Source organism: Phlebotomus papatasi, chromosome 2 (genome assembly GCF_024763615.1).
Source record: "Phlebotomus papatasi isolate M1 chromosome 2, Ppap_2.1, whole genome shotgun sequence".
Taxonomy (NCBI): domain Eukaryota; kingdom Metazoa; phylum Arthropoda; class Insecta; order Diptera; family Psychodidae; genus Phlebotomus; species Phlebotomus papatasi.
The window spans coordinates 13,269,714-13,413,892 of NC_077223.1; the positions used below are offsets into that span (position 1 = coordinate 13,269,714).

Sequence of the window (144,179 nt, forward strand, 5' to 3'; positions counted from 1 at the left end):
AATGTTTCTTCTATGCTCCCGGATTGTTGGGCGAAGGCCGTGCATTATATTACGTTATTGTCACATGTGAAAATTGTCTATATCGGACATTCAGATCTTTGCACCGGGCGGAATTCGAACTCACAACTGTGAGTCGAGCCGGGGAATCTTTCCGCCCAAGAGCCAACGGTCTTGCCTATTTCGCCAGTGATTCCCCGAGTGTACTAAAGGAGTGTACTAAATTTATTACAATGCCAGAATATTTTATAATCCGCCTTTATTCATACACCAGATCTATAATCTTAAAAGCCGATTCGGAGAATAAATTTATGTGTACTAAATTTAGTACAATAGCAGAATATGGAGTAACACGACTTAGAATGTTCTTCATGGACTAGTTTTTATTCTAAAACCGATCAAGCGAATCAATTTGCAGTGTATTAAATTTAGTACAGGTTTTGGTGAGTAAGGTTATAATGTAGGGAATGTAGGTGACTTTTTTACACCATAATTCACGTAGAGAAATCATCCACCTCCAAAAGCAAGAGATAATTTTGCAACATAATAATCGTGCGAGAGAACCTCGGCCTCTGTCCGGCTGTCTGTCGAGATGGACTCACCTGGTCAACGCGAAGTGGCGGGAAACTGGGCCAACGGCGACTCTCGGAGGCAGCCGTGCGGAATGCCGCCAAGAAGCGGCGGCTGAGGTGAGTGCTCGGTTCCATTTCACCGGCGACATACAATAGCTCCCTGGCCTCTGAGTCATTGTGAGAGTCAGCCCCAAGAGAGAGAATGAGAGAGAAATGCTGGAAGGGGATATGAGAGTCAATTATCTGTGGGCACCAGAAAGGTGAGACTCCCAACTTCAGTCGTTCATTGTTCAGTGAGTGAAACACGCGAGATAAATTCGAGGTGAAAAGAGTTCCACTGTGCGCAATTGTAAGATTTTACCTGCGTCTGCTTCGGAGGATTAATTTAGGTCCCCTGAAAATAGTGTCTTGGATATATTCTTTCAGTGTTCCCCCAAAGGAGCGTTTATTGAAATCTCGAGGATCTTCCCAGTCCATCTTCCAGCCACACCGTTCTCATTTTCAAGTTAGAAAGTCAAGGGAAAGTGATTGACGCAGATTGAGAAAGACCAAACAATCGAGTGAAAGACATTCGAGATTCAAGTCCAATTGGAGAATATAACATAGCTGTGAGAAATTTTCCCAATATTTATCTTTCCACGCATTTCCGCATACATTTCCCTCTGAAAATTAACATCGGTTGGTGGATTTTTTAATTTTTGCTGGGACTTTTCAAAATTGCTTCCAATTGTTTCAGGGCAGCTTTCGCTTTTTTTTAACTATAAATATTCAAAGTTTTTTTTTAATTTTTTGTTTTCGGGAAAAAAATCATCGAAAGGGAAAATTGCGAGGCATTGTGAAGATTTTCCAGATAAAAATTCTTGTCTAAATTGGCAGTTGATTAATTATACTTCCCCTCTTTCTGTTTTCGTGTCACATCGACCAGATAAAAGTAATACTTTTCTATTGTAATCTCGAGGTTAGGTGGACAAAAAAGCGAGTATCGGGAACTGTTTGGCAATCGAGGAGAAAGCCAAAGAGTGTCCATCGGAAAAGAATTCGCAATAAAAAAACGGGGATTAACATTTGCCAGGCAACCAGATCAAAGTACTAAAAAAATGAGGCAAATTGACGTTGAGGTAAGTGCTTATCAATGGATTGTATCGTATACGAATATCATTTTTATTTCCTTTAATTTTAATTCTGCACTCTCACAAATAATCCCGATAAAAGCCAGCTCTTTCTCGAAAAAAAAAGAAACAGCAATACACCACGAGGTGGGAGTCATAAGCCTGTTTTATTCTATAGAAGCTGTGATTCTTTCATTGCAAATGCGGTATGATAATGTCAAGTTAGGACTTTAACTTTAGATCCAAGGATTTCTCAAGATAGGTCTTAATTTTAAGACTTTGAAGAAGTTATGGTTCTTGTACCTAAAAGTCTAAATCGAAATTTCTCTAAGACCTTGCAGTTTATGAAATTATTGAAACTACTAAGTGGCCAAATCTTATGCCCTAGACAGACTTACGGCTTAAGCCGAAAGACGGATTAGTAGGAAGATAGGATGAATGTAGTCCAATCACTATTTTGATTATAATTACGTTGATCTGACTCTTAATTTAAGCCGTAAATATGATCAGCATATTACGTTTACAATGATTTTTGAAAACACGAAAAAAAAATTTGTTTGATATCTAAAATAATAGCGATACCTTTTTCGTTCAAAATCCATTGTACTTGCGGTATTTATACACAATATAAATATAATCTTAATACATATAGTATCTACGCTTCCTACCACATACACTGAGAGAAATCCGGAAAAGTAAAAATAACATTCCGGAAATGTTAATTTTACCTTGCAATATTGATCCAAAATCGGTGTAAATATTACCCGTTTTAGGTGTATTAGGGGTTAAAGTTACCCTTTTTCATGCTAATTTTACCCTTAAAAAGGTGTATAATTAACATTAAAAATTGTTGATATATTTTTAAACCTAAAAAGTCTTAAAGTCTTAAAGTTCTGAGGAAAAAAAGTTAATCGCACCCTCATTTTTTCTCAGTGTAGACATTCTTCCTAGATGCACATGAAGTATACGTATCATAGCAGCAGGGAAGACTGGGGCAAAAAGTAACAAAACGGATATATTATTTTTTTATCTACAAGCTACCCGAGCGCTCCAGAAATTTCTAATTAGCGCAGTTTTTTAAAGGAATTTTACTGCTCTACAACTTTGTGAAAGTCATTTTCCTCTATTTTGTAAGGAAATACATTTATAGAGCCGTTTTCTTAAAAGTAATTCCGTTACGCTTACGTATGTATTACGGGATTCCGTAAATTTATAAAAATATTTAGATGATATTTCATAGGAAGTTTATTCCTTTATACATTTGTATAACACCATTTTCTCTATATCAATGAAAACACACAAGAGACTGCAAATCATTAGACCAATGATACCGCCATACCTCCATACCTTTTATTACTTTTTACCCCAAGTGGTTGTTTTTAATAAAAATATTTCAGGACAAAAGAATCCTTGTAAAATGGATAGCGGCTTTGTATTTAAAGAATCCCAATCATTTAGGGAATAATAACCAACCAACCAACCAAAAAGTGAGAATTTTTTTTCTATTATAAGATACCTTTCCGTATGGAGGGATAAATATACTAAATTTTTGTTTAAATAATTTTTTTCCTCGGAGCACCGTGAACTGAGTCCGAGATCAATTTAGGAAGTTGGCTTCAAATAGCTCCATATAAAAAGGTCAACTTGCCAGGTGCTTGCTTATGACATTAAAGAAGGTCTAAGGAATCTATCTATGGGAAAAAATTAAGTCGCTATCTTAATTATCTTGGAAGATATTGAATTTTGAAATTTTCGATTTGTCACTTTTTGCCCCAGTCTCCCCTACCGAGGCCACTACGGCGATCACTGACATGTATTACTAAAATCAGAATAAAATTAAGTATTGCGTTCTGTTTGTATATTACTACTTTTGAGGCTAAATACATTAAGATGTCTTTAAATATTAATTTTATTTGAAAAGGAATAAAATTTAAAGATAATGGCGAAACTATACTGGTAGTGCCCTATTTAACGGCAAACAAATTTTACCAAATAGACAAAAATTATACACCTAAGTATAATTCTTGTTCAAAATATAGATGGAATATTTTTCAGTATGATCTTTGTTCATTCATACACTATTTATTTTTAATTATTAATTGTAAAAAAGTCATTCTTAACGTATAGCCTTGGTTCGGAAAATCGAGTAATGAAAATTCAATTTTCTTAAAATTATTCTAAAACCGTTTGCTTTCGTATTTAATCGTTCGTGTTTAAATGAACGTTATAAACGTGTTTTTTTTAATAAAAAATATTCCCTTTCACTGAATATTATAATTTTTTCGGAGATAAAATTATCTCGACATAAAATATGTTTTATATTTTTTATTTCTTTTAGTGTTCTAAAGTTTTATTTCTTTTAGTGATGTTCTATCTGGAAATATTGAATGAATAAATTATAAATGTAGCTCAGATTTTTTAGAATCTCATTTAATAGCATTTTAGAAAGTCTCTCTTGCACTGATACACGGATAAAATGACATCTTGCTTACTCTTAAAGTTAATTCTTAAATTAATTATGGTACAGAGTAAATAAAAAATTTTAGGATTTTCGAAAAACATATTCGAAAGATGCCTTTTCGGAATCAAGAAATTTTGAACAACCGCCCGATCTGTAAAACCGGTTTACCGCTACCGATTAACTCAAAAAATCAATACTGTTAAAAATGTCTACCTCGTAAATACGAGCTCAGCTCGTTCAGTCCAAAGAGAACTATCAATCGAGGATAAAGCAGTATCTGTGAAATGAGAGAATCACAGTCAGTATCTTAAGGTAGTTTCACAAAATCTCTGTTTCTTTTTTACACAATCTCTTCTCCAATATTTAAATTCTTCAGCACTGAATTTAAATTTCTCTCTATCATCCCATGTGATCTTGCACGGTGATTAATGAGCTTTCATGTGACTAGATGATCTCTTTCTTGCACAATCTCTCTCGCGGAATCTGCACTTGATTCTTTTTGCACATCATCGAATAATGTAGAATCTCAGATCGACCTTTTTTCACACCTTTCTTCATTATTCCGTCATTTATATTGATGGGAATATTAGGTGACACATGCGATCTAGGTGGAAAATGTCGCAAGATCATGAGAGCACTTAATGAAGTGAAGTGATCGCGAGGGATTTTTTCTAAGCCAGTCTCTTCAACACAGACAAGTTCAATGTGAAATTACTTCAAGGGGCTTCCAATTGAGCAATTATGTGCATTGCATAAATATTTCGAAAGAGCTATCCGGAAGCTTTTAATAAGGCTGTGACTTATATTCATTCGAATATAGGATCACGTATTAGTACAATTTTTCCCTTAGATCAGCAATTTTAACATTATCATGAACTCTATCAGGAATTCTCATTGTAAGCATATTACAGAGACTATACAAAATCTTATGATTTAGGTGAAGAGTAAGTTATGCAAATTACTGATCAGGCAACGAAATGTTTCTTAAATCTCCTTAGGGAAAGGATTTCAGGCTTCGCACAGGCTCTGATTTTAGACATTTTATATTTTCTAGGAAACATGTGACTTAAGACTGGGCTTTAAAAATTATTACCGTAAGATCAGATTAATTAAAAGAATATGGGAAAAATATAAAGTGTTCGAAGCCAGACTGTGCGCAAAGACTGAAAGCCTTCCCCTATCCAAGAAACAACTTTTTCTTAATATATTCTTGTAGAATTCCTTAAGTCAGGCACTATAGAACCAAAAATCTTTTTATTTGCTTATAACGCTCTTGGTCCCATCACTGAGATTACTTATTATTGGTGCACTCTTAAGGATCTTAAGAGCTCTTATAGGAATTTCTACAGAAAATTCTCACTTTAAGTCTTTTAAAAGTGTACTAAAAGACTTGTTTAATACTTGGTTCTATAAGGCAGCTATTTTGCTTCTTTCCTTTGACCTCGAGCAGTAAAATCAAACAATCCTCTAATGGCATGGAAATCTCTGCTGTGCGATATATTTGTTGATTTAAAATATGAGGAAATGGAAGTATGAGCAAGTGTCCTAAAAAACTTGAGCTTAACCACCTCTTTGATATCGCAACGTAGTGCAAAGTGGCTTTCAAATGAGCAACATATTGAGCAATTTTTAGCACGATGGACCCGATGAAGCGTCAATTGACACAGAAATTGGCATCTTTTGTGAGAAAAGAAAGTCCAGATATTAACATGGAAAAAGATGCATTAAAACATGTCTAAATAAAAAAAAGTATCAAACCGAAATGTTGTGAATGTCGAAAAATCATCTGACTTGTGTTCAGTGTCATGAACACTTGAGAAGTTGTTCGTGGAGTGTGTCATGCCATTGAAGGCATAATTTTCTCCTATTGATAACATTCATTTTTTTCTGGTATTTGTGTAAATAAACAATTTAATACCATTCGCGTACGCACCTATCGAGACCATAATTGATGGCTCAGTGTCCAAGAAGAGAAACAGGGCAAAAAGAACAACTTTTATCGCATATACTTGAGGGTATTATTGAACAATTAGATCGTGTGGTTGATTGTGATTTTCCGTCTAAGAAAACTATATCAATTCAATGACTGAAAACACCAAAAATATCTTCAATTCTCATTTAAAAATTTTGCTGAACAATTTTTGCGGTATTTGACCGGAAAGGGGCTTTTGAACGTATTGACTATTACGTATACAGTTTATATAGCAAACTGGGTAAATCGAAACCCCCATGAGAGTCTATTTAAATTACCACACTGTCTACAAAGACAAAAATATATATTCTAAATTCAATATAATTAACATATTTGTTAATTTTTTCAATGGTTTGAGCAGAAATAAAAAAGTGTTTATCTACTTTAGACTTTGAAACTGAGAGTGATGAAGCTTTACTCAGTTGCCACAGCAAAAAACTTGAAATCAGTACCAAAAACTTGAGCTTTTTGCCTGTAATTGAGAGAAGTATGACCTTGAGCTGAACCCCTGTTTATAGAAGATTCATATCAATTAATGGAATAATTTCTTGATTTACTTAAAAGTATCTTCTTAAAAAATCCAAGATATTTCAACACGATTTTATTGACTACTACAATGATTTGCAAATATTGAAATATGTTCAGTTTAAGTAGTTTGTTACATTTTTTACGAACTCGTGTAAGGTGTTTTCTTTTTTACGAAATTTATATTGCTGCTTTTATACTACAACTATTTTATTTATACACAAGGCTTTCATTTTCAAACTTACGTTTAAATATGTAGGTAAATAATTTAATCAAAATATTGTGAAGCTCACTAGTACTTCAGACATAAGGTATAATGAAAAGAAACTTTAAAAGTTATTTTTTTTTAAGATGAAAATGTTACGAATACGGTCGAAAGAGTTCTAATAAAATATTAAAATCCGGAAATGCAAAGGATAGGGTAAGTGCTCATAATTTTGTCCAGTTTCTTATTTTGGACACTTTGAAGATAACATTGGACACTAAAAATAAATTGATTAAAATGATGGATTTTTATTCCAATATTTGATGAAAAATGAATTCTATCTAAATATTTGTTCTTTTTGGAAGATTTTGACACTAAATACGTTAAATTTTGAATATGATTTGAGTTGAAATTGCTTTGTTGAAAATTCAGTGTGAGCAATTGCTTACGAGAAATATGACAGAACTTCGTGGCTTACTTCAGTCTTATTTAGTTTTGGTGAAGTACTAACAAAGTTTGTTCGCTGTTTTTGAGTGATATTATTGAATATTCATTGAATATTGTGTTGATTCACGTTACTGATGATTTGTACATTTGACCTGAAGTGAGATTTGCCTTGTGAATTATATTTTTCGTGTGAAAAATGGGCAATTTTCTAAAAGGTTCACCAAGTGAGGTGATGATTCTTATTTTGGACAGGTGTTTTTCTCACGAAATTTCGTGAAGTTTTAGCTTTTGTGATGACTAGGTTGGACAAATGCCTGGAGAAACAAAGGAGCATCATCTCTACGAAAGAGATGTAGCGAGTAATGCCTTGAAAGGCTCCCGGAAAGGTCAGGGAATGAGCGAATCTGCACGTACTTGGAGTATCGAAGTCAACTCACTTTAATGAATGATATGGAAAGTTTCTGGGCTTCTGTGACATTCTACGTTTCTCTTACATGAACAGGAAGAGGACTTGGTAAGATTGGTTCATAAAATGAAGAACAATGGGCATCCTGTTGAGGCGGATTATCTGTCCAAATTTACAGACAAGTTGTAAAAATTAATAACCAAGTTGTCCAAAATAAGAGTCAAATTCACCTCTACATATCAATTCATTTTTAAACGTATTAAAACTAATTTGTAGTAAAAATGAGATGATAAATAGCTTGCCAAGTTTCTAAACAATCCTTCTGAAAAGAGAGTAACAAAAAAAGTCAATTAGTATTGAAAATATCGCACTTCAAACTTGGGATATCGATGCTTATATGCAGACTGTCCAAAATTATAAGCACTTCCCCTATCTTTATTTTTTTTTAAGATGTGTACAGTCTTTATGAGATAGGGTTATGAATCCTAAGGCCCTTGATACACCTGAAGATTAGCCCAGAGACGGCTTAGCGTAATTATATTTGAAATAATGTTTAAACTAGATTTCCATCATTTTCCACTAAACCGTCTCTCAGCTTTAGTCGTAAGTCTTAAAGTTTTTACAGTAATGTACAAAAAATTAATTACATTGAGTGGCTTCTCTTTCATTGAATTGACAATTAGAAATGCATTATACTATTTTTTCGTTAATGTCTTATGCCGAAATAGACACAGGTTCATCCTCGAGAATACTCAGATTGAAAAATTTGGCGGTAAAAGATCAGCTCAAACTATTATACACTGAGGATTTAGGATCAGGGTTTAGCGTTTTTTGCGTAAATTTCTATTAACTGCGTACACTTTAATTGCTGAATCATTTCTTAAGTGTAATATCAATGCATTTTTCATACACTTTTTCATACCACTACTCCATTCTTAATGCATTAGGGGAAAGTACTCTCCCTTCGAACGTTCATGCCTTCGAAAAATGTGAATTTTTCTACTTTTCTTAAGAGATTTATACATGATTATCACATAATTATCAATAATTGATAATAAGCTAACTAATATTTAATAGAAATGTTTAAGTCTCTTAGGAAAACTTAAAGAAAATTCACATTATTCGAAGTCATGAACGTTCGAAGGTAGAGTACTTTCCCCTATAAGATTTTGTGACATTGAAAACCCATTTTTTTTCACCGAATTAACAATTCGAAACGCACTCAAGAACACCCGAATGGCGTGCCTCGTGGCAGTGCTTCCGGATTAAAGGGGAAATCTGCAGCTTGTAATTCTTGTCTGAGAAAAAAATCTAAAAAAGTCAATGTTCATTAGTATATTTCACAGTTAAACTAATAAAACCCGAAGAAAATCTTGAAATCGGAGCTTTTTTCATGGTTTTTGAAAAAAGATGCAGTTTTTGGACAAAATTTTGACTTAAACGTGCTGTAAAAAAATAGAAAAAAGTTTACAACGATTCTTTTAGTTAAACTAGAAGAGAATTAATTTGTCAAGAGAATTACACTCTTTATTCATTGCGATTGGTCCATAAGTTTTTTAATCTTCTACGCAAATTCGCAGAAATTGTCAAAATAAGGAGAAAACGCGCTTCAAAGTTTTAAATCTTCGCCCTTACGCTTGCAAACCTGTTAGGGGAAAGTGGTCTGCCTTTGAACGAAAAATGATGTTCACAATTTGAGATTTTTTTCAGAGTAAACTACAACATGAGTTTTACTTTGCACTACACCAAAAAATTCTCTTGTTCATTAAGCTTCTATGCTTACCCAATTCAGGACTCGCAAGTCCTCAGTTTTTCCTGGTGAGGAACTTAAAAATGTTATGTCGATATATTCAAAGGCAGCCTGCATGGTTTGCCTTTGAATGTGGTTGGGCAGCCTTTGAATCTTAATTTTTCACTGAGAATATTAGGGCTGTAACATTAAGTGGCCCATAATTGATTAGTATGAACCCTAATGCACTCAATAAAACCACCACTGTAGTCAAAAGTCATTATACAACAACATTTTTTACATTTTTATGAAGCTCTGTTTTTCACTTGAAAATTTGTAATAAAACGCCATTGAAGTTGACAATTGTCAGTTTGAAACATTTCGGCTGGACCAAGATAGCATTTTATAAGTATTTGTATGACATTCGTCAGACCAAAGTAGGAGTTCTATTCTGCTCCCGGACAGGAAGCTGTCAGATGTTTCAATGTATGGAAAGAGAGGATTAAAAGGCACACAACATTAAGATTCAAAGGCTGCCGCAGAGCAATATTTGCAAACTTTTATCACTCACAAAATTTGTCTCATCTGAATCAAAATGTATTTGGAGAAATACCATCCAAGAATAACCTTCTATGACTCACAATAGAAGATTTGTTCGAAAAATTATTTTGATTATGAAAAAACACATGAATTGTGGAACATCAAAATTACAGTTTAGAGCTCAGTTTCGTTTTTTTGCCCTAGCACCTAGAAAATAAGAGCTAGGGTCTGCATTTTTTGATGACTTATGAGGATTATGAATAACTATCTAATAGTTAATAGAAAAGAATTTATTCTTTAAAGAGAACTGAAAAAATTACGATATTCAAAGGCTGCCGCATTCAAAGGCAGACCACTTTCCCCTATGCGTTCTTCTTTACTTTCGTCTCTATATTTTCGGAAATACTCAGAATTGACTATTGAAATTTTTATGGTATATTCTTAGATAGTTTTTCTATCGACAGCAATAAAAAATAGGAACCACTTTTGACCTCCTACCACACCAGATTCATTAAAGGGATACAGGAAAAATATGAAGTGTTCGAAGCCAAAGTATGTTCGAAACCTAAAGACCTTCCCTTAGGTTTTTTTACATTTAAATTTATAATGTAAAATACTTTATGTATAGACATTGTTTTTTTTTTCTATAAATCTAAATCTAAATTCTTTGCATTTTGGGATTGATAGTAGAGGTATATTGAGATTCATTGGGATTACTTTCAGAATGATAAGAAATATTACTTTTAGTATTATGGGATTGAGTTTAGAATATTTTGGTATTGTTCCATTGTCGTATTTATTTGAGATAGAACTCTGAAAATGGTAGGACTTATTTCAGAATCGAATTGGTCTCTGCCTGATATCCTATTATTCAGTGGTATTCATTTCTATACATTACAATACAAGCTTGATTTTAACTATTGTAATAGAATTAAAGGTTCAAATGAGAGACTTTTCTTTTCTTTCTATTTTTTTAAACCTTTTATTTTAATACATTATGGTATGGATTTAAAAAAAAGGATGGTAATAATTTTTGGACATTGAAAACTTGAGTTTTGAACCACTGGGATTGATTTTTTCATTTTTTATTTACATTAAAAAATTAAAACATTGCAAGAATTGGGATTGGTTTAAGAATAGTCTTGGTTATAATCCATGTATAGTTATATCTTGATTTTTTAAACATTATGGGATTGGGCATAAAATGAACAGCAAAATAAGTTTTGTTGACTTTATTCTTTACAAGAATTGGGATTGGTTTAAGAATAGTCTTGGTTATAATCCATGTATAGTTATATCTTGAAAACATTATGGGATTGGGCATAAAATGAACAGCAAAATAAGTTTTGTTGACTTTATTCTTTACAAAGGCGAAGTAAAAATTAGTTTAAAATAACATAAGGAAATAATATATTTTTCGTCTATTTTCTTCTAATCCCATACGACCATTATCTATTGTATTATAGGATTGATTTTATAAAAATATAGTTTTGATACTAAACATAAATTGACTTCTAGGTGTGATTCTTACATAATGACACTTATTTTTCCTTTAATAGATTAGCCGTCTAGTTGATAGGTGGTAGAAGAAAGACAATAATCGTCTTGGTAGGGTTAAAGGAAATAGGAATATTCATTTTATGCTTTTATTAATATTATTATTAAAATTAAGAAAGTAAAAATAAACTTAACTGTCTCTGCATATGTAGGAGATAATTTCAAATATCGCATACGCATGTGTTACCCTCAAATCTTTAAATTAAAATAATTGTTTTATATAAAATTTTAGTCAAGTTTTAATTAACAAAATTTACCTATTCAATTAATTAATTTTATTTTAAAGAAAATCGCATACCTAATTGACAATATAAAATCTTGAGTATTCGAGATCAAGTGCCAGAAAAAGTGTCTTAATATTAATAGAATGAATAAATGAAATGTGTCATTATTAGCACGCTACATTAATATTTTCTTTTAATATTTTCACTATTTAATTGCCTTTTTAAATGACAATATGTATAATTATAATGGTATTTGTCATGCTCGGAGAATGTGGGAAAATGCCATTTTCTGCACACGACTTTCAGTTTCATTAATCAGCTCAATTGCATAGAGCTGTGCCTCTGAGTCATAGGGAGATGGTGCAGAAAAAATTGGCCGTATTGGGCAAAATACCCGCTTATCAGAGATAATTTCCTCCACATATACAGGAAAATTTTTGTGGAAAAAAGAGAGAAAGTAAAGAATTGGAAGTGTGTGGTTTTTGCGGCTGTTGACTCAATTGTGCGACTATATAATTCGAATTCTTCGAGCGAGGCTCGCGGTATCACTCGATGAGATTAGATGGAAAACCTTATGATTATTTCCTCGTCAACAAGCTACGGCTCTAGATTATTCGCCGGGGTCGCTGTGGACAATCTCTGGGACTAATTGATGACTTTACCGGGAAAGAGTTCTTTCACTTTCACTCTGGGTTGGACCCATCGAGGTAATTTTCTGCCATTCTCCATGGGTCATTGAATGGAGTAAATGGTCACTAATCTCAAAACTTGTCTCTCACCACTTCAATTATTTTTAGCGATAGATTAGAAGACCTCAATAACTCACGTGATCAAAGACTTTTGGTATTTTCCAGCCACAATTTCAACGAAATGCGCAATTTTCACCAAAGCTCAATAGACAATAAAACCGAGCAATTGAGGTAAATGATAATATTGATAGTATAAAAAATAGGGTCTACTTTTGATACTACAATACATTCCATAACACAAATGGCGTTTATTAACTTAACATTTGCAGATCTAAATCAGTTTTTCAGTTATTAGTTTATTTTTTATTCAATGTTCCATCATTTAATCTAAACGGATTTAACCCTTTATGGACGATTGGGTCATCTGTGACCCAAAAAAGAAATCTTTCCTGTCGCTATATACGGTTATGTTTTGCTATAAAAACTCGGAAAAATGATTTTTTCTGACCTGCAATTTTTGAATCTCCCGTCTTTAAAGGGTTAAGCGTGGCTCTCAAGCCTCTCAAGATCTTACTGTAAATACGAAAACAATGTTTAAGAGTGAAGAACATAGAACTTAATTAGAGGGTTTTGACTTATTTAGTCCTACAGTTTAAAAGCAACGGTTACGGATTACGAAAGTTTCGTATTTTAGAATCATAAAAAAGAGGGATAAAAGAGGAACACAATAATTAGTTATATTAAAAGAAAAGAAACAAAAATATTATTGAAAATTGACCAGATTTTATTATTACTACTAATCTACGACTTCATTTTGAGATATAATTTTACTATCATTGTTTTTTTTTAATAGTTATGGATCCGGTATGCCTTTTCGATCAGAAAAATTTCATGAAGTCGAAATTTCCCGACAAACACATTAAGTAATTATTAAGTAGCTAAAATTAGTTTTTATCTCAATGACTTAATTTTAAGGAGTTATAGAACATTCAACTGCTTTAGAAATATATCAAAATGAGATAAACGTCAACGCTTTTTGGCAAATAGCAGAACTAATATGACACACCATAGTCTTAACACTATGCACTTAATTAAGGCCTTTGTACAAGTCCTTAATTAAGTAGTTTTACTAATTAGTTTTTACTAAGTACTTAGTTAAAGATTTTCGACTAAACACTTTTTAAGTAGTTACATTAATGTCTATAAAACCGTGTATTTTTAATTTTTAATAGATTTTTTTTATTTCTCTAAGAAAAATAAAAAAAAGACACTTGCCTAATTGGTAAGGTGAACACATTGCTACCAGCTTTGATATGTTGTCCGGCAGCACACTTTTTCTCTGGTTGCAATTTTTGCCGAACGAAACTGTCGTTGTCCTCATATCCCTCGGAAAAATATTTCAGATACTATTCCAGTTTCCAATTTTTGCCAGCACTTGTCGCTAATGTCTTCCAAAAAAATGCCTTAATTAAGTACTGAATAAGTGCTTATTAATTACGTATTTTATGTACTTGGAAAAAATCTTTTTAAGAGCATAGGCATTACCGTTAATTATAACATTGCGCTAGTAACAGCTTATCTTGTGTTAGCCGGGTCGCATTCCTTTCTTTTTCAAACCTATTCCACATGTATATCTTACTCTCTCGAACTCTTCTTCTTCTTTTAAACATAATAACAAATTAGATTTAGTTCAACCGAATTTGGAATGCGAAAGAATAAGATAGAAATATGCAAAACGTTTGAGAAAGAAAATGATGTGAATTTTAATTTTATGATTTTTTCTGATCTAAAAGATGTGCTGGAGTCATTAAGCCGAAACAGAAGTAGATTTTGATCCTGCAATAGTGTCTTGGATAAAAGGTAAATGGAACTGTATTTGCACAAAAAGTTGTTGATGTTCGAAAAATTCAAATTCAATTTCGAATTTTCAAACTAACTTTTCGAACAAGGTGGGGAAAATTTATCAAATATCACACTAAATAGCTGGAAAAAGAGTTCTTCAGTGATTATGGAGTGATTTAATACTGGGGCAAGAACAGTAAACGTCGTTGTTTTGTTTTTATCCTCACAACAATGTGAAGACCGTCACATTTTGACACTTGAGCACTTCGAAATTCGAGCAGGATGTAACTTCCGCCACCTTCCGAAAGTATTAAGAAGTAAGAAAGCCTCTTTTTTTTGGATCTTCAAATAGATTTTCGTATTTTTCAAGATCTACTTCTGTACAGAAAGATTATGGAATGTTTCTTTAAAGGTTTTAGAATTGGTCCTAAAGTGAACTCCCTGGGTTTCATTGACTCTATAAGCTTGATAGAGATTGACGAAATAATTTCTTCTTCTCATTCCATTGTTAATCCAATCTCCTTTGAAAAAATGTGTTCTAAATATTTCTGGATATGAAGCATTGAAGCTGAGCACACGATGTTAAAGAATTGTAATAAAATTTCCTCTATAAAGTGACACTGAATCGGTAAGAAATGGTACAGAAATCCCCAAGAGGAATGTTTATTTTGTGTTAAGTCTTCAAAGACTTTAAGCCGATTATTTCAACAGAATTTTTTCCTATGTGTTACTATTTGCGCAATAAAAGTAATTGTTAGGAATCGTGTTACCAATGGGATTTCCTATAGTAAAGTGTCACCTCTGCAGACGAAAAAAAGATTATGTAAAATTTCCAAAAAGAAAAATTTTTATCCCCATGAGAAATATCGAACTTTAGAAGGTTGATAGTGAGAAATGTTTCCTTGAATTGTACGATTTAATTCATCCAGTGAATTACACTGACTTTTTTGTTAAATTGTTGCGTGCTAAGGAGTCTTTTAATGGTCAATTGTAGTACAAGATCTGTGTTGGAGAATCACACAATACGCAATAAATCTCAAGATAGGGAGTAAGAAAGATCTCTTCTGGATGAAATATTTTCTTGGTAAACCGTTTCTCATCTGACGTGCTAAAATTTAATGCTACGGAGGTGAAGGATGAGGCTATTAATGCCACGAAAAACCTCCATAGATGCTGATTGAGCTGCATTGGATGTGAGATGATAATCTCATGATCATTGGTGTGAATCTCGTGCAATGTCTCAAAGAAATCCAATATTTTGATGCATGAAATTTCGACTTTGAATTTCGCTTTCTTTTTCCAACTCACTAATCAATTAAGAGTATTTTCTTTTGGACTGTTTCACTTCTCAGGTGAGATAGATACCGAAATAAATCATTTTCGTGATAGTTATTCTTTTTTCTGTCTCTAGCATTTATTTATTTAATTATTTTTTCTCTAATAAATCTACTTTCTTTGGCAGTGGCAGAAAAAAAATGTTACAAACTCACGTTTTGAAAAAATGTTGCACGAATTGATGTTGGGAGATTTCATTGAGAGTGAAACTGGGAGTAATTTAGTGAATGAACACTTGAACAAATGTTAATAAACAAACAATAACGAGAGAGGCAATTAGAGAAATTCAATGATATTAACTCATCTGCCTGATATTGCTGATAAGAATTGGCGCACAACCACTCAATTGCACTGAGTTCTTCGAAAATAAAACAACTGTGTCACTTTTTCTTACGACAATTAGCCTGGACTTTTATACTTTTAGTTGCTTGATTGATGCACATTTTGCCGAAAGCCTAGAATAATACATACTTAGAGTTTTATATCTAAAAATTGCCTAAGAATAGAAAATTATCAATAAATACGTCAGATTCTTAGAAGTACTTTAGAATAAAACAAAAGGAAACCTTAGTAAATAAAAAAAATCACACGTAATATGTGATAGCATGAACTAAACACTTCAAATGTGAGCACTAGGATTATTTAATGCAACAATGTCTATATAATGTTTAATTAAAAATTGTCGGGTTTTCCCTAGGAGTACCTATTACTTTTTTTTAAATCCATATGAAAGTACCATCTATAAGCGTTTTTGGAAAATATCCAGTTTATCATTAAAAAAATCATTTACATATTATTACTAGACGTCACTGGATCTCTGAAGAAGTTCGGAATAGTAAAATTTAGTAAAATTTATTTTAATGAAAAGGCTATTTGTAAAAAACAGTAGGGGAAAGCACGCTACCTTCGGACGACTCAAGTTTCGGACAATTCAAATTTTTCTCTATGTTCCTTATGGATTTCTCCCATATCTCTTTGGACTAGGATATTAAAATATAATCAGGGGCCCATCAAGCCTAATAAAAAGTGAATCTATTTTTCACTTTTCCTTTTAAAAAATTTGCAGATATTGCACCGCTACTTAAACAAATTTGCTCCTAGTTCTTGTATTATTTCGGCGAATTTTATGAAATATTTATTTTTAAACAGTTTTTAATGCACGGTTTCGAAATATCTCATACTGACAAGTTAACTAGACTGACAATTCTCTTTAGGAAAAAACTTGCCAATAGTGTTCAGTGCTTCTATACAAAAACGTATGGAAAAATGAAATGTCGAGAGGCCCCTGATATAGTATTATAAGGGGCAAGATTCATTTATAACACATTGCAAAAATAAATTATTCGATGCATAAATCGTTCGAAGGTAGCACGTTTTCCCCTACTATATTAAATCGTGAAAAAACCGGTGAGTAACGTGGATATGGGGGAACTCATAAAAACAACGATTTTCTAAAAGTTTTCGGCCGAGGCTCCAAGCCTTCCTCAATGGCAAAATTTAACTGCCAAGTAGGGTACAAGGATACCCAAACGCATACTTGTGGTATAAGGAATAGTAAAAAATGCAAACATAGGTATTTTACCAGAAAACGACTCCGTGAAAAGTTATCTGAAAGTCTAATTTCAAAGTCGGTTTCAGAGTAGTAAATTGCCTAAAGCTATTATTAAATTATTTGACTAGAAAATAATCCATTTCGATTTATTAAAATTTTGTAACTGCTCGAACACCAAGAGAGAGAGAGCAGTTTACACAATCCAATTTTTTTCCAACTTTTCACCATCCTGGCTGCCAAACGGTGAGAGATATTGACTTGCGGTCTTTGGTGACCCCCCACAATTTAACATTCTCTACCGAACTAACTTATCCAAATAAGTCCCCACCACTTCTATCCCCTCTCAAAACATTTTTTTTTCAACTTTGCAAGAAATTGGCCCTCGCGATTTTTTTTATTGAAATATTATTTTCACTATTATCTTCGAGGGAACGCATGATTTGTGTTTTTAAATGGCATAGATTGATGTTCTTTCTAGATTTATTACAGAAGTATTTAGTTAAAAGTTAGCAAATCATATCGAAACTTAAAATAAAATGTCCAAGACCGAAAAGATTGCGTGGTCGCCATCTTGAATTGACATTTCTGTCCACCTTTTTGAATAACTGTCAAAACAAAAAACTCATCCACTTGATCTGAAATTGTAGTATCTTTTGGCTGATGTGAAGGCCTTTTCCGAACATACACACAGAGAAATGATTTTGAGAAAGCGGTGTTGAATTTGGGGTTGAATTTGGTGTTGGTGTTGCTTGAACACCAACCGTTGTACCATTCACATCAAATTCACACCAAGTTTTGAATCGAAGGTGTTGTATGAAATACTTTGGCGGTGTTGTAGAAACTCCACCACAAAAATGTCTAAAATGGTGCAACAGTAACACCGTCAATTCGCTATAATGGTGCTGTTAGAACGCCAACCGGTGTTCTTTACTATCCTTCGTGTGCTCTTTTTCCTCCCCGCTGCATCAGTAACAAATTGGCCAGTGAAGAGTGCGGAAGTAATGTTACGCAATTTTCTGTACTTTATCTCGAGTGTTAATTGTGGTAATTAATGCATTTTCGAAAAATATTTTATTTACTGATAATTTGGACAATATTTCGATGGCAGAAGTGTTTTGTCTTTTGTGTCAATGGGATTTTCCAATGGAAATTGTGCAGATATTTCTTGGTGAGTTTGCTCTTTGATTAATCATCTATATCAGGAAATTACCCCTCAGTAGATTTCAAAAATCTCATTTGTTTTTTTTTTCAAAATTATGTTAATGCATTCTCACTGACATTTCTTTTGAAAAATTTCAGGCCAAACTTTGCGAATGGTGAATTTAAAGGCAGGAGTTTAAAAAGGGCAGTTCGGAAGATGTCTCAGGAAAAGTGCAAGCATCATCATCAACGAAATTGCAAGTGGCTGAGTTGAAAAAGATTTCTCAATATTAATTTCCCAATTGAAAATTTCCGAAGAGGAATAGAATCCCACCGATCCAGGTAAATTATAAAAAAAAGTAATTTTTCATGTTATTAAAACATTTTGTACAAAATTAAAAAAAATGTTATTACTATTATATTGAATGTAAAGTACAAAAATTTTCTATTAAAAATATTTATCAGAGATATCAAAAATTCGTGTTTCATTTATTTTATTTCGATATGGCAGCATTTAAAAAATTCGTTATAATAAAAAAAAGTGGTGGAATATTCACACTTTTATTGGTGTAAAAGGAACACCTATATTTTATTGAGATGGTGTGATACAAAATCCAGTATGGTGTTCCAACAACGCTGAATTTGGTGTTAAAATTGGTGTGAAATTGGTGTAATCAGAAACCCAAAGCCGGTGTTGGTTGCTATTTTGGCACCAATTGGTGTATTCTGAACACCGAATTGGGGTTAGTTGATTTTGGGGTTGAGGTTGGTGTGTCCGGCAACACCAATTGGAGTTATCATTGCACTAAAATTTCTCTGTGTGTATAATCCAATCCAAGTGAAGCTATTTCATGGATATCGAGGCTCTAATTCAAAAATTTTGACATCCTCATGAATACAGAACTATTAGACGCTCCGTTTATTGAAAAAGGAAAAATAAAAGTAATGTTTTTGCTTATAATAGCATATTAAAAGTAGGTGAGATTGTTAGGAATCTCACCTAATATTTGAGGACCTAAAAAACTGTTGTTGCAAAGGTGAAAAATAGTTTTAAAAATAAATGAACCATTAGTTTATTTTTTTATTTTTGTAAAAGTAAGTGAATACATGTATAAAATAAAAAAGCTTAAATTATTTTTAGTGCTCATTAAGACATATCATTTAAGCTCCAGATATTAAGATTAAATAATAAAGTCCGTATTATTATTATTTTATTAATCGTATCGGGATATAAACTTTCAACAATGCAATCATGATGCAAAGTCGTACATCCCGTGGTAGATGAATGTGCTAAGTTTATTGTAGACCGCTCAGTGTGTGCATGTTCACTTAATTCGGTAGTTTACTTTCCGAAAAACAGCCTCATTATTGTTAAAATCGAATTTACAATAAATATTTCGAGTTAATGAATAAAAAACTTTTTGATTGTCTATTCATGTTATTTACTCCGACGGAAATTTCCCATGAGACATAAATTCTACAAAATGCATATATACTTCAGGAATAGGATAAATTAAGCTAATTCAAAATCTGCTCCAAATGGCAATTTTTCTCTACTCCAAATGGAAACGTCATTGCTTTCATGATAAATACAGTACTAAATTATTATATTTATATATTTTCTATACCACAGTTTCATTATGTAGTTAATTTTGCTCCAAATAAAGCGAAATTCCATTCATATTCACAGATTCTAATTTGTTAGTTTCTTAGAAGAATTAAAAGTGTACCTTTTCACCATTGAATTTTTCATCGATCGACCATGTTTTCCAATTAAAAAAAAAGAGCTGAATATTGTCTATTTGTTTTGTTTAACATTTATGTCATATTTCTGGATAATTTTAGTTAAATTAAGTGCTAATCTTTATTGTTAACGGTACGTGAAGTTTTAAAATGAAATAATTACCTATTTCGTGAACAAAAAGGGATTTTCTGTAGTGTTTGCAAATGCTTCAATAGGAAACCCCAGAAATATGATTTTTTTTGAAAGATTTTCTTACTGTTTTAAATGGAAAAGGAGAAAAGGCCAGGAATAAGAACAAATCCTGCAATCAAGAGCAACTAAACAAGGTTTTGGAAGCCTTTCGTCGCGGTTTCACTTAAACTGTTTGTCTCCAATTAGAAACTCTCCCTTGTCTCCATTTGAATTAATTTGTTTCCAATAGAAGCATTTTGCACTCGTGTATTTTTCTTGTATTTAAGAAGTTTTCAAATCTAAGGAATTTTCACTAAACTGTAACATTTTAGAAGAGTCAAGGAGCAAATTTATGTAATTCTCTTCAGAAAAAATATGAACTTAATCTGTTGAATCTTCTGTCAAACTTAAAGCGTCTGGAAATGGTTTTGAATTAGGACATTTGCCCTATGTGAAATTTTCCGAATCTTCGGAGAATATTTCCATTAAAGAATAGAGGAAACCGGGGCACAATTATCCAGGGAATAAAATGTTTCGTTGCTAATAACTTGCGAAAATATATTTATATTAAAGTGATAAATATTTCAATAAATAATTATTCTTATAAAATTATTAGTTTACTGAATATTTCAAATTTCAAACTATAATAACCCTCTCTACCATAACTCTTAACTTTTTCTACCCTGGTCTCCCATATGTCTCATACGACCGGTTTTGTGAGTACCGAAAATATTTTAAGAATAAGGCATATTTTTTTTTTAAATTACAAATATTATTTTGAAAACTATAATCTTCTGGGGAGTTTATGAATATCACGAATAGAGGAAACTGGGGCACCACCAAACACGGGGTAGCACCAATCACTAATTTTTATTTCTAAACTACTTGGACTATCTCGACCATTCCTTCAGTGGACAAGCATCCCTATAATGCCTATAAATTTCTATATGTCTTGTCCTCTGAAGTCGAATATCTGATTAAAAAATCGCAGTGTTTGGTGCTACCCCGTGTTTGATGGTGCCCCAGTTTCCCCTAAAGCGTTCTTTGTTTTGTAAATATTAGGAAAGTTCGTGGAAAACTCGATAAAAGTGAATGCAAGACACCAATTTTATTTCAGTGAGATATTCCTTGATTTTGCCGCTCATTTAAACAAATATCTGTGATCTAAATTGTATTAACACTAATTGCTCTAAATTTTCTCCGTGACAGAATGAACACAAAACAGATAATTTAAGTTTTATGGGAAATTGAGAAATTTTTATTTCGTCCCAGAATCTCTATTAATTTAGATTAAATAATATAATAGTAATACTTTTCAGTGCAATTAAATTATTGTAAATCTTTTGTTGGAAAATTCCGAAAGTGCACTTTACTCACATTCCAATTTCTCTTAACTTTAAGGTTTTTTCTGAATGAATTTCCAACAATCTTGGATTATTTATACAAAACTCAAGCATTTTTCCATCTTTTCGTTCAATCTCAAATTGTGAATTATGAAATGCTCGGCAAATTTTAAAATTAATGAGCAGTTTTGAGGGTAAATTTTAAATGGTGAATTGCAGGTTAATGGTGTGAATGCTGCTCACCTTCGTTGATTTAGCTTATGGTTGAAATAATTGATATTGAAAAGTGTATTTTCTCGAGAGTTATTGATAGGGAGGTGGGGCTGAAAAATGCTGCGGAAAAATGCGTTGAAGAGGGAAGCTGATCGTAACTTTGAGCTCAAATGCATTTGGAGAATTCTCATGGAGCTTTATTTCGAAATGGAAGAAATTACTAAGAAATGTATTACTCAGAGAACCATTAAAAAAAGTCTGTGAAAAATTGCTTAAGACATTCAATGATTGCAGATTAATAAATAATAAATTATTGCTCTCATTTCAACACGTGTAAATACTAAGGTATTTCTTTTATTGCCATCGAAAATTGTACTAGCAGAATGGCTCGTTTTCCACGTGATAAACCGTGTAATTGTGAATTTAATTGAAAGAAAAAAATGTTTATTCTTATTGTTTAATAAATTTATTTGTAGAAATGCATATCAAAAAAAAAGATGGTAAAGACATAAAAATTTATGCTTTTATGTGATAATGAAACGAATGAGAAAGGTGCAAAATAGGAGAAAATCTGTGGAATAAAATGAGGAGAAACATCTCTTTCGAGTGCATTTCTGCAATTGCCTAAAGATTATAATAACAACAAAAGATGGAAGTTTTTTTTTTCTTCATATTTCTTACGATAAATTTACATTTTGCCGCCACGAAGAACGTGTGTACCGAGAGTGGGGAATAATTGCATAAATTGCAATAATAGAAATTGCAGAGAAGAAGCACAAATAGCCACTTGAATCAGCAATTATTCTATTTGTTTCGTTTACATATAATGGATATTACAATTGCTGATTCAGGTAAAGAAACGTCTAAGGCCAAGATAAAACTAGGAAATTCCATCTTTTACCATGTTTTTATATATATTACCTTTCGCCTGGCATTAGGGAAAAGGGTTAGTGACCTTTAATTTTTGTCTTCACGCCACACTGAACCACATTGTTCCCTCAACATTTGCCCATTAAACTTGTTCTATCTCACAAGCATTTCACTCCGTCAAAATGACAAACGCTATATGGAATTGCAGATGAAGAAAATTGCCCGGAAGAAGCCACATGAAGATGAAGAAGCGAATAAAATTGGTTCTAAAGTCATCATCATTATTGACTAATACATTAGTAAATCGCAAGAAAAGGCGGAAAAAATAAAGCACCGTTTTGCCATAGTGTTCCAATGATTGCAATCGAAACCACAAGAATCTACCTCAACATAAAAGACATGAAACAAAAATAGCACCGAAAAAAAAACACAATAAAAATGAACTTCAAGAATTTACATAAGAAGCTCACGTTGAGCTTACAATATTTCTCTCAGGTTATACAAAATTATGGTTTCCTACATTTCCACTTCTAATATTCATTATGGGAATTTTTAGATAGTTTTTTTAGAAACCGAATTGCAAGATTCGAAATATTTTCACAAAAGTTAATCACCAAATATTTTTTGTGACTGAAATGTTTATAGTTAAAACAATTGTATTAAATTTATGGAAACATTTAGAGGAAAGAAAGAACATAAAATAGATAGATGCATTATGATAAAAATGTCTATTGAAAAGAAAAATTAGAGCATTTTAAATAGTAGGGGAAAGTACTCTCCCTTCGAACGTTCATGCCTTCGAATAATGTGAAATCTCTTTTATTTTCTTAAGATACTTTGACTTGTTTATCACATAATTGTGGAGCTCAGAGGCAAAATGACACATATCCTATGCTTTAGCCATAGGATATGTGTCATTTTGCCTCTGAGCTCCACAATTATAAAAATTGATAATAATATAAGTAATATTTAACAGAAATGTGTAATTTTCTTAGGAAAAATAAAAGAAAATTCACATTATTCGAAGGCATGAACGTTCGAAGGGAAAGTACTTTCCCCTAAATTTTATTTTGTCGTGCAATGTTATTATGTTACCGAACTATAAGCCAAACGTTAAGAGACATCGACTTATACAAGCTTCAGATCTGAGGCTTCCAGATCGATGGCTTAACTTCTCTAAATTGTTATCAGTCAATACTTTTTTAGAAAAATTTGAATAAGAATTAGACTAGGGAAAGTACTGTTCCTTCGAACATACATGCCTTCGAATAATGTGAATTTCTTTTATTTTTCCTAAGAGACTAAGGGGAGAGCGCGGTGCCTTCGAACCACTTCGAACTTGGGAACTAGGCCAAACTTCTAGCCTAAGAATGCTTCGTGGTATTCTGTAAAGCCGTTTTGAAGCTAAAGATTTTGATTTTATGAAAGAGTGTCTATAGTCTAGTTTTGCAAGATCCATAATGCCTAAGATAAAGCAAACAATTTTGGTAACCCAAAACTGAAATTTTTCCTATGACCTTTTAAAGTTGTGTTTTCCTCTAAAAGTCAGAAAAAAATATTTTTTCTGATGCCCAATTTTTGACCCTCTCGTCTTTAAATTGTTAAGTAATTTTTCAAAATCTAGTAAATCATTTGCTCTTAACTTACTTATCCTCAGAGAAAGTTTTCTGAAATGTTTCCGTCATGTTAAGATATTAAGACAGTTTAAAGTAATGCAGGGGATGTGTTTAAGGTTTCGCACATACTCCCTATGTTCAATACTACCTTCCTGATTTAAGACTTTTCTTCGGTTGAGGTTTTTTCTGTACCGATTCACAGGTATATCAGAGAGAACTTACCTAAAAACCCGTTGGAACTTTCACTTGAAGTAGGCTCATTACATTTATTTTAATGAATTTGCAATTCAAACGTTCTTTCATCCTGAAATTCCACAAAACTACTCAAATATTCACTTTTTGTAGCAAGTGTTTACACCTTGTGGTTGACGTTGTTGACTATTGAAGTGTCAAGAATACTGAAATTCGAAATAGTAGAACAGTCAGCGCTAAAGCGGCAAGTTTTAGCTTGGCTGTGGAGTGGCTTTGTAAGCTTCAAATGCTTACTATTGAATGGACTCACACTATCTTTAAACTAAGATTCAGTAAAGAAATATAGGAAAAATATGAAATATTCGAAGCCAGAATAGGTGTGCAACCTCAAGGACTTCCCCTACATAAATGTAGACTTAAACCAAAATACCATATAGCACAACCATTATACAAAATATTTTAATTCGCCGAATATAATTATTTTTAACTAACTTTAAGACTTTATGAAAGATTTTTCGCCTAAAGACTTTCATTAATAACTCTATTGCATAGGACTAAATCGGTAAGGAATAGGGGGATATCGGGAACCTTTAAATTAGGTTACTTTGAAATAGAGCATTTTTCTTCTGTTTTCAATGGAACTGGACCTTGACATGATATAATTTAGCTTTACAAATTAATTGTGAATCTGATTTATATTAAGATAAGGATCAGTTCCATTTAAAAAAGGGGTTAAAAATCCAGGGGTCCATTTAAAAAAATCCTCAAACTCGTTACTTAGATGCTATACCTCCAAAGCCTCCAAAATTCCTTTCGCAGCGTTTAGCCTTTACCGGTTCTCAACCGATTTGAACCCACCGATAAATCAGCCAAACGATCTTAACAATTCTTCGCCAATAGAAAGAGCTTATATTAGACCTAATTTTGTAGAGAAATATTGATTTTAAATAAATTTACATTAAAAGTGCGAATAAAAGGATAAAATTAATTAGTAGCTTCCCTAATGTTGATATTCCTGTAAAATTTAGTAAAGTATCAGTTCATTCTAAGACCGAATTTAGCATAAAATATGACAAGACGCTCTCATTAGACTATAATAATTCTCAAATAAAAATATGTTTTCTTAAAAAAAAGCAGAATAAACACTTAAAGATATCGTTTTCACTGTGAAGAATTATTGCTCAGTTTAAGCCCTCTTGAAGTCCATCACCGTCTTAGCGTTGTCTGTCATCCACATCCACATTCAAATCTCTAAATTTCCTACCTATCGTGATGCAATACGCTATACACGAGACTTTTATAGAGAATAATATTAAATTTTAAATAAGGCACTTGTCACGAAAAACTTTCGTGCATATAAAATCTCAAGTGCTTACAAACAAAAATGAGAATCAGTTTCTCTCCAGAAAAGTTTCTAACGACTTTGTTCTTCCAGCTAAGATTTACTTGTATTCTTCTTCTATTCTTTCTCTTCTGTTTACCTATTAGGAATGACTTGCTGTATTCTTATTCTAAATAACATTGACAACAATTCCCCTCTTGTACTTTCTTCTGCCAGTGACAAAAGTGGAACAAGATTGAAAAAAAAACTCATGTAAAACATTATAGATAGAAAAATTTCACCCAATTTCCCGCACAAATGTGAGTAATTGAAGAATGGTACCATTTGGCTATCTTTCTCCTCTCTTCACAACTAACATTTTCTAAACTGTGTCTCTTCTTTCAATCAATTTCCAATCTTTTCTGGGTTAATGAGGTAAAACTATTGTAATATTCCCCCAGTAACATTGCGCCAGGTGATGGATTTGAAAATTTTTGAACATAATTGATACCTTGCAAGAGATTTAATTTGCCGGGTGATTGCATGAGCTTGACAAATTGCAAATATACATATTATAGTTACCAGATAATTCCTGACTTGATGCTTCACGAGAGATGAGCTGTAAATTTGAGAAATTGATTGATCTCTCTGGGGTTTTAATGAGTCAAAAAAAAAATAATAAAATCTCCACTGGAAAGCTGTGTTGTGCATAATTTTGTAAATTGAAGAAAATAAGTTTATTCAACTTGCTAATAAATTTTGTATCCTCCAAATACAGAGTCCGATAGTTCCTCCCTTGATTGACATAAAAGAGAGACGGGAAGATCCACTGCGGAGGATCCAGGAAGAAATTAACGAAGTTGTCAGACGCGAGAGAGAATTGAGAGCAGCTGCAACGCGCATTCAGTCGCCGAAGTCTCCCGTTGTAGCCCTTGCGGATGATTCAGGTATCTCCACAACATCTTCGAGCCCCGTGAACGGTGCCCCAGCTGAAGAGGAGGACAAAAGTTCTGGGCCAAAGTCAGCTCAACCCTTCAATCGCACCCCCACGGCATTTACCTTTGTGCCGCGCAATCAGACCAATTTGCACCAGGGTCCACGCATTCCGGAAATGCTCACGCGGACAATGTCCACGCCACAGATCTTCCAGCCAACACCCAATCAGCGGCGGGGCTTAATGCAGCGCTTCATTGCGTCCCGTGGGAGAATGAATGCGAACCAGCAGACGTTTCCCGTCGATAAAAAGGTGAGGAAGTACCAGAATTTATCCGGAAATTCACGCCCTTGAACGTGAGGTCATAGAGAGCACAAGGGCAAGATTGTCAATATTTAAAAAATCAAACGATATATACATACACAATAATAGAATCTTGTTTCTTGTGAATACCAAACAAAGGTCAAACCTAGGGTCAAACTAGAGTAAAGCTGGCTATACATTAGAAATAATTTATTGAAATATTTCTTTTCAATATCAAATATTGACAAGGATTGCCTTCACATTGCAAAGATATATTGACATAAATGTTTTAATATTGAAGAAAATTATCCAGTCTGGAGGCAAATATTGAAATATTTGTTTTAATATGGAACATTTTATTCAATATCTTATTTCATTATTTTGAATGGCTACAAACTAGGCCAAATTATGTCAATAAAAAATTTCAAAGTCACATTGACATAAAATTTCAAAGAAATTCTAAATATCAAATTGATTTGATATTTTCTTCAATATTTTTAATGGTCAGGAATTTTCTTCCTTCAGAACAACACAGAACTGCTGGATTTTCCTTGTTCATGAATGAAAACACATCCAAGATCAAAATCCAAGTCAAGACACATTTCTCCTGCTTCCTCCAGAAAATCCCAGATTCTTGGAATTTGGTTGTATATTTTGTTCAATCTCTTCAAGAACCCATATTGGTCAGCACTAATCACCTGCTTCCTCCAAAAAGTCTCAGAACTTCTGGTATTTTCTTGAATATTATGCACAAAACAATTCAGATACCTTCTGTGGTCAGAGGATTCCTGGAGCTTCCTCCAGGAAATCCCAGATCTTCTGGGATTTTCTTGTTCATTATGCCCAAAGCACTTTATATAAGTATAATTATTATTATGCTTATTTATATTCAAGTTATTAATTTTATTTGGCTTTTGTTTCCAATGTGAAGCGTTTTTGACATAATATACAAGAAAATCCCAGAAGATCTAGGATTTTCTGGAGGAAGCTCCAGGAATCCTCTGACCACAAAAAGTACCTGAAGTGTTTTTGACATAATCTACAAGAAAATCCCAGAAGATCTGGGATTTCTGGAGGAATCTGCAGGAATCCTCTGACCACAGAAAGTATCTAACTGGTTTTAGACATAATATTCAAAAAAAAATCCCAGAAGATCTGGGATTTCTGGAGGAAGCTCCAGGAATCCTCTGACCACAGAAAGTATCTGAAGTGTTTTTAACATAATATACAAGAAAATCCCAGAAGATCTGTGAATCCCTGACTAGACTGGTGTTTTTAATATTGAAGTTTTAATATTGAAGTCAATTTGTTCAGTGTGTAGGCAATTATTGAAATATTGGTTTCAATATTCGCTTCAATATTGAAGTTTCTTTTCAATGTCACTTTGAAATGCTATTATTTCAATAATTTGTCTAATGTGTAGACAGCCTAAAACAACGTCGTTGAAAGCTTTTAAAGAGAAAATCAATGGCTTATTAATATGGGCGAAACTGTTCGGTATGAGGTACTGTAAGTGCCGGTGACTTTGCCCCATTTCTTTTCGTAAGCTTTTCCTTAATTCTAACACTTAAGAATGGTCAGCCACGCCTGATCGATAAAGACCATTCTCGCACATTAAAAATAAAGAAAAGTTTATGAACAGTAGGGGAGCAAAATCACCCGCATCTACGGTACATTTTACCGCAATCTTTATGTAAAATTTAAGTCCCTTAAGAGTGCGCCACTTTATGTAGTCACAGGGACAGAAACAAGACCGCTATAAGAGAATTAAGAATTTTTGTTCTATAATGTCTGACTTAATGAATTGTATAGAGAAGAAAATGTTACTTGGGTAATCAACTTTTAGCCGAGACACTTTTGGAGAATCAAATTCTGGTAGCGAGTATGAATGATACAATTTCGAACGGATCAAAACGCAATAAAATTTCTTTTCTAAAATCGTGAATGCGTTACCTGCCCTACCCTCCCAACCACTATTTTGGTGCAATAATTTTTCTTCTTAAAATTGCATAACTTTTTTTAATTATTTATTTTTGTAATATATTTCTGAAAACATTAAAAAAATTATTTTTTTTATTATTTTATAATTTAATTTAATTTATTTATTCTGAGATTAAAGGATAATCTTTAAATAAATGAAATGAAAAATTGCATGATACATTTTTGCCATATGTCGATTAACGGTTAAAAGATTGCGGAATACGAGATAGATAGTTTTAGAATCTGTTATTAAAACTAATTATTATGTTGTTCACTAAATCTTCCTCAAGGTCTTTAAAGGCAATTAGAAGAAATTATCTTTACGTGAATAAGGAACAGACATAAAAAGAGACATCATATATTGCAACTGTTTTGTGACTAATAGCATTATAAGAATTTATCATAATTGTAAGAAAAATTTTGTTATGTTAACTGTGAAATAATATTACAATTTGCAAAAAGTTAAATATTATTATAAATTTAAAAATCTTTTAATTAGGGTAAAGTGGGGCAATTTGGAACCATTTACAATTTGGGACATTTGAGATTTTCTCACAGTTTTAGAAACTCAAAAGGAAAAAGAGCTGTTTCTGTTCTGCTTAATCGCCTTTTTCTTCTATTTCGCGATCTTTGTTTTTTCTTTGCTCATCTGAAACAATGAGAAAGTCTCAAATGTCCCAAATTATGAATGGTTCCAAATTACCTCATTTTACCCTATATTTGAAAGTGAAACCGATCAAATTTCATAAAATGTTGGTATTCTTTCTGTAAAATATCCATACATATTCTATATTCTTTAACCTTATTCTTGACCTAAAAATATCTGTTTTTATTTATTGAAATTTTGATAAATTCAATCTGTTCTAAGGGGTTATCGAAGCTAGAAATTCCGATACATTTATCTATCAGAATTCATGGAACAACTTGTGATATTTTTTTATTTAATATAAGAAACTGACTAAATTATATATAGATTCCCAAGAATCCAATGCAACCTTATTCCAATTTTAAATCATACCTCATAAGAATACATCAATATTTAAGATTCGCAGAATTCGAACACAAGAATAAATATAGTCACAAATAGAACAATTAGGAATCACGAAAATATCGCATTGAATCATTAAAAGAATCAAAAATTTGGAATATATTGGAATAATAAGGATTAATACAATGCAGTGTTCCTCAAAACTTTACTTACTTGACAAATAAAAGAGACAATATTTCATGGCTTTAGCAATTTTCTCGTCGACTAACTCTCAAATAATCTAATTCCTTCCCTTGATCTTACGCAAATTTTAATCCAAGGGTTTGAAATTATTACTAAATGGTGACCTAGCAAAGTTTTTCAGCAGCAGTTGGCCATATCCCAGAAACGTAAAAATTATAAAAATAATTCTCAGGAGTGCGACTGCTCATTGACAATTGTAAAAAAATTAATAGCGACACAATATCAGGGAAACAGTGAGAATATAGTTTGGAAAATAAATCCTATGTCGTATCTGGTTCCTCAAGAAGATATCTCAATGTCCTTGAAGTGACCCAGAACTGCAAGATTAAAAAAAAATATCTCAAAATTTGGTTCCGCTAGTAGAGTTTTAAACATTTTTTCTAACCAATATAAAAAAACCGACGTAGACAATAGAATATATGGGCACCGCAGTTCGTCGGGGAAATTTGGAGTTACTCTATGAGTTCATGAAAAGAGTCGATGTCTTCCTTAACTCCAAATTTCCCCGACGAACTCCGGTTCCGGTGCCCATATATTTTTTCTAACCATTCCATTTTTCCGGATTAAAAAGTTACCAAGGTAACTTAACAACTTAAGGATATTAAGTGTTGTTAATATTGTGCTCTATATATACCCCTTTGAGTGAGAAGCATTTTTTGTTATACAAAAAAAATAACTTCAAAGGATACTCTACTAGAGCATAGATAGAATCACATGTTGTTTCTCTTGGGAAATTATTGGAGTTTTATTTTTAATATAATACTCATAAATTTTACATAACAGGATGATAGTAATAAGGAATAATTACACAAATTTCTACATCAAAGTATTGATCTGGGAAACGTGTGGACTGAAAAATATGTGCAGTCAATATTAGTCATTTAGTAATCTTCAGCAAGTCCTTTACAATCTGTTTATTCCCCTACTCATTATGCAAGACGTGTTGACAATACAGAAAAGTGACAGTAGGGATTCTCACATTACGCAAAACGTAAAAACGAATTCTGAGAAAAATTCTAGAAGCTAATTGTTAATTTCTGATGTTCGATATACGACATTTTAGTTTGAGCAATCGTCTTTACAAACCTACCCAGAAGGCCCAGAAGGGTAATATCATATTGGTTCTCGTAAAGGTCGCATTAAAAACTAAAGATTAGCATTGATTTTTTTGATTCAATAAAAGCTCGAAAAGTTCCTCTAGTTTTTAAAGAAGATAAGTAGATGATGCTGAGCTGTATGAGAAAGATTGGAACCAATAAGCTAAAATAGTGATATTCAATGCTTCATTCCGGCTGCGACCAACCAATTTGCTACTTATATTCTATTTGTAAACGAGGCTAGTATACCTCTCATTCGATAGAGATTCTAGATTTTAAGCTTTTTCGAACTGTACGTAAGAGATAACAGGTGAAATAGATTGGCATGATCCTTATGTAAAATCTATAAATTTGAACTCTACGACTGATCATTAAATCGAAACGATCTAATAGAGATCGTCAGATCAGCAAGATCTTCGTAACAGGGTTTGCGGGAACTTCGTATTTTAGATTTCGTATTTTACATATTCGTATTGCACATTTCGTATTGCGGAAACTTCTACATTTCGTATTTTACCATTTCGTATTTCACATTTTGTCTTTCATACATTTTGCACAAAAATTGAACATTTCTTCTGCCATACTTTATACACAAGATTCAAGATATCAACCAATAAAATAATAGAATTGCTGTTTTATGGGTTTAAGGGCGCTATGCGCCTCGAGTCTGAGTTTAAAGTCGAACTTCAAGCTCTAATTATCAGTATTTCCTGTTTGGGGCTAAGGGAAATTTTCTGTATTTTTGGAAGATATCAGTATCTCCTGTTAGGACAAAGGGAAATTTTATGTGCTTTGGAAAGTTATCATTAGCGCCTGTTCAATTTTTGTACAAAATTTATGAAAGGTTCTTACGAACACTAGGTTCTTACGAACAGTTGACAGTTCCTCAAAATCCTTATGATAGATATACAGATCTACATCATCTTTTGCGTTTGATTTATAAACTGGAATTAGAACGATTCATGTAAGGCCAACAGATCAGCAAGGTCTCTGCGAAAGTTCAACAGAAGGATAAGGTTTATATGAATAGTTAACAGTTCAGTAAGATCCTTATGAAAGATAGACAATAGACATATCTACATCATCTTTGCGCATGATCTATATATTGGGACTAACTATGAAAGATCAACTGATAAGTAAGATCTTTGCGAAAGATTGACAGATAGACTAGATTTTTTCTAAACAATTGCTGAAAGTATAACAAGGATTAGTATAGCTTTCTTGTAGACTAAGAAATTATGTTTTCTTCAGATCAACAATGGGCCTCCTATACTTATTTCACCAACGGCCAAGACTAGTCCTCCAGTGATCGAACGTGATCAAAATGGGCGACCTATTAGACGAGGCTACGTTCCCGTTGAAGAGAAGATACAGAAGGAGTTGCGTGAAATGAAGAATCGCGAAGTGGAGCTGAAGCAACTTCGTAAGCTGTCTCACTTGCGAGCATCAAATCCCGACCTTCTTGATGAAGGCGAAGAGTAAGATCTTCTAATAATTTTATATATCCGATTTGAGACGATTTAGCTGAGATTCTTTACAATTCATTCTTCTCTATTTTGCAGTTTTGACATTGATGATGGATCAGATCGAGATGAAGAGTCCGGTTCTTTTGGAAAAATGAACGGAGCCAAATCCATCAGTGAACTATGCGACAGTCTTACGAGTTCTAGTCTCTCACCCAGGTATCCATTATACCACAATTCTCAGTCAATTTTCCGATACGTAACTTAATTTGTGATTTGCAGGAATACCCCAAGCCCCAAATTGGATGGACACAATCACACAAAGCTGCGTCCTGCTCTATCCCTGGCTCAGCTTTGTGATGTTGACCCCACAGAGGCTCCTTCGGCACCCTGCTTGATTGCCCAATGGGAGGACTTTATCATGAAGAAGCGCCGAAAGAACATCTAAAGACTCCCCGCCCAGATGGTTCTGCATGTCGATCAAAGTTGTACCAGGGATGGATTTTGTCATCCAAAAATATACAAAAAAAATCTGTGAATAGATTTCCTCTGCAATTTTTTCGCAATGGCTTTTAAAAAGTGATTTTTAGTTTTCAAAATTAGTACTAAAAAATTTATTTTGGAAGTAATTTCCACAAAGTATGCTGAAAATTGAGTAGAATTTGAAGACGATTTTTTATAACATTTTAAGCATTTGTCTTTATATTTTATAACTCCTATTGTCATGAGATATTTTGTTATATCTTATAAATTAATTTGAAGAAGTATTGTTATGGAAGTATTGATTGGTTGAGAATGAAATGTAATTGTAAATATATTGAAGTATACACAATAAAAATGATTTATTGAAGAAATATTAGGAAAATTTTGCATTTTTCTTTTAATTTTCTTTATCTGGGTTTATCACTGTACCTATAAGTTGGAGAACCGAGAAAGTCAGTCCGGCTTAGAACGTCAGAGAAGAAGGACGTTTGGGCTTGGGTTTCTCGGAGGAATCTGGCTGGGTGCTAGAAGATGTGGCGACTAGTTGCTTAAGAACAATTCTTCAAACCTAAGTATCCGATCAGTAGTTTATATTAAGAATATTTTACTAATGTAATCCAATTAAATTTATGACCTGGAATTTTAAATTAAATATTCGATAACCATTCTTACCAGATACCCAGAAGCTTTTTTTAAGTTTTAAAAGAAAAGTACCTTAATTGTCCAAATAGATTCGGGTCGATCCTCAAGAATATTTAGCCTGTAAATTTTTGCAGTAAAGGATTAGGTTAGGAAGATTTATGCAAAGGACCTTTAATCGATGATTATAAGCCCTTCGTGTACGATAAACTTCAGTTGAACTTGTACTAAATTTTACAGGATATTCTCAAGGATCAGTCTATTTGAGTCCTAAGTCTGCTTTTAAACGGGTTTATTTCGAAATGTACCTCTTCCTTGTACTGTAAATAGGACTGTTGAACCTAGTAAAGTTGAAGGGAAAAAGCCCGTTCTGCTAAGTTGACGGCACCAATCTTCAGTTGGGTGGTGACTCTGAGCGGTGCTATAACGACTAACTTCACAGGGTACTACATCTCCGATAGACAGAGTTATGAGCGCCCGATGGATTATCCCGAAGGTGCATATGAATCGGTTCCTCAGTCGGCCTTTAACCGTAAAGCAGAGAGGAATATCGATTCGTGGCTCCCTGGAAATGGGCAATGGGGGCTCTACTCCGAGAGGCTGGCGATGAAGGGCACTCCAGTTCTGGGGAAACCTCCTCTAGAGCTTTGTTTTTCAGATAAATTTGTTCTCCACTTTGAGTTGCTTTAGTTATAACCTCTCAATATGTGCCTTAAATGAAATAAAAATCTGGTAGACTTTTAATTTCGAAACATTTCCTGGTCTAGCACGTTCCTTTTATGTTCTGTATAAGAAAACCTAAAGAAACAACAATGAATATTGTTATCTTCAAACAGTACCATGATGAAGGAGACTATGCCCCACAAACTGGACTAAAACTTTGTAAGGGATTTTTGTTTGAAGCCAATGAATATTATGAACAATGGGTGCAGAGACTCTTGCATAACTGTATGGGGACGGTCAGGACCTAGTTCAAGTTCTTTCGTTAGTCTACGTGTAATAGTAAAACCAAAAATTGTATCGCGAAGTTTTCGAATTCCTTAAATTTACTTTTAAATACTTTTGAATACTTGGAAAATTTTGGGCCAAATAGATTAGAAATCCTAATACAAATCGTATTCCAAATGGGATTATTTTTATCAAAACTCATCAATACGTATAAATTTTTGATTTATCTTATAGAGCGAAAAGAATTAAATAATAAATTTATGGCATAAACAATATACAAATAAAAATTTAGTACAGGAAAGCTTCTAGGCTTCGCCACACTTTCGCTTCGAAAACTTCATATTTTTCCGAAATTCGTATAATAAATCTGACCTAGTAGCAATGTATTTTAATAGTCAGTCTTAAGTCACATATTTCCTGAAAAACTTAAGTAATATTCATTAAAGAAATATGGAAAAAATATTAAGTGATCGAAGCTAAAATGAGAAGCTTGAAAGCCTAATTCTACTTTGATTATTAGGGACAAAATGGAAAAAATCGTTACCATTTGGAACAGTTTCCGAATTCGGCTCTTCTATTTCTATCCGACTAAAAGGTAATTTATAAAGAGAATCGTATTAAATAAAATCTTTTAATTAAAGGAATTTAATAGTATATGGTTTGTTAAATTAAAAATACATTTTTTTATGTTTTATTTTATTCTTCAGTTATAATTTTTAGTGCTTAAAGGTATTTATTTAATATTTTATTAATTAACCCTTCAGCGAAATAAAATCAATCAATTGGTACAGTGATTAAATTTAGTCAGTAAATAAAATAGCCTAAGTCTTTAGGGGCAAGTGGGGCACCTTTGAAAGTGGGATTTTTCACCTATTTTTAAATAAAATTGAGCCTTATCGTGATATAATTTAGGTGCAGAAACACATTGAGAAGCTAAATTACATTATGATATGGCTCAGTTCCGCTTAAACATAGGTGAAAAATCAGGTCCCGGTCAAAATCCCGAAAGCCAAAATCCCGAATCCCAAAATCCCGAAAGCTAAAATCCCGAATGGGCCAAAATCCCGAAAGCCAAAATCCCGAATGGGCCAAAAGCCCGAAAGCCAAAATCCCGAATACTTAAAAGTATCATATCTACTCCCACGATTGCACCCACGCTTTCTGGAGGCAAAGGCAAATCTTCTGTGCCTTGGAAAATTATTCTAAACATTTTCCCCCATTAAATTTCATCCCTTTCAGTTTTTTGAACATTCGGGATTTTGGTTTTCGGGATTTTGGCTTTCAGGATTTTGGCTGCCACCAAAAAAATCACAATTTCAAAGGTGCCCCACTTCCCCTTACAAAAATCTGAGCAACACTTACATGAAAGTTATTGCTGCTTCTAAAGTTCAAGATTGAGTACCGGTCAATTTTTTCAATCCTTGCTGAACAAATTTAATTTTTTATTTCTAATTTTTTTTAGGCAGTGCCATTTCATATTAGAGCTTAGTTTTTACGGTTTTTACCATATTCAAACATGGTCAAAGCAAAGCATAGCATTACTACAATTGGTTACAACTGATCAAATTAATCTTTTCAATCTTTCCTGGCTGCTATTATTTAAATGTGTAGAGAATGGCACAAAAAGATATACCAGCTTTTATGATTTTAATAAACATAATCAAGTTGATATCATACATTCCTGCAGCTCTCAATCCAAAAGGTCTCTGAGCAATGTACATCATTAGTAGAAGCATCTTTTGCTCTCTGATATCAAACTCGTACCACTTAGTCAGATACAATTCAGTAAAAAATATTTCGGTTTTCGAAAATATAAGCTGTCCAAATAAGCAAACAGCGAAAAACTGGCCTGAAACTGTGACAAAAAGCGGAACGAAGAGAAGACCTGCAGTACGTAGCAGGAAAAATATGACCAAGATAAAAACTACGCTTGTTGCAAGTTGAACTGCAAGGGCATAAAAGAACATTTCGTCGAATAATTGAAATTTGTTTAGAATATCCAAATGGAATTTTTGTATGTCAGTTAGGTATTGTTTGATAGTATTAATGCCGGAATTATCCAAATATTTTATCATATCCCGGAAAATATTGAAAATGGCCATAAAGTAGAATCCGATAATCATAAGTGTTGAATCAACAATTAGAAATGTTGCAGATGATATTGTGAAGATCAGTAGTTGATGCATATGCAGATATATGTTGTTGGATCCTGGTACTGGGATTATTCCAGGAACAGCAAGAGCCATTGAATCAATGTAGATAAAGTAGGAGATGAATCCCAAACCGCTAATTAACCAAACTGGAATAATAATTCTATTTAAACAATTAAAAATATAATTTTCTCATGGATAGATGCTTATAAACTTTACTTCAAAATGATTTTACTGATACGAAGTATAAGCCCGAGATGAATGTTGGCAGATTTAGTAATCGAATCAATTTCGTGAACTTGATGAATTCTTCGAATAAACGAAAATAGAGTATCTAATTGATCAGAATGTGTAACAATTGACACAGTTTTTATTAAAAGTTGAAGTCCGCCAACAAACGTCACAACACCCAGGACATATTCCATTAAATTTCGTTCTAAGTACATCATGGTAAAAACGCAAGATATAACAGTGTAAGTTTGCATCAATGGATGGAGAAACTTTTCAAGTCCACGAAAAAGATTCCTTGGTATAAAAGAAAAATTTAAGCACATCAGAGCAAATCTGAGGGATTTCTCAAAATTGAGATACTCAGTGTAGCACTCGATGTAATCACCCATGTTGGACACTTCACTACTGATGAATATCACAATTAAAGTCACAAATTTATAGTATATGATTTTTTATTTTAATAATTCAGTAAATGGGAAAAGCCACAAGCGCAGTTTAATTTGCATGGGAAATTTCTTTACCCTCTTTTTACCAATAATACGTCATTGCGTTAACACATAGCAGTACATTACAAGACGCTAATGAGATTCATAAATTTTAAATTTCACTTAAACTATTCATCAAAGCAAATTAGCCAAAATTCATGTTAAATATTCCTCGGTATTTGTTGGAATCGCGAGAATTTTTCACAAGGGAAAGTTTTCACTGGTCTCACCTTATTTACCCTGAAGAAAATTTGGTAAGGTTTTTACCTATTATTCAAAGAAAAACTTCTTTTAATTTGTAAGCCTAGATGGGGCTAGAAAATGGCAATAAAAGCCCGGTACATCAAAATAAATAAATTAAAAAAAATTGATGTAGTAGAGCACATGTTGTGTAATGCAAATTTTTTAAGTATTTACTCTTTAGGTGGAATTGATAGGGGGGACTTTTGATTCGAAACTGTTCTTTCGAAATAAAAATATCTCACTGAGATTTCCCGCCGTGTCATTTTTCCAACTCTCATGCGCACAAAATATCGCACTGAACTTTCTCTCAGTGACAATTGCCTATCTTCTGGCGCATAAAATATCGTACTGAGCTTTCTTAGTGGAAATTGCCTACCTTCTGGCGCACAAAAATAACTCTTCGAAAGCTCAATCAGCTTTTTTTTATTGATAATAAACTGTTGTCCGTGCAGATTTTTCAAGAGTTTTCACACTTTTTACCAAGGATATCTTAAAAAAATGCCTAGTGTTACAGTGAAATTGTTTAGTGAATTTAATTTTCATTCTAATAGATTATGTCTCTATTTTTTAATTACAGTTCCACAAAACATGAGGAGAAGATCTGTTGAGTAAAATTTCCAAAAAACGAAATATTGCTATCAAGAGAACACAAGGAGTACTAAAGTAAGATTAAGGTTTTCATAAAGTCTAGCTATCATGAATTATATAAAGGAAAACTAGGCATTAGCTATTGTAAAGCAACTTCATTAGCAAAAACGTTTTCAGATTGTAAAGCAACTGACGATGTTTCCTTAAATTCTTGACAACATATCATAAAACCCTGCGGTGAGATGAGTTCGATACAATATTTTTCTTCATTTATTTTTCTTCAACCATTAATATTTACTTGGTAACCCTTTGACTTCCATTAAATTATTGCCAATACCACGTACCTCAAACCAAGTTCGAAACGTTTCGGAATAAAATAGAAATTCAACTAGACTTTCTATTTTAGTCGAGACACAAATGGGAGTATTATAACAGCTAACTGGGAGATTTCACTCAGACACAAACCTCAAGGGGAGATTTTCCAAGACTCGCCGGTGCATTGTTAAAATACCCTCGTTTAAAAGCAGGCTTAACCCTCTAACGGGTAAGACCGACTCCAGGCGGTCCTCACAAAAATCACATTTACAGCGACAATAAAGGTTTTATTTATTTAAAAGTGCTATGGTGTCCTCGGTAATAGTCTTATAAACATCTCTTGAAAGTTTGAACTCATTTTGACTCTTCGTTTTGTTGCTATTCCCAGTTTTGTGTGACAGATCAGAGAAAAAGCAACAAAAAATAGTTGTGCAAAAAAACCCATTTCCAATTTCCATAAAAATACAGATTTAAAGTTATCTTACTAAAATAAATTTATTTTTTACTGAAAGATATGTCATTCTACTTTGTATATTTTATTTAAAAAATTTGAAAAACTAAAAATGTGAATTTTAGAAGCAAAAACAGTTTCAAAAAAATTTTATATTTTCTCACCTAGCGCCTAAACTAAAAAAGATAATGAAGAATGGATGGTTCTTTCGACTTTATTGGAGCATAATTATCCTAGAAAACATTGTTTTAGAACTTTTTTTTCGCATATTAAAGAAAACACCGTTAGAGGGTTAAGAGCGAATGGGACAAAAATGGTTTTTGGTTTTTGGAAACTGTGATGTCGCACTCAGCCTGAAAAAGTTAAAGGCGAATATATCTTTGAATAAGTAAATTGATACACTCTGTTCAACAATAAAAAGCCACATTTATTTGTTAACAGAAGTAGTGCATATTTGCATTATATGCAAAATCAAAACTTTTATATTGAATTGCTTGGTTTGGTAGTAACTGATTCTTCTCCAAATCCATTTAAACAGTATTAGCTCATGTCATTTCTGTTATATTGCAACTAGTCGTTCAAAATTATTGATATCTCTATCTAGGGGATTTGTGCCAAATTTTGGTCATGTTGCATTATAAACTCCAAAGATCTAAGTTTTAAATATAATATTTTCAAAACAATTCGATTTTTTTATTACTTGTTTTTCCAAAGTTTAAATTACTTAATGTTATTTTATATGCTATATATGGCAAGACATTTTTCGAAGTACCTTGCCGTTCTGGAACTCATCCAATGATTTTTCCACAGAATTTATTTTTTTGACCATCTTTGACATTGTACAATCTCTAGAAACTATAATAGAATTACTGTACTACTAGAAAATTTGTAGAATTTTGGGAAAAAATATCAAGTGTTGGATATTGCAAAATTTCCTAAATTTAGCACAGTTTCCCAATATTTCAATTTTTATTGCACATTGATTGCTTGTATCTAAATATACTTTGAATATCTAACACTACCTTCTCATTGTTTAAAATATGTTTAAAAATATAATAATCCAGTTTTTCATATGACAGGTTTAATATATTTCTCAATATTTTTTCTAAATTTTAAGCACATTCTGAAAAAAAAAATCAGCACCACTTGTTTCTTTTTAAAAACGAGATTAATTAACTTTGATGTTCTTCTGTTAAACAAGTAGAGTTTAAATAAATAGTAAAATTCTATTGATTAATTTAGTCTTCAATCCATTATCGCGTAAACGATAGCCGCATATGAAAATGCTGTCCTTAAGACCTAGGAAAAAATATTTGTTAAATTTGAAAGTTTAGCAGTGCAATAGGGACAGGCTCTCAAGTCTTGCACATACTCTGGATTCTTGCTATTAGGTCAGATTCATCACTGAGAATAAAAGAGGGTGCGATTAACTTTTTTTCCTCATAACTTTAACAATTTTTAGGTGTAAAAATATATCAACATTTTTTAATGTTAATTTTACACCTTTTTAAGGGTAAAATTAACATGAAAAAGGGTAACTTTAACCCCCAATACACCTAAAAAGGGTAATATTTACACCGATTTCGGATCAATACTGCTGGGAAAAATTAACATTTCCGAAATGTTATTTTAACTTTTTCGGATTTCCCTAAGTGATTAAAAGAATGTTGGAAAAATATGAAGTGTTCGAACGCGGAATATGTGCAAGGTCTGAAAGCCTTCCCCTACCTTGCTTAGATTTTTCCATATAAGTTTTTCAAACTAAATAGAAACTTACACTGACAAAAGTGTTAAGTGATAGATTCATGATCCCTCCAGCTGACAATCCTACAGCTTCCTGACTTGATGCCATCATTATCAGTAAGGCAGTTTGTTCCCTCAGTTCCATTTCGTACCAATGAGTGTTGTAGAGAGCGGCCCCAATAGCCTCTGTACGGTTACAAAGGATTTGGCCAAATAAACAGAGTACAAACAACTGGGATGTTGCCGCCAAAAGGGCCAAATAAGTAACTAAATGCGAATCGAGGAATCTCGTCATGGTAAGAAGTAAACAGACGTAGGCGAAGTTGGTGCAGATGAGTTGTAAGTTGAGCTGCCAGTAAATTTTCTGCAGGATCCTCAAGTTCCATAAGATATTTCGATGAGAGCCAAAGACATAGCGGAGAAATATGCGTGAGTCTTTCTTGACAATTTCACTATCATTCAGACTTAAAATCACTTCTTCGAGTGAATCTAATTCTCCAACAAAATATGCCAGGATTATGAAGAATATAGAATCGGCCATTGTTATAAGTTCGGCCATGAAAAATAGTGCCACATAGTGAAAAATAATACTGATGTACAATTTTGATGAATATTTGTCAGAAATTAGAAAAGAAGGAATACGGTAGAACAAGGGACAACAGTAGTTTGTCTCACTGAGACCGTATAGGCTAATAAATACACCCGCTGCGTGGATTAGTATAACCAGGCTTCTGTAAAAGAGAAAATAAGGAATAATCTGCATGAGGCTGGTTTTATACTGTAGGGTAAGTGTGCCAAATTCCGGCCAGCTTGCAATTTCGACCACATTTCTTGTTCCTCGAATATTAAAGGAACTTTTAGATTTTACGTACTCTAGAGATTATACAATGCAAAAGAATAACAAAAAAATGTAGCTTCGACAAACGAAATGACGGGAAAATATATTGGAAGAATTCCCGAAGGGCAAGAAACTATGAGAATGAAGGTGGCCGAAATAGGGCACCAAAGCTATGTCTTTATTTTTATTCATTTTAAAATGTATTAAGAGTGATTTTAGAGTAAATAAAACGGTAAACTCTTTACAAGGTTCCAAGCAACACTTTCAGAAGAAGAATAAAAAAATCAATTTGTATTTAAAATATTACATTTCAAACTTGAGATTTTGACGATGGCATGCAACTATGCTGAAATTTGGAACACTTACCCTAATTGCTTTGTGGTAGAAAGCTACTAGAAAAATTGCATTTTAAGTTTGGGTTTTGCTTGAACAGTAGAAAGCAAGCAACATTTGCGTTTATAATAAAAAAAATTGACTAATTTTAGACATAGGGGAATGTAGGCATGGTTCGCACTAATTATGATTGAAGCTTCAAACGATTCGAATTTTTTCTTTGTTTACAAAGAACTGAACTACCATTTCTCATCTCGTCTCGTGAGCTTAATAATTAACTATCTTATGGCTAAGAGATGACGAACTAGCTCTCTGTGAACAAAGAGAAAGTTTGCGTTCTTTAAAGGTTCACTCTGTGCGAACCATGCCAATATTTCCCTAATTAATCTTCGTTATCCAATTTAATTAACTAAATATGTATATGTTATATTCAACTTTGTAAAAAAATAAGACAGATTGTGAAAAATATCAACAAAATGATTTAGAGTAGAGTAAACCGTAACCGCACATATACATAAATATTACTACCCTTTCTAGATGATTAAAAAGATTATTTTTACATAGTTTAGAAGCACCAAACCCCAATTTTAACCACATAAATTATAAATGAATGAAAAGTCTTGATAAGAACTCTTACTATTTCTTTACAAGTTCATTTTCAAAGAGTTTTCAGAAACTCTCAGTTATTTTCTACCCAATGAATTTTACATTAGTTACATTTTTAAAAGTCAAGGTTCTTACGTTGCACACAAGAATACAAAATTAATGCTCCTTGTAAATTTTTCCCTACGGATTCGATCAATGAAGGGAATATTAGCCATCTCAGTTAGACTTTCCATATAATTTAGCAACATTTTAAATTCTTTTGGATGCCCAATGAAGAGAATGTAAAATTTCATAGCTGCCTGATAAAAACCACCAACAAATATTCCAGAATAAAATTGAGAAATATTGTGATCCACGAGAAAAACTGAACAGACACAGAAACTGCAAGCCAAAAGGCACCAGAGAGGTACAAAGGACATCTTAAGATACTTCATTTTTTTCCCGCAGGATGAATAAATGACATCCAATGTTGCCCAAGTAGAAAATGTTTTATATAACTTTATGAATTTTTGATGTAACTTTAAAATTTCTGAGTCGGACATTTCTAATGAATATTCCCTTTTAACCACTGTACACAAAATCCTTAATGGAACTGAAGGAGAAATTTTAAGGTGACACCTTTTAAGGTTTCGCTTATTCAGGAGGTTCTTACTTTCATTGTACTTTTTCATAGATTTAATACTTAATAATTTCACGTATTGTAGTCCACACAAAATTTCACGTGCTCTGATCGAGTTCAAACTGTGTCAAAGTGTTGCTCACAACTCCATGGAAACAAATAATGTATGATTGGAAGTCCTTCTGGTTCCGGTTTCAAACCGAATACCTCAAGAACTCACCTAATATCTTGGAACTGTCTGCAAAAGTTAAAATCAACGACTACATGCTATACAATATCTTTTAGGCCTGAAAAATACGTTGTCCTGACGTTCCTAGTTTTAATAAATTCCTTAATTAAGGACTTATTAAGTACTTATTATCGACTTATAGGTTACTGTGGTACTTCTTGGTGGTAACCCTTTAACCAAAGACCTGTATACACTGAGTCAGAGCTTTCGGCTCGCTCTTCAAGCTTTCATCAAGTGGTCAAGTCTTGTAAGTTTTTCCTCTGAGACTCGTTCAAGATTTTTGGTCAATATTGCTACAGGGCATGAAAGGGAACGGGAGCACTACCTTACACTGTCCTTTAGCAATTTTCCTTAACTTTCGGTAAAATTTTCAATATATTTTCTTTCTTCTTCTAGCACGTCCTCTCCGTAGTACTACTCTGAGGCAGAGTTGGTAAATTTCAAGAAATTTCATGAATTTCCGCCTAAAGTAGGTGGCGACTGCTGTGAAATTTCTGAAATTTTACCATCTCTACTCTGAGGTCAAGAAACTGTTTCAGAATTTTATATGGCCAATAGTATAATCACATGTATTGACTTTAATAAAAGGAATCTATTGATCTCAGAAAACAAATGGGATTTCCTGGAGAACGTAAAATGTTTAATATGTCGGTTTGTCCGTAACATCCCCGATCCGGGGCACCGTGGGACAAAAACGGGAATGTTGCAGACGTGGTTGTTTTCTGGCATAATTCGATTATTTCTGACGATACGGAGCTTCAACTCTGAGTTAAGTACTTCCTTTGGAATAATCTCATCAATCTCAAGGGTTATAAGAGTTTCTTTTTAAAATTCAGGATAGACTATGAGGTGACTTAAAATAAATCACACTTCTCAGCAATGCTAAATGATTATTATTATTATGCTTCTGTTAAAGAACTATTTTGCTCAAACTCTACAGCGATAGCGATTATAATCCATAAGTTTTTTATTTCATAAAAAATATATTACTCCACTGAGAAAAAGAGGGTGCGATTAACTCTTTTTCCTCGTAAACTTTAACACTTTTTAGGTGCAAAAATATATTAACATTTTTTTTGATGTCACAGCTTTTTAAGTGTAAAATTAACATGAAAAAAGGTAACTTTAACCCATAATACACCTAAAAAGCTTAATATTTACACCGATTTCGGATCAATAATATAGTGTAAAATTAACTTTTCTCGAATGTTATTTTAACTTTTTCGGATTTGTCTCAGTGTGTATCATTAGATCAACATTTTGCAAATTAGTTTAAAATCTTAATCTTTAGAACAACAACTAGAAAAGGTAACAGAAACGTCTGATATTTTGAAGATTCTCTCTGGTGGAAGAAATGCATGATTTTCTTTTCACCCTATACAGGGATATCGTACACGAAAAACAATTCTTGACGAAATGCAGCTTAAAATTCAAGCCCATAAAAGGAATATGTAAAACACAATTAGAGTTTTCGCAATTTTACCATGATTTCCGACATACCTGACACTACAGCCTCTTTGATCTTGATTTATCATCAGTTCTAGAGTTTTCATCACTTCTGGAGAATTGTCTATCATTTATAGTCCTTCTCTTTCGACCTTATCTTATGGCCTCTACTAGGAGATTTTTTTTCAAATGCCTTTTTAAAGAAAATTTCCCCTATCCCTGTAAGCAGAAACCCTTAGAATTTTTTAAAAAAGGCAATTTTTGACGAAAATTGCTTCTAGTGTGTAGATCTACAAAGAAAAAGGAAAAATATTTGTCTTACCGGTAAAATGATAACCCAAAAACAGTTGGAAACTGTAACTTACATGAGATTTGTATCGAACTTATAAATTCGAGCATCGCTTAAAGCGATTTCACTTGTGATTCACCTTAATATTTCATTTGTTATACAAAACTGCCTCCTCAGTTTCTTTTACCATTGCATTTGGAAAGTTTATAAAGTTTGTATAAAACTTACTTATGTAGTATATTCGTGTTGACATTTAAAAACATTCACTTTGAAACTTTGCACTTCTCACTTGCATGTAAAAAATTCTTAGTACAATAATACAATTTTTCAGACACATTAAAGAACATTAAATATTTATTAAATGAAAAAAATCAATTCAAAGAAAAAGAAAGGAATGGAAAAATCAAATGCGGAATATTTTGCAAAATCCTCACATATCTCGTGAATTAATTGTTCGATTTGAAAAACTAAGCATTTGACACGGCTTCACGATACGGTTTTACGACAGCCTTTGAAAGTCAAAAATCTGGATGGTCGATCTACCAACTGTTGACAATTTTACGAACTTCTAATCTATCATATTAGCAGCAACTAGAAAAATTCTCAAAAAGTCACTAAAATATTCAGAGTGTAGTTTACATTACTCAAATATTTGGTAAAAGAGATGTATACGGTATTAAAGCATGTAGATGAAAAAAATCCCTAACGATTAAAATAAAGTCAGTTGCAGTAGACTTAGGATTTTGTTTTTTTTTATTCCGTATGGTTTCAAAAGAATTTACTCAGCTTTCTTTTAGTGATATTCTTGTTAAAAAATATTGATTTTTGACTGAGTAATTGTAAAAAGATAGACAGCATGTAAAGTAATGATTTAAAGTTGACAATAATCTCAAAAATCGAAATGTGAGTTACGCCGAAATAATGAAATTGATCGGGAACTGTGCCGCTCCACTATCCAGAAAGGGTCCCGGTTAAAATCCCAGAAAGCCAAAATTCCAAAAGCCGAAATCCTGAACGCCAAAATCCCGAAAGCCAAAATCCCGAATGCCAAAATCCCGAAAACCAAAATCACGAATGGGCCAAAATCCCGAACGCCAAAATTCCGAAAGTCAAAATCCCGAATGAGCCAAAATCCCGAAAGCCAAGATCTTGAATTAATAAAGTTACAGCTACTCCCACGATTGCAACCGTGCTTGCTGGAGGCAAAGGGAAATTTTCTGTGCCTTGGGAAATTTTTCTACACATTATCCTCCATATAATTTTATCCCTTTCAGGATTTTGAAAATTCGGGATTTTGGCTTTCGGGACTTGTCTTTTCGGGATTTTGGAGTTCGGGATTTTGGCTTTCGGGATTTGGCTGCCTCCGATCCGGAAGATTATAGTTAGGATCAAGGATCTCACTACTGTTGCTCAGAAGCTAAGAGGAAGTGGTAGAAAACCTTTGATTCATAACAAGAGGATAGAAAAGAAAGTGCTAGAGGTTTTCGAGAAACAATTCAATCTCTCCCTGTGAAATCTTAACAAACAGATGGGAATACCTCGAAGCTTGCTCTAGGAAATCAAAAAGCGGAATTGTTTGATAACCAACAACTCTCAAGCTGCTTAAAATCTGACCGAAAAACAGCGTCAAAGTGCTAAAAAATAGTCACAGAAACTAAACGATCATCTTCTCAAAGGATTCCAAGCGAAATTTCAAGGCTGTGGGAAGGGTATTCAACCCGCTCCGCACTCTGAAAGTTCGTTCCATTGAGAAATATTGGGGAATATGGATAACCGATATCAGGGAGAAGGCTCATCCAGCTGATAACTTGCCGGATTTCAAGAGGAAGTTACAAAAAAAAAAACCATCCGAGACCGTAGAGATAGGTTTGTAAAGTCTAATGAGAGAAGTTAACAAGATGGTGCGAGCATTCGATCAAAAACCATTGGATTAAAAAAAAAAACAAAAAATCTAGAAAAATCCTAATAAAAATATCTTTCTAAAAATATATTTGTTTTTTTAGTATATTTTTTAATTTTTTTACAATGTAATTTATTTAATATTTCTGTGTAACTTACATTTAATTCTTATTCTAACAGTTTCCAGCCTAAGCTGTTCTCTATCTTATTTATATTTTAATTCTTAATTGCTTTATAAGTTTGTATTGTCTATATTTAGGGATTAGATTTATAATATGTTTTTTGTGATATCCATTTCATTTTTTAATATATACTGTGGTTAATATTTGAGATCAATTTTTAAAATGGGAAATATTTCTGTCTTCATGCTTTATAAATATTTTTATCTTATGTTTTAATAAGAAATTTGTTCTAATTTTATATTCTAAATTTTGTCTTATCATTTGAATATTGAATTTATTGAAAAATAAAATTTATTTCGACTCTTGTGTAAAATTAATGGTAACGAGCCCGCCACTCCCCTAAATTGAGGTTTGAATAACGGCTAAAGTGTTGACTGGCGAAATGTGCCTGTGCTTTGCCAATCATTTAAATTCAAACTGTAACAGTAATACCATTCTTATTTTAAGAGACGACTATTTAAAGTTATAAGGAGATTGATACGATTTTTGCATCATTATCGAATGCTCCTTTGTAGATGTTTAATCCAAAAATAGAAATTTCTCTACCAATGTAAAATTGAACTTCAATTGGAAGTTCTTCCTGTCAATATATTAAATCCATTAGGAATAGTCCTTCTTCAAAATGATTACGTGCAAAGAGACAGCAAGGACTGAGTCCCATTTGAAGGTTTAGTAGACTGAACAATGAACTCTACGAAGGGAAGATGGTCAATTTCCTCTTTAATTGCCAGCAATTTGGCGGAAATTAAGAATGAAGAGAGAAAAAAAGGCTTCCCTCACCTTCCAAATGAAAGTGAATGTTGTTTCTGTGTGAAAAATGAGCGGATGAGAATTTTCCTTTCTGGGGGAAAAACTGACAGTGATACTCTGGGAAAGAAGTCTAGTATCCCTAACCGAATGGGAAACTTTCCTTGAGTATTTTTTTCCGCTAGAACTCCTCCTCTTCATTCCATCCAGGAAGATTTTCTCTTATTGTGACATACGCATGGCGAAAAAAAAACGTACAAGGAATTGTATTTAATTCTTTCTCATCTAGCGAAAGTCTCAGAGGGAAGGAAAAGCTTTGGCAGAAAAGCAGGGAAAAGCTATTTGAAAGGGTGAGAAGAAATGCGCCAAGGCAGATGAATTGGGAAAGTGAAAGAGAGAAAAACCAACAACAAACAGAATGAAAATTTCCCTGTAAACTGGTTGTAAAGGGGTGGGTGGCAGATGGAAAATGGAACAGGAAAGCGAAGAAAAAAAGAAAGCCAGTTCCTTCATGTCTAAATGGACGTGAAAGAGAGACTGGAGGTGGTATGATGAAAATGCTGGTTAAAACCGTGAAAGAGAAAAGTGAATAAAATTGTAATGAAATTTTCTTTTCTCTGGCACACAAATATATTTTCTCACAGGCACGACTTCATTCTCAGCAATTCTTTCAAGCACGTGCGAGCACAGAACGATAATACAGGCATATAAATAAGTAAATGAAAGCTAAGCAATAATCACAAAAGAAATCTAATGAGGGGCGGAACTGTGGAATATTTCGATAAGCTATGGTAATCCAAACAGAGAATTTGTTGCGATGTGACACCTTGAATTATCACCTTTGCCCAAGCGTACTCACCTTTAATTGAACCTGAAGGTTCTGATAGATCCTTCTTCCAGGAAAAAATGTATATTAACCTTTGATTTCATTTCTTCGGAATGGTTCTCTCCAAAGACTAAATTCCTCAATTAACTTTAATATGTTTTTAGGTTTGTTATTCTATTTATTCAGTTCGTTCACCGTTAAAAGGACATAACTAAAAATTTAATTTCCTGCAAATAAAAAGTTTTAAAAAATTAAGAAAAAAAGATTACAAGGCATGCCAAATTTGCGGAATACTCGAACATTCAACATGTGATCCCTTGCCCTGAAAACTGTCTATAAAAAGTAAACTGTTCAGCTTAACGAAATAGAAAAGGGAAGGCAAAGCGACTCAGGCTTTGCGAAGTGCTCGAACTCGTGACTTTGATGCTATACCTCAAAAGTACTTTCGCATGGTTCATAACCGATTTATTGAACCGATCGAATTACTCAAAAGATCACCAGAACTACACTGGTAAAAATGAAAGGGTCACTGATGATCCTTTGAAAGGATCACTGTTTTGACACTTATTTAACTCCGGAATAAACGAATAAAAATAATAAAAAAGTCATATTTGGTGTTCGCTCAGGTGAAAGAAATATGATAAGAGTAATGAATTTACGATAAAACTTAATCTATCGTGTTCAATGTGAATATAAAATTTCAAAAGATTTAAGTGAACCTTTGAAAGGATCAAATATCATCCATTTTTGTTGAAAAGGGTCAATTTGACCCTTTTATTTTTACCAGTGTAGCTTAGGAGTAACACAAGTAATAAGTAACACAAGTGGATAAGAAATAGTTTTCGGTTATGAATCGCTTAATTACCGTGCCATAACCGATCAGAATCGCTTCAGACTTCTCAGGAATTCCAAGACCTTTCCAACGATTTCAAGCATGATACCATTCGATTGAGAAGTACGCTTTCTAGAGCCTTTTGAATCTTTTTTGACCTTAAATCACCGTTATTAGGAATGATTCAACGATATTTTCGTATAAGGGCAAAATGTCCGCCTGAGAAACCTCTAAAGCATATCCAAGAATGAAAAGAATCGCACGACGTGTTTTCGATCTATCCCAAAAAAACATGGTTTTGGCGGGGAAGGGGTGGGAAAAATGAGGAGTATGCTAACGACTCTATCGACTTAGGGGAGGTGTCCTCCGGTGCTTCCAAGATGCTATCTCTTACCGTTCGGCCTCAAGAGCTGGCGACAGCCAAACAAACAGCGACATGATGTTGGTTTCACGTAGGGGAAAGGCTCATAATTTTGGACAGTTTCTAAATTTGGACACTTTAAGGGTAAAATTGGACAGTAAAAATAAATCGATTAAAAATATAGATTTTTATTCCAATATTTGATGAATAATGAATTCTATCCAAATATTTGTTCTTTTTGGAAGATTTTAAGACTAAATACGTTAAATTTTGAATATGATTTGAGTGGAAATTGCTTTGTTGAAAATTCAGTGTGAGCAATTGCTTACGAGAAATAAGACAGAACTTCGTGTTTACTTCAGTCTTATTTAGCTGTGGTGAAGTACTAACAATGTTTCTTCGCTTTTTTGAGTGATATTATTGAATATTCATTGAATATTGTGTTGATTCACATTAATGGTGATTTGTACATTTGACCTGAAGTGAGATTTGCCTTGTGAATTACGTTTTTCGCGTGAAAAATGGAAAATTTTCTAAGAGATTCACCAGTGAGGTCATACTCCTTATTTTGGACAGGTGTTTTTCTTTCCAAATATCGTGAAATTTTAGCTTTTATGAGGACTATAGGTTGTATAAATGCCTGGAGAAACAATGAGAAAGAGGACTTGGTAAGATAGGTTTTTGAAATGGTGAACAATGGGCATCCTTTTGAGGCGAATAAGTACAAATCGCTCCTTGGAAATTACAAGGGGCCAACTCACTTTTTGGCGATTTTGAGGTTTTAATGCACTGAGACAGAGAATTTAATAAAATTTTAGATGACATGAATCATTAAATTTCGTAATTACAAAAGTTTTTCAAAATTTTATTCTTTATGAATGCTTGCGCGGTTTTGTTTGAAGTCAAGGGGCACAAAATAGATTTATCTTTCAATTTTTTGTGATACAAGGGACTAACTCAAGCAAGTTGATCCCGTGTCATTCTAATTTCATGAAAATTTGCATATTATTTAGAATGACAAAGAGCTAATTCATAAAAAAAAACATATTTTGAAAGGTAAAAATATGTATGTTTCGATGTTTATAATAATGCTCATACAAATAGAAAAGAATTAAATTGTTTTTATTATTAACATACTTAAATGAGATAGTTATTTATACAAAGTTGAATCTTTCATGCTGTCTCCTGAAAAATGGCTCAGATTGAGTTGTCCCCTTGTAATTTTCAAGGAGCGAAATATACAACCAAGTTGTCCAAAATAAGAGTCAAATTCACCTCTACATATCAATTCATTTTTAAACGTATTAACATTTATTTTAATAAAAAAAAAGACGATAAATAGCTTGCCAAGTTTCTAAACAACCCTTTTGAAAAGAGAGTAACAAAAAATCAATTAGTATTGAAAATATCGCACTTCAAACTTGGAACATCGATGCTTATAAGCAGACTGTCCAAAATTATGAGCCTTTACCCTATTTGACTATTTGCGTAACTTTTTCAAAAGTGACAAGAAACTTTTGGTCGATACTGTATGTTAGATTAATCCTCTGTGAGAGAAAGAGAGAAAGAAAATTTTAGAACTTACCCTTATTGGTCAATGTCCTACAGGCCATTGTATAAATTTTATTTACTTAAAAATATTACAAACCTTTATTAAATTAAAATTAAGTGTTTGAAACTTGAAAGTGCTAAAAAGTGTCTCGAAATACACCACATTACCCTATTAGGTTCATTATTTTATTAGGTTTTACAATTATTTCATTTGTATTTTTGGTTTTGTTGTACATTGTCCATCAACAAACCAGGAATTCATATTCTCGTACGATCGTCTTAATTGACCAGATTCTTCAGGAGAGAATTCATGAAGTTTCCTGCAGAGATTGTTGTAGGTCTTGTGGCTTGTTACTTTGTAGTGTTTCTTCCACCAAAAATATTTCATGTAGTCATCGATGTTGGTAGTGAGGTTTTTGAGATAGGTTGCCAGTTTTGTGGCACTTTCGAAGTCATTGGCGTTAATGTAAGAGTGGGGTGGAAGGTGATTGGAATAATTTGCTCCACCATAAACTACAGGAACTATGTAGAATTGCATGACGTTGAAAACTTTCTCTGTGATGTAATCGTTGCACAGGGAATTCTCGAATGAGAGGTAGAAGTAGTACCTTTCCTCAACGAGCCTGTAGCAGTCGCCTTCATTACTTCTGTCGCATCTGCAAAAATTTGGTAATAAACGTGGAATAGTAGAATATTTACTGTGATTACTTACCGGAGTGTTCCACATTTTCCGTAGATGTCAATGTCCATATGTTTCTTCATGACTTCCGCCAGTTTCTTTCGTCCTGATGTTGCATAGCAATTGGACACAAACCATGCTGCGAGTTTTTTCTTTTTCTTAACTTTGTGGATAACTTCAGAATTGAAGTCATCTTCGAATATGGGTGATTTCCAAATTGGAGCCTGAGGATCACTAATGTAGGAGACATCTTGATTGCTAATAAATCCATATGGCCAGTAGATGTCTGAGTCTCTTCGGTAGGTCATTGTGAGATTGTAAATTTCAGTAGAGACATTTAAGAACTTATGTCTAGATAAGAAAGGACACTCGAGATCAGCAAATATATAATATTGATATGGAGATCTCTCAGCTGGGAAGACTTCGTTAACTGTCCAATTTTCCTGTCCACTAAAAACTAGAGCGTCATATTTCTTTATATCACTAAAATAGTTCTTATTCACAGTTATGACACAATCAGCATCAACATCCAATTTCTCCACATACACCGTTTCCATCCATTTTGGAACTTCATACAACAATATCACTTTAGGCTCAGAAAATTTTAAATTGACTTTACGAACATCCTCTTCTCGCATAATTAAGTACAATAATTGCCAAAATAATAGAACAATAATTATTATGGCCAAGATGCAAAAAGTGAATCTTCTCACTGAAACCTCCATCATATTACTAATACTCAATAACTTGTAACATTTAATAGGGGATCGTTGTTGATATTGTCTTATACTGTAGATATTAGTTGCAGCTATCGTTTATTCAGCTGATTCAGTTATAGTTTGTCTGTTTTTTTTTAAGTTGCAATAACGTTTGCACAATGATAAGATAAATTTTTCAACTCATAAAATTCTGTTTAATCTCGTGAATAAAGTACTTTTATGCATTATTTTTTCTTCGACACTTCAAAGTCAACCACTATAACTCAGTTCTGTGCTCATTTGCATAAGCAATTTTTCATTCATGTTTACAATCAAGCAAATGTATGTTACAAGAGGAAATACATATTTAAAATTCATTCAGAATTTGGATTAATTAGTTACATAATTTAATTAAATTAAAATGATTCAAATGTATATCAAAACTTCTCAAAGAAAATAAAACAGATTCAATTTCTTGACATTATCTCTTCAAATCTAAAATAAAGAGAAACGTAGGGGGAAGTGGGGCACTTTTGAAAGTGGGGCACCTTTGAAATTGGGATTTTTCTCCTATGTTTAAGTGAAACTGAGCCATATCACAATGTAATTTAGTTTCTCAATCTGTTTGTGCACCTAAATTATATCACGAAAAGGTTCAATTTTATTTAAAAATAGGTGAAAAATCCCAATTTCAAACGTACCCCACTTCCCCCTAAGACATTTGTGCTAAACATATTCTAATAGAAAATTTATCGCTCTATATCCTTCCCCAAATAGGGGAAAGGGTCGTATATAGTTTCACGTATGCACTACTTTCGAAAATACAGAATTTTAGGACTTTATTTAGGAATTATCCTGCATATTTCCAAATAACCAATACTCAATAAGAGAATCTAGTAGAACATAGTTTCAATATTGTTTATATTCATTTAGCAAATAAATCTGGAAACATTTAATCCTAATTATTTTTCTTTATCTTGAAAGCGTGCTTTCACCTAAATGTGATATAAAATTAAAGACAACGGAAAAGAGCTTAAATAATTAAATTAGAAAAAAGAATATCCTTTTAATATTTTAACAAAACAAGAATTAATTTGAATTTCCCTCGGTAAGCGCTTAGAAAGAACTTTTAAATAAAATGTGGAATTTATCAGGGATAACACAATTGATTAAACACAGAAAATTTAGTAAGTTTAAGTTAGAAATAATATTAAAACAAACATTTTAATTTTTGCAGACATGCTCTTTAATTCTTAGTTATCTGCCTCGACAACTAATTGTCTCGTATGACACAAGTTTGGTTTAAAAAATTCTTTGTTGATATTAAATTGATTAATGTACTGAAAAGCCTTTATCTCGTTGACTGGAACGGAGCTAAAATGATACAATTAAGTGCTTTAGCAATTAAAGTATTTCAGTAAATATTTGTACAGTTTAATGCAATCATTTCCTCATAAAGATATTACCCAATTATCAAAGTTGTAGTAGATCCATTCAGACTAGAAAGAATTGAAAACAAACATTACGATGTTTCCAGAGTGACACATGGGAAGGGAGTCTTAAGACACTAAATAGCACCTAGCTACATATAGGCATTATTGTATTGTATTTATTTATTATCTTGATGGAAATATTAGACAAGTTCTATCACAGATTGTATAAGCCATACCTAGTTATTTACAATAAAAATGTAAGACTTTAACTTTGAGTATGAGAAAATTGTTCACTCAAACGAAAGCGAAAGACCAGGCTGTTGCAGCCGTTTAGCATGAATGGTAAAAAAAATATTAAAAAATAAGATTTAAAAGAAAGTTTTTTATTTATCAAAAATCCAATTTGTTTAGTAAAATAATCAATTATATCACCAAGAGAACACACTCAGTCTGTGCTTAATTTAAAACTTTCCTGAAGATCAGAGATGAAATATTAAGGAAAGTAAAGCTTTTTTCTAATTTGCAAGAAAAATCTGAAGAAAAATCGAAATGAAATCGATTGTCATTAATTCATGTACCTTTTAATTGTTATTCAATGTGTTAAAAAAAAGTAGTATTAACATTTCTCCAAAATAAGAGGATAGTTTTAAGTACAACTTTTAAATAAAAATAATTAACAAAAGACCTTAAATATTATATATAGAGAACAAAAACTCAAAAAGGAAATGAATGTAAAAGCAATTGCCCAGAGAAAAAGGTACAGGTTTTATGAAAAGGACACTAGTAAAAAAAGAGATGACAAAGCGTCCCAGCTTTGCGGAATGCTCGAACTCATGAGATAGAGCTCGCCGTGGATTAGTCTACTTGATCTACTAGAGATAAAATTCATTCATACACAAAAGCATTTGAAAATCAAAAAATCGGTACTTAACCGATTCATTACCGATGAAGACCAATGCCGCCGGGTTCGAAATTTCAATACCTTTCCAAAAAATCCAAATTTAATCAAACCTGTTGTTAATGTGCCTTCCAAAGTGCTTGAACTTTGATCTTCACTAATTCAAAATGGCGAATTTTCCGGTCATAGGTATATGTTTGGGCGAAATGTTCGCCTGGATTAGCTCTAAAACATATCCAAAAATCATTGAAAAAGCTTGGGCCAATTTTGATAAAAACCGAAAAAAACATTATTTTAAGGGAACATTAATTGGGGATGTAAAAGTATTTAAAAATCGGTACTTAACCGATTCATTACCGATGAAGATCGATGCAGCCGGGTTTGAAATTTCAATACCTTTCCAGAAAACTATATTTAACCAAATCTGTTAAAAAGTGAGCCTTCCAAAGTGGTTGACCTTTAATCTTAAATAATTCAAAATGGCGAATTTTCTGGCCATAGGTATGTTTGGGCGAAATGTTCACCTGGACTACCTCTAAAACATATCAAAAAATGATTGAAAAAGCTTGGGCCAATTTTGAGAAAAACCGAAAAGCATGGGCTTTGGAGGGGATAGACGGGGATGAGTAGATGAAAGAAAAACGTCGAGAGATTTTGTTTTTTTATTGGGGGTTATCGAAGACTGCAAGTTGATATCTCTTACCGTTTAAGCTCCAGAACAGTGAAAAGTTGAAAAAAAAAGACGATTATATAACTGCTCTTTGAGTTCGAGCAGTAAAGAACATCGAATATAATGCTTTAAAATAGCAAACAGGTTGTAAATCAAACGGAAAAGGCGAAAACAAGATTTAAGAATATAAATTAAAATAAAATATAAATTGAAAATTAAGAATCTCAAAAACTACAAGATAGATCCAGCGCACATTAAGACCTTTTAAGGCCTTAGCAGTACAATTTGAATAGAAAACCTCAATTAAATCCAGGATTAACAAGGTTGTCTTACGCACTTCTGGCTTTTCCATTTTGTTATTGTGCAAACGGTATAAGTTACCGGGGCAGTGATAGAGTTTATTTAAAAATTTACCTATGTCAAAAGACTAAAAAAGAAGTATGTTTTATATAATGGTCTCTACTCTCTGGGAGCAATTTTTGTCAATAAAACGTTTTTTTTTTACAGAATTTTGACATTTCCGCCTACAGCAGTCCATACGTTCCTTAAAAAAACTATTTTAGACAAAAATTGCTATCAATGTGTAAAGGCGATACTGTTCGAACTTCATATAGAGTGCCGACTTGATATTTGGAGACCTTTAAAAAAAACTATTTTTTCTGTTTAGATGATTACACTCTAAGTAAAATCATCCGAACTCAGAAAACTAAAATATTTCCTGTTAGAAGAAGAGTTAAATTAGTCCTTGAACATGGAACTGATTTAACTCTTTACAGCTTTAGAATAGCAATTTAGCTTTGTTAGGGTTTCATGTATTATTTAATCAATACGAGAGATTTCAGTGTAAAAGTACCACTTTTATTAGGTGTGATTATCATGTTTGCACACAATACAATAATTGGAAATAGTTGAAAATTAACAGGTGTTTTGTATCGTTGGATCAGTGAAAATGCATTAATAAAGCGCTTTTTGTGAAATGTATATAGCAAACTGCAAAACCGTTATTGTATTACACAAAAGGCAGAGTATTAAAGATGCGGTCAAAGTTTACATCGGGGTAGTTTAATAATAAATCAGCACAAAAAGGTTTTCCCATCTCAGTGCTGGGGCAAAATTTCCAAGATTTCCACGAAGAATGTAAATGTGGTCAAAGTTTCAATAAATAAAAGTCCCACCCTTGTGAGAAAACCACAAATTTGTGGCTAAGTCAGGATGGTAAATTACATTGAGGGTTTTCGCGGAAAACAACTTCTAATGTTACAAATTAATCGCCCAAGTGCAAAAAGTCTGTGACGATTTTGCGGAGGGTGAAGTCTGTAAGATTCCTCTGAACTTCACGTCCAGGTAAAGCTCTGCGGTAAACAAGAAAGTTTTGGAATCTAATAATAAGCTTCAGCTCTTCGTCGAAACTTTATATATGTGAGTCTTTATCCTGGGTGGCCTCAATTGAGGGCAATGGTGAAAATTTAAAAGTCTTCGAAACATCACTCCATCCCAGTAAGACTGTGTTTTTTTTTTCCTTTTTACACTGAAATTAAGGGCAATTCTTTTATGAAACTTTTTACATCGATATAAGAATTACCATATTTCGCCAAAAGTGAAACAGGCGGAATAAACGAAGAGGAAGGAACTTCAAAATCTTAGCTTATATTTAAAATAAGTTTTTTTTTGTTTTGGAAAAAACATAAATCCAATGACGCAGCTTTTCAACGTGTAAGAGATTTATACGATTAGCGCTACAGGAGTCAAAATCTGAAAGAGAATTTTTGAATAATAAAATTAAACAACTTGAATTTTACATCTTCAATTGTGATGAATTTTGATGAACTTCGGTTCAGACCTATTAAAAAAAATTAAATTCAGGATTCCGCATAAGATCTCTCCACTAAATTAAGTCTGACGAACATATTTCTAAAATGGTGGAAAATATTGAGTTATGAAAGTTCGTTCTGGTTGTTCTAAGCCACTGACCTATTTAATTAATTAATAATTCAAGTACCAATCCGTTTGCTGTGCAATAAAGAAGGAAAAGAATTCGCTCCTAACTAATTTCAGGGAAATGATGTGGCAGAAAGTAGACCAAAACTTGACTAAATATTCAAAGACAAGACTATCCAAGAACCACTGAAGAAAACACGATAAGTGACGAAAGCTCTGGTAAATTGTGTGTTTTACTTTTGGATTGTATTTAATACACCGACGCTCACCGGAAGGACATTCTGTCCTAAAATAAGAGTATCGTTCACTATCAGCTCATCTTTCTCTATAATTAAATGATTTTTGGGACTCTACGGACCCATCGATAACGCCCAGCTTTACAGGGGGCTCCGGGATTAAGCACATTTCTAAGACTGAGAAAACCGCGTGAAATCACAATTAATAGCGTACGAACAGAATAAATTGCATACGTTCAAGGGGTCTAATTTGCAAAGCGTACGGCGCATTAGACAATCGTTAACCCAGTCGACGGCTGAACCCCAGAATCCTAATATTTTATTCCTGTGTCACGCCCATAGAGTCATCCCTAGGCGGGTACTGAAGGTTGCTGGGGCTTTTGTTCGAGTCAATCCTCTCCGTACTTCAGTCAGTGAGCATCAATCGCCGTGGACGATTCACTCCAACAAAATTGAAAGATGGGTCGTACCTTTCAGTCCCCCGTTTTCCATTTAAAAGTTATAATTATTATTTAGGTAACAATAAGGAAAACCGACGTATAATCACTTCTTGAAAGTTAATCCGGTGTTCGTCGGGTGGGAGAGGAATAGCCCAGAAAAGTCTTTTCTTCCCAGAGCTTTCGGTGCACTACGCACCAGTGGCTGAAGGAAATATTTTTATTCCGGTTTTTTTTTTATTTAGGTAAGCACACTCAGGGCTTTCATATTTTAATAAATTAAAAAAGAAAACTGAGTAAAGTAGGAGAAACACATATTGACAACGCAGTAGGGATCGTCAGTTATGCAGTGTGGATCGTTTCCCCAAGATGAAAAGTATTTTTAATAATTCCTTTGATGTTGTGTTGTGACAAACAATTTCCTTTAGCGATGCCTCTTTAATTAATAGTGTGAATGGAGGCAACCCAGGTGAACATTTCATCTATAGAGGACATTGCCTATGTTTTGTACGATCCCAAAGCTTCGTAATTACTAAATTTTTCATATGTTTCTCAATAAATGTGACTCGTCGTACCCATATTTTAAAAAAAAATTGCACAGAAAAATATATTTCGTAAAATTGTTCGTAAATGTTTGTGAATTTCTATTGGGGACTTACGAAATGCTCATAAATCGTATTACTCACAAACAAGTTCGCAATATTTTGTACCTTTTACACTTTTACAAACATTTGTTCGTAAATGCTCGTAAACATACAAGACATAATCGTAAAATTTTGTCATTTGTTCGTTAATTTAGTTAATTTAATAATTTTAAACATAGGCAAAATTTAATTATTACGAAGCTTGGGATCGTACAAAGCATGGGCACTGGGCACTTTGCCGTACGCACCTATAGACCGGATAATTTAAAATTTTGAATTCTTCGAAGTAATGGTTTAACAAATCAGTTCGCTGGCTTTTTAACCGATTTGGTTAAATGTTAATATTTTGGAAAGGTCTTGGAATGTTCAACCTAGATGCATCGGTTTCAATTGTTAATGAATCGGTGACGCATCCCTAATTGATTTCTATTTTCCTAAATATTGATTTTTATGTGGTCGAGAGTAGGCTACCGCGCTATATCCCGATACTTTTCGAAAAGTATCGGGTCCAGGTGCATATTTTTTCCACAGATACTGTTAAGATCCTGTGGATAAGGTAGAAGTTACCATCCCCTTGCAACCACCCTGAAAAGACTCACGACCGAATAAGAGGCAAGATGAGTTCCCAGGACCAGGAAAAATACAAGAGTTCCTCTTGTAGACTTTTATTTAACTTCACTACATTTTGCTTTAATATTATTTTAATTCCCGGGAGCCAAAAGGGCCGCTTAAAGTACCGAGGATAGGGGGTTTTCCCTCACAAGAACACCCACGAACCAACCGAGGTATACCTTTCAGGGATCGCCAACGGACAAGCCGGGGAGATCTGGAAAGTCTACTCAACTTTATTTTTTAAACTCTAAAAGCTGCAGATTTAAACATTTCACTCCCTATGATTGCAATTTAATATGCGTTGCTCTCAAGAAATAAAAGCAAAAGCGAAAAATCGCATGTAAAATCGTAATAATACTTATGATTAGATATAGTTAGAAATTTCGAGTTTTAGAAGTCCAAGTTCAACAAAGGCCTATTTTCCAACAGATTTAGGGCAGAATCACATTGACAGTAAAATGCTCACCGGATTTCGTTAATTTATGCATTTTCATTGCAATTCTTACGCAAATTCTCAATTACCGTATTAGCTTATCTCATACTCGGTGGCACTAGGTAAAAATAATAAAAGAAAATTGAAGAAATAAAACGAAAATGCGATAAACGGTGTGTAAGAAAAACTGTACGATTAATGTTTCCTACAATTTTTTTTGTTCATCGTTTATCGAATTTTCGTTTTATTCACCACTGAGTATGAGATAGGGTAATACGGTAATGGAAAATTTGCGTAAGAATTGCAATGAAAATGCGTAAATTAACGAAATACGGTAAGGCTACGACGAGTATTTTCTTGTCAATGTGATTCTGCCCTTAGTCAAATTTGGATTTCTTTAAAAGCCATAGAAATTAGAAATGAAATTGGAAATCTCATAATAAAAAGTCACATGATTCACAAATACGAGCTTTATAATACCTACTGCACGTAGAGCACTCATGAGTTCCAGAACTTCAGTAGAAGGGAAAAGTACTCACCCTTCGAACGTTCAAATGTGAATTTCTTTTGTTTTTCTAGAGAGACTTACACATAATTAAAACACAATTATCAATAATTGATAATAAAGCTAACTAATATTTTAAAAAAAAATGTGTAAGTTTCTTAGGAAAAATAAAAGAAAATTCACATTATTCGAAGGCATGAACGGTCGAAGGGAGAGTATTTTACTCCATAGTAATCAAAAGCTAACAAAACTTCTCCTTATCGAGTTTGAATTAGAGTTGTTCGAGAGTTGTAGAATTTTCTCAAGTGAAAATGCTCTTGGGCACTAAATAAAAAATTGTAAAATAATAGTACCGGAAAATTTTTTTATATTTCCCTTACGGCAATAGTGTGAATGTTTACTAGAAAATGTACCGGGAAAGCGAATCATTAAAATTGAAAATAAACCGCTGCCCCGTGGAAAAGTGATGTTTGCATCCACTACTCATGGCAATGAACATGAGACCAAAGTGCAGAGAATAGTACCAATAAATGCCTCAATTTCAGGAAATGTAGAGCCCATTGAAAGCCAGTGAGGGTGTGAAAGTTCTAAGGCACTTTTGCCTTATTCCCCATGTTTGTTCCTCGAGGGGAAAATAGTTTATCGTTTTGGCATTTATATCGCAAACCACCCCCCCCCAAACCCCTAGCCCCAAGGCGAAACAAATTCAAAGCATTGGGATGGAGACGCTTACATTTGTTCCCATTAAATTGTATACAACCACCAGTGATTCCCATAATTCACATTTAGTAGTTTAGTACAGTATATATTGCAATATATGTGGTACTCTGATGAAAATTCAGCCACAAAATATCACACTGAGCTCCAACACTTCTCTCCCGCCCAAAATTCTCATTCTCCCGACCCTAGATTCTGTCATAAACCATCCAACTCTGTCGTGATATTTGGCAGAGCGCTCACACCAAATATCTACATGGCATAATGCTTTTCCTTTTGAAGTTCCTATTCAAAGGAAACTCTATAAGTTGAGGTTAGTGATCCCACTTAGGGATTAGAGAAAGTTTCGGAAACTCACACGGAAATTGATTCAAAAACTATTCTCTAAACATTTTACGTAATTCTGTATATCATTCCAAGATTATTTTAAATATTTCCGTCACGAATAAAATCTAACAATCACTAACATTATATTGCTTTTCTTTTTATCATGTAATTTTACAAATTTCAAAATGAAACTTATGAACGGAACATAACGTAATTCTATTCACAATCTAAATCAGAGGTAAGCGAGAACCGTTTGAAACCAAATAAACGTCAAAATAAAATTTTTCGACTTATTTTGACGTTTATTCAATTTCAAACGGTTCTTGCTCATTCCTGATCTAAATACGGTGTCATTGTCTTCTGGGTCTTTGTCACTGTACCTATAAGTTGGAGAGCCGAGAGAGTCAGTCCGGTCTAGAACGTGAGAGAAGAAGGACATGTGGGACTTGGGTCTCTCGGGGGAATCTGGCTGGGTACTAGAAGGTGCAGCGGCTATTTGCTTAACACTAAACCTACCAAGACCCAATCAAATTGACCGGTTTCAAATTAACACATATTTAAACGGTACAATGTCACTATCAAACTTTATGAATTTCTTAAAATATGCATGTAATAAATTTTTCAGTGTTTAAATTTTCCTTTTTTGCTGTTTTCCAAGACAATATTTGTTGAGTATCCAACCCTACCACGATTTGTCATTTGACCGAAAAACGACCAAAAACGGTCGGTAGGTTTAGTGTGAAGAGAGCCCATTTCCTATCAATCCTTCCAACCTAAGAATCCGACCGGTAGTTTACAATAAAGTGTGTCCACGATAAGATTGTTCCCAAGAATAATGCTTTAAAAATGAAGCCTACGTAATATAAAAAAATAGAAAAATATTTTTTGAAACTTTAATTCATTGTAGATTTATTAGATATATTAGTTTTTTTTTTATTCAAGTATTTGGTTGGCGAAATCTCGAATCTTCTTCTTGAATCCTCCCATCAAGGTCTGTGCAAGATCATCACCGCGGTTCTTGGTTGTTTCATTCCATTTTTTTTTAAGTCCTCGATGTTCTCGACGCATTTAGCCTTCTTCTTCAGATCGTATTTAATAATAGCCCAATATGTTTCAACTGAACAAAGATGAGCACTAAAAATATTTATGAACTTTATCAACCGTTACAAAGAAAATATTTATAAAATCAAATTTGACACAAAGTTAATGGGATTTGAATTAGTCTAACGATAACATCATTCATAAAACCAGTTAATATGTTCTCAATTGTGCAATTGTGTGGAAAATCTTCAAGACAACTTTCTATTTGACATCGGTGCCATGATATGTTAACATATTATATGCATCCAGTGAAGCTCAGCGTTCAACTTCATGCACATTTATTTTCTGAAAGTTTCCACGTTGAATGTAGCTAAGAATCACAGTGGTTGGAGGAAGGTGGAAATTTGAGAAAATATAGGACAAAAGAGGAAGGGTCGTCTAGCGAATGTGGCAAGAAAATGTTGCGAAAATGTGGATGGTAAGAGTAGTAAGAGATATGAGCTTTTGTATTGAATAACATTTTCAAAGTATCGTTCTACCTCTGATGTTTTGTGACAAAACATATTTTATACTTCGTGTCTACAACATCAATAAATTTGTTGTTCCTGTGACAGAGTTAAATGGATGAATTTTCTCTTACAGATCCACATGGGATGGGAGTATTTTGACTGACATGAAAAATCTATTTTCCTCACCAAATTATATTTCCATCCGTTTCTTCTCAAATGCAAACATTACTTGGTAAAAAACCCTCTTTACCCAGTTCTTGCAAAATTCCTGACACAAAACAAGCATATAATCCCCTGGCGAATATCTCGTATAATGGAGCAAAGAATGAATTTCAATTAAATTTAATAGTATGCTGTATGAATGAAGAATGCCACTTTTGGTATTTATTGCAAACCACAAACTATACATAAATCATATGAATAGGGTACATTGGCCAATTTTCCCTTACTTGATCACTTCACCAGCCATTGTCAAATATTTTCCACCAAACTACAACCCGGCGGAGTGGATTTACGACGACTCTCCCGGGTTTAGGACATTATAATACTCCCACAAAGTCTCCATTTAATAACGATAATATACTGAATAGATATAGTTTATCATAAATTATATACTGTATCCTTTATAAACAAGTTAACTAAGGGGAAAGGACAGTAACTCGAGACGACACGGCGTAACCTTAAAAAAAAAGTTATTCTTCTTATACGTTTCTTAATAAAATCTTAATGGTAATGCATATATTTTAAATAGCCAATAGAAAGGCCTTGAGGGCTAGTCTGCGTAAAAAGAAGTACGAATTTCTGTGCCATTTATCGATCTCCATATCTTGCTTCTATCGTATTGCTTTAAATACAAAACCTTGGGATCATACAGCGCGGTGGTGTTCGAAATGGTTTGACCCCTGTGTCTTGAGGGTCGCCTGTGAATTTCCGGGACACCTTATGTGATTGAGCTGTGCGTGATTTTAAGTTCAATTTCAATCATTTTATGACAGAGCTGTGAGTGTTTTTAAGCAACCTGAACCGTTTTATGACTGATCTGTGCGTGATTTTAAACGCAATCTTAACACTGAAGTGCCTTACTAGTTTTAGCTTAATGGGATCTTCTCCGAGCTTTCAGCTTCTATTCTGCCCAAAATTGTAAAATTTGTAAGGGGTCAAGCGGGTTCGGATGACTTCGGGGTTTGCTTTGGCAGGGGTGATTTTCCTAAGCTTTCGTCGGACCCCTGGTGACGGAGGCCTCTGTCTCGTTATTCGCTGCTTTTTTTCGCTCTCGTTTTTCATGGTCCTGTGTAAGTCTTGTGTGCTTTCTGTACTTGACTTCGTTTTTGTGTATTTTCCAGACTGTTACTTGCAAGCATTGCTTTCAGCCTTTACATAGTTCTATGGGGTCCCGGTTAAAATCCCGAGAGTCAAAATCCCGAATTCTTAAAAGTGTCATTCGGGATGTTTGCTACTTTTGATATAGCAGTCTGATAAGGTTTCCGATTTTTGATAGTCCTGCAAAATTACAGGATTATTCATTTACGATTCAAATGAATTGGAAAAGCTTTAATGGAATAAAATTCCTCTAAAACATAGGGTCATCTAACTCAAAAATATATGAGCAATACTTTCAAATTAAATAACCGTTGAACATCATAAGTTTAAATGCCCAAACTCTCTATCTTTTACCAATAAATCTGCTAAGTCAAAACTCAAATTATTGGCCTAAACCAACGTCGCATTGCTCTGTCTATAAAATGAATCAAAGTGGATCGGGATAAATGGAAATTGCTGCTCATGCAGTACCTTTTATGAGTGTGAACTTGCTGGGTTGCATAACAATGAGACAGATAAAATGCGTGGTTGAAAATGTGGATGATGGCTCACAAAAGGGCAAATTCCCAGGAATCAGCACTGACATCAGCAATCGTGGTCAATGATGTCACACAAATGAATTAAATTTAATCCCTCGCTCAATTAAAATTCAAATTTTTTTCCACTCAACTCAATTCAATTATTTACATTTTCATCGTAAAGCAATTAATCCCCAATTCGATGTGGATTGTTCATGAATTTTCAAAAAAATATAGGCTTCAATTGTTTATCATTATTTATAGGTTATAAAGGTGTATATATACCACGGAAATTCACAAACATCCAATTTTATTCAAACAATTTGTAAAATATAAAATATTGATTTTTTATGTAGTGTAAAGAGCTAATCTTGCATTCAAAATTTAGTCTTTGTGTGAAATATTCTGAAGCAAACTTGGTGGAAACAATTTTGGATTGTAGGGGAAAGTACTTTACATGCTTTACACGGTCCCAAGCTTCATAATGACTAAATTTTTCCCATTTTTTTTTAATAAGTGTTACTCATTAAACCCATATTTTAAAAACTAGGGATCAGTATCCTGTTCTCAAAATATATTGCGTGATTGCAATTATTCGGAAACATAGAATAAAATAGTCATTATGAAGCTTGGGACCGTGCAAAGCATGGGCACTGTCCCCTAATTACCTTCCTTTAATTACCAATATTGAATAAAATTTTTTAATATTTCTGTAGGATAAAGCCTTGTTAATTTTTAATACAATACATATTTTTCCGGTATAATGATTAACTTTTAGTGCGTGGTTGTGGACACACATTAAATTCATAATAATTAATTTAAAGTTGCTCTGCTGAGGTGACAAGGGCGCTGGGAGCAGATAGAAGTTGGAGGAAAAGTCTAATGAAACTGAAAAGAATATCGTACAGAGAAAATTGAATATTCCAAATAAAACTTAATATTTAATATTGGTTCAATGCCGATTCTTAACCGATCGAAACAAGATTAGATTTATCTAGAATTTCAAGAACTTTTCCAATGAGCTCAAATTAATTTAAATCGCTTGCAAAATTCGTTACCTAGAACGTTTCTATTCCTTGACCTTGAAAAATCGATTTTAGGGCATTCTCATGAACGAAATAAGACATCCTAAAAAACAAATTCTACAACTTCAGAATTTAAATAAATTGAATGACGTGTATTCGAAATATCTCTATAAAGCCTAGCTTTAAGTGGGAAATAATATTTATTCTTCAAACAACTTACGACGATTCAATCCCATAATGCGATAAAAACAATCCCAAAATGCGATAAAAACAATCCCAAAATACGATGAAAACAATCCCATAATGCGATAGAATAAATCTCACGATGTGATAAAATCAATCACATTTTAGGATAGATTCAATAGCATTTTGGAATAAAAACAATCCCATAATGCGATAAAAATAATGCGATAAAAACAATCCCATAATGCGATAAAAACGATCCCATAATGTGATAGAATCAATCTGAAAAAGCGATAAAATCAATCCTATGATGAGATATATTTGATCGCATTATGGTATAAAATTAATCGCATTGTGGGATAAATATATTCGAAATATTTTCGAAAAATCAATCGCATAATGAGATAGATTCAATCACCAAATGTGATTGGAGCCATTTCAATCTCACAATGGAATAGAATCAATCCCAAAAAGCGATGAAATCTATCACAACATTTTCGAAAAATCTATCGCAAAAACGGGATAAAATCAATCACAATATGCTCTAAAAGTCAATCACAAAATGGGATTGAATTCAATCGCAAAATGGTATAGGAGCCCTTTCAATCCCAAAATTATCCCATTATGCGATTGAATCTAGTGCATAATTTCTCTGCGTGTACAGTTAGCTTAGAATGTATTCGTCAGGACGGGCTTTCTCCCACCAATTCCTTTATGCTCAACAGTTCTACTAAATTGTTCTCAAGTTCTGCATTATCGACTTGTCTTTGTGTCAGATCTCGACTGTTTTTTCCAGTCATTGCCGTGTTCTAAAACCATCAAACAGTCGTGACAGGAACCAACACAAAGAAAAGTCGATAATGCAGAAAGACTTGAGAACAGAAAAGTGGTAAAGATAAAGATATTAATAATTTTTCATTCAAATATCACTATTATGCAATTTTTTTCATTTTAACAGTTAGCTGGTACGTGTCCGTGATTATCATTTTCGAAGATCAATGAGTTTCTCCCTTAAGTTAGCTCAAAGTTCAAATTTCTTTATTTTCTCTGTGATTCATTTTTATGTTTATGAGATTAGTATTGATTTCCTGTTGCTAAAACAAGATATTGATGGAATACGAGAATAAATTTATCATACTGGAATATATAAATAGTGAGTTAAAATTATGTTTTTATTTCGTCTACGATGTAGGTTGAATAAATAAAAATACCGTTAGTGGGCAGATGAACATAGAGGGATTGAGTAAAGAAATAACCATGACTGGAGGAAAATTGTATTATGTTGATCTACCTGGACTACAGCGAAATATTCGGAAGGGTTAAAGGGGCCCTCTGGCTCTCTTTTTTTTTATCTCTGGTCACGTCACAGTTGGGGATTTGATTTAATTTATGATGATCACATTTACCTCTTTCGGACTCCCACAAGCTTCACCATATTTGTCCACTTTAATTCACTCTCCAGGATCTAACCAGAATGTTCGGCGAAATATTTGTATGCGGACGAGTAGTGGATAATAAATTGTTTTCCATTCTAAGGGGTGAAAAAAAGAGGCAGTCACTGTCGGTATAATTGGAGGATAGAGTGACAAAATTAGTACGTGAATAGGTTTCAGAAAAATAAAATAAAGCAACAAACTAAGTGAAATTGCTTAAAGTAATCTTGGTGGTAAAGCCTGAAATTAGACGTAGTTGAAAAATATTAGTTATAAACTTTCAGTAGAATTTCAAGTAATTGCAAGGATATGGTGAAATTGTGAAAACTATGTGAAAATTGCTCAATTAGAAGGGAAATCGGGGTACTGAACCATAACTGTTGGATGACAGAATGGGAGAGAAATATGAAATTCTGCTGAGGGTGGAAATTTTGCGTGTAGTATGTGTAATTGTTAGTGATTTACATAAATATCTGTGACATTCAGCAGCATCACAATGTCGCCTGTTAACATATCGATGTTGCCTCAGGGTATGGAAAATTCTTCAAAGATGTTGAATGAGTCATTAATATTCATTAAATGTACGACAATTCCCATGAACATTGAGCTCTTTTCTTAGCAACAACCCACTCAAGCCCATTTCCATGTAAACTCTCCAGATAATATGGGTTTAACATCATTTTCATTTGATGTACACATAAACCATCACTTTAATATCAAATGGTTGATTATAATGTATTATTTTTAATATAATTATAGGTGAAACAAATCGACTATGAAACCACCCTCGCTATCACTTTAGAAACCATAAATTGTAAAATTTATTTGGAAATAAATCCGTTAAGAATTCTACTTACCGTCGTTGCGGGTGACTTTGCACGTTTTTTCGCTGTTTTTCAACTTTACTCTATAAAAGTGGATTGTTAAAGTGAAAGGAGGGGGGTGAATGGGTAAAATTATTTGTATTCAGTTGTTAATGAATGGATTTTGTGCCACTAACATTAATTTTATAAAATTTTACTATGTTAAAAAAAATCAAGAAAAAAGGCTTGCACTTGGGATAAGGTGCGGGTGACTTTGCACTTTTTAATAAATACCAAAAAATCAACAATTTCTGATAGTAAACGACAATGAAGATCTTCATATCTAAGGGTAAGATGTACGAGATCTACAAGATGACGTGGTCGCCATCTTGATTTGACGTTTCTGTCCGCCATTTTGAATAACTGTCAAACCCTAACACTGGTCCGATTGGGTTGAAATTTTAGTATGTTGTAGCTGATGTCAAGACCTTTTCAAAACATATTTATGTTCCAGTCTACGTCAAGTATTTACCTAGATACAGAGGCTCAAAGTTTAAAATTTTGTAATACTCATATTTTGGCGGTCTTTATTTTTTAATCTTCTATATTTGAAACCTAAACGAAATGCCTTAGTAACCATTAAATATGGTTGGGGCATTAATTTTATATATTTATTTACTCTAATATAATTTAAAAAAAAAAAACGAAAAGTGCATTTAATTAATTTTTTTTTATTTTTCACCTTTGCGAAAACAGTTTTAAGATTCTCAAATAATGCGCTGTTATAAACAAAAACATTACTTTTCTTTTTGTTTGTTTGTTAGATCTCATCGCCCAACGATGGCGCTGTCTTTTTTGTGATAGTTTTGATAAAAGAAGCTCCCTGTAGTTCTGTATTCATGAAAATGTCAAAATTTTGAACTTGGAGCCCCTATATCTAGGCAATCACTTGACCTAGGTCGGATTTTATATATGTTCTGAAAAGGCCTTGACATCAGCTACAACATATTAAAATTTCAGCTCAATCGGATAAGTTTTTTGTTTTGACAGTTATTCAAAATGGCGGACAGAAACGTCAAATCAAGATGGCGACCATACCATCTTGTAGATCTCGGTCATTTTATCTTAAGTTCGCACAAAATTGGATAATTTTTAGCCAAATACTTCTATAATAAAGCTTAAGAAAGACCAATATATGCAATTTTATAACATAAATCATGTGTTCTTAGGAAGATAATAGGAAAAAATATATATTTTAATAAAAATAATCAACAAAATCGAAGTGGATTATTCTAGCCAGATAAATTTAGATTGGATTTGGGCAATTTACTACTCTGAAATCGATTTCGGAATTGCACCTTCAGATAACTTTTTCACGGAGGCATTTTTTGACAAAATACCTATATTAGCATTTTATTGACTATTACTGAAACTACAAGAATCCTTTTGGGGATCATTGTACCTTATTTGGTACATAACATATCACTATATACTTTGACATGGTAGACCGGATCGGCGAAGACCATCAGTAAGTGCTAGAATTTGTGAAAGTCTTACGGACAGCAGAGTGCAAAGTCACCCCCCGAGTGCAAAGTCACCCGCAACGACGGTACTTTACTGTTCTCAAGTGCTTCTGCATTATCGACTTTTCAGTGTATTAGTTCTTGTCTTGATTAGCCCTCACCGTATTAAAAACCATCAAACAGTGACAGGAACAGGAACCAACACAAAGAAAATTGGATAAGGGCACTCAATGGGTCAAATGGTAGAGCACTTGCTCTATGATGCAAGTGTCCCGGGTTCGAATCTCCTTTAGGTCACCAGGAATTTTTCTGGCGTTAAAGGTGTTGGAATTACATCCAGTGAGCTTCACTGCACTTGATTCCACGGGTATGGGACTGACAACCTTATCCTGTATAAAAAAAATACTAATGGATGTTCCGAAGTCCCCTTGAGGGAAGGCCTTCCTCTATGGAATGTTGTGCCACCATTATTATAATTATTTTGGGCTTGTGATTTTAAGTGATTTGTAAATCAGTTGTGAACTGGTAATGTATCGATCATTAGCGGATAAATAATTTTTGTCCAAAAATCGATTTTATTGCTCTTAAAACTATTTGGGTGATCTTTTGAGTGATTTATAAATCGTTTAAAATCGGTTGAGAATCGGTAAATGGTAAAAGTTGAAAAAGTCCTTTTGAAGTACAGTATCTAACTCTAACTAATGAGTAGGAGCACTTCGCAAAGTTTGGGATGCTGTGCAAATTTTTCTTCCTTAACTCCATTTAGAAACGATTTTCTAAATTTGCCAACTTGTTAAATATAGTCAGGTTCTTAATACATTTTTCTTAGGATATAGTGGTTACCAAAATACTCAGTAAACCCTGTTGGAATACATGGCCGTAGCTAGAGTAGAATTTAAGGTAGGGCATCAGTAGTTAGAGGTAGGGCATTAGACAAAATTTTGATTGATCTATTTTGATTAGTCGATTTCCGTCCTACTTCTCTTGAATGTAAGAGACTAAGGTAGAACAAAAAAAAAACATTATTCAAAAATACAAATTTTAAATATAAAATATATTGTTCTAATTCTTCGATACATATAATTAAGGGGTTACGTGGGTCAAAATTGGCAAAAAAAACAGCAAATTTTGTTCTAATTCCTTTTCAATATAATAAAAAATGTAATTAATTCAAGCTCTTAGGCATATTTAAGTACAATACTCGAACTAAATTTCCTGAAATTTTCATTTAAAAATTCATCCTGTGGGACTTGATTTTTGGAGATATTTTTGAAAAAAAAAACATATTTTTCGGTGGACACGATTTCTCGGAATTGGTTCATCTGAAAATCAAAAGTCAATTACTTATCGTTGCCTGATTAGTTAAACTAATCTTTGAACGAAGGATTTTGTCAAAAAAATGAGAATTGAATTTTTAAGAAAATTTCATACACAAAAATACCAGTTTTGACGTATTTTACAATACGTTTCGTCTAGAATCTAGAATACGTTTTGATCAAGTAGACATAAAATCATTAGTTTAAGAATTAGTTTAACTTATCAGCAAACAGGAAATATTTGATTTATGGATTTTAGATGGAACAAACTTCTTCGCCGAAAAGTATGTCTTTTTTCAGAAAATCTCCAAAAATCAGGTTTCAACGACTAAATTTTTAAAAATTTTTAAATGAAAAATTTAGAATATACAGTTATGTAATTGTTTTACTTTTCTATGCCTAAGAGCTTAAATTAAATATTTTTTTAATATGCTGAAAAAAATTGAGAAATTATTATATTTTTACAGTCATCTTGACCCACGTAACCCCTTAACTACTATAAGCATGCTCAATATATGAAATATATGCAATATATGAAATAAATGAATCGCAATTTTTTTGTATTGTTTCTGCTTCTACGCATAGAATCGAAAAATAATAATTATTCGTTTTGGATTCACGATTTTGATCACTTTTTAGAGCAATATTTTAAGCAAGTGCATCGAATCCAACATCTCTTACCAAATGTACTAAGTGTCATCAAATTTTCATCAGGCGAAAAATACCTATTTGGGTAAATAATTTGTCTATTGAATATTTAATTGTACTTGTGGAATACATAAAATTTGTATTTAGTAAATTAATATTTCATTTTATATTATATTTGTATAAAAATGAGGCATGGCGAGAAGTGGTAATATTCTGGAATTGATTTTACCACCTATCGCCTCGCCATTGCTTTTCAATAGGCGACGCTAACTTCACTTCGTACATTCTCAGTTGTCAAATCTGCATTGTTTACTTTCTGCAAAAGCCCGATAATTTGATTTCTCACTTAAAAGTGAAGAAAAATCATTTAAAGAGAGTAATAATAAAGTGATCACAAGGAAAGAGAAATGCTGAATGTATTCTTTTCATAGCATTGCCTAAAATAACCGAGTGTGGTTCTTTTCAAGTGGGTGGTGAGAAGTGGTTACAAATTTTACAAAACTGGCGAAAAGTGGTAAAAAGTGGCGACGAAATGGTTATTTTTGCATTATTAATAAAAATCAGTTTTTTAAGTAGTCCAGCGTTATGTTTTAGGATTATTGTTTTCACGTATCTAGAGCCAATACATCTAAGTAACTTTGTGTCAAATTTGACTTATCTTGTAACAAGGATTCAAAAGTTATGATTAAATGAATTTAATTTTTTCCTAAACATGGCGATAGCCGGTTATTCCACCCTACGTTTTAAATTCCGAACATTTCCTCCGAAAATTTCTTCCTCGTATGTTTAAGTCAGGTGTTAATTTATATAGGAGTTTAGATGTTCCGACAGAATTGGACAAAATTTGATTTATTTTGAGAGATCTAGAAATTTTGTATAAGCCTGAAACACTATTATTCAGTTTAACGATGTTATAGAACAATTAAAAAAGTTTAAAAATACTGACCTTGAAAACTGTAAAAAAGGAATTATTGTGGAGTATTTACACCTAAGGACGAAATGTCTGTCTTGACTACTTCTAAAACATATCCAAAATGAAAGGATAATCAGTTGTAGGATATAACCATTCAAGATAATCATTCAGTTATAGTTATAATTGAAATTTACTTATTATTTTAAATGCCATTTATGAACATAATAAGGAAAGGTTATGTGTGATTGAATCAGGCTGTAGTTCTTTCGGAATTGTTTAGTTTAGGTTAGATGTATCAGGCCATTTAATAAGAGATTAATTTCTTCTCTACCATATCATCCTATGAACAGTTTACTTATAACATTATCTTAGTTTCTGTTTTTTAAGGTAGGGCATTGGAAGTTTTAAGGTAGGGCGCATTGCCCCTCAATGCCCCCTCAGCGCTACGGCCCTGTAGGGATAGATGTATTGGTAAAATAAATTAATTAGGGTCGAAGGAATACCTAGCGGCACTTTAAAAAATAGTATCTTGATCTATTGGCAAAAAGATGTAAAATTTGAACATCTAACCTTAAAGAAAAGGGAAGATAAATGAAAAAAAACATTATACTACTTGCATTTTAATAGATACAATTAAATTTCTATATTTTAATGGAATTGCCAAAAATGTGTTCCCTGTCGAAGGTGTTCTTTCGACCCTACATATTTGTTTTATTCCACTCTATATTCCGTTTATGAATAATCTTGAATATCTGTAGACCTATTTCGAACTTACCTATCCCTTGAGTGAACCTAATTTTAAATAAAAGTAAAATATGGAAAATGCTGTAATAACAAATGAAGAACCTAAGCTAAAATGTGACGATCATAAATGAATTTCCCTAAAAAGTATTTCATCAATGTAAACAAACTCATTAAGCGAAAAATGTTAAATAAACACCTTGATAATATTCGTATCGTCCTCACGTGTAAAATTCTGAGAATTCAAATATATTTTGCTTAAAGAAATATTTTATGGAAAATTCAGAAGATAAGTATTTGAATATAATTATAATATTTTCCTCAAATTTTGCATTTTTTCAATTATTTCTAGCAGAATAAGCAGAATTGTGAAAACTCTCAGGCAATTCAACACAGAAAAAAGTTGCAGTCTTCTCTAGAATATTTTTCACTCTGAAAGCAATCCTTTGATATTTATTACGTTATTCCGCTTTGAATTATTTATTTTAATTTTACTTTAATGAGTTATTTGAAATGGCTTGAGATAGCAAATTTTTTACATTTTTCTATGGATATAAATACGGAAAATTAGTCGATGATAGATTTTATAAGGGCTGGCAGAAGGTGAATTTTCAAGCTCGCATGAACCTTAATCACAAGACGATCATCTGAAGTTCTCTTATGGAAAAATTTGAACGCTAAAAGATACTGTAATACATATATGGGAATTATCATGTGGAAGATGGAGAAAACAAATGAAAATTTAATGAAATCATCTTCATTTTTACATATACCTAACATGTAACATTTAAAAGGCATTTCTTCTTTGAAGGTAACATCTTTTATCTCCTCAATTCACCCATCCTGATGAGTAATATTTATTTACTTCCGGAATGAGTAAATATCTGCTTTCTCCTTGAAAATAACACTTCGTACGGATGTCAAAGAAATAATTTGTGTAAGATACTAAAAAGGATGTAGCTCTTAGAGGTGATGGAGGACACAGAAGTGTAAAGATGTGAAAAGGTAAAATTACTCCATGACTCAATAAATATTTTCCTACGCAGAATTTTCACACAGAGTTATTTTAGGATTCTACCTATATTATATTTCAAATAAGGGTGTATCTTTATCATTTAATTTCTCTGTCATATAAAGCGTTGGAATAAATTATATACTCAATGTACCTATTACTTACACAATTCTTGAAATACTTTTTTTTACATTTTATAGAACAAAATAAATTCAAATATCGATAAAAATCTTACGGAAACGAGAAAAGAAATTCTCAGTCTGCTCCAAGAGTAACCCTCTGAAGCAATGTATTCACAGGGAAAATATGAGATTTATAAAAGTCAACTTGACGGAAATTACAAGAAAACCCACAGGCAAAAAAGTATAAGTGGAAATATGGAAATAAATGAGCTAGTCATAAAAATCAAAACAGTAGAATCTTAAAGGTATCACATTGTATAAGGAAAGTTGAAATTATTAATGTGTGTCTACTACTGGTGGCTGTTAAAAATTCTTATAAAGTATGTTTAGTTTCACTGAGCATTAGAGATACTTAAAAATTCTTCTGGAATGAAAGTTTTTGGACATTTCAATTTGTCAAATCGACATCATTCTACATATTTCATTAGGTGATACTCTTAAAAAATTCACTAAAAGAAAGCTTTCAGCATTTGCACATATCCTGGTTTCGAACACTCTAGGCCGAAAATAAAAGCTCTCATTTTCCACTACATTTTTCAAGAATATTTGAATTTCGTAGGACCAATGCTAGAGTAGTAACAGTCAAAAAATAAATTTCCAAAACACATAACCTCAATTATCTCATCACTCGTTTAACCGGTTTTGATGATTAGGGGAGACTGGGGCAAAAAGTAACAAAGCGGACATTTTATTTTTTTACAAGCTACCCGAGCCCCCCGAACTTTCTAATTGGCAATCGCAGCTCTTCCGGTGTTCAACAGAGAGTTCGTTCTTTTCAAATTATAAAAGACTCCGAATTTTTGCCAAAGCTTTCAACCCTTGGTCTGGGTCTTCATCAGTGGATCAATTACAGCCGTTTTTTACAATTTGAAAAACCGTCTTTCGTCTGCTTATACTACACTTTGTCATTTTATCTTTTTTTTTATTTTTCTATTTATCTTTAATTGGATTTTTAATGATTTTAATTTTTATTTTTTCTGGTTTGGTATAGCAAACCATGTTTTTCTCAGCGTATGTTAAATTACCACAGTCTGCATCCGATGAATATGATACTGAACGTAGTCAAGAACTTCATAAATAGGGTGAGAAAGCTCACTTCGAAAGAAGATGAAAATCCGGATGTTTTTAAGAAGCAAACACTCAGAAAAAACGGCTTTCCGGAACACATTATTCGGTCCCTTATTATTATACGGGGTCCATTATATTACACAAAACGAATCTCAGGAGAGAAATATTAGTTGGGAAAAAAGATCTATGAAAAGTATGAATAAAGAATGGCACTCTCTCTTTTGCTCCAGTCACTGATGAAGGCTCGGAGCCTGAGCCGAAAGCTTTGAGAAAAGTTGATGAGATTTCCTTGAGAGATCCCATTTTCCGACTATTTCCGGTTTCCTCATCAATATACAAAAAAACAATTTTCGGCGCATTTTACACCGTGTAGTGCTATATTTCGACCGTAGATGTATAGGGGAAACTGGGGCACCACCAAACACGGGGTACCACGAAACACTGCGATTTTTTAATCGGATATTCGACTTCAGAGGATAAGATCTACAGGAGTTTATATGTACTATAAGGATGCTTGTCCACTGAAGGAATGGTCGAGATAGTCCAAGGAGTTTAGAAATAAAAATTAGTGTTTGGTGGTACCCCGTGTTTGGTGGTGCCCCAGTTTCCCCTACAAGCTGAAGTCAAAGTGGGAAATTCGGTCTAATTTTTGTTCTTCAATTTGACTTTATTTTGCCAACGTTTCGATCCTGGATGGGATCTTCTTCAGGGCCTAAGAATTTGTATGTAATAGGCCCTGAAGAAGATCCCATCCAGGATTGAAACGTTGGCAAAATAAAGTCAAATTGAAGAACAAAAATTAGACCGAATTTCCCACTTTGACTTCAGCTTTTACACCGTGTTTTGTCTTGTAAAATAAGTTGTGATACGATTTTAACTCTTCAGATATCAGGAATTATTTAGTTTTTTGATGTCAGATGAACACATACACCCAGAAATCTTGTCCATTGAAAAGAATGTTTTTTTTTTCAAAAACTGCTTTCAAAAATCAAGTCCAAACGGTTAAATTTTTAAAATTTTGAATAAAAAATTTCAGAAAATAGGGGAGACTGGGGCAAAAAGTCACAAAATGGATATTTTATTTTTTTACAATCTACTCGAACGCTTCAAAAATTTCTAATTAGCGTCGTTTTATAGAAAATTTACCGCTCTACAACTCTGTGAAAGTAATTTTCCTCTATTTTGTAAGGAAATACGTTTATCGAGCCAATTTCTAAAAAGTAATTTTGTGACTATTCTTAAAAATTCTGGGGCAAATAGTACCAGACATTGGGTATTATCATATTTTGATTCGCTTCATTACGGGCTTCCGTAAATTTGAAAAAATACCTAGAGGATATATTTTCATAGAAAATTTATTCATCTACACCTTTGTAAAACACCGTTTTCTCTGCGAGGAAAGTGAAAAAACGAGAAAAGCGCTTTTCAAGCTATTTTAGAAAAAAACGCACAAAAGACTGGAAATCATTAGACCAATGATACCTCTATACCTTTTGTTACTTTTTACCCCAAGTGGTCATTTTTACTAAAAGGATTTCTGGAGAAAAGCTCTCTTGTGAAATTCTAAAATGGATAGCGGATTCGTATTCAAAATAACCAAATTATTTAGAAAATATTCACCAGTGCATCAATTTTGGAAAATGAGTAGGTAATAATTGTTATCTTCTGAAAGGAAAATATTTCAAAAATAGGGATAAAAATTTCGATATTTTTTATTTTCTAAATTCCTTGTTCGAATTCTAAGAAACTTACAACATTGAAGAAGGTATATGGAGGCTATCTATAGAAAAAAAATTGAGCCGCTATCTTTTTACCATGGAAGATATTGAATTTTGAATTTTTCGATTAGTAACTTTTTGCCCCAGTCCCCCCTATAGTTAAAATGTCGTAGATTTACATGCTTAAGAGCTCGAATATTGATTATCCAACCACTTATCTCAGGGGGGTGACATTAGCTCTAAAAATTGCAACCAGTTTTAGTGTAATTTTTTCTCTGTTTTTGTACACATTTCACGAGATATCTCCAAAACTGCGTAGATTGCCAATTTAGGGTGCTCGGTTGCCTTTTCGTTATTAAATTGGCTTTTATTTTGTATCAGTATTTTTTACTAATTCATTCAACAATGACAGAAAACAGCTAATAAACTCAAAAGTTTTTTCGGCTCGCTAGAAACATATTCAAAACATAGGAAATGTCATGCCCCTGACTTAACTAAAATTGTAATCTCCATATTAATACTTTAAATTCTTTTTGATCCTCTTCTCATTGTTTTTGAAGTGTCTCAGATAACCTTAAAAAAATGTTCAGCTTTGTGCTAAATCGTCAAATCAATTATTTGCATAAACTTTTTTTTGTAAAGCTTTATATCTTAAGGCAAAATCCATAAGAAATTAAAAAGTTTATAAACCCCAAAATATTCGTCACCTTTTACAAAATTTGTGGCAGAAAGGAAATTCTAAGAAGTACCAGATTTTAATTAAAACATTAAAAGAGTCGGAAAATAGACGATTTGCGTACGAAAATAAAAACGTAAACTCCAGTGAATGTCGGTGTGTGTCTTTGTATCCTTTTTACCCTCGACTTGCCTTACTGGCTAATTATATTGGGAAAAGTGAATAATTCATTGGTGGATTGTTTATTTTTTCATATAAATCCTTCATTTTGGCATCGTAGACGCGGCAGACGCTGTGAAAATATTGCTTCATCTCAAACTTTTTGGGAATGAAAGAAAAACCGCGTGGAAATTTTACGTGAAATGAAGTACAATATTAGTTTTAGAAATTAATTTTGCCACTTTGATTGGAAGATTTTTTTTTCGAAGTTTCAATTGAGACATGAAACACCCTGGAAATGTCTGAGGAAAATTCTCAAGGGCTTAGATTAATATCCAGAAAGACATCGATAGAGTAATTTGGAGGTAATGGTCCACAATGGGATTTAATTAAGAAACTTATAGTATTTGACTTTAAGTTCAAATATTCCCAAGTTTAATGGAGCAGTGGGGCTATTGATGGGGTTTGAATTAAATTCACCTAAATTTTTTGGTGTCATTAAAGTGAATAACTAGAATTCTTGGAATTTAAAACACAAAAACTCAACTTTTTTTAAAAGTTTATTACACTAAAATATAAGCAATTCGAAAAGTTAAGGGAATTAACTAAAATGATTGCCTTATTTTTGAATTTAAGCAAATAAAAATAATATTTCAACCTCAATTCGTTTAAACATTCTATAATTTTAGCTCTTCATATAACCAAAAACTAATTTTAAAAAGAATCCGTGAAACCTAAACTCAAACACTTGATTTGAATTACGTTCATGTGAACCTTCCTCAAATTTCCTGTTTTAATAAACTTCCATCTTATATTCTTTATGATTCTCATTGTCGAGCCCTAGCGAGAGCTGCAATTTCCCAAATTGAAAAATTCACACTAAAATACTATTCACTTTTCCCTTGACTATCCACTCAAAGAGTTTTTCATGTTGGAAACTCGATGTGATTTCCGGTAAAATGAAACTTGCGCTTGGAATATTTATTGTATGGTGAAAGCGACGGAAGAACGTAACATAAAAATAGGATATGGACTGAAGAAAATAGCTCGGACAAAAATGTTGAAAATATGAACCCTTCTTTGTTCTGTTATACATCAATAATGAAATATTTTCCATACGTGAGCATATACATGAATGAGAATGAAAGTGTGGGAGACATATTTGTAATAGGTCCCGGTCAAAAATCCCTAAAACGAAAATCCCGAACGCCAAATCCCGAAAGCAAAAATCCTGAACGTCGAATCCGGAAAATGCCAGAATCCTAAACACCAAAATTCCGGACGGGTCAATACCTAAATGCCAAAATTGCGAACGCCAAAATCCGGAACACCTATATCAAGAAAGGCAAAATCCTGAAAAACCAAAATCCCAAAAGCCAAAATATCAAACGCTAAATCTCGAAAATTCCAAAATCCCGAACGATAAAAACCTGAATACCTAAATCACGAAAATCAAAATCCCGAAATGCCAAAATTTCGAATGGGCTAAAATCCCAAATACCAAAATCGTGAAGGGGCCGAAATACCGAACACGAAAATCCTGAAAACCAAATCATTCGATGAATCCGGCATATCCAGGTCAGGAGGGAGCTTGCAAGGAATGTTAGCTATTCGGGATTGGTCCATTCGGGATTGGTCCATTCAGAATTTTGGCTCTTTCGTGATTTTGACGTTCGGGAAACCTAAATCACGAAAGTCAAAATCCATAAATGCCAAAATTCCGAATTGTCTAAAATCCCAAATACCAAAATCGTGAACACGAAAATCCTGAAAACCAAATCATTCGATGAGTCCGGCATATCAAGGTTAGGAGGGAGCTTGCAAGGAATTTTGACTATTCGGGATTGGTCCCTTCGGAATTTGGATCCTTTCGTGATTTTGACGTTCGGGAAACCTGAATCACGAAAGTCAAGATCCCGAAATTCCAAAATTCCGAATTAAGGATTTTTGTGTTTGGTATTGCGGCCCCTTCAGGATTTTGGTGTTCGGGATTTTAGCCCATTCAGAATTTTGACTTTCGTGATCTAGGTTTCCCGAACGTCAAAATCACGAAATTTTCGAATGGATTAATCCCGAATAGACAAAATTCCTTGCAAGCTCCCTCTTGCCCTTTATATGTCGGACTCATCGAATTTCCAGGCTATGTCCACTTAATGTATTGAAAGCCGTCTACTTTTCTTGTATAGAGTCTAAATTGCTATGGGCTACCATACTGGGGTGGCACATATGCGAACACCCTCGCACCTGTCTGCCGCGAACAGAGTTGTGCTCTTCGCGCCATTCTCCAAAAAAGAAGATGCGACTCACTGTGGCACGGGTTTCGTGAATTATCTATACTCCCTCTTAAATACCTTTACACTCTTAAAATACTGAAAGTGTTTCTTTAGGAGTAGTGTATACTTCAGTACGAGAGGGAACTAGGAATCTCGTTTAGGTCACCAATGTCCCTACCTATCCCAAGGAGTGAATTGTTTAGAAAGTATTTTGTTTACCAGGTGCCCTAACTGTACAATGATTTCCCACGAAACCTAAGAACCCACAGTGCAAACAGATTATCTGCTCTTTCAGAGACACCTTTGGCATACATACGCATCTTAGCGTTCCTGAACGTTCTCGGAATTCGTTCCGTTGACCGACACTCATGATTCCTGTCACAGGAATATATCATAAACTTAATTACACTATTTAGGTTGGGGTATTTGATACCTGCCTGGTCTGTCTCCTGCTAGGTCACTCTAGTGGGGCTTTTTCCGGGGCCTTTGTCTCATTCTTACCCACCAATGCAAAGGGGAAGCTCTGTATAATATAATCCATCGCTATCATCCTAAAAGTTCATCCTAAATTTACCCCGTGGGATACCCTCTTGCCTGGGCCTCTGGCTGTGAATCGCGGAACGAATTCTGAGTATCTGGAGCATTATCACGCCCTTGTCATTGTGCTCTGTCTGTCTAGGTCTTTCTAGCTCTTCCCACTTCTATGAAACAAAACCTTTACCTAGGTCCACAGAGTAAAAATTCTCTGTCCCCTCCCTCTAATTAATCCCAGTGTCAGCAACACGTGCCTTTTTGGCCAAGCTGGCACTAATCCCTCAATATGCCTGCTCTTGTTGTCCTTTCCTTACGCAACGACAGCCGCCTTGACAGATTGAAATGGTAATTCATAAAATTGTAAATCTGTATAAGTCTTGGCATATACGATATGTGATTTAGGGTTTCTGCCGTTTACCAAATGAGATCTGTCGTGTTAAGCCGGCGGCAGACGCAACTATAGTATCACTGAAAAAAATATGGGTACCCTCCCGGGTAAAATGGTTATACCAGCAAAAGGTTCCCATACATTAGTGGGACATATTATTTTAAACGACAAGCAATTCACTTCAATAGACTAAATTTTGACTACAGCTGACAAAATCTAAAAATTTTCTACTTGTGAAACATATAACTCCAGCCAATAAAGTAATTTTGCTTTTCCTGGTATATTAAAATGACTCTGAACGCCAAAAAATGTAAATTTAGTTCTACCAGTAATATAGTTGTCTTGTCTAGGTAAACTATTTAACCTCATGGGTCTTTTATGCGTTTATGGTATAATGTTATACTTCCCGGGTAATGTGTTTGACTCAGAAAGGAAAATGTGTATGGTTCTCTCTTTCACACAAGACGAATAACAGTTGTCTCTTTCATTTTTTCACGGTCATCATGAGATGTGACATTAATGTGGCGTCAGTTTGAATTTGGCATGTGAATTGTGCGAAAAGAAAACCTTGTGAAAATGGATTTTCTGAATAAATTGCTCGGGAAATTGCAATTTTTAGAGTTTTATGACGCGTTTAAAGGTAAGTTAATATCCCATTTATACAATCTACTACTGAAAATTCAATAGAATCCATGTGAAACCGATTAAAAAAACTATTATTTTTTTTGTTTTTCTTGTCTTTTTAGAAGAAGAATACACTTCCCAGGAAAGTTTCCAGTGCATTACATACGACGGATTGAAAGCAATGATAAAGAAAAGCGGTCATAGAGATATATTCTGGGCAAAGCTACAGACATTGAAGAAGGTAAAAATGCTTTCCGGAAAGGGTCACATAACCTCAAAAACACCAAAACACTATGTTCTTGATTTTCTTGGCCTGCAAACCTGATGGCAGGGAATGCTTTATATTCGCAGCGTTTTGCTTGTTAGTGACAGCCAGTGTATACAGGAAACCAAGGGTGTAGCAAGGGTTTTTCTAAGAGGGGGCCAATTTCAAAATTATTTGAGAATATTTTGTTGAGCCAACTCGTAATTCTAGGGCAAAGAACCAAGTGTTTTCATGAAAAAAATCTAAAATATCCACTTTCAAGCAATTTTTATGAATTTCAACCACTTGAAAAATCAATAAAATCATTTACTGGGACGTTTTGGATAAATACCACTTGGGAACTGTTGTTTGGGGGAATTTTGTTCTTTGAAACATTACTTCAAACGGTTTTAAGGAAATTAGCGATGTCTTCCATTTTATTTTATTTTATTTTTTTGTAGGAGGACCCTGGCTTGGATCTCATTGGCGAAGACATTGAGAATGCCTCCACAGAAAGTCAAACTGCCACAGAATGCGTAAACCTATTTTTTTCTCAATCAGAAGGCGCACAATCGAATTTTCTGATTCCTGATGACTCTAATACATCTAATACTACAATGAAGCAACTTTTATCAACCACCGAAGGTCAGATGATAAAACGCATCTACGATAATGGAAAAGGAGAGCTTGAGGCGAAACAGAGAGTATCTATATCGGAGTTCTTCATCGCAAGAGAATTTGAGAATCAAGGTTGCCCAAAAACGTTCACAATTGACGTTAAACGTTTCATACAGATGCGAGAGGAAATTAATTGTGAGTTTCCAACTCTGGATAAAAAACTTTTTTTCGTTCCGTATGAGAAGGAGACCAAAACTTTTGCAAAAGGACACCTGTACAAGGCGTTTAATAATTTTAAACGCAATATGGGGCTGACAAAGCCTAGAAAAAAGGGAACAGCTACTGATGTGTCCAGCGACCACGATGCAAGTGATGCCCACGATTTTGTAAAGAATCATCTTCAGCCGGAAGCTAATGTTAAGAAGTTCTGGACAGCCTCACGCGCGGAGAGATTGGAAGGTCTAGGAACTTGTCGTGAATACGTTACTGAATACCCTATTTTGAGCACAGTGAAAGGGTATGACTATTTCTTAGAAGATTTCGAAGAAGAGTTCCCGGAGCATCACAGTTTCATAGAGAATTGGAGCAAGATAAACAGGGAACTCACAGCGTATGGATTGTCAAAAAATGAACGTTACTTCAAAAATCTTCAAAAAGAGGTACACGAAGAGCTCATGGGACTTCATGTGTTGGGTTTCCATCTAGGTATGTTCTATAGTTCTTTTTATCAAAAACCTCAATGTAAATTAATGTTAGTTGTATTGTAGCCATGTCATCCTACACATCATGTGAAACGAATCCTGACGGAACCAAGAGAAAGCGCAATAAGTGCACAAAACAGGAAGTTTTGAATGCGCTCTTCATTTATACAAGGGTATGTATTATTTAAACATTTACGATATTAATTTATAAGATCATTTTGTTATATCGACGGCTCTATTCCATACTATGCTAAGCCGACTTAGCCTTTTATTAATCTGAGAAATATGTTGTTCCTGGGACCGAGATCTACAACTGGTGAAAATTTGTTGGTCATCCGACGCCGACGTCCGGTTAACGAGATATTCCATTTTTCCAAAAAAAAATTACACAAACAGCATAGGAAATCGCCAACTTCAAATGGCTCCTGAAATGTTGTCATTTTGAGATAGCATAGTATAGAATGGAAGCGTCGATATACTTTTGGGCATAATTTGTTCAATTCTGAGATAATTCTGTAAGTTGTATCATGATGATCATATAATTGTCCTATTGAAGATTATTATTTTCAGACATTTAAACTCCTAATATTTTTTTACTGGACTTCATATTCTTAGAAATTTATTTTTGTGCTTATCTTTTAATGTCTAATTTTTCCTAGCTAATATCTCTTATAATCTTAGCTTATTTTTTTCCTTTTTCACTTTAGGACAATCGCCTTCTTTTGGAGGAAGTGGCCAAATATTTCTCGAAACGAGATAAAGCACCGATTTTGGCATTCGTTGGTAAGAGTAAGTTGAACCTCTCAGAATTCTACGTTGCAGTCGACAAGGACGTTTTGTACTCGTTTGAAAACGTGAACCAGACATTAGATGCCTACATGAAAATATGCATAATTTGCAAGAAGACGTATCCAGTAGTTACTGCGCCTGTATGGACCTATATTCAAAAGTATGTGTTTCAAATTGATGATTCTTCTGACAAGTTTTTGTCTGTTTTTGATCTTCACAACAAGATAACCGTTTTCATTGAACACGAAAACAGTGAAGATGAATAAAATCAAATGTTGTTTTTGTCAGAAGGATCTCTGCTGGGTAGGATGGAAGAAACACATAAATATCATACACAAACATGAAAAGATACTCAAATGCACCTATTGTGACCCTTTTAGAACGTTTTCGCGTTCAAATAAAAAATCTTTTATTTCTCACATGGCGAAACACTCCTTAACACTAGAAAAGAATACCATTGAAGAAAACGCTGTGATTCAGAGAGAAATGAGACAAGAGTTGTCATTGATTGACCCACATGATGTACAAAATAATCAAAAAGAAAATCATCCAATCACAGAAACATACGAATACCATATTGAGCAATTCAAAGAAGACATTTCACAAGAAAATATCAGTTTTTCAAAAAAATTACACAGTAAAACAACTGTTTCTGAAAAATCAATACAAGAATTTGTTAACATTTTTATAGAATATTTAGAAGTGAATATATTTACAAAAGGAAGAGCTATTGTCCAAAAATTTCCTCACGCAGCTTCAATTGTTTTTGATATTATGCAAAATTCTTTGAATGATATTAGAACAACATATAAAAGAAAACAAATTCTAAAACAGAGTGAAATATCCATTCCCTATCAGTCCATACCAATTTCTTCTGAATTGAAAATTAAGAAATGCAAAAAAAGTCAGACATTGCAACTAGTTGAAAAAACATCTGTTTACTTTTCAGTTCGAGAAATTTTTGAAAAAACTTTAAATATGTCTTCCTTACGTGATGATATATTGGAATATGTTGCAAATTTAAAATTTGATAAGTTCATGACAAATATCATGCAAACTGAATATTGGGCAAATGTAATTCAAAATTATTGTGAGACAGATATTGTACTCCCTCTATATCTTTATTTTGATGAATTTAATGTGAATAATCAATACGGATCTAGATCGAAAAAACAAAAATTAGGTGCTCTTTACTGCTCTCTAGCATGTCTTCCGAAGCAATATTTATCAAAACTTGATCATATTCATCTGCTAATGTTATTTAATTCTTTAGACATGAAAAGGCATCAAGACAAATTGTTTATTAACGTAATAGATGAATTAAAAACACTTCAAAATTCCCCATTGATTATTCAAGGCCAAAAAATTTTTATAATAGTCGTAGGTATACTTGGTGACAATAAGGGCTTAAACCAAATACTTGGTTTTGTTGATAACTTTTCTAAGGCAAATTTCTACTGCAGAATCTGCAAAGTTCCAAATCAAGATGCAAAGAACATGATATACGAACATGAAGCCCTACTCCGAAACAAATAGAATTATGAATATGACAATTTATTGAAAAACCAAAAACTTACAGGTATTAAAAAAGAATGCATCTTTAATCATTTAAATTTCTTTCACGCAGTAGAAAATTACGTTGTCGATCTGTTTCACGATTTCTTTGAAGGAGTAGTAGGAACGGAAATAGCCCTTGTATTAGAACATTTCATATATAATAAGAAATATTTCACATTAAATATATTAAACTCACGCCTTTCTTCTTTCGATTTTGGAAAATATGACAGAGTCAATAAACCGCAACCAATTTCTAGAGAGAATCTTAAAACAGAGCGTAAATTGCACTATTCCGGATCAGAAATGATGTGGATCTGTAAAGCATTACCGATAATTATAGCAGAATTTATTCCAGAAGATGATGTCAATTACTCTTGTCTTTTGCAACTGATTCGTATTGTTGAAATTTCATTAAAAAGAACCGTATCAGAAACCTTAATTGAAGATTTGACAAATTTAATTGCTGAACATCACCGGAACTTTATAAATTTATACGCGCCCCTCAGGCCAAAGCATCATATAATCACTCATTATCCCACAATAATGAAACGTTTTGGTCCAGTCATTAACATGTGGACTATAAGATTCGAAGGAAAACACCGAGTTTTAAAAAACATGACTGTAAGTTGTTATTCCCGACGCGATATTTGCAAAACTGTTGCAAATAGATATTTAATAGACAATTTACATTCTAAAAAAATTACGTTTGGAAAAAAAATGAAAATTAGTACAAGCACTGCTCAAAAATATGGAGTGAATGAAAACTCAAAATTTGTTACATGGGTCCAAGTGATTGAAAAAATCCAAATTAATAATATTTTGTGTTTTTACGATGATAACGAAGTTGACCCCCTATTTTTTAAAGTAAAAGCTATATTAATTGATAAGCAAAATGATATTTATTTCCTATTAAATAAATATAACACCAAGTATTTTGATGAAATGGCTAATGCCTATATTGTTGAAAAAACAAATACAACTGAATTAAAAAAGTACAATCAAATGGAGGATTTAGATGTCAAAAATATAACTGAAATTAATAATATTAACTATGTGATTTAGTATATTAAAACAAATATGTGCAAATGAATTTATGAGAAAAAATAAAAATTTATTTTCCGTTAAATTATTGTTTTATTTTGGTAATATATTGTACAGAAAACGTATATCGCATTGTTTCTATACGGTAAATCGGTATACCAGGAAGAAATAATAGATTTTACAAATAGAGTGATTCACATTACTGGTGCCAACAAAGTATTGCTTGCACATGGTATAACATAATACCAAAGAATGTTTTCTCAGTTAAAAAAAATTACCAAGAGTGTCAAATGATTGGTTAAAGTGTTTTCCTTTAGCGGTATAACCATTTTACTATAGCCGGCTAACTGTTATACAAGGACTAAAAGCGTTATTCATAATACCAGAGCAGACTGAATTTTAGTCATGCTCGGTTATATTTTTTTTCAGTGATTTTATAACTATATATTGTATAGTCTTAATATAGAATCTATGGATTTGTAAGACACTAAGTGTAACAATAAATTGAATTGAAATTGAAAAACTAAGCATTAATTGAGGAGAAATATATGAATTGAATTGAATTCTAAAATCTCAAAATCTCGATTGCCAAAATCCCGAAAACTAATAATCTCGAAGGGCCGAAATCCTGAACGCCAAAGTACCGAACATTAAAATTCCGAAAGTCAAAATCTCGAAATTCGAAAATCTCGAACGCTGAAATCCCGAAAAGGCCAAAATCCCAAAATGTGTGATATAGCTATTCCTTTGATTACCACCCGCTCTTACTGGGGCAAAGGGATATTTTCTGTGTTTTGTGAAATCATTTTACTCATTATCCTCCATACAATTTCGCATCTTCAGGATTTTGACTATTCAGAATTTTGGTTTTCAAAATTTTGACTTTCGAGATGTTGGCTTAATTCTTCTAGCTTCAGAGTTTGAACACTTCGGATTCTTTAGACCTCTTTTTACGATTTTATATCTATACCCAAAAAATGCAATCAAATAAGATCTCTTGTGTCCCTTTAAAGCATCCTAATTTTATTTTCCAACACTTTTCTAAAGAGATTTTTCATGGAATTTCAATTCAATGGATTTAGATTGAAATGCAGTAGGGTCGGAGGAACGTCTGTTCGACAGGGAACCCCTTTTGACACTTTTGTCAAAATGTTGAAAATTTTTTAATTTATCTAGTAAAATATAAGTAATATAACGTTTTTTCTGTAATATACCTTTTACTATAAACAGAGATGTTAAAATTTCATATCCCAAATGGTACGGAGTAGGGTGTCAATAGGTGCTGACACGAGATCTTAAAGTGTCAATAGACGTTCCTTTCACCCTACAACAGAATTATTTGCTTTGAGCCATATTGTACGTATAGTGCATGCCCATCATATTCTGAAAGTGCATTTGTACATGATTCTATAAAAATTTGTACAAAAGAACAACATGTGGGACAAAATACCAACAGGGAATCGAATTCCAACAGGGTAGTTCTTTGTGGGATTTCTGTTAGTGAAGATATTTTTTTTCGTATCTGGGATAAAAAGCAGTTGACATGTGAACAATATACTGACACCGTATCAGATTGAGAGAACTCGTTAAGAATTCGCACCTCCATGTATGGTCATTAAAAATCAGCTTTGGCATAAAAGCTCTCGGTAAGCTCTCGTCCTTCTGCCGTTCCAATGTTGGATCCATCGTTATAAAATTGTGTGTACGGAACAGGGGAAACTCAAAGATTCCTATCTCGCGAATATGCATGAGTTATACCGTGGCAAGAACGAGGTCCTCCCTTACTAACTCCATTTGGCAGTTTGTGTCCAGTGCTGAGGCATTTTGCCAGAATGCTTCTCTGCATTTCGTCATGCCAGGGTCTCTGACTGTGATTATCCATCAAATTTGCATGTTATTGATTTTTCCACTCAGCCCACCTCAAGCACAAACCAAGAGCCTTCTTCCATAGACTATCTGCATATACATTATTCTTCTCTCCGACCATCCAGCATATTTTGACGTCAATATCCATTGGACGCTTTTTGTCTTAATACCCCAACCCCGTAAAGTTTCACAATCAATAGCGAAGAAGAAACTTTCCAAGGAGGATTTAACATTGAAATCAATCATGTGTAAAATTGGGTTTTTGCACTGTAACAACATTTTCATGAAGAGTCATCTTTTTCTTCAGTGAATTTATTAATTATTCTCCCTTTCCTTTCACTCAAGTACAGTATGCAAAGTACAAAAAAGCCCTCTGGAGAGTATATCTCTGCTTTTGCTTTAAATATTTAATTTGTAGGGTTGCATTTCGTCTCTCAAATGATTTTGCTTAATCAAATAATTTTATCAAAAAGTTAGCATGGATAAATTAACTTTAAGGGGATTCCTAAATAAATAGCAAGATGTTTCGGTTTCATAATGTTCCTCAATGTTATTTATATTTAATTTGTCCTTTTTCAAGATTTACTCAAAAGCTTTTCGGCTCACGTTAATATCTTTTCGAAGGATTGAAAATTACTTCGGGTTAAAACAAAATGAGGAGAATAATTATTAGCCAAGACACATATCATTTGTTTTTAATAAAAAAAAATAAAATTTTTAAAAAATATATGCAGCACTACTGGGATTTTCTTTTTCTAACTTTTGTAGAAAAAGAAACTACATGCATTTAGACATACTTTGTAGGACAGGAATCTAGTTTTATGGAGCGTGTCTCGGATGTTTCTTGGTGATTTCACATCCCAGTATTTTTAATAAATAATAATATTTGAACCATTACCACAATGAGCACAAACAGAAGTAGATTTTGCTTCTCCAATAATGTCTTGGATAAAAGGTAATTGGAACTCTATTTGCACAAAAAGTCATTGAAGTTCGAATAATTCAAATTTAATTTCGAATTTTCATACTAAATTTTCGAACAAGGTGGGGAAAATTTATCAAATATCACACTAAAAAGCTGGCAAAAGAGTTTTTCAGTGATTAAGGTGTGACTAAATACTGGAGCAAGAACAGTAAACGTCGTTGTTCTGTTTTTTTCCTCACAACAATGTGAAGACCGTCATACTTTGACACTTGAGCACTTCGAAATTCGAAAAGGGTGTAGCTTCCGCCACCTTACGAAAGTATTAAGAAGTAAGAAAGCCTCTTTTTTGGATCTTCAAATAGATTTTCGAATTTTTCAAGATCTACTTCTGTACGGAAAGAATGTTGCTTAGAACCTCGTGAAAACTAGTTCTTGATCAATCATTTTCAAAAACGGAACATCAATTTTTCAAAATAGAAAACACTTAGCCGAGACACAAATCAATTAATTACAATAAAACACAATAAGTTAATTACTGTGCCTTGCCTATCTATATTTTATTTTTTAGACTCTATTATAAGATAAGATTTTATTTAAGGATTATTATATAACTCTATTTAGCTTCCTCATAACAAAGTAAGTCCGTTTTAAAGACTGAAGTTATAATAATAAAGGAAGAATAAACAACAAACGATTACGAAACTAGAGCAACTATAATCCACCACTATTTCAATTAGTTTCCTGCAGAATTTTCAATCCTATTTTCCACTCGGAACTATATTATACTGCAATACCTGAGCAAAGAAAATAAGAAAATCATGATTATTGTGAAATACCAGGGATATTGTGCTTGGCTTATCTTCCACTCGAAATGAGAGGCTCTCGAGAAGGTGCTACGCCAAAGCGAAGGCCCAAAGTCGTTGTCTTGAGGAGGGTCTATTGAATCCTGCGGACTGAATCCTCAGATATAGTGTATACATAACTCACTGTCGTTTCCTTTCTCCCTGAATGGCATTTGAGGAAGAGACAAAATTCTGTGCATAGATTTCCAGTGCGGTAACATTATAGCTGTTGTCTCATGTGAAGGCCTCCAAAATAATTCTCAAGGCAATTTGGCGGATGAGCTTCCAACGAGACAGAAATACCCAAGAGGATATGGTAAGGCTGGGTTGGAAAAAAAAAGATGAAAAGCAATTTTCCTTCTAGAAAATGCTGCAAGTGTTTCTGAGCTCTCTTCCATATGATTTCATCCTTAGGAGCAACAAGAAAAGGAAACGTTGAAGGGATTATCAAAGCAAAACTCAAAGGGAATGTACAGACAAAAGGAAAATACTCTGAATTTTCTACGAATTGGGAGACAGTTTAATTCAATCTCCGACGAATTCCATCAATTTAGATGGAGAATTATGTTGCTGGGAAAGGTAAATTGCTAACGATATAAATATGCGAACCATTTACCAAAAAGCTTTCTCGAGAGGTAACTTTTGTTGATTTACCTTGAGACAATTGTGGCAAGAATATTCTCTGTTTATTTCATCTTGTAGCCTATACCTTTTGAGATCTTGCCTAAATATGTAGTTTAAATTGAATTTATTTGTGATATAAAATCACATTATTCGACAAAATTAAACGATTGTAATAAAAGAATACGAAAATATTCAAAGTGGTTCTTGAATTTTTGTCCAGGGATTTTGCCCTATTGTTTATTGGCCATTAACCTATTTTCTTTCCGAGTTGCAGATATTGCAGATTTTACGTTAATTATGAGAGTGTCATTCAAGGATATAGGAGGGGAATGTAGGCATGGTTCCCACAGAGTGAACCTTCAAATGATGCGAATTTTCTCTTTGTTTGCAAAGAGCTGACCTACCATTTCTCATCTCGTCTCGTGAGCTTAATAATTAACTATCTTATGGCGACATGACGAACTACCTCTTTGCAAACAGAGAGAAAATTTGCGTTGTTCGAAGGCTCACTCTGCGCGAACCATGCCAACATTCCCCTAATAAACTTTGTCTTAAGTGTTTTGATCCATTAAAAAAAAACTTCTAGGTAAGGACTCCCAGACTTGAAGCACTCAAAGTAATTTTGCAAAATTCCCAATCAATGAAGTTTTAGAATACGTCCGTTGCCGCCTTACAGTTCTCGATAGATTCCAATTATTGCATAAAAAGGAAGAACCGCAATTGACCATTTTTTAAAAAATATTTTTATTATTGCATAAATATACTTCTATCACGTTTCAGATAAAATTTTCAATTAAATAACACATTAATAAAATAATATCATAATTTTAGGGAGCATTGAATACACAAAGCTTTCATTTATAAAATGTAACCAATTCTAAAAAAAAGACAATAATTTTGTTTTGAAAAAATCAATAATATCGGCAATTTTTAATTTTTAAAAATAAATTTAAATAAATGTCGTATATTTCTTTCGTAATTATTTGTTTGTTTAAATGACGTAAAGTTGGTTAACGCGATTTAAATCTCTAAAGCGTGTCCAGAATAAATTGTTCCCAAGAAAAATGTTTCAAAAACAAAAACTCCATATTAATGTTAAAAAAAGACAATTTGTTTTTAAACTTTACTTCAATATAGATTACATAAATAGTGGAAAGTACCCTTGCTTCGTATGATCCGAAGTTTCCTATTGACAAAATTTTTCCTATATTTCACAAGATTTGTTTTTGTTTTTTTAGAATTTATAGAATAGGAGAAAGCGCACTACCTTCGGATGACTCAAGCTTCGTACGACTCAATTTTTTCCTATGCCCCTAATTGATTTGGCACATGGTTCTATCTAGATAATTTGAGGCATAAGACAGTATTAAAACATAAAATTATAATGAACAAAATTCATTATAAATATATTGAAAAAAATTAATTTCTCGAAACTTAAATCGTCCGAAGGTAGCGCACTTTCTCCTATATTGCGGAGTCACATTTATTCAGAAACATAGGACAAATTTAGTAATCACGAAGCTTGGGATTGTACGAGGCATGGGAACTTTTCCTTATACTGTTTTTTTTTATTCAAATTTTTGATTAGAGAAATTTCGCAGTTTCTTCTTGATCCCTCCCTTTAAATTAAGTCTCCCATCACAAGATCAGCACCTCGGTCCTTGACCAACGTATTTCAGATCTTCTTGAAGACCTCGATGTTCCGGACAGTTTTGGCCTTGTTCTTCAGGTCCTTTTTGATAATAGCCCAATGTCGATGGATTGTCCTTGTATTGCTTGATCATATTTTTCTTCTAAATCACAAATACCCCGGATTTTTCCGCATCCTGGCTTCTGGGTAGAAGTTTCAATGTAGAGGAGTTTGAGATCCCTTCTCCTCTCCATTATTATCTCCTATTTCATTGAAAAATGCACAGAAGTTGCAGGGAGTTTTACCAAAAGAAAGTTACAAACATATTCTACAATGGCTCCGTTCTGTAACCACTTTTCAAAAAGACAAAGTCACTCCAAAACCAAATCAAACTTATTCGAAAATCTATCGAATGCCTAAAGTAAAAGTTCGCGTATTCGCCGCTTTGACGCTGATTGTTCTGCCATTTCGCACATCGGTATTCTTGGGTATTCTTCACACCTCAATCGTCAAAAATGTCAACAACAATGTGGGAATTTGGCTTGGCTGTATGGATCTAAGTCATTCTAACAGCCTGAACGTGAAATAAAAGAAAAAGAAGAAGAAGAAGGAGACGAAGATGAAGAAGAAGTAAACGTTTGCTGTAAAAAGTGAATTTTTGTGCAGGTTTGTGGAATACCAGAATAGCAGAACGTTTGAATTTCAATTTCATGAAAATATGTAAATGTATTTCATGATTCAGAGTTCTCAAATTGTCAATGTTATTACTGAACGAAAGGAATATTTACTTAACGACAAATGCATAGCTAGTGACATCTCTCATAAATATTTCATATGATTAGCAATATTTTTATCGTTGACACGCGTTAAGTATTATCTTAAATTTTAGATGAATGTTAATAAATTCAAAGCAATTGAGTGTTCTATACAAAAAAGTCACAAAGATTTTGTTTTCTTCTCTTTCTACTTTTTTTTATTAACCTTCAAAAACAACAAGGAGAAGCGAGGTATAATCAATTTTTGAACGACAGTCCGGTGTTCGTCGGTGTAGAAGAAGGTGCGTAGTGCACCGAAAGCTTTGGGAAGAAAAGGCTTTTATTCTGGGCTAGTCCGCTCCCACCCGACGAACACCGGATTATCGTTCAAAATGTTGAGAATCACCTGCCAAAATTATCGTATAGTTTAGAATTTGTAACTAGATAAAACGATACGGGATTCCGTGACAAGATGTCTGATGAGGAGGAATTATAAAAAAATTCAAACAGTCGATGAATTTTTCTAGTCCAGTGATTTTTACTGTATTCTTGAATAAAGAAAGTTAGAATGATTTTTGAACATTCTTTTCTAAAAGTAAATATATTATAGCAACTCAGTTCTCCCCAATTCGTCTTTTAGAACTTAGATACGGATATATTTGTCTATAGTTTCTTTGCTGTGCAATTTGATAAATCTTCCGTGATCAGAGGATCTTGCTTTAGTCCTTGAAGTTGGATATGCGACATTATGCGAAGCACACGGACACATTCTAGTCATAAGTTTAATTTAAATGTGTACCGCTTATTTCTTATCTGTTTTCCTTTTGTTTTTTAAAGAAAAACAGATAAAGAGCTTTTTCCCGAAACTTGAATGGAGTTTTGCCTCTGTGACTTGTGGAATCCTTGGAATAAGCTATGTAACACACTCTTTCTTCGAGCTCGTCAAATAAAAGAGGAAAGGATAGAAAAGATGATGCATAGATATTATTTTAGCTGAGCGATGAGAAAACGAATGAGAAGATTTCCCATAAAAAAGCTCATGGAATTTCCTGTTGGGAATGTTTAACAACTCACTCAACAAATCTGTTGCTGTCTTCTCGTATTTTCTTTGCAATCATCAATCGATTCTTCCTAGATAGAATATCTACAAAAGACTTTTCAATAATTCCCATCACGTTTTCTGTCTCCATTTCTTTCTCTTCCTCAATGGAAAAGTGCTGTGCCCTTTTTATAGACGCACAAGTGATTCCATGAAAGAGAATCAACCACTCTTTGACGGCAGCTCCTTATGTTCACCCCTATGAAATGTTTTAAACATAACCACCTCACTTCCTTGTCCCTTTTTGCCTAGAGAGTGCTCTACAAGCAAATGGGTTGTAGAAAGTTTTGAGTTTTATTTGTGTTCCGCGATAACAACCCCAAACAACCATCCTCACACCCATCTGCAGTAACTTACAGAACCTCAATTATTGATATAGGGTGATGTCATGGTTTATGGTCACAATAAGCATATATTTTGCCTACAGCTTTAGCCATAGGGCGGATATAATGTTGGAAGTAGTGTTCAGGGGTGATTTTTTCATATAAATTGTGAAAGGGCTAAAGAAAATGCAGAAGAAAGTGTAGAAAATGCTGTATACAATGTTCACATAATATCTACCCCTTGGCTTTTATAGTTTCAGTTCAATTTTATTATGTAGGGGAAGGCTTTCAGGAAGAGGATCCAATAGATTCCGTGTCCTAGGCCGTCATAAAGCCGTTTACACACCAGAAGAGCAATTGTGATCGCCATCACGCTTTTTATCATAGTATGATAAAAATGTCGCTCAATTTCGCTCAAATGGTTTCCGAATATTGTCGAAACTCCACGAGCTTAAATAAATATCTTTTTCCATAAAAGAAAAAAAAAAACAAAGCGTGTTTATTTTTTAATCTTGATTCACCCTCAATTTATTCGGAATTATATATTATGGACAGATGGTAATAGATGTGCCTAGAGAAGAGGACTCTGATTCTGATGTCACTGAAGAATTTAAGAATTTACCAAAACGAAATCAGATGGGGAAGATCTCCTCCTATGACTGGAACTCCTCTTCTTCCTCCGGCTACACTACCAAAAATTGAAAGACTAATATCATTCTCGGTGTATTCCTCAAGGAATCCTCATCGACTGCACCTCCACCGGTTCGAATCCTGTCGCCATTCAGACACCTTTGCTTTCACTTTCATTTTAAAATCATTTAATGAATCTTTCCACTATATGGGGGTCTTTTAACATCCTCTCATACCGTTAAGCTGATTGGAAATTTCTTGCCACTTCCTTTTTTTAGATAACTCTCATTTTCTCTCGTTTTGCCAAATAAAATTATCCGAATCGTTTTCGCCAGTTCTAGCAAATGAGTTTTCTGGACATTGGTCATTCCCTGCTAATAAATGCGAAAAGTAATGATTTTTTTAGAAAAAAAAACACAAAAGCACTACCACAAAAAATTATTACAAAATAAAACAAACAGTATGAAAACGATTAAAATAATTAAATTAACATATTCTTGAACCTCTCTATACTCTTATTTTTACTACTATCATTTTTTTTAAAGAAAAATCCTTTTTTAACTTGAACAACACTTTTATCACCCGTGACGGGAGGATATGCTAATATATCGTATTGATAAAATGACAGAGCGACTCATGGTTACCAACATTGATTTTTGTCGCTCAGCGCCAAAACCGAAGATTGACATTTCCAGTATGGCGGGAAGTTTTCTACGATAAAAAGTACTGTTAAACCATATGATAAAGCCCGTGACGGCGATCACAATTGCTCTTCAGGAGCAATTAAAAAAATCTTTTTTTAAAAAAATTTCCCTTATCATTGTAGGCAGAAAAGTGAAATTTTTCTCAAAATGGAATTTTTTGACGAAACTTGGTTTTAATGTGTAGACGCAATAACGAGGTTAAATTCCCATAGCTCAGAAATAAAACAGGCATCACCATCAATCACCAAATCTTGTATAATCCGTTCGGTTCACTGCCTCACTATTATACAATATTTTCTGGAGAAAAATATGAATTGCACACTGTCTTAGGGAATCTATTCGTGCCTCACATTCCTAAATTTTTAGTAAGGGTTCTTGATTACTGGAAAGTGACTTCGAGTTCTTTGTGTGACATTCCTGAAGGGGAATTCTGTAACAATATGACAATGTCATATGACAAGCTTTCGTGGTTAAATTCGGAAGCAGGATAACATTAAAGTCCTATGAGTATCGAATGGCTATTACGAGCAGGTCTATGAACTTCTCAATTACTCATATCTGCAACGTTTACTGGCACTTTCGCCGAATTTAGCACAAAATTCGAATTCCCTTGCTGGAACCGTTCCGTCAAGTGCTGACCATCAGTCGCGTACCACGAGATTTTGGCGCCCAGGGCGAATATCTTGGCCAGCACCCCATGTCCCTCCTAAGTAAAACATCTTCCTGAAATTTTTAAAACTTATCATTTACCTCTACACTGACAAAAAACGGGGGTGCGATTAACTTCTTTCCTCATAACTTTAACACCTTTTAGGTGTAAAAATATATCAACATTTTTTAATGTTAATTTTACACCTTTTTAAGGGTAAAATTAACATAAAAAGGATAACTTTAACCCCCAATACACCTAAAAGGCATAATATTTACACCGATTTCGGATCAATACCGCAGGGTAAAGTTAACATTTCCGGAATGTTATTTTAACTCTCTATTTCTCTCAGCGTAGGTATCAAATTGCTGTATAAAGGGTAGCCGACGGTGTTGGAACTGAGCTAGGTTTTTAGGACAAACTGTCCTTCCGGTGAGCGTCGAAATCTCTTGATCAAATCTTGTGAATCAAACACACATTTTTACCAGAGTTTTCGACACTTATCATGTCTTCCTTAGTGGTTCTTGGGTTGGTCTTTTCTTTAGGATTTTTGTCATTAATTCCTCTAATTTCTTATGCATCAGTTTTTTTTGCACAGCTAACGGAGTGGCACTTAAAAGGGCTATATTTAAGTACCAGTCGTTCGCTTTGCAAAAAAGAAAGAAGAAAATTCGCTCCTAACCAAATTCAAAAAACTGATGCATGAAAAATTAAAGGAATTAATGACAAAAATCCTAAAGAAGAGACCAACCAAGTACCACTGAGGAAGGCGCAATATGTATCGAAAGCTCTGGTGAAATTATATGTTTGATTCATAGGATTTGATCAGCAGATTTCGATGCTCACCGGAAGGACAGTTTGTCCTAAAAAATCTAGCTCTATGTATTAAATGATCTTCATTCGACAGGATATGTTCACAGAATATATTTTTGAACTATCGCTGATGCCGAAAATGAACAGCAACATTTTCGGTAATATTCGCTTTCTTTGTTTTTTTTTTAGATATTTAGAAAATTTGGCTTATACGGAGAGCTACTTCATTGACTATAACCCATACCACTACCCTACAGTAACTTTTTGCAGAGAAGGAAAAGCAGAAAAAAGCTCAAAGAGAAAGACAGAGTCACACACTAAGAATAGTATTAAATTACCTTACAAGGGAGGAAACTATTAATGCATAAGGAAGAGCGCCAGAAAACGAAAAGGTGGAAGGAGAAACAAGAATTTCAAAGAAAGAGTTCTAGAAAATAATTTCACTCTCGATACATCGTGTAATTTTGATTTAAGTCCCAGCTTAGCCTATGTTCCTCTACTCAAGACCTAGTTTGTTTAAACAGTCATTTAATGTATATTTTGAAATGTTATTATGTATACTTTCTCAAATGACACGCAACTTTTTAGCATTTCTTGTGGCACTTTTCCACGATATTTCCTGAAAGCTGTTCACAGGAGAAATTCAATTATACCGACTTTTCCATACAGTCATTTACCATTCTTACAGGGCGATTTAAAGAGTGAGTTGCTAGGACGATAGACCGGTGAAGTAAAATTATTCATGTTGCAATCGGTGCACATAACAATCCAATTAATTCAAGTCCTTTTTTGACCTCAGGGACTTAAATCAAAGAAAAAGGTCAACTTGAAATGAGGGAGGGGTCGATACAAATCTAGAATTATTATCTCAAGATTTTAAATATCGGTTTTCCGATTTGAAAGCTCCTAGCGGTGGTCAGACGAAACTGTTGTAACTACCACAGCGTCGTTCATTTGCACCATTCATAATTATAATCACATTTAAACAAATGAAGCCTGTACTATGATCATTCAAAAACATTCCTTTAGAATCCTTTAAGAGCTCGAGGAGCATATTTGTTACTATTTTTAACAATTGAATTCACGCGACATAATTCGCCGAGAGATTTATTGCATTTTCTGTGACATGAGTCATGTAGAACTTACATGGGAAGTATCATGTATAAGTTAGAATCATGTGAATTTCCCTCTCATTTGCAGTCTCTTTTGCCAACAATCTAGGCCATTGAGAAGGCAAGTCTGGTGGGTAAGGGAGGGGTACATACTCGTACTGGAGGCTCAAAGAGATTTATAATTTCACATTTGTCACTCAAGTCACATGTAATTTGCTTGCCTCATTGACCTCCCACCCAGATGAACTTCATTATTGTTAAATGAATTGAACCTAAGAGAGATAGCTATGAATGACAAATTTTATAAATTTTTCATACTAATATGAGAAATCTTTCAACACTCTGCATAACCAAATTAATTTTTTACCCTGAATTGCATCATTTTTGCATTTTGAGAAGGAAATCAGACGGATGAGATGTCTAAATTAGATATAATGGATGGATCTCTTTGACACTCCATTGCATTTTCATTTGAACTAATGTGAAAGTAAAATAATGAGAGACCTGGGAAAATTTACCAAAATAGATATGTTACACTCCCACTAGCCCTGAAAATAATAAGAATATTTCTTTTGAGTATTTCTATTATTAAATATTTAATATTCTCAATATTCTATTCCCGTAGAGAATGTATTCTAATAATCTAATCCAATCAAAGTGTCAATATTTTCAATAAAATACTTAGGGGAAAATACCCTTTTTTGAAATATATTGCGGAGTCATACTTATTCAGAAACATAGAGAAAATTTAGTCATTACGAAGCCTGGGATCGTATGAAGCATGAGCACCTTCCCCTATTCCTTTTCCGAATCCCTTAAATTTTGCATATTTAAAAAAGTTTATGAAGGCTATTTATTGTAAAATCTTAAAGTCTTGGTCTCTAGGATCACATTATCCTAAAAGAAAATACTAGTTTTATGGATTTAAGATGAAGCTGTTAGAAAAAAAGAGACAACGGAAAAAATGAAGGTGTGATCATACCATTTTTCAACGGTTCAATTTTGAAAATTTTCCAAAAATTTTGCGGTAAAATTATCTGCCAAGGCCTAGGGTAAATTAAGTTCATTCAAAACCTGCTCTAAATGGAAATTTTTCGCTACTTCAAATGGAAACGTGATTGTTTTCATGATAAATACTGTACTAAATTATTATATTTATATATTTTCTATACCACAGTTTCATTATTTTGTTAATTTTGCTCCAAATAAAGCGAAAATCCATTCCTATTAACAAATTTTCATTTGTTAATTTCTCAGAAAAATTAACAGTGTACCTTTTCACCATCGATTTTTTCATCGATCGACCATGTATGAAAAATACAATAAATTGACTGTTGTTTATTCATTTTGTTTAACATTTATGTCATATTTCTGGCTAATGTAAATTAAATTAAGTGCTAATCTTTATTGTTAAGGGTACTTGAAGTTTTCAAATGAAATAATTACCTATTTATTATACCTATATATAATTGATTTAGATGGAAAAGGAGAAAATATCAGGAATAAGAACAAATCCTGCGCTCAAGACCAACTCAACAAGGTTTTTGAAGCCTTTCGTCGCGGTTTCACTTATGGCCTCTACACATTGGGAGCAATTTTTGTCAAAAATTGCTTTTTTGAAGGAAATTCCCTGCAGCGTTGTAGGGGGAAACGTCAAATTTCTGTCAAAAACACAATTTTTGACGAAAATTGCTCCCAATGTGTAGACACTTTTACACTGTTTGTCTCCAATTAGAAAATTTCTCTTGTCTCCATTTGGATTAATATGTTTCCAATAAAAGTATTTTACACTTCTGTGTTTCTCTTGCATTTAAGAAGTTTTCAAATTATATTTAAAGAATTTTCACTAAACAGTAATATTCTAGAAGAGTCCAGGAACAAATTTACGTAATTCTCTTCAGAAAAAAATTGAACTTAATGTATTGAATCTTCTGTCAAAGTTAAAGTGTCTGGAAATGCTTTTGAATTAGGACATTTACCCTATCTAAAATTATTTTTAAGTCAAAACTGTCTCAATCTTAAAGGGTTCAAAGTATATCGATTTTATAGCCATAAGAGATGCGAAAAAATAGATAACTTTTATTTAATTTAAATCATTGCATTGATTAAATTAATTTGTTTTACATGGTTGTAGTGTATTCCAATTATTATGAATTTGAAGCATTTTTCTTTATTACTATCAAATAGGGGAGACTGGGGCAAAATTTGTCAAAACGAAAATTTTAATATTCACTATTTTCTAAAATAAAAGAGACTGAGGTTTGAAATTTTTATTATAGATAGCCTTCAAGAACCTTCCTAAACTTACAAAGTTTCAAGGTATTCGGGGAAGTAAATGTAAAATAAAAAAATAATTAAATTTTGAGCCCTATTTTTGGAATATTTGGCTTACAGAAAATATCAATACTGATTAGCTCAATTTAAGCACATTTCTCGTTAAGATAGAGAAAAATTATCTTCGACAAAGTTGTAGAGGAATAAATTTCCTATAAAAATATATTTATTTGATCTTTTTAACTTTTGCGATAGTAAAACGTCACAAATTATCCGAAGACTGACAAAATTTGCCCCAGCAATTTTGAGAATCTCCACAAAATCGACTTTTAGAAAATGATTCGAAAATCACATTTCTTTCGAAATAGAGGAAAATAGTCTTCTACAATGTTGTAGAGCAGTAAATTTCCTATAAGAATATGCTCATTATAAAACGTTTAAGTTTTCTCAGAGCTCGTGAAAGAATTAAATATGCGTTTTGACAAGTTTTGCCCCAGTCTCCCCTACTGAAGTCAAATTACAAACACTATGAAGGAACTGATTTGAGTAAGATCCCTAAAGCTGTCTCTTCCTGAAACTATTATATATCTTCCACTACCTTATGTCAGTGAGTTGCATTGGTTTAATGTATTCTAAATATTGAGCATTTAGTAATATGACACAGAACAACAATATTGTTAAGATTTTAACGTAATTTGATAAACCATCCTCAATTATTCACATTCAGAATATCCCAAAGTTTCCTTTTGTTTGTATAAAATATTTTCTAAAATCCATTCCCTACTATTTCATACATAAACGTATGGGCAATTAATTTCATGCTCTTGGTGTAGAATTTTTGGACGTTTACCATCCCCAGTAGGACTATGAAATGGTAAATATACTAAAATTATATTGAAGAGAATATTCTAAGCCTCAACGTAGATTTATTTGTTCATTTGTGGCTCATCCACCTTCTCTCATCTCTGCAGTTAATTGAATAACCTGAATGTGTTTGGAGAAACCTGAAGCCATGTCCGGGATGACATATCGAAGCTTGAAAGTTCTCAAAGAGCCACAAATTCCAAACTTCGTGTATAAATTCAACCTTAGTATGAAAATTGTTTACCTTACAAATACTTCCTTGAAATATAAGTGGATTATGCAAATTTGACAACGCAATGTTGAAGGAACTATTTGGACATTTCTTTTTGTGGCAATTGAACCCTGATTTTTGGTGTGTTCTATGGATTTTCTAAAGGGTTACTTTACAGAAGTAAATATAAAATAACTTGTTCATTTTCTATATATATTTAAATCTAAAAGCAAGACTACGTGGGAAAGTTTAATATATACATAATGTTTCTGTACTTGGATGTACGTACAAGTTCTCCAACTGACTTCTCAATTAAATTGTAAACTCTCAGTTTTACTGGAATTTATATAAATTCTTATACACCTGCTGTTGAAGTGGAAATTATTAAAGATCCTTTTGTTGGACTCTCATATAGCTTTTAATTTAATTTCGAGCACAACATGAAAGACTCTGCGCTTGCACTTCGATTGTTTGCAAAATAAAGAACACTTTATTATGTGACACTTCCAATACCAAATTGTCCATTTAACTTCCTTGAATGGGAACATTTACTGAAGGATTTTATTGCTTCTATTGAATGTTCTTGAGCAAAAATTCCGTAAATATCTACATTCACATGTTGTTGAGTTTTTCATTGATTGCTGCATGGGTGGAGTATATATCTCATTGTCATTAAATGTCTTTAGTGGAATTTGTTGCAACATGAAAAGAGAAATTGAATTGCATTAGCAATGTTATCATTTTACCGAAGAATCTGCAAGAAATTTGATTCTTACATCCATTCAATACATGACATTATAGTGCAGCAAATGCTTCGGGGAAGATGGAGAAGGAATTCTCTGTTTACTCACTTAATTTACATAATTGGCACGAAGAGACATCCCGACAGTTAAAAGGGGAAGGATGGCTGGGGAACGTGTAACAAACATTGAGATTAAATGAATATGAGGCGAGACGTATCCGTTTATACTCTTAAATGATTTTGGATCAATTTCCAAAAAAGAAACAGGAATAGCAATTTGAGAGGGACTTTCCGGTGTTCGCCAGTGAAAAAGTCACCTTAAGATGAAAACTCTTTTTTTGTCTTGTCCAGAGCTTTCGGTCCCGATGTGGACCTTCTTCAGTGGCTAAAAAGGCATGAATTTTTATTTTACAACAGATTACTTTTAAAAATTACAAAGGTCATTTTTTGGACAATTTCGAACAAAACTCACTCGACTAAACAATGTTCTCGTAATTGCTCTTAGGGATCGTGAAGTTCAAGGGATATATATCACTCATCACTATCAGGATGTCAATGTGGGGTTTGGTTTATTTCTTTTAGGAGAACTTTTTCCCTAATTTTTTCAACTAATTTTCACGAATTTTAGGAAGGAAAATTTGATGTGAATTTTTGGCGTCTGTTCTAATAACTACTTTCTTTGTCTGTACTGAGATCTGAAAACAAGAACTGTTGGCGCAAATTTGAAACATAAAAAACTCTGGGCAAGACGAAAAAAGTGATTTCACCTTATGGTGATCTTCTTCACTGGCGAACACCGGAAAGTTCCTCTCAAAGTACATTGCGCCAGTCCATCATCATTGATTACAAGAATAGCAAGTTCAATTAAGCATTAAATATTGAAAAAAAAACATAATGTAGGTGCAAATGCATCTTCAATTCAGTGATTCTTTAATAATGATCAGGAATTTTGATAAAAGTCGCCCATTTAATAAATAATTTAATTCAAGTCTTCGCCATGAAAAATCATTTTTTCACATTCACTAAGTTTTGACCTTTTTTGCACCTACACAAATATTTCGCTTAGTGACTACAACAAAAAAGTTTGGACCTTTTCAAAAACATTGTTCGTGACACGATCACTTAACGAGCGGTTGTTGTTGTTTTACAAACAAATTACAAAAATTTACTAACGTTTTTTTTTAGTATTCACGAATATTTACGAATAAATGCTTCTAAAAGAATAAAAAATGTCAGTCAAATGATGATGTTGCTAACAAAGTTTGTGAAAGAGTACACACTTCTACAAACCTTTTTGTTGGTCACATGGGAAGTGCTAATCATTTTGAACAGAGCGTTTAAATATAAGAATCAATGTTCTAAGTTTGAAGTACAGTATTTTCAATAGCAATTTATTTTTCTGTTACTCTCTTTTCAGAAGTGTTATTTAGAAACTTGACAAGTTTTTACTAAAATTAATCGTAATACATTTAAGAACGATTTGATATATAAAGATGAATTTTACTTTAATTTTGGACACTCTGCTTAAATAGGATGCCCATTGTTCTCCATTTCAAGTACCAAGTTCTCTTCCTGATTGTGAGAGGGGACCATAGAATGCCACAAGGACCCCAGAAACTTTCCATTTCGTTCATTTAAGTGAGTTAACTTCAGTACTCCTAGTATGCACGGATTCACGCATTCCCTGCCCAAGAAGCAAAATAGCTCCCTTATAGAACCAAGTATTAAACAAGTCTTTAAGCGCACTTTTAAAAGACTTAAAGTGAGAATTTTCTGTTGAAATACATATAGAAGCTCTTAAGATCCTTAAGAGTGCGCCACTCTACTTATAGTAATCTCATTGATGGAACCAAGAGCGTTATAAGCAAATAAAAAGATTTTTGGTTCTATAACGCCTTACTTGCGGAATTCTACAAGACTATATTGAGAAAAAATTGCTTCTTGGGTGGTCTTTCCGGGACCCTTTTAAGGTTTTTCTGTCATATTTCTCGTAAGCAATTGTTCATACTGAAATTTTCAACAAAACAATTTTAATTCAAATCATAGTCAAAATTTAACGAATTTAGTGTTAAAAATACTAATGGGAACCGGTGAACATCGAGGTAAAAAGGGATCAGCTTAGAGAATTCTGGATTTTTCCCAAAGCTTTCGGATCAGACTCCAATCCTTCCTCCAATCCTTCGGCTCAGACTCCAATTCCTTCCTTGAATTTGCTTCAATATGGACATAAATTTCTCTAGTGTGTAGAGGCCATTACGAGCATTTCGTAAGTCCAAAGTAGGATTTCACAAACATTTATGTTTCTTTCATATGGACTTTTTAAATTCCAAATTTCTTTTTCAGATGGACTTTTTAAATTTTAATTTTTGTAAATAAGTAGATCTTATTTGTTTATTTAAAAAAAAAAAATGTCTTCCAAAAATTGATAATTTTCCGTGAGTCAAAAGTTTGTTGCCTCATTTGAAAAGTTATGCAAAATATTGAAAAATTGTCAACAAACTTAATGTAATCTTATTTTTGAAGTTATGATACTCAGAAGGCAAATGGTGGGTTTCCAAACTTTTAAAATTTTCAATTATAGAAGGCAAGCAATATCTACTCTTAAATCTAATATACTGAGGAGGTGACCTGCTTATGCAATCGACTGGTGTGGGCTCCAGTCAGTCGCGAGCTCTGCGCACTATGTACTATCACCTGTACGACTCAAGACGAACTCACGTTCGTACTCACTGAGATCGTACGATCGACTAAACTAATACAGTCGTCTCCACTGTCACCATAGGCGCTGGCCTAGAAAGAAGACATTGTTTTTCGAATACTTAGGGTTGCCTCAGCAGAGCATTTATTGCTATAAGGCGGGAAATTTAAGCTCTACACAATGGTCAAGAAATTTATATACAAATGATGATAAAATGATACTCCCTCCGTCCCAAAATAAGTCGTACGTTTGGGGAAAAATTAGGGATTAAGGAATTGTTTTACGGAATGTTTTTGTTAATAGTAAATATCTTACGTATGAACTATTCTCCATATTCAGTAGTAATATTGAGGTCCACCTACCACGGTAAGATAAGCAACTGGTGCTTTGAAGATTTATTTTTTTCACTTTTTTTCGAAGAGCTCCGGTCGATACGTAACTTTTGAAAATTCTACTGCAATTAACATTTTTAACTAGGAATTTCATTTAAAAATTTAGTGTACCAAAGAAGGGATTTATAGTTCTTTTCGTTATGCCATAACAATGGGTCTAAATTTACAAAAAGGGCAATAAAACCAATCTTGCTCTTTTTTTCTACGTTCTGTGATATGGGTGCTGAATGGTTGGAGATAAAGATTTGATGTCTTTGGACGACCTGCACCCCGCGTAGGTCAACTTTTGGATTTTCAATATGTCCCCAGTTTCCCCCCGCCCCTCCTCTTCCTCAGAAAAAAATCGCACTATGTGTTTTTGAGCAATCCCAAAAAACAATATGGTTTTTGGAGGGGAAGGGAGGGGGGGGGGTAAATGAGGGGTAAGGTAATGATTCTAAGGTCGACTTACGGGGGCGCCGCCGAAGGTACCAAGCTTCTATCTCCAACCTTTTGGTACTTAAATCTTACTAAAAAATATTCAAAAGAAAGATGTTTTTAAGACATTGTTTTCTTATCTTACAATCGTAGGTGGACCTCCATATTACCACTAAAGATGGAGGATAGTATGTACATAAGATATTTCCAATACACAGCATTTCTACTTTACACCGTCTCTTCCTAGCGATATTCTTCCAAACGTACGACTTTTTTTGGGACAAGAATTTTTCTCAAACGAACGACTTTTTTTGGGACGGAGGAGTACTACCTTCGTTTGGAAAAATATCGTACGTTTGTTAGTACATTTCTGTTTTATATTATGTTTTCTAATTTGGATTAAAAGTCACAAGAAGTTACAAGAAATTAAAAGAAGGAAAATCATCTAGACTTTTAGATATACTGTAAGTACGAATCAGTACGAAATGAGCCATATTATAATGTAATTTAGCTTCTCAGTCTGTTTGGCGAACAAAATTAAACTATGATAAGGCTCAATTTTATTTAAAAATATGGCAAAAATCCCAATTTCAAAGCTGCCTCAAATTCAAAAGTGCCCCACTTCTCCCTATCATTAATTAGATCCTAATTTTTTGAATCCCTCTCGTATAAATGTGCGAAAAAAAGAATGCCAAACTCGAAAATATAGTTTTTTTTTATTTTGAAAGTGGGAAAATGGATTATTGTCAGCTTATAAACGGACCCACTAGAACTAGTGAAACTGGGTTTAATGTCACTGGAGATGGTGAAGAACCCCAAGGAGGAAGTTAGATGCATACAGAAAGCACTTCTGGATGGTATCTCAAGTCTTCATCTCTATCTCGCACTTTTGCTTCCTTCTAGCACAAGTATTCTCCTCACCTAGCGGACACTAAATAGCCGATAATTAATTGGATTATTGCGATATCAACGTTGGGACAACAAGTTCAATGGGGAGACAGTAAAACCCTCCTTATGAGTGGCTTAGAAAAAGACGATATCGAGACGGGTATACAATTAGTTGAATTGCCACAAACGACAAATAAGCACCTTCCATGCTATACTGTCACATAACAACTTAAATGACCCACAATAATAGTCATTGGTGAAGGCGACATAAGCACAAACACATCACTGAAGGCGCAGAAAAAGGAATAAGGGGAAAAGATATGCAAATGTGGCAGAGAATTTATTATTTTGCAAGAAAATAATCTCACAAAAGTCTTCCATGTAATTTTAATCTCTCTCTCCGTCAATGTTCATCTGCCTTTATTACTGCACTTCTCACTTTATTATTCCTTTTTTTTTCGGAATATTCTTCCAGTGTCACCATGAATTCCAACCTTTCGACACATCTTCACGCATAAAAGAAGATATGGCGAGCGAATAAAATGGGAGGAAAAATGTGGATCATAGGATTAAATGGCAGGAAAAGTGTCACATGAATATTATTTTTAATATTTGTCCACTATGTGCTTTTGCTTCTCAATTCTACAGCAATATTTTATGGCAAAAGACCCTTCATCCATGTGGGAAATTCAACACAGGAAAAGTACATTTCTGCATAACAATGATCTTTTATGTCAAAATAGCAGAATTTTATATGATTTCAAGAGTAAAAATAAATATATAGTAATACATTAAAGTTGATAGTAATGTCAAATTAAAATAAAATTGCAAAATGTATAAAAAAAAATATAAGGGGAAGGCTGTCAGGCTTCGCATCCATTATGCCTTGTACATAATGATTACATATGAATCTGACCTATTTTTTTTTGGCAAAAAACAAACGATCAGTAAAAAATTCTAAATGGGCAGTAAAATATTAAAAATGAGCAGTAAAATATCTAATTATGGTCAATAAAAAATTTAAATCTTTACAAAAATGGGCCAAATTTACATATTTAACATTTAAAATTGTTCCATATAGAGTGGAAAGCCCTTTATTTTCCCTTTGCCAAAATTTGAACGATAATATCACTGTTTCAAATTTTTTTGTTACTGATCAATTTTAACTTTTTACTGCTCATTTATTCAATGCCTTTTTTTATCAGGAAATGTGTGTCTCAAGATTATTCATTAAAATGTGCCATAGATAGGTCAGATTTATTAAAGGAACATAGGAAAAATGGGTTCTGGTCAAAATCCCAAAAGGGTGAAAGTCCAGAAAAATCAAAATCGCAAATGGACCAAAATCTCGAAAGCTGAAATCCTAAAAAGCCAAAATCCCGAACGCCAAAATCTCGAAAGCCAAAATCCCAAATTCTTAAAAGTGACATCACGCCCTATGACACTCGTTTATAACGTTTTCATTGGGTGTGACCTGTAGTAGTATTCTTTAACATTATGACAATGTCATATGACAAATTTTTGTAGTAAATACGGAAGCAGAATAACATTAAAGGTCCAATGAGCATCGAATGGCCATTACTAACAGCTCTTTCTAACTGATATGAATCGAATTCTCGATTTATTGTTCCGAATTTACCACTCAAAAAATTTTAAATTTGCCATATGACATTGTCATACTGTTACAGAATTCCCCTACTGGTGTCCCATCTGAGAATGCGAGCTGTTTCTTTGTTCTTGTTCCATCTGTTGATCTCTGGATGTCCTGAGTACCTGTCGGGCCTTCTGGCTAGGGGAGGTTCGGCCAGGGTTCGGGGACTTTTAGTGCCTAAGGTTAATGCTGATTGTCTTTACAGAACGCTTTTTGTTAAGAGCGTTACTATTTTCAATGACATCCCGTGTGACAGACCCTCTTCTGTAGCTGCCATTCGGATTTTTTTCCAAATTGTAGCCAGATAAGCTTAGGATTTTGACTTCTTCTTTTCTTTTAGTACTTTTCGCTCTTTGCTGTTAATTAATTCTTAAATTTCTTTTGTTTTTGTATTTTTTCTCTCTATTGTTTTTTTCCTCCTCTTCTTTTTTTCGCTTTTATTTTTTTTCACAATTTTCTGTGTCTTGGGAAATTATTCCATACATTATTCTCCATATAATTTCATCCCTTTCAGGATCTTGAACATTCGAGATTTTGGCTTTCGGAATTTCGACCAATACGAGATATTGTCTTTCGGAATTTTGGCCGGCACCGGGGAAAAATATCTGCGAAGCTATAAACCTTCTCCTACAATGCTAGTGGTACGAAATTTAATAACTCATACAGAGAGAAAAAAATCACTAAAAACAGTTCATCTTTGCGCTATTTATGGCATCAAAAAGACTCCTAAGCCTTTTTTTATTGATTTTAGTTCATTCTTGGCATCAAAATCAAATAATTCTATGGCATTACAATAATGCCATAAATGTCTTACTTTCTGGTAACTTTCCCGTACACTGTAGTATTAATTTTAGCACACCTGGTGCATTGATTTCTAGTGCATTGGGCTATTGATTTTAGAGCATTGTGGTATCAAATTTTAGAGCAGCGTGGCATCAATTTAAGAGTATTGTGGCATTAATTTAAGAGCATTAAAATTGATGCTCTTAAATTAATGCCACAATGCTCTAAAGTTGATGCCACAATGCTCTTAAATTGATGCCACAATGCTCTTAAATTGACACTAAAATTTTGGTTTTTCAAAATCAATGCGAAAGTGCTCTAAAATTGATGCTAAAATCTCTTGAAGTTCAATACAGGATTCTCCAGATTCAATGCCATTTGTTGCTAAAATTCAGGTTTTTCGAAATCAATACCAAAACGTTCTAAAATTAATGCCATAATTTGATTAGTTTTGGAGCAGAATTCGAAGTTAATGACTAAATTGATCTAAATTTAAGAGATTTTGGCATACTTATGGCATTGAATTTATGGAATTAATTTTGATGCCATTGTTATTGAATCTCTCTACTTCAAAATTTCTCTCTGTGTGTCATATTAAAAATTTATTAAATTCTCGTTCTAAGTGCATTAAAACTTCAAAATCGTAAAAACGTGTGTTAGCTCCCTGTAATTTCCAAGGAGCGAAATATTTTTCAAACATTCGCTGCTCAAATAACTAATGCTATTATTGATTATTAGGATTATTTTCAGCAACAGTAAATTTTAACGCTTTTCAATGTATTTATTGAGTTTAAAAAGTTTTATCAATCTGAAAATTTTTTTACGAGCATTTTTTATGCGAATTTACATATACACTTTTTGTCTAAACGCTTTGTAGTGAATTTTCTGAAGGAATTCAATTCAGTATTAAAAAGCTATTGAAGATGTGCAAGACCAAAAAAAAAAAACTGAGAACAGCTGGAAAGGAAAATGGATTAACTTTCTCTTCGTACATTCACAAAATTTCATGTATAACATTTTCCTTCATATGGTTCTACCCTGGAATATTTTCTGTAAAATGGAAAAAGATGGATTTGAAGATATTCTGAGATCCATTGAAAAGCCAGGAGAAAACATTTTAGGTGAATGAGAGGCAAATTTAAATCTTAAATGGAGCAACTTTGAGCTAGCTCTTGGTGATTAAGGAGGAATTTCAAGAGCAACTTTGGCAACAGAAAAGAGATTTTGAGTTGAACCTTTGTGACGTCAAAGATTTTTATTTTTCCATTTTATATTATCATCCTTGTCCTTCTTTTGTATCCCGAAATAAAGCACTGAAAACTCACTGGAGGTATTTATACTGATCGATGCGATAAAATGTGTCATTATATTCGATCTCATAGATATATTCATGAGAATTGACATAAATTTTCTTTTGGAGGTACCATGAAATCAATTTCAGTGATTTTTCGCTCATGGCATCTTTTTAAGAAGAGCACATTTTGTGTAAATTCACGATAATATCCTCATAAAAATCTTTATGAATTGATCGTATAGAATTATTTGCGGAGGATTAAAAATTTTCTTGAAGAACGGAATGTCATACGAGAAAGACTCGAGAGCTTTACACATTTTTGAGGCCAAACAGTTTAATGATAACTATAGTTTAACTAGGTCCTCAACTAACTTTTTAGACACGAGGCATGGATGATGCTAACAACGCATATAGTAGACATACCTGTCCAAAATTATATTTAGTTTACAGGTTAGTCAGCTAACCAAGCTGTCACAATAGGGGAAGTGATGCACATTTAAACAGGGGCAGTCTTGAAACTTTGAGGTTCACAAACCAATTATAAGGATTTATTACATTAATATAGGGCTCAATTCAATTTAAAGTAGGAGAAAAGATCTTAATTTCAATGCTGCCCTAATTCCAAACTTCATTTGCCCTGGCCCGACGTTAGGTTGATCCTAACCGTGTGGCAGATGTAGGGACTAAGAAAATCTAACAACTAAAATTTCGGGGTACTTCCAAAAAAGCAGTGTTTGACGAAAGTGGAATTTTTACACTTTAACTTGAATAAAAAAAAATTACGTAAAGCACGAATTTGGTTACAGCGATCATAGGGGAAGTTGGGGTTGGTTACCGAACCTTCTATCATTCACCTGAGTGTACAATGGGCCTACAAGGCACCTAACCTGCTTGGAGGTAAACATAGAAATCGCAGGGAAGAGGCTTTGTGTCGCATTACCACCCTCCACCCCATAATTAGCCTCAACGGACCAAAATGGTGATGGAGAAGGCTTGATATTCGATGTGAAAAAAAACCTGATAGTAAGAAAGCTCAAAAAACTATTAAGACCTAAAGTCATTAAAAATCAATTATTGTAATAACCGATTATTAATAGCTTTTTAATTACCCTTAAAGGTAAGCTGTTTTTCATGACCACCAATCGCTCTAAAGAAGAAAACAAAGGATAGACCAATCATATCAGATAACTAAGGCCAAAATACAAAAATAATATGTGTTAGTGAAGTCACTCAAACTTCGGTGATGTCATCAGACACGTAGGCGAAACCCGGTTGATAACCCTGATGTGGCCAAACAGATTACGGGTTAAAGCTCCAAAAATAATTACCATTAAGAGTAATAAATAAAAAGCTAATAGCCTATAACCGGTAAAACAAATAGTTATTAAAGAAGGTCGTTCTTAACGACCCCTAAGGCTTTAGAGAACATCACGAGGAATAGATTTATTAAGTTAACTAAGAACAAAATATAAAACTAATGGCAAGAAAATAGAAGGTATTCGAACTTCGTAAGTGTTATCGGAAAGCTAGTCAAAAATTGGTTGAAAACTATGAAAGATTATTTGTAAATATTGTATAACCTTGATGTGAACAAGTCCATTACGCGTTAAAGTTCGAAAAATATTCATCACTTTGAAGTAAATCATTAATTATTGGCCTACAATTCAGAAACCTGTTTTTGCAGATCGGTATAGTACAAGAAAACGGATAATTTAAAGACACGATAACTTGAAGGAATAGAATAGACATTGGATATTGGACTGGAACGAGCTTAATGGATTGAAATGTTGAAGATCAATAGAAGAATGAAATTGAAAATACTTAAAAAGTCATCGCCCCCATAGCTTAGTCCCGAAGTTGAACCGAACTTCGGTCGCCAGCAGCCACCACGAGGAGGTGCTATGGGCACTTTCCCTGGTCAGATGGACGAAAACATCTGCCAAGAACTGACTGCCGAAACGGGACGAAATGTCCCTTAGTCCGTCTGGTCGTTAAGACCACCGTCGGAAGTTACGAACTACAAAGATTTAGGAGAAAAACAGGGAAGGATGGGGCAGAAAATGGGCAGGGGGAGCTTCGATAACTTCATTGTTGAAGTTGGAGTCAAAGTGCCAGGGACAGTCGACGGCGCTGTCATCCTCGAAATCTTCTCGGAACAGGTCTTCGTCCACGCCAACAATCGCAAGTGCTGCGAGAGCCGGAGCGAAGAGGAATACCCATTCAGGAAGGTCAGGAACAACAGGGCGAACCATCTCTGGGGGATGAACCGCGGAGAGATCGAGGGAGAAGTCTTCCCGAAGGTGAACTGGGGTAGAACAGCGTTGATTCTCGAAGGATTCCATGGTTATTGGGAATTAATTGGTTTGAAAGCGAAAGAGGATTGGATCAGGTAGGAAAGAGAACCGTACTGCTCAACGATCAAGGATCGAAAGTGAGAGTTGTCGACACGTCGGCCTATTTATAGCCGGCGGCATTCGCCCCACTCGCACTGGTGCGTTCGGTTCGCGCTTGCGTTCGCCTCTCGCTTGCTCAGGCTCCGCCTCTTTCGCCACAACAACAAAACGAAGGCTCAGTGCGTTGTGTTTTTATAGCAGAAGGGACTTTATTCGCTCCGTCCAGTTCCATATCACGTTCGTCTTTTGACTACAGCTTTTCGCTGTCCTTTGTTTTGCCGAATTCGCCGTGCCACAAAAAGAGACATTCATTATGTCGAATAAAAATGTTTATATCCGAATTATTTATTCCGTTTGTCTTGGCCATGCTACTTGATTCCTCTTTGAAATGGAAAACCCGTTTGCATTTAAGATGTAAAAGAGGATCCTGATCTGATTTTGCTCAGGGTCACACCGCCCAAGAGCTGAAGCATAGAACTATTCTATAAAACTCTGACTTAAATTCTTACTTATACTTGTTGAGCCTCAGTGGATTAGTTGGTAGAATCTATGGCTCACAGCTCGGTCAGAGCTAGCCATTTTCCTCTCACAATGCTGAGTGGGCATTTTTATAAAAGCTTTCCTCAGGGAAAAGGTTTTCAGAAAATTCAGAAACATGAATTCTCAAAATTCGCGAACATTGAATGTAAAACACTCTATAAACACATACTAAATATACTGCACAAATTTTAAAAAATAACTTACTTAAAATAACTTAAAGTTTCAGGCTTCGCACTTACTCTGGCTTAAACACTACATATTTTTCCCATATTCCTTTAAAGAGTCTGACCTTTCTATGGCAATTTATTTTAATGGCTAGTCTTAAGTCACACATTACTAGAAAAAAAAATACAGTGCCCGCTTTGTAATCCGGATGATTGGGAGTTTGGGAGACAATATGACAGATATTCGCTTTGTAATCCGGATGGATTTTTTGAATTTCTTCAACGTCTCGCAAATATAATACAAGTTTTTTTTGTAGAATTAGAATAAAAGTTTTAAAAAAGATTAAAAAGACATTATTAGAGAATTCCATGCTATTATACCTCATTTATTAAACAAAAACATCACAGGATAATTCATTTTCGTTGCTGAACACACATGCATACAGAACCTCAAAATCATTTTAAATGTAACCGTCGATAACTCGTCTGGATTACGCCGATCAGGATTAGAGAGCGGGCACTGTAGGTCCAATTGGTCAGATTCTTTAAAAGAATATGAGAAAACTATGAAGTGTTCGAATCCAGAGTATGTGCGAAGCCTGAAAGCCGTCATCTGTATTTTTCCATCTTAAATAATATATAATTATTAAATGTTCGATTTATTATTTCTTGTCTCATATTCTCCCATTCCTAAAGTAGTTTATACGAAGTCTTAAGGATGCCACTAATGCAGCTTGACTTTCTTAGTTTAATAGTATCTTGCATTTAAGTGCTATGTATAATTAATTGCAATTTCCCAAAGGTGAACCACAAACAGACTTAATGTTCTATATAAACATTGAGTGTTTATAGAGTCAGACATGTGCATATAGATTTAATTTGCCTAAACATTTACATTGAATTGGTCATAAAATCAATATAATTATATCAAATGTACATGAATTATTATTGTATCATTTTTATTATAATAACTAAGAATTGGGCAGTCATTTTACGCAGAATAGTAAATGAAAACTTTTAGTGAATTGAATTTATTCTATCTACAATAAACTTTTACAAATTTGAAAAAAAAATCACATCGCCACATTGCAATGCTGATGTAAGCGTAGGAAAAAACCAATCTTCCATTGATTGTATTTTTCAATTAAATGCTTTTCACAATGATGGAATTTCAAAAGCCTGTTCGAATTAATGCCCTTCTAATATTACATGAACCCCTGCTCAATTTTTTATCGGCATTCGCACAGCAAATTGGACAATTAAATTGGTGGGAGGTGATTCGTTTTTTTTAGGTTGATTTGACATCAAATTGGGCCTATTGAAGAGAATATAAAAAAAACGAGATTCTTTAACCGATTGTTTGAAGGAGTTCACTGAGTATTACAAATTTATGGAATGTCATAGAAACTCTTTTGCTGGAAGAAAAAACAAAAAAGGCAATCCCGAATAAAGAATGAAATTTAGGTGTTGAATTTTGACAATACCCACAAAAAGGGTAGTTTAAAGTCAGTTTACTGAATTCTTTTTGGCATGATTCTGACTCCAAAATGTGCGACATAAGAGACTCTGAATCACAGATTGAAGGATGAAGATGAGAAAGTTTAAATGTAATTGACACAGAATCAATGGCATAAATTCAATTATTTTGCTTGTTGCTTTTGATGAAATAATCTCGGGTTCATGTGAATTGTCACGTTCTTGTTCTTTTCTTGTAACTTCCATCAACTTCTTCTTTTTCACCATCCTATACCGCCAAGCTCCAGGAACGCGTCAACATGATTCAGGGACACTTCTGATTGTTCGGGATTTTTTTTTCCCACTTTGATTCCCTCGTCAGTTCACAAGATTGCACAAGATATTGCTATCGATTCCAAATGGTGCGAATGTCAATTTAACTTTAAAATCCCCGAAGAAGCACGTTTTGATGCTTTTTAGGATTGCGAAAAAGGATTTCTTGGGTTCAATCACGATGCTACCGTCAGTGATAAAGTTAAAGACTCTTCTGACTTTCAATGGGTTGTCTATTGCTTCCAATAGAATAACTCTAAAAATGAAGATTTGGATTTTTATATTAAACTTCCATATAAATATTACAGATATTACAGCATACATTACTTCAAAGAGAAATTTCACTGTTGGAAATATTCTTGCTGTATGATTATTAAATTTTATACTGTAGAATTTAATAATAAATTTAAAATGTGACAGAAAACTTGTACATGAACGAAATATAGCTAATAAAATTATCTATCAAACCCGCAAACAGATAACCAAGGACAGGTTGCTTTTCAAGAAACTTTCAGTATGGGAGACTGGGGCAAAAAGTAACAAAACGGATATTTTATTTTTTTACAAGCTACTCGAGCACCTCCGAAATTTCTAATTAGCACAGTTTTATAGGAAATTTACCGCTCTACAACTCTGTGAAAGTCATTTATTTCTATTTTGTAAGGAAATATATTTATCGAGCCGTTTTTTAAAAGGTAATTTTGTGATCATTCTCAAAAATGCTAGGGCAAATAGTATCAGGCATAAGATACTATCACACTTTGATTCGTTTTATTACGGGATTCCGTAAATTTAAGTAAAATACCGAGATTACCTATTTTCATAGGAAATTTATTCTTCTACACCTTTGTAAAACACCGTTTTCTCTATCTGAGCGAAACTTTGCATTTTAAACTATTTTACAAAAAACACACAAAAGACTGCAAATCGTTTGACCAATGCAAACAACAAACAGCGACATATAGCATTGACGTTTCTTTTCACCGTGGAACATCAGAAATTGTTTCGGTTTTTGTTACTTTTTGCTCCATACCTTTTGTTACTTTTTACCCCAAATGGTCATTCTTAATAAAAAGGTTTCTTGAGAGAAGAATCTTTGTAAAATTATAAAATAGATTGCGGCTTTGTATTCAAAGAATCTAAATTGTTTAGGAAATAATCATCAGTGCATAAATTTTGAATAATAAGTAGCTAATAATTGATATCTTCTGCACGGTATATATTTGAAAAATAGGGCTAAGAATTTCGATATTTTTTATTTTCTAAATTCCTTGTTCAAATTCTAACAAACTTACGACATTGAAGAAGACCTATGAAGGCTATCTATGGAAAAATTTTTAAGCCGCTATCTTTCTTACCTTGGAAGATATTGAATTTTGAATTTTTCGATTTGTGACTTTTTGCCCCAGTCTCCCCTACAGCTAAAACAAGATTTTTCAATGTGTTTTTGACTTATGGCAGACGTAAAAATATGACTGTCTTTAAAAGCTTTTTTTTTATTTTTGGTACTTTTACTTCATATTTGTTGAACTAATGTTAATATAGTTGTGTTCAAGTAATTACCTTACGTAGAATAAGTGTTGTTTTGCCCGCGAGAGGTCTCCATTTTATGAAAAATACGTCAAAATGAAATTCATTTCGGACAATAAAGTAGGAAATCCTTTATTTATTGTTTCTAGTTTATTTCCCCTTACACCGGGTCCCGAGATTATGCACCTGACGGGATAAAAACACATACAACTATGGAAATTAGTCTACAATTGGGTGCTAATTTGTGACATAATTTTTAAAATTCCCCTAAATGTATGCAATTTTTTGCGCGATAATTTTGTAATGAACTTTTCATCAACCGTTGGCAAATAAAATAGACTAAGAAATTATCGCCAATAATATTTTGCGTACATCACTGCGTTCCTGTAACTTATTCAAGAGTAATCTCCTGAGTTTATGTAAATTTTCTGGGTTCATAAAACCATATTTCGTGTGGTTTTTTCGATCGGTAAAAATTAAGACCTTGTAGAAGTGGTACTATTATTTCGTCCACCACTCAGACAGTAAGGCTACAGCGCCTCTAATATCGGTTTGATGAACTTCATTTGTTCTAGATAATTGTAGGCTATTAACACTAAACCTACCGACAGTTTCTGGTCGTTTTTCCTAGCGCGTTCGGTCAAATGACAGACCGCGCTAGGGTTGAATACTCAACAAATTTTTCTTGAAAAAAAAAATTAAGATAAACACTGAAAAACTTACTACATGCATATTTTAAGAAATTCATAAAGTTTGATACATTGTAAATTGTAGATTGAGGAATCGAAGAATCACCCTCCGGACGGTTTGATATGAGGTATTTGTGAGTTTTTCAAATTTCGCTTAATTAATTCCAGGATTTCTTAGACACGTGTGCACGATCAGTTCCCTTCCCTTTTCCATTATCTCAGTAAATTATCGTATGTCAATGAAAAATAAACAGAATTTGATGAGAGTTTCACCAAAAAAAGGTAAAAACACGTGTTACAATGTTTACATACAACGAAAATTCGGAGCTAGTGGCATCTGTCATAAAAATATCAAATCATTTGGAACAATTTTATCGTGAACATTCTTTAGGTAAAATTTTGATTATAATTACGTTAAGCCATCTCTCGGCTTAAACCGTAATTCTTCTAACTCGTAATTTGCGTTTTATATGTAATTCTTGTTTTTGTTTTTCACATATTTAAAAACTAAACCGGGAACAGTCAATGTGGTGCAAAAATGAATATTATATTTTCGTATTTTTATTTCTCATAAATATTGATTGGAAAGTGGCGCATTCAGAACTTTCATAACAATGTCATTTTCATTTAATGCCAATTTGGTAAAAAAAACACAGTTTAATTAGTTCAATCGGAACTCAGTTAATTTTTCGATTGACAAAAATGCCATTGGCAATGTTATTGAGAAAAAAAAATTGTCATAAAAATGTAAAAATTTGTGGTAATGTGCGCAAAGCTTTGCGAAATGCTCGTACTCGTGATTTAGATCCTATATCTCAAAAGTACTTTCGCAACAATAATTGCCCGTCAAATAATTTCGTCAGATATCTTTAAGATTTCTGCTGAAAATATCTACACCTCTACAGAAAATCTGCCGATAAATCTGTAGATATTCCTACGAATTTTATTTGGACTTGGGACAAAATTCGTCAGAGAATTTTGCAGATTTTCTGATGAATCCTATTGCATACTCTGACGAATTTCTGTAGATATTTTGCCGATTTTCTGTGGATTTTTTACGACATTCCGGACTTTCCAGACAGCTGTGTCTGAAAAGATGGAATATTTTTCATTGAATTTTGTTTGCAAAATTCAATAGAGTGTTTTTTAGTGATATCACAGTGTTTATGTAAAATAAAGAATTCTGCGATGCCATGCTCTAAGTAGAGAATAGTGAAGTGAAAACTTTAAGCAGAGTGTCGACTTAAATTTTGTGTTTTTGTTCATTCCATTGACGATATTTAATCTAAAATATTTAATCGGTAATGATTGTTAAGCAGAGCAGAACATACCACTTTATTTATAACTTCTACAGTTTCTTCATAAATCAACAATATTTTTGTGAAGTAATGGACACTATGCAGATTTTCTAGGCAGAAATTCTGCCGAAAATCTACAGATTTTCTAGGCAAAAATTCTGAGGAAAATCTACAGATTTTCCAGGCAGAAATTCTGCCGAAAATCTACAATTTTTTCTGAATATACTGAAATATACCGTTACAATTCAAAAAACCTCCGAGTAAAATCGGCAGGTAGAGCAATGATTTGACGGGTGTTTAGTGGTTCTCTACCGATTTTAACCGATTCATAAATTATTCAAAATATCGTTCAAAATTGCTTAGGAGTAATAAGTTCGATTTTCGGACAGAAACTTACTGGTTATGAACCGGAGATTTATGACTTATGACTTGTCAGAAATTCCATGACCTTTCCAAAAAGCTCAAATACGGCCCCATACGATTGAGAAATACGCTATCAAGAGCCTTTTTAACTTTTGACCTTGAAAAACCATAAGGAATGATTCATTACTGTTCATACATGAATGAAATTTCCTCTTCCCGAAATGCAAAGGGAGAGTTGAGGGGATAATGAAGGGCAAGTTAATGGTACCTGAGTCGACTTATAGTAATTCGCAATTCCTTAACTGTTTGGTCTCTAAGTGTAGCAACAGTCGGACGAACAGACAGACAAACAGCCTGACGTCAAAAAACTGGAAACTTTATATTTCCTAAATTCTACCAAGATACTACCCTTTAGTAAATTGTAAGGAGTCGAAATATATAGATATCTCAAAATCGTGGGATTATATAAACTGCTATCTCTGTGGAGTTTGAGCAGTAAAATTGCAATATACTCAGGTATTCTAGGATCTTGTAAAAAATAAAATATCAGTTTTGTTACTTTTTGCCCCAGATTCCTCTACATCCAATTATTTTTTGGTTATCGTGGTTATTTGAATTTTTCACTATCTTTTTTGTATTTTCAATCAATCAATATGTGGTAATTTATTGTTTTTGTTTTAGGTAAGTGTTGTGATAATATTTTTATTGTTCCTATGGGGCATTTTAAAGCAGAGCCTATCAAGCCTTGTTCTTGACAAATTTCGAGACTTTAAAGACCCTTCAGTTACATAAAAGCTTATTAAATTCTGTAGAAGTAGAAAATTAGTTCTTGGAATTTAATTGAAAAAAAAGTGCAAGAGATGAATTTGCCTATGCAACTGGAGCAAAAGCAATTTTGTGGCAAAATTATAAATTTACGAAACTGAATTATTTCCCATACAGTGTTGGCTAAAGTAGAAATTTCAGTTATAGAAATTTTAACAAGGTATATCGGGATTTTCTTTTCTTCATCTATTTCGTAATCTCTACCTTGCAGCCTTTTTCGTTTGGTAACAAAAAAAATTCCCGATTCTCACGTGCATAATGAAAAGGCGACAAGAAATGTTAAAAAGAATTCATTCTTCTTTCATCTTACCGATCGTTATTATAAATAATATTATTTTTTAGCATCATTGACGCCTCACGTTCGAATTGTGGAACTTTTTGTCCTGTTTTACAGGTAACAAAACAGAAAAAACTGCGGTTCTCCAATTATTGAGCTAATTTTGATTGAATTCTGAGCGTCTTGGAAGATGACTTTCTCACCATGGATGAGTGCTTTAAGAATGTTTATGGGAGAAATTGAATGAAAACATTCCGTTCCATTAGGTTAATGAGCAAAATATTGGTAGAGTGAAAAAAATATTATTTTGGAAATTCACCCTTCTGAGAAAAGCTTTCTTTTCCATCCGTGCAATTTCCATTATGACTAAATTGCCATGGAAGATGTTCTTTTCTTTTTTTTCTGTATCTTGTATCCCAAAAATTTCACCAAAGTTCTCACCTTCATCATCATCATCATTACTTTTGGATAAAAGGTGGTGAGAAAGAGGAAATTCTCTGGCCTATATATTTGAATTTTTCATGATTTCTCTCAAGTTTCTCAGTGCCTCTCATCCAGATTTTTCCTACTTCATCCCAGGACTATCGCCCTTAAATGATGGTATCATGAATATTTTCCATAGCTGCAATGTTGAGGAGGTAAAAGTGTTTGATGGAAGACGAATTAGGATGAGGAGCAAAAGATTTAAGGGAGTGATGTATAAAATATGTATTTACGAATATACACACAAACTTGTCTGAGAAGGGTTCTGGCCCGTAAATTGATGGCACAAGAACATTTTGTACTGCAAACAGAGCTTCTTCATCAATTATTCTTCACAAATTTACCTCCCATCTCTTCTATCACGAAAATCTCCAAGGGGAATTGTTTGCCCTCCTAAGACAATTCTCTCAGATTCACAAAATTCGCCTTAACTTTCTGCATGGAAAAGAAATCCAATTAGTCTGAGCACGAAAAAGGGTTTCTCTCATCATTATTCCAACCTCCAAGATCTAAACATCCACAGTCAGCAGTTGGTGCTGCTGTACTAAAAATTCTACACAAAAGAACAGATCGAATGAGCTTCGAAACATCCATTCAGTATCTTCTCCTCCTTCAAATTCTCTCAATCTCCCCACACTTGCCACATTCTCCCACTCACAACTTGTTCTAAAAGGGCTTCTCACTGCGCAGGAGAAAGTACTAAATTATACCCTTCCCCACTTTCAGGTGCAAATAAACGTTAAATGTGCAGAAGAGAAGTAATGAGTAAATAGTGATCATTGGAATGCTCTTCCATAAATATTGCAATTGTTTTTTAACTATCTGTTTATGAAGTTGAGATAAATAATGCCCGTATGTTGTATTTAAAGCTATTTCAATTTTTTAACGAATTATTTTAATTTTAATAATAATTAGGATAGAAGCGTAGGGGGAAGTGGGGCACCTTTGAATATGGGGCACCTTTGAAATTCGTATTTTTCACCTAATTTTAAATTAAATTAGCCCTATCGTGATATCGTCTAGCTGCAGAAACAGATTGAGCGGGTAAATTACATTATGATATGTATCAGTGATATATGTATCAAAATCCCGAAAGCCAAAATCCCGAAAACCAAAATCCCGAATGAGCCAAAATCCCAAATGGGCCAAAATCTCGAATAATTTAAAAGTGTCATAGCTACTCCCACACTGTGAGATAACATAACATTCCGGAAATGTTAATTTTACCTTGAAGTATTTATTAAAAACGGTGTAAATATTATGCTTTTTAGGTGTATTAGGGGTTAAAGTTACCCTTTTTTCATGTTGATTTTACCCTCAAAAGGTGTAAAATTAACATTAAAAAATGTTGATATATTTTTACACCTAAAAAGTGTTAAAGTTCTGAGAAAAAACGTTAATCGCACCCTCTTTTTTTCTCAGTGCACGATTGCACCCGCGCTTGCTGGAGGCAAAGAGAAATCTTCTGTGTCTTGGGAAATTATACTAAACATTTTCCTCCATATAATTTCATCCCTTTCAGGATTTTGAACATTCGGGATTTTGGCTTTCGGGATTATGGCTGCCACTGGTCAGTACCATTTAAACATACTCTGAAAAAAATATCTCGTAAAAAATCTCGTAAAAAAATTGTAAAATAACTCAATTTATATTGGAAAAGTAACAAGATGTTTGGCTACCCCTGTCGCCATAGGAATTCTCGTAATATCTTTTCAATTTCAACAAGATATCTTGTTAAAACCAAATCCATCAAAATTAATTAACAAAATTTTTGTTAAAGTTTTCTCAAAATTTGGTTTTATGAGAATTTCTCAATAGATGGCGTTGCAAAATGTATCGTTTTTTCTTTCATTCTTGTCTCTTTCTCTCAAAATGGTCTTATGGAATATCTTCCTGTCAAATTGGTAATCAATTTGGTGAAAATAATAATGACGCTTTTTTTGCTCTCTGTTATATATAGCAATGATACGCCGGTATGCTGTCTGCAGAAAATGATTAAATAGAACTTTAGAGATCATTTCCGACTACAAAAACGTCATTTTTTGGAGAATAAAAAAAGAATACTGACAAAACTTTTAGAAGATTTTGTATATTACAGTAAAGTGTGCTAATACGGGCGCTTCTCTATCTGGATCGTCTATGACTAATCCACTTAAAATAATATTTCTATTTTTATTTCCGTAATTTAGTCACTACAGTAACATAATATAACTATTCAAGTTTGAGAAAAAGCAAAAATTATATTTTTATCCACTAAATAAGTGAGTGTAATCGACTCATTTTAATCTTGTACCAGCTGAGTTCTTTACTAAAAATTTTCTAGCAGTGATATTTTCGCTAATGACGACTGGTTGATTGAAAACATTTATTGTTTTTTTCCTTGTGGAAAAAGTATTTTAAATCCAAAGGTTTAATTAAAAGTGATTTAGCGAAAAGGCGATCTAGTTAGTGCATGCTGACTTATTTTAGTATTATCATTATTTTATAAATTTTCTTTAATATTTTTGATAATTTTTTTATATTATGTTTCTGATTGAAACTGTGAATAATTCTATGGATTTAGAAGAAGTAAAAAAAAATTTCATCAGTCCAAAAACAAGCGTTTAAGTAGCACTTTTTGGAAAACGATCCAGTCACCCTACCTTACTATATTAGTAAAAAATCCGGAGTATCCGGTATCAACAAGATATCTTAATAAAAAAAAATTAGAAAAATCCCTATGGCAACAGGGGTAGCCAAACATCTTTGTTACTTTTCTATATAGTGCAACGAGATTTTACAAAACTTTTACGAGCGATTTTTATCAGAGAAGGAGGAAAATCTCAATTTCAAAGCTGCCCCACTTCCCCCTAATTAGACGAACATCTTAAGGTTCTCTAACTGATACGCTTAAAAATTTAAAACAGATGAATAGGGTTAAACTGTGCATGACCTTTAAAAAAATGCTTTTTTTAATATTCATTATTTTTTATTAGTTTATGATTTCTTGCTTCTTATGTGATTTTCTGTGCTTTACTTAGAACACCAAGTTAAGATTCCTGCTGTTAATGGTATACTCGGAGTTCATTTGAAATATTTCTGTTGGTAAAATGCACAAACCGCTGAGTATGATTCCTCAAGGGATAAACAAAGTCGAAAATTAGAGTAGGAATTCTATTATTCTATGCGATTCTAACTTCAAATGAGTGAGTCTTTTAATGATTCAAAGTGGTATTCCGGGGTTCCCAACTATTCCATTTGAGATTCTATTTATTGCTTTGTGTGAATTTTGTGAATTTTAAACGTTGCCCTACAACGATATGGGGACACTTAAAGTTTAATGATTGGCCGGTAGTGGATGATTCTTAACTATGTATGTCAGCATCAGGAAAATTGAATCCTGGTGATTTCAGTTAATTCCAAGGATTCTGCTGTTGATTCTACATGAGATAGTATTGTATTCTTTCTAATGATTCTATGACTTGTGGTAGATTCTCGCAGAAAAACTGTCGGAGATAACTCTTTAAACATACTGCACCATATTCCACAAATCCACTTATAAATAATACGACTCACGGGAAGTTGCACTTTGTACGAAGAAGTATTTAAAAACATGGTTTTAATAGAAAATTTCTACAGAATAGCACTGTGTCGTAAAATTCCTTAGAACAACTTCTATGGAGCTTTGCACTAAGGTGAATACGACCGCAACATGGAAATTCAGCAGAAATTTCTGTAGTTTTTTTTTCAATATATGTTTTGTTGTTAATCAATATGAATATGAAGTTATTTATCAACCTGGTGCAATTTATAATTACATTTTTCCTGTTCTATAGCTTTCGAAAACAGTAATCTACTCAAAGCGAAATATCGTAAAAGAGAACGAACCACGCCGATTCAGATGTCTAATAAATGTATGCGATGTTTCAGCAGATTTTTAGTGTTACCCAATTAGACACTACGAAAAATGCGGAATGCAGAACAAGATTAGGTCGGGATTATGGGGAATTTCAGCATTGATTGGTAGACGTCGTATTTGAGAAATTGTCACTTGTAAGCATACCGTCAAAAGTAATTTTGAGATATTGTTTTGCAATTAATTTCATTACACTTCAAATGCGAACCAGGGTTGCCAGATGCAACTTCAAACGCTCCCCCTATTACTGTTCTCAACTACTCCCTACTACTGTTCTCAAGTGCTTCTGCATTATCGACTTTTCTTAGAGTTGGTTCCTCTCTAGACTGTTTTGCCCAGTCCCCACACTATCGTATTTTAAGAAAACTAAACAGTCGTGATAGGAGGAACCAACACGAAGAAAAGTCGATTATGTGAAAGCTTCAGGAAACAGTAAAGTACCAAAAATAATTATTTTTCATTGAAGTTGCACCATTATTCCATTTTATACCAATAATCTTTAATATTTTTAGTCAACTGTCCAAATTAATTAATACCTTCATATTTTATATATTTTTCTAGTTATTTTGCAAGATACATTTTTTTAATTAAAATGAATTGTGAATAATGTCTAACTAAGTGTTTCTGTAATTTCAATTCAAATTAGCAGAGTGTCAGTTATGAGGAGAATCGGATTAGAGAAAGCGTTATAAATAACTAAATAACTATAAATTACTTTTAATTTAAAACAATTTATTATTGATCGTTGTTCTTTAATTCGAACTCCATAATTTATTAGTAAATAATGGAAAAACATTTGTATTAAGTCAGGAATTAGCCATAGATTGGTAAGTCATTTATTTAGTTTATATTATTCAAGATGTTGACTAGAGAATTATAATGCTAGCATTTTGAAATCGAATCTTCCAACTTATTTCAAAGATTCAAAGCAAAGTGGCAAAAAAAGACTGGCGTTTGCAAGTTTCTAAAATCAGGGTCAGTAAGAACGCTCGAATAGCAAGTCAAGCTAATCAACATCAAAGAGGAAGTTCAGGACGATGACTGGTGAAACCATAAAACAGGAGGTACTTCCTATTTGGTAGGATTATAAACCCTCGCCTGACTACTATTTTTTCTCAAAGCAGTATTGGAGCTGTATTGTGAAAACGGCCTGAAAAGTCATCGTAAATCACCAGGAAAAATTTCCATCTGCGGTATTTTCGCTCTCTTCATCTAATCAATTTAATGGTGTGAGAACCAGAAGGTACGAATAGAAAAGGACTGAAAGCGCTAAAACGCCCTAAAGGTGAATTTTACAATGAATAGCGAGTGGATTTTGGTCAACGTGCTCAATTTTGTGTTAAGGCTTTAGTCACACTCACCGTCAAATTATTAGATTTTGAGCATAGACACAAACCATCGATTTGAGTAGATTTCCTTAAGGTAAGTAAGTCTATGGCACTTACTAATCAGCAGAGATATAATTTATTTGACAAGTGAATTATTTTAAAAAAAATTCAAAATATTATATTTTTTTATGATTTAATGTAGATAAAGGAAAGGATTTGTGTGTGAATATACTATGAGTCAAGACACATACCATGGAGCAAATATTCGATTGGAATTCGCGACAGCAGTTCTATTTTTTATGTTTTTCTCTTTACGTACCCTTCTTTCCAAAATATTAGGCCTTAAGGCTTATTTTGACTGATATCCTATGATAAAAATATTTAAAAAAAAAATTATATGTATCCATAAAAATAGATAACAAAATCATCAATCCACATAATTAATTTCTATGAGATAGTGAGGAAAAACAATAAATAACAAAAAGGGGGACCTTATGCCCAACGTACAAAAGCTTTTGTTTGTAAACATGTTTTCAAAATTTTCCATGAGAATGAGCGAGATGACTAAATATAGGTCTCGCTCACTCTCATTGAAATGTCAGAAACATGTTTACAAAAACAAAAGTTATTGTGCGTTGGGCATTATACAGATTAATAAGCGTATTGATTCTTATTTTCGAATTCTTCTTTTAAAATATTTTTTTAATGCTTCTTTTTTACTCATTACATGACAGTTTTCTAATTCATTTTTGATTTACTTGCATATGGAAACCCTAATCGGTAAATTGACAGCTGTCAGCTGTCACATATCTGTCAAAGCATACTCCATAGCTTAAGGTTCTCATACAGATATTACGCGGATTTTGTAAATCTAATTTGTAAATTAATCTATACTAAACCGAATTAGAAGTAGGGGAGACTGGGGCAAAAAGTAACAAAACGGATATTTTATTTTTTTACAAGCTACTCGAGCGCTTCAAAAATTTCTAATTAGCGCAGTTTTATAGGAAATTTACCGCTCTACAACTTTGTGAAAGTAATTTTTCTCTATTTTGTAAGGAAATACGTTTATCGAGCCAATTTCTAAAAGGTAATTTTGCGACTATTCTCAAAAAAGCTGGGGCAAATAGTACCAGACATTCGGTATTATCATATTTTGATTCGCTTCATTAGGGGCTTCCGTAAATTTGAAAAAAAAAAAAAATACCTAGAGGACATATTTTCATAGAAAATTTATTCATCTACACCTTTGTAAAACACCGTTTTCTCTGTGAGAAAAGTGAGAAAACGAGAAAAGCGCTTTTCAAGCTATTTTAGAAAAAAAAACACAAAAAAGACTGCAATTCCTTTGACCAATGCAAATAACAAGCGGCGAGACATGATAATGACGTTTCTTTTCGCCGTGAGACATCAGAAATTGCTTCGCTTTTTTGTTAGTTTTTGCTCTATACATTTTGTTACTTTTTACCCCAAGTGGCCATTTTTAATAAAAGGATTTCTGGAGAAAAGAACTTTTGTGAAATTCTAAAATAGATAGCGGATTCGTATTCAAAAAATCCAAATGATTTAGAAAGTATTCACCAGTGCATCAATTTTGGAAAATAAGTAGGTATTAAGGAAAATATTTCAAAAATAGGGCTAAAAATTTCGATATTTTTTATTTTCTAAATTCCTTGTTCGAATTCTAAGAAACTTACGACATTGAAGAAGGTCTATGGAGGCTATCTATGGAAAAAAATTGAGCCGCTATTTTTTTACCTTGGAAAATATTGAATTTTGAATTTTTTGATTTGTGATTTTTTGTCCCAGTCTCCCCAACTATTACGATGAAAGTTAAATGTATCGAAAAATTGTCCGAGTATCGTAAAAAAAGTAGGAGACGGTGAGCGTATCAGTGAGTATGTTTGAACCTTAACTCTATGGCTGAGTTGGGTGATGAAAAGTGGCCCGAATTTTTTTGATTAATAGTTCCGAGAAGGTTTGACCACCACAATTCTTTCCTATCTTTTTGCACACTTTGCAGATCGACGTGTTAACTTTTATGTTCTGTACTACTTCCATGTTCCTTGGCATACCCTAAATGAGAAGAATGGGGAAATTGGGCAAAGGTTCGCGTTTTATTATATTTCTTTTTAAGGCTAACCGACAAATCTTGTTTCCTTGGTATTTGCCTCAATTTCTTAACCTCTGCCATGGAATGGATTTTCAGATGAATTCTTAACAGCGCGTGTGGGGATTTCTTTGATCATTGAATCAACTTTTGAAGTTTTTTTCAGAAGTGGACTCCACTTTGCATTATTTACAATCAACTCACGGTGAAAAATAATTTCCGTGGCACAAGAATCCACATATAACATTACTGGGAAGGACAGTGGGCCGAAAAAGACGAAGATAATAACAGATTTTGATCCAGAAAAGTTTATTACAATTTATTTTTCTTCAAGTCTCACCCCACATCAATGTGTTCTACCAAAGGGGAAAATAATAAAGAAGCGAAAACGTGATAATCACAAGTTTCAGGGTATTTTTGCCCAGAAATTTTAATACCTATAGCGCCAAGGTGCAAATTTGGTCACGCAAAGTTTACTCTCTCGAACACTAAAATTCATATAGACGTGGTGCTGACTTGATTATGGTGCGGGTATCTTCCGAGTTCTCGATTCCAAAAGGAGTCGTTAATCATATTTTCTCTCCTTCGACATTGAATGGTGCCTCCCGCGGGATACAATCATTGAACTTTATACCAATTTCATCGACTTCTAACCCATCAATTTCATCCAAACAATAATAAATGATGAAGTTTCACAGAACTAATCCACAAAGGGTCTTCTGAGTGGTAATCCACAAGGAAGGAAGCACAAAAAACATGAGCACCAACAAACTGTTGCTTCTGGGTTTGAATTTGTGTGTCGGAGACAGAGGGTGAGGCAATATTTGTCAATTAGACGAATCATGATGGCTTTTTTCATTTTTATAACTCTATATTAAGAAAACTTTACTTTAGAGAATATTCGAATATGGTGAATGAGAAAAGTATTAGTTCGCGGAGTTCGTGTAAGCTAAGACATGAAATTCTGAAGTTCCGGAGAAAACGGCGATAATGTGTATACGAGACGTAAATGCAAACCCGAAAGAATAAGGTGATTCCCGAAAAACGTAACCTTATTTTAAACAAGTGCATTCGGCTTTACACTAAACTTAATAAGTTGGCCTCAATGCGATGTCCAGAGAAGTGTTCCACCAACAAAATCCCAAGTTTCCCCGGTGCATCCTCATTAGGAGTAGAGCAAGTGATAGAGACAAATTTCAGAGACATTGCACGATTTTCACCACTGATGAAGGCGCGCTGTAGCGTCGAAAGCTTTGGCAAAAAAATATTCGTGTTTTCCTGTCCTGAAAGGATAACCACCCCTGACGCACCCGGAGGGAGTTTATCTCCTTGATTCTCAAGATACGACTTACGTAAATGCTATTTCAATTACTTAATAACAAAATAAATCAAATAATAATCTGCATAATGAAAGACCAAAAACTAAAAGACCCAGTCCATTGCCGCTCTGAATATGGATAGGAAAGTGAGCGTGTATACACGCTCACTTCCCTATCCATATTCAGAGCGGCAATGCCCAGTCTAAGTATTATTATTGCGCCGAAAGAGGCGGAGCCTTAGCAAGCGAGTGGCGAACACTGGGGAGAAGCCAGTAAAGGCGAATGCAGGCGAAAACCCAGCACAAGAGTGGGGCGAATCCCGACGGCTATAAATAGGCCAACGCACCGAGAACCTTCACTTTCGGTCCTTGATCGTTGAGCAGTACGGTTCTCTTTTCTACCTGATCCTATCCTCTCGCTTTCAAAGCAATTACCTCCCGATCACCATGGAATCCTTCGAGAATCAACGCTGTTCTACTCCAGTTGACCTTCGGGAAGACTTCTCCCTCGATCTCTCCGCAGTTCATCCCCCAGAGTTGGTTCGCCCTGTTGTTCCTGACCTTCCTGAATGGGTCTTCCTCTTCGCTCCGGCTCTCGCAGCTCTTGCGATTGTTGGTGTGGACGAAGACCTGTTCCGAGAAGATTTCGGAGATGACAGTGCCATCGACTGTCCCTGGCATTTTGACTCCAACTTCAACAATGAAGTTATCGAAGCTCCCCCTGCCCATCTTCTGCCCCATCCTTCCCATTTCTTCTCCTAAATCTTTGTAGTTCGTAACTTCCGACGGTGGTCTTCACGACCAGACGGACTAAGGGACACTTCGTCCCGTTTCGGCAGTCAGTTCTTGGCAGATGTTTTCGTCCATCTGACCAGGGAAAGTGCCCATAGCACCTCCTCGTGGTGGCTGCTGGCAACTGAAGTTCGGTTCAACTTCGGGACTAAGCTATGGGGGCGATGATTTCTTAAGAATTTTTAATTTCATTCTTCTATTGATCTTCAACATTTCAATCCATTAAGATCGTTCCAGTCCAATATCCAATGTCTATTCTATTTCTCCAAGTTATAATGTCTCCAAATTATCCGTTTTCTTGTTCTACATCGATCTGCAAGAACAGGTTTCCGAATTGTTCACACCAAGGTTATACAATATTTACAAATAATCTTTCATTGTTATCAACCAGTTTTTGACTAGCTTTCCGATAACACTTACGAAGTTCGAGTACCTTCTATTTTCTTGCCATTTAATTAACCAGTATTAGTTTAATTTTTTTTCTTTGTTTAACTTATTAAGTCTATTCCTCGTGATGTTCTCTAAAGCCTTACGGGTCGTTAAAAACGACTTTCTTTTTAGGGTAATTAAAAGTCAATTAATCAGTTGGCACAATAATTGGTTTTTAATGGCTTTCAGCTTTAACGTTTAATACCTTAATTTAAAGGTGTCCCTACAGCAGGTATCTATTCACATCATTTTCGGAGATGACAGTGCCGCTGACCGTCCTTGGCACTTTGACTCCAACTTCACAATGGAGTTATCGAAGCTCCCCTGCCCATCTTCTGTCCATCCTTCCCATCCTTCCCAATTCTTCTCCTAAATCTTTGTAGTTCGTAACTTCCGACGGTGGTCTTCACGACCAGACGGACTAAGGGACATTTCGTCCCGTTTCGGCAGTCAGTTCTTGGTAGATGTTTCGCCCATCTGACCAAGGAAAGTGTCCATATCCATAGCCCCTCCTCGTGGACGCTGCTGGCGACCAAAGTTAAGGTCATCTTCGGTACTGAGCTACGAGGGCGATCGGATCGATGGGATCGATCCTATCTTTCTGAATATTTGAGATTCTTTCCGAGTCAAGCCATCGCTTGATTTGACTTTAAGATGGTTAAGTATCAGTTTTCAAAGTTTTTGATTAATTGCAAAAACTGCGCTAAAGCTCATTAAACGAAAATTTCAGAAGAGATAAAAAGGTGGAAAGAAGTAATTGTGCAAACTAGAAAGATTACACGTAATACAATCTCTAAACCTATAGCTTATTCCTGGTTTGGTTATTCTTTTCCTTCACTTTTTTATTTTAACTAATTTTTTTTGTGGTAAAACTTTTGGGATACTCACTTTCATACGTCAATGGCGTTATCCCGGTTGTCCCTATCAGTTTTCTAAAAAACAGTTCGTATTTGATTGTTAATCAGAAGTTTGAAAATTTAGGGAACTAGACAAGGCCTATGGTAGACAGCTTTACCGCTCAAATTTGTGAGTTATTTGCAATTCTTTTAAGGAATTTTAACAAATAAAATGGATATGAAAACATATTATAAATACTCACTAAATATACACAATACACTTTTATAGAACAACTAAGAATAAAAATAAAAATAAAATAGAGAACAGCTTAGGCTGGAAACTGTTACAAATAGCGATGAAATGTAAATTAAACAGAAATCTTATATAAATTACATTGTAAAAAAAAAAAATTGCAATTCTAGGTAGCTTAGCACTTACAGTAGAGTCTTATGAATTCGAACGCTCCAGGGTTATTTTTGAGATTTCTCACCTCCCAAATTAGAACGATTTTTTCAAAACTAACGAAATTTATGTGAGATTAAATTGTACTTTGAATCAAATTCCCGTACTTTCTCACATGTCTTAGTGGTAGCATACTTCCTTTTTATTTTATACGATCATAATGTATGTAAACATTCAGGAAGCAGCACATCCAGAATACGAATTTTTTAACATTTCCCCACAATTGGCATTTTGAATCCAAACATCGGCGTCGTTCGAATTTGAGAGATTCAGATTTGAGAGACTCTGCTGTATATGCAGATTTAAATGAATTAAACTAATAAACGATACTAATTAGGACCTTCAATATAAATATCGTTTTTTGTTTATGTTTGGATAAAAAATTGAAAAACATAAGTTGTTCACTGACTTCACATCATTTGATATATTTTTTTATAAAGGAAAATGTTAGTTGATTAAACAAAAGTCAAAAACACATGGTTTATACCGCCAATGGCGGTTAGAAACTTTGTTTTTGAAAGTAAAATAATGGCGTGCTTTAATTAATTAACCGGTGTGCAACATCGCTGTTGTTTTTCCACATTACTTCTTGTCCACATGCCAGAGTATACACACATTTTCCACCACCCACCCTTCCGAAGAGGAACATGTCAAAATAATAAACGCGGAACAGAAAATTAATTGAGGACAAGAATTTTCGCTGTGGAATTTTTGTCCAAAACTATCCACCCACTCTGTGACAACGCACAATCCCTCTCCTGTGAACAGCTATAGATATATAGGGTAGTTTCTATGAGAAAAGCACATAAAGTAAAACAAATTAACAATTAATGACCTTACTGCTCTTGCCTACTCCGCATTCTGTGTGTATATGTGTCTTTTTTTCTTCACAGATGTAGCCAGTCCAAATGTCAAATTAGGCCTTATGATCAGTTTCCACAAAAGCATAGGGTAAGTGTGCCAAATTCCGGCTAGCTTGCAATTTCGGCCATATTTTTTGTTCTTCGAATTTCCAAGAATTTTTAGTTTTTGCATACTCTTGAGATTGAACAATGCAAAAAATAACAAAAAAATATCGCTTCGACGAACACGATGACCTGAAAAAGACATTAGAAGAATTCCTGAAGGGCAAGGAACTATAAGAACGAAGGTGGCCGGAATAGGCCACCAATGCTATGTCTAATTTTTTATTCATTTTATAATGTATTAAGAATGATTTTAGAGACAATAAAGATGATAAACTGTCTGCAAGTTTCCAAGCAACACTCCTTATAAAAAAGTAACAAAAAAGTTCAATTTTTATTAACAATATTACATTTCAAACTTGAGACTTTGACGCTTGCATGCAACTATGCCGAAATTTGGCACACTTACCCTACCTCAGTTGAAGTTGCTGAAAGACTTAGTACTAAGTCACATTAACGGTGAAAAGGTATGCGGTGAGGGCTTCAGACCCCTATGGCTTAACTGTTTTGAATTCTTAATAAGCTAAAATCTTGGGAACATTTTTAATTAGGGTTGCATACTAAGGAATTTGGTCTGAAAAACTTCATAACTATTTTTGGCACTATCTTCACTAGTAAAAATAAAAGGATCCCATTGATCCTTTTGCATGGATCAAATTAACATATTCTATTATGATAAATGTGCATTCAGAGTTCGAAATTTGATCTATCCTTTGCAAAAGGATCAAACCTGAATCAATTTGATCCTTTTATTTTTGCCAGTGCAGTGTTCTTTTTACGCATTTGCTAGATTTTTATTTTAATATATATTCTAAATATTTTTTTAAATCCCTTTCGTAAAGCAATCCCAATCCTCTAAAATGAAGTTTTAGGATTTAAAGAGTTGAAAGCTCATTGGGACCAAATATAAAAAATGTTAAAATAAATAAAGATGATAATTTCAATATTTAGGGTAAGTGTGCCAAATTTCGGCATAGTTGCATGTAAGCACCGAAGTCCTAAGTTTGAAATGCAATATTTTTAATTCATATTGATATTTTTTGTTACTTCCTTTTCGGGAGGGTTGTGTGGAACCTTCAAGACTAGTTTATCATTTTTGTTTTCTTTAAATCACTTCCTAAAATATTGAAAAATTAATAAAAATATGGACATTGCTTTGGGTAGTATTTCGGCCGCTTTGTGTGAAATTTCGGCCACCTTTTTTCTGACCACATTTTGTGACGCAACGGATAGAAAATTTCAAAACGTCAAACGGAACGAGTTTAATATTTAATTTAATACGTTTATATGACTCACAAGCCTTGAGATCTTCCGTGTAATTTGTCCTGAAGACCTCAAGAGTAGCATCTCAAATTTACGCGCAGATTCCCGTAGCAATTTGCACTTCCTGAACTCTTCCAAGGCCTTTTCCACATCATCTTTTTCATAGAAGCGATGGTTTTTTTTCTCTGGACATTGTAGAATTCAGAAATTGAAAAAGGAAACATAAAATGAATAAGAAATTTAGGAAAGCAAAAGATGTGGCCGAAATAGGCAACACTACCTCACTGTAGAGACGCTCACAAAGTATATACTTTTTTACGCGAAATACAGGATCCAGCTGGGAAATTTCACCCGAAATTTAAAGATTGATTCACTATTAACATAAACAGAAACAATCTTTAATGAAAACTAATCAATTTTCATGAAAAACACCGAAGGAAAACCTTCTGCACTTCACCACAAATCACAAGACTGCTAGAGACACAATCGATCTGTCACATTTTTTGTAAGACTCTTTCCACACTGAGTTTTTACAACACAATTTAAATTCAAATTATACCTATAATTTAACTGTCTTTGTGTTAATACATCCTAAAATGAATAAATATTTGAAAGCAAAATGAATTCATTGACTATTCGAAGATTACATACATAATTTTAATTAATTTATTTGCATGGCCGAAATTATACTCAAAGTGGCCGAAATTAGAAGCTGGCCGAAATTTGGCACACTTACCCTAAGCATGATTTATTAAGTTTTTTCCGAGTTTAGCTCAAAAATTTAAAGCAATGTGACATTTACAAAACAAAGGATTGTAAATTCTAATTCGGCTAATGACCGATTTATGGAATCGAAGCTTATGAAGATTGCTCTCAAAATTGAATGATATACTTTTAACATTAAAGCAACATCTAGATTAGGTGCCCTTGTGATAGATGGTGTGTGGTAAAAATCCATTATTGATGTTGATTGTCGCGAGTCACGGTGGAGGGATGACCTCTGAACGGCTTGTGACACTTTTACCTTCCATTAACACATATCCATTGCTGTCAACTTCGAAAAAGATTTTCCTTAATCTCTTCCATGCAAGTACACTGAAATTTTATCAACAAATAATTAAATCAATAATAAATACGTCCCCTGTTGATTTTACTCTGATTACATTAATTATCACAGCATGTTTAGAGGAAAATAAGAACTTCTAATTATATTGCACTTTATTCCAGAAACTTTTGAAACTAAAATCTTGTTTTTGTTAGATATTTCTACAATCTATTTGAGGATTAAAGTAGATAACACCCTCCAATGATTGAAAAAATATTAAAGTGTGAATGTTATAAAATATTTTTGTTGGAAGAATTGGGTTTTATATATAGATTTTCATTTACATACAGTTGTTTAATTTATTCGAGAAATTTTATTTTGGATTTCATACAAAAATGTATTTTGTATTTATATTTTTAGTTTTCACGGTTTTCACAATTATTCACCACAAAGTGATACATTCAAATTCATAACAATGTCATTTTCATTGATTGCCAATTTTCGAAATGATATAAAAATACTTTAAATATTTTAATAGGAATGAAGTTGATTTTTCGATTCGAAAATGAGAGAATGTTATGTTTGCAATCAATATTTCTAGAATAATAAAGCAAGACTTCAATTTTCTACTACAAATAGCTCCTCATGGACCTCTTTAATTATCCAAAATTTAAATTTCATTTTATTCATTTATTTTTTTTTTAATTTGTGCGTGCTGGAATGTATTTAACATTAGTAACATATTTGCGCACAAATAAAAAGGGATAGAGAAAAGTGGGACTATTTTGAGCTGCGGGCCTACACATATGAATTTTCACATATTATTGACAAATGGACTTCAATATAATATTATTTAAATAAGCAAAACAATTATGAATCAAAATTCAATTATGGCAAGTCCCAGCTTCTTTTACAAATATGCGAAAACATCGTATATTAATACATCAAACCTCCCCCTATTGAAGACTATATGATGCGGCCACGACAATGGTGGCCGGACTTTCTGGTTACTTGTAGTGCGGTGACCTTTCAAATAAATTTGTAGTGAGAAGACGGATAAAGAAATCAGTAACATTTACTTAACACTAAATCTACCGACCGTTTTTGGTCGTGTTTCGGTCAAATGACAAACCGCGGTAGGGTAGGATATACTCAACAAATTTGTCTTGGAAAAGAGTAAAAAATTAAAATATGAATACTGAAAAATATATTACAAGCATATTTTAAGAAATTCATAAAGTTTGATTGTGACATTTTACCTTTTAATAATGTGATAATTTTACATCGGTCTTTTGACCGGGTCTTGGTAGTTTTAGTGTTAATCAATTGATTATCGATTTTGAATGACAGAGCCGAGTTGGAAATTTCGAGACATTTCTGACCAAATAAAATTTAAGCTAATTGGTTAATAAGTGAGACCTTCAAAGTGTTTGAACTTTTGACCTTCAATAATCCGAAATGGTGAATTTTTCGACCGTAGGTATGTTTAGACGAAATATTCGCTGTGCTACCTCTATAAAATATCCAAAAATAATTGAAAATTCTTGAACAAATTTTGAGAAAAACCAAATAACATGATTTTGGAGGGGATGAAGAGGATAGTATAAGTAGGTATTAGTATTCGTATTATAATTCATGTATCAAGAAATTTTTTAACTAATACGTTCATATGAAGACACCTTCATAATCATTTTCAACCGGTTATTCTTATTGGGGTCGCGGGCCCATAACATCCAAATTAGCAGCCCACGCTTGTCGATCCTCCGCCACTTCAGGAAGATGTTCGGGTTCGATTTCAAGGTGTTCCAAGGCAAAATCCTGAATTTGATCCAGCCACCTTGTCCAAGTCGAAATCGAGGTCGTCTTACAATGGCTTCGATAGCTTTTCTGGGTAATCTTTCTGACGAATTTCCCACTGCAACCCCTTTGGTATTTTGACAGCGTCTCTTATAGTGCTTCCAAATAACCGGGTTTTTAGGATAGACGGTTAACCGGCTTTTATGGCTCTGAAACCGGTTTTAAACCGGTTTCAAATTTAGTATCACAATATGGAATTTTGAGAAATTTTTCAGAACTTGAACTTTAATGTATTATTTAACACATAAATATATTCTTTTTCTCAGTTAGTTTAGGACTTATATATTTTACTGCTTTATTTTGTATTTAAAATAGTTCAGAAAATTTCAGAGTGCAGGAAAATTATTGAGAGTTTTTCCAAAAATATTGTACGGTGGAAAGCTAATGCAGTGTAGACTTCCGTAAAATAACCATTTTTTCATGCTATTTATTTTTCTTAAAATAAAATTGGCTATAAACGTTGTCATTTTTGAAAATCTTTAATAAGGAATTATTTAAAAATTTTATTCTAGATCTTGGAAAATGAAGAAAAAATATAGAATTACTAACAAACCAAAAGAGTTTTCCTCTTTATTTTTAAATTCCTATGAGTAGTTTAATCTTCTTCAACTTAAGTTTAGAAAACTTGAATCGTGAGAGAAAAATAATATTCGGAAAATTATGAAAAAAAGAATATTGGAGGGATAGTTACCAAGATTTATCGCTACCTTATATTCGTTATAAAGTTTTTTATGTAAAATCTTGTAAAAGTATTGAAAAACTTATTCTTTTTCCAGCAAAAAATCCAGATTTTTCGAACGGAAATGGTTTCTAAAGTTAAGGTCTATTTCTTAGATCATTCTCTACAGAAAACACACCGATGCATAATTTTTGGTATTATATATCATGAGAATCATGATTATAATTTACATAAATTCACAAATAATTTGATAGAAAAAATCCATAGACATTAAAAATAAAAGGTAAACTTTTTTTTTGTTTTTTACTCCATTGGTTGAGAAACTAATAAATACCAGAATATGATAAAAATTTTACAAGAATCTTATGTAACAATCTTGGTGAATTTGGGTCTAATGAGATATGTATTTAAATTAAAATATAGCAAGATTCAATAAAAATCTCTATGAAAACAGGGAGATGTAAACATCTAGTTACTTTTCCACATAAAACAATATTTTACAAGATTGTACTAAATCGTTTACAATTTTTTTCTCAATGTACAATTGATTTTTTATTCTTGTAAATATTTAATTAAGGTGTAAAAGATAAAATATTTTCAAGTGAAGAAGTCCTGAAATAATTTCCGATAACCTTTAAGCAAATAATTCTTTTCAAGAGTGGAAGAAACGTAACAGGAATTCCATTTAGGGGAAGTGCTCATAATTTTGGACAGTCTGCATATAAGCATCGATATCCTAAGTTTGAAGTGCGATATTTTCAATACTAATTGACTTTTTTTGTTACTCTCTTTTCAGAAGGGTTGTTTAGAAACTTAGCAAGCAATTTATCGTCTTATTTTTATTAAAATTAGTTTTAATACGTTTAAAAATGAATTGATAAGTAGAGGTGACCTTGGCTCTTATTTTGGACAACTTGGTTATTAATTTTTACAACTTGTCTGTAAATTTGGACAGATAATCCGCCTCAACAGGATGCCCATTGTTCTTCATTTGATGAACCAATCTTACCAAGTCCTCTTCCTGTTCATGTAAGGGAAACGTAGAATCTCACAGAAGCCCGGAAACTTTCCATATCATTCATTAAAGTGAGTTGACTTCGGTGCTCCAAGTACGTGCGGATTCGCTCATTCCCTGACCTTTCCGGGAGCCTTTCAAGGCATTTCTCGCTACATCTCTTTCGTAGAGATGATGCTTCTTTGTTTCTCCAGGCATTTGTCCAACCTAGTCATCACAAAAGCTAAAACTTCACGAAATTTCGTGAGAAAAACACCTGTCCAAAATAAGAATCATCACCTCACTGGTGAATGTCTTAAAAAATTTCCCATTTTTCACACGAGAAATATAATTCACAAGGCAAATCTCACTTCAGGTCAAATGTACAAATCATCAGTAACGTGAATCAACACAATATTCAATGAATATTCAATAATATCACTCAAAAACAGCGAACAAACTTTGTTAGTACTTCACCAAAACTAAATAAGACTGAAGTAAGCCACGAAGTTCTGTCATATTTCTCGTAAGCAATTGCTCACACTGAATTTTCAACAAAGCAATTTCAACTCAAATCATATTCAAATTTTAACGTATTTAGTGTTAAAATCTTCCAAAAAGAACAAATATTTAGATAGAATTCATTATTCATCAAATATTGGAATAAAAATCCATCATTTTAATCAATTTATTTTTAGTGTCCAATGTTATCCTCAAAGTGTCCAAATAAGAAACTGGACAAAATTATGAGCATTTCCCCTACTACTATCCTTCATATATTATTAACATACTGCCATACTACAGATTACACTTATTAGAATCATATTGCACTTCATGTTCCCTCCTAAAGTCAAGGAAATATTTTGCAGTGTATCTTGATTTTCAAGAAATAAACTAAAGCTTAACTCTTTCGTCTCTTTTGGGACGAGAGTACCCAAAGCAGCATATGAATGTTCTGTGAAAAACAATGTTTTTTTAAGTATTCAGAACTGATAAAAATGCTATTTTTGTGGATGATTACAAACTATAAGGATGTCCAAATGTGACATATTTTTTGTAGGACCTAAATTAATTCCTGAGCTTAAATATTTTTGATTAAAAATTGTGAAATTTGCTTGCAGCATATGCTGCGGTCTGGAAAGAGTTAAGAGAAAATTTTAAAATTTTGGAAGGATCAAAGCTTTTCTAAATAGCGAAATAAAATCGAATTATTGTTTCGTGTAAAATCTTTCAACAAATGGCCCTAGAATATTTGAAAAAGTTGCAATCAAAATTAATTAGAAATCCCTTAAGTCTTCATAAAATCTAGAAACAATATCAGTTTTAGCAGATTTTACTACATTTAACAGTGCTCTTCCTTGATGCCAGTAACTTTTGGTATTTCTTATTAATTAAATAGTCGGGGAAGCATTTCGCAATTCCAGATGTTGACTTGCTCTGAAATGTGGAATATAAATCCTGAGAGAGAATTAACAGTGTCCAAGAGACTTTTATCACTTGCTGGAAACTCTTGAGTAGCAGCAAGTGGTTAGTAGTGAAAAAGCAATGAAAATGCCACAATTATTTTTCTACTTATTTCTTTTATCCTACCATTTGCCAAGTTTTTTTTTTGGAAAATTGTATTGGAAATGGTACCAAAGAAAAAGAATGTGTTACAAAGGCTACAAATTTATTCAATTACAAAAGCTTTAGTATAGGAATTATACTCACATGTCCTGGAAGTCAATGGGGTATTGTTCTGGGTGGCAGGAATTGCAGACACTCTTCAAAAGACGTGTCAATTAATTTGGGGTACTTATTTGGGCTGATAGTGGCCTTGGATGCGTTCCCAAGAGATGCTTCTCCACCAATTGTTTATTCAATTTGGGGGTTGGGGATGGAGGTGAAACTAGTCAATATTGAGACGGGTGATTGCTATAGCAAATAACAATGAGTTTCGAGAAGATAAACAAAAGCGTTGATCAGAGAGCTCAATTTTGGTGACACAGTCACGTTCTTGAATTCCCAATTTATTTGTACACAATAAAATTTGCTGAAACAAATAGACGAGGAATATTATTTGGAATTTAATTTTCATTTTTTTTTAGCTTCAATCGCTTCGATCTAGATCATTGCATGATTTGTGTTTTGAAGCACGAAAGTCGGGCGAAAATGAACTATATTCTATGAAAAATCAATTTGGAAAATTCATCATCCCTCAATGCAATGTAGAAGAACCTAGACCATTTTTCTCATCCTAAGCTCCATATCATTTGTCTTTCTCATTTTGATCACCCCCGCACTTGGCGTGTCTACGCCACAATACAAAGTCAAAACAGTGAAAGAGATCCAAAGGATAAAAGGTAGGGATGGAATAAATAGCTTGAATACTCTGGCTTGTGTCGTGCTCTGAATAAAAAGATTATATATAAAATGGTTGTATGTCTGTGATAGTTAAAGCTAATGGTGGTGCATTGAATTGGTCCAAAACGGGGATCATCCCTAAAGCACCTCCTGTTTGGCAATTCTGGAGCTTTACCACCCCCCCTATGAATCTCATGCCAGCACGTTTTATTTTCCATTCGTGTTTTAAAAGTCAAAAACTAAGTAAAGAAAAACAAAAAGCTAAATCGTGGGGTTTAATAGGAGTTTAGTGGTGATTACGAAGGGATTCGCACAACCATTTAACCCATTGTACTTTTCCCAACTCAACACGTATGCTCCCTATTAACTAAGGTTGACGGTTAAAGCAATATTGCTGTAACTCGTAAGATTATTTGCAAAATTGTCACGAAATTCAAAGACTGTAGCAATTCCACAGAAGGAATATTCTCCAGAATGTTCCATCTCAGAAATATTCTAATTTTAAATGCTTAAATGTCCAAACTTACGGGGTTTTGATCATTTCTCCGTCAGTCTGCTACCAGCAAGGGCGTAATCAGGACTTTAAGTAGGGCTAAATTGGAGAATTATCCCCAAAAGAAACAGTTTTCGAACGCAAAAACAAGAGTTTTTTTTTAAGAAATTGCAAAAAATACAATTTTTATTAATTTGAGTTTAGGGGAAAGTGGCCTGCCTTTGAATGCAGAAGCTTCTGAATGCTTCAATTTTTCTCTTCTTTCCCAAAGCTGAAATTCTATTTTGTTGATCGAAGTTAATAGAAAATAGTTAATATTAATTTTAGTTCACAAAATAGAATTTTTGTTTTGCGAAATAAGAGAAAAATTGTAACATTCAAAGGCTGCCGCATTCAAAGGCAGACCACTTTCCCCTAAATAAAAATTTTAATATCATTTTTAAGAATTTTAAGAACTGTACTTCGAGGAAACTCTGTTTTCGTTAATGGTGCTGGAGCTATTCCACTACACTGTTCTTAAATGCTTTTGCATTATCGGCTTTTCTGTGTGTAGGATCCTGTCACGACTGTCTTGCCCAGTCCTTTTCGTGTTCTGAAACCGCCAAACTACCGTGACAAGAACCAACACAAAAAAAATTTGATTGTGGAAACACTTGAGAACAGTGAAGTTCTAAAAAACATGTCCATTTTCCAATGGAATAGCACCATAATACATCACTGCGCTCGATTTTAAGGGTTTTTACGTATATATACAAATGTTAAAAACGTTCTCATGGATATGAGTTCTTTTTATTCGAGGAAATTACGTTATAATTGAGAATAATGTCCCAAAGAAATGTTCTTAAACCAAAAACTTTCTAGGTTTTGGACTAAGGGCAGAATCACATTGACAATAAAATGCTCGCTGTAGCCCAACCATATTTCGTTAATTTACGCATTTTCATTGCAATTCTTACGAAAATTTTCCATTATAATGCCTAAAAATTTCTATAAGTCTTGCCCTCTGAAGTCGAATATCCTATTAAGAAAATGCAGTGTTTGGTACTACGCCGTGTTTGGCGGTGCCCCAGTTTCTTCTACACAAATGTTAAAAACGTTCTCATGGATCTTTTTATAGGAGGAAATTACGTTTTAATTGAGAATAATATCACAAATAAGCAATGTTCTTAAACCAAAAACTTTTTAGGTTTCAGACTAAGGGCAGAATCACATTGACAATAAAATGATCGCCGTGG

At 33.4% G+C, this 144,179-nt stretch overlaps 3 protein-coding genes across 5 annotated transcripts; 1 reads left to right on the forward strand and 2 right to left on the reverse strand.

Annotated features, from left to right (window-relative positions):
- Positions 1–786: 786 nt before the first annotated feature.
- On the forward strand, positions 787–33,645 carry LOC129803847 (uncharacterized). Of its 3 annotated transcripts, none has more exons than XM_055850656.1 (7): positions 787–918; positions 974–1,177; positions 1,533–1,687; positions 26,551–27,018; positions 32,569–32,795; positions 32,880–32,999; positions 33,063–33,645. In XM_055850656.1, exons 3-7 carry the CDS (start codon positions 1,667–1,669, stop codon positions 33,226–33,228), a joined length of 1,002 nt encoding a protein of 333 aa, XP_055706631.1. In that variant the 5' UTR covers positions 787–918; positions 974–1,177; positions 1,533–1,666; the 3' UTR covers positions 33,229–33,645. The 3 variants fall into 3 exon arrangements, with proteins under 3 accessions (XP_055706631.1, XP_055706629.1, XP_055706630.1); XM_055850654.1 differs by having other exon boundaries at positions 996–1,177; XM_055850655.1 differs by having other exon boundaries at positions 787–1,177.
- A 2,800-nt stretch (positions 33,646–36,445) lies between these two features.
- LOC129800246 (odorant receptor 67d-like) lies at positions 36,446–41,597 on the reverse strand. The gene is made up of 3 exons (XM_055844514.1): positions 41,137–41,597; positions 37,220–37,636; positions 36,446–37,163 (listed from the first exon to the last, which is right to left on the reverse strand). Exons 1-3 carry the CDS (start codon positions 41,595–41,597, stop codon positions 36,446–36,448), a joined length of 1,596 nt encoding a protein of 531 aa, XP_055700489.1.
- Positions 41,598–51,835: 10,238 nt separating this feature from the next.
- Positions 51,836–53,294, reverse strand: LOC129803848 (alpha-(1,3)-fucosyltransferase C-like). Its single transcript, XM_055850657.1, has 2 exons — positions 52,527–53,294; positions 51,836–52,470 (listed from the first exon to the last, which is right to left on the reverse strand). Exons 1-2 carry the CDS (start codon positions 53,219–53,221, stop codon positions 52,017–52,019), a joined length of 1,149 nt encoding a protein of 382 aa, XP_055706632.1. The 5' UTR covers positions 53,222–53,294; the 3' UTR covers positions 51,836–52,016.
- Between the last annotated feature and the right edge of the window lie 90,885 nt (positions 53,295–144,179).

Bases quoted from the DNA above. Each gene is read 5' to 3' on its own strand.
- LOC129800246 (XM_055844514.1), bottom strand. From the start codon at position 41,597: ATGGCCGATTCTATATTCTTCATAATCCTGGCATATTTTGTTGGAGAA. The intron at 37,637-41,136 runs GTCAGCTGGAGG...GATATTCATCAG, and splicing joins AGTCAGGAAGCTGTAGGATT to TAGTGAAGTGTCCAACATGG. The intron at 37,164-37,219 runs GTAAAGTTTATA...TTGTTTAAATAG, and splicing joins ATCAGTAAAATCATTTTGAA to AATTATTATTCCAGTTTGGT.
- LOC129803847 (XM_055850655.1), top strand. From the start codon at position 1,667: ATGAGGCAAATTGACGTTGAG. The intron at 27,019-32,568 runs GTGAGGAAGTAC...TGTTTTCTTCAG, and splicing joins CGTTTCCCGTCGATAAAAAG to ATCAACAATGGGCCTCCTAT. The intron at 33,000-33,062 runs GTATCCATTATA...TGTGATTTGCAG, and splicing joins AGTTCTAGTCTCTCACCCAG to GAATACCCCAAGCCCCAAAT.
- LOC129803848 (XM_055850657.1), bottom strand. From the start codon at position 53,221: ATGATGGAGGTTTCAGTGAGAAGATTCACTTTTTGCATCTTGGCCATA. The intron at 52,471-52,526 runs GTAAGTAATCAC...AAATTTTTGCAG, and splicing joins GGAAAATGTGGAACACTCCG to ATGCGACAGAAGTAATGAAG.